General features: G+C 42.6%; 4 protein-coding genes and 1 non-coding gene across 9 annotated transcripts; 2 read left to right on the top strand and 3 right to left on the bottom strand.

The window, feature by feature from the left end:
* Positions 1 to 4,997: 4,997 nt before the first annotated feature.
* FFAR4 (free fatty acid receptor 4) lies at positions 4,998 to 22,859 on the top strand. Its single transcript, XM_008156897.3, has 3 exons — positions 4,998 to 5,564; positions 12,838 to 12,966; positions 21,923 to 22,859. Exons 1-3 carry the CDS (start codon positions 4,998 to 5,000, stop codon positions 22,310 to 22,312), a joined length of 1,086 nt encoding a protein of 361 aa, XP_008155119.1. The 3' UTR covers positions 22,313 to 22,859.
* A 1,867-nt stretch (positions 22,860 to 24,726) lies between these two features.
* RBP4 (retinol binding protein 4) lies at positions 24,727 to 32,553 on the bottom strand. The gene is made up of 6 exons (XM_054729024.1): positions 32,486 to 32,553; positions 32,253 to 32,380; positions 32,025 to 32,161; positions 31,753 to 31,859; positions 26,987 to 27,199; positions 24,727 to 24,946 (listed from the first exon to the last, which is right to left on the bottom strand). Exons 2-6 carry the CDS (start codon positions 32,361 to 32,363, stop codon positions 24,909 to 24,911), a joined length of 606 nt encoding a protein of 201 aa, XP_054584999.1. The 5' UTR covers positions 32,364 to 32,380; positions 32,486 to 32,553; the 3' UTR covers positions 24,727 to 24,908.
* A 4,895-nt stretch (positions 32,554 to 37,448) lies between these two features.
* LOC114228173 (small nucleolar RNA SNORA26) lies at positions 37,449 to 37,569 on the bottom strand. The gene has a single exon (XR_003614286.2). It is a non-coding gene; the product is annotated as a small nucleolar RNA SNORA26 (small nucleolar RNA).
* A 1,435-nt stretch (positions 37,570 to 39,004) lies between these two features.
* Positions 39,005 to 77,259, top strand: PDE6C (phosphodiesterase 6C). Its single transcript, XM_054728977.1, has 22 exons — positions 39,005 to 39,484; positions 45,752 to 45,904; positions 46,004 to 46,093; positions 46,689 to 46,829; positions 48,130 to 48,204; positions 49,195 to 49,259; positions 49,363 to 49,429; positions 51,224 to 51,271; positions 52,593 to 52,742; positions 53,295 to 53,438; positions 54,726 to 54,794; positions 59,299 to 59,445; positions 59,675 to 59,782; positions 60,623 to 60,732; positions 63,582 to 63,669; positions 71,474 to 71,574; positions 72,998 to 73,105; positions 73,195 to 73,258; positions 74,495 to 74,569; positions 74,686 to 74,769; positions 75,116 to 75,272; positions 77,198 to 77,259. The coding sequence occupies exons 1-22, from the start codon at positions 39,005 to 39,007 to the stop codon at positions 77,257 to 77,259; spliced, it is 2,586 nt and encodes an 861-aa protein (XP_054584952.1).
* Positions 77,260 to 80,855: 3,596 nt separating this feature from the next.
* On the bottom strand, positions 80,856 to 114,783 carry LOC103300037 (protein FRA10AC1). Of its 5 annotated transcripts, none has more exons than XM_054728813.1 (15): positions 114,766 to 114,783; positions 113,678 to 113,747; positions 111,300 to 111,376; positions 109,901 to 109,996; positions 109,723 to 109,768; positions 105,632 to 105,708; positions 104,478 to 104,561; positions 103,862 to 103,946; positions 100,166 to 100,211; positions 96,289 to 96,402; positions 95,159 to 95,201; positions 92,896 to 93,014; positions 88,801 to 88,839; positions 83,373 to 83,451; positions 80,856 to 80,958 (listed from the first exon to the last, which is right to left on the bottom strand). In XM_054728813.1, the coding sequence occupies exons 3-15, from the start codon at positions 111,374 to 111,376 to the stop codon at positions 80,916 to 80,918; spliced, it is 948 nt and encodes a 315-aa protein (XP_054584788.1). In that variant the 5' UTR covers positions 113,678 to 113,747; positions 114,766 to 114,783; the 3' UTR covers positions 80,856 to 80,915. The 5 variants fall into 5 exon arrangements, with proteins under 5 accessions (XP_054584788.1, XP_027988978.2, XP_027988979.2 ...); XM_028133177.2 differs by lacking the exon at positions 114,766 to 114,783 and adding an exon at positions 113,849 to 114,022; XM_028133178.2 differs by lacking the exon at positions 114,766 to 114,783 and adding an exon at positions 113,837 to 114,022.
* Positions 114,784 to 131,556: the final 16,773 nt, after the last annotated feature.

The following is a 131,556-nucleotide window of genomic DNA, read 5'->3' on the forward strand; positions in this document are numbered from 1 at the left end:
TACCTCAGAGGTGGGGGTTGATTAAATTATTGTTTTTCTCCATCTTGTCTTAAATTACTGGTTCCTTAAACCCCCTCAGGGAAGCAGGGGCTTTTGTTGTTGTTGTTAATCCTCACCTGAGAGTATTTTTCCTTTGATTTTTGGAGAGAGTGGAAGGGAGGGGAAGAGACAGAGAGAAACATTGATGTGAGAGAGATACATCAATTGATTGCCTCCCTCACGTGTCCCAATCAGGGTGGGGGATTGAGTCTGCAACTGGGGTATGTGCCCTTGATCAGAATCAAACTCAGGACCCTTCAATCTGCAGGCCGACGCTCTATCCACTGAGGCAAACCGGCTAGGGTGAAGCAGGGGCTTTTTTAGGACCGGCCCCACCCCATTTACCTGCCTCAGGAAACAGAGTGAAGTCACACTGGGACTCCAACCGAGGCGGACAGGCCTAGGTCAGCCCCTCTTTGCACATCGTAGTCCTCACAGTTGCTACAAGGCTGACCCTTGCTCTCCTCTCTTCATCTCAGACAACATACCCGCCACAGTGAGCTGAGGAAATTCCCCAGGCAAGTGATTGGCTTGGGGACACACTCTTGCCCAGTCGGCGCCCCGATGTGATGGGGCATGGGGTTGGGCTTTGAGGTCAGAAACCACCAGCAAGTGAGCACAAGAGCCAGTGAGATGGGCCCTGGCTGCCACAAGCCCACAACCCACGAGGCAGAGCCACAGCGAATCAACGTGCAGGTAGCTCCCTGCAAAGGACGCCCACCTGCAGGGTCACATGGCGCTGAAACCCAGCCAAACCCCTGCTGCCAAGCCCGGAGACTAGGCTGCATCCACCCCGAGAAAGGACTGCCCTTTCCTAACTGTCTGCTCAGGGTGGCGCTTTTCCTAATGTATATAAAGCACTGCACATGCCAGCTGGGGCTCGGCTGCCCCATCTCATTTTCAGATCCCTGCCCTGGGCCCCTCCTAGGTGAATCCTTCACAACCAGGTGGCTGATCACTCGTTCCACTCGGGTTTAGCTTTTTCATTGCCCAGCTTCGACTTGGATTTTTCCTTTTGGCTGATAGACCTGCTGTGGACAGTCCTGAGGCACGTGGAAGCGCTTGTCCTTCCCCACTGTTGCAAGTGCTGGAACTCCGCCCAGTGCCTTGTGTGCCTGGGAACTCTGGCCCTCCCTGAAGAAGGAGCACAGCGAGCTTCTCCGAGCACAAGTTGGCCCTCCTTTACCCCACTGGCCTGGTGGAGGGGGTTACTTGGCTGTGAATGCTCAGGGCAACTTGGGGGGGGACGTGTAGTGGGGACCGTCCTTGACAAGATGGAGCAGAGGTGCAAGGAGATATTCTGATCTCTGCAAGGACTAGATAGATAGATAGATAGATAGATGATAGAGAATAGATAGATATATAGATTAGATGATAGGTAGGTAGGTAGGTAGATAGATAGATAGATAGATAGATAGATAGATAGATGATAGATGGTAGAGGATAGATAGATGGATGATAGAAGATAGATTACTCACAGAGAGGTTTGAAGAGCAGCAATGGGCCAGTAAGCATTTGCATACAAACTTTATAAACATTTTCCAGAGGAAAAGTAAAACAAAAACAATAAAAACTAGACACAGAAAAGTCCCCACCTCCTGCTTGGTTAAAAATATAAAGTAAACAGGCACAGGAGTCATCCCTCCATGGGGCCTTCCCTTTAGCTCACAACTACACTGTCTGTATTTACACTTGGTGGGTCCTTGTTTCCATTCCTACCATTTAATCTAAGAGTGGAGAGGCAAAGGGGCACGACAATCATAGAAATTAATGACCATGAGCAATAAATACAACACTCACCAGGGCTCTGCCTGTGGTTTCCTGCCGTCTTGTCTCCAAAGAACACGTGAGGTCGGTCCACCCTGATGACTCCAGGCCCAGCCCCATGGACCAAGGGGATTTGACAATTGTGCACACCTGGGGCCATAGATCGCTCTGAGCTCACTGTGGGTTGGTTAAAGGGGTTAGAGAGTTTTCAGTGTAACCTCTACGAGGAAAATGATAACATTTTCTGGCTTTTTGCCACTTGGTAGGACTTCACAGCAGAGAATGACAATAAGAAATAAAGTTTGGTGAGGTCCCAAGAGGCCATAGCCTATAGTACAAGATTTCTCACCCTCAGCCCTATCAGCATTTTGGGCTGGGCAACTCTTTACTGGGGGGCTGTCCTGTGCATGTAGGAGGTTCAGCGGCAACCCTGGCCTCTCCCCTACCCACTGGATGCCAGTAGCAACTCCCCAGGTGTGACAATCAAAAATATGTCCAAATATTACCAAATATCTCTGCAGTGTGTGAGTGTGTGTGTGTGTGTGTGTGTGTGTGTGCACGCACGCAAAATCTCCCCAAGAAGTACTGCTCTGGTGGTTAAGAGCAGGGTCACTGGGGTGTGACTGCCTAGAGATGAATCCCAGTGAGTGCAACTTGCAGGGGCACTGAATGAGTTAATAAACAGATAGTCTGAGCATATAATTTATCCTCCAAACCAGGGCAATTTGAGAGTGAAAGGGAGTTCTAACAATAATTTCATAACCTGAGACTGTCTTTGCAAATGGGTATGTGTGGCTGGTCCATAAGACTATATAGTGTTGAGCATCGAGCCTGACCTGGTGTCTGTTTGATGACCATTGTGCCATGTGCTCTACATGCAGGAACCTCATTAGACCTTATGAGGTTGGTATTATTATTATATCCTTTCTATATATGGAAAGTCTGAAGAACTAGAAGCTAAAGTTCAAGGTCACATGGTGAATTGTGCAGCCAGGCATTCGTATCCTGACAGGCGAGTTTCCAAACCGTGTTCTTAACCACTGTGCCCACATGTGCTCGGTGCCCAGGGAAGCAGCACTACCCGGCATCCCTGGGACTCCACATGAAGTACTGGCTCTAGGTCACTCACAGTTTCCACATTAAATCCACGTACAAAGCTGGGTGCTCAGGGTTTATTGTGATTAAAAGCAGACACATGAAAATCACTGTGGAGCAGAAAATGTGGGTGGCAGTGCCCCATCTCATTCCCAGTTTTGTGGAGCTCAACAGGTGCACCACCCCATTAGGAAGTCACTGTGATTATTTAAGAATGAAACAAAAATTTTATTTTTCAACTCCTATTTATTGTTTACCCTGATGCCTACTAAGTTGTTAGGACATAAAAGTCTTATTAAGTCATTTGGACCCAGCTGCCTAACAAATGGAGCTGTCGGTTATTTTTTTGGCCTAGGGGAGCCATGAAGGTGATGGAAAGGAGAAAGCTTGGGAACCTCTGCACTCACCCTTTTACCATTGGGAGAACCCTGGAGGGTAGTGATGGAGAAGTCCTCCTAGCCCAGAGACCTCACCCTGGTTATCCACTCTGGGGAAACCTTTCTGTCCCCATGTCACTTCAGCCTGGGATAATGGAATTGCCTCTCTCTCTCTCTCTCAATCTCTCTCTCTCTCTCACACACACACACAGCTTTCCTTTCCCTCACACAAAACTATTGTCCTCTGACCCCAGTCAGACAACACCCCTTTCCATCTGAGTTCCCTTCATTTCAATCTCTTGCCCCTTTTCAACTGTGTCAGGAAGCAAACTGGTTATTTTACAACTTGAACTTAGTCAAGATTCAAGTGGAACATCTCCCATTGACATGCAAACTGCCCCTCGGGTCAGAGGTCACATTGTCAACTCAGACCCATATGACACAGTAATAAGCAGACCCCCAAACGCACCCCTCCCCTCAGAAAGCACTGGGACTGCTACACTGGACCCTGCATAAATACACAGAGACACTCACAAGACAGAAGGGACACGTGGGAGAGGCCTGGCGGTGTGGCCAAGGGGAGAGGGGGTGATGGCCTGGGTGGTGAGGAAGCTGGCACTGTTAGGGCCACAAGCACACTTGACACTCTCCAACTGCCTAGCTTCCTATCACAGAAAACGAGACGGCATGGGCGTGGTGGGGAAGTGTGGGGCAGAGGCAGGGACATGGCTGCATTACTAACCAGGGGCCTCCTTGGACAAGTCACTTCTTTCTGTGCCATAGTTTCCTCACCTCTAAGGGGGTTTGATTTCTCATGGCTTGTCCAACTGGGGTGCCCGAGGCACAATCACAGCCCGTGTGTGCACCCGAAAGCACTGGGATGTCCTTCTGGGGTGTCAAGTTTATACAAGATCACTCTTTTTACTTGAAGGCATTTTATATCATTGCTCAGAATGCAAAATGTACGTGCATTTTCATTTCCGTAACGGATCATTGATGACCCTTCCCAGGCAATTACTGTGTGGTAAGTGTTGTGTTAATCTCTTTACATGATCCTCATCATTACCCAGTCAGATGTCTTATTATTCCCATTTTGTGGGTTAAAAAACTGGGGCACAGAGAGATGAAACACCCCCCTAAGTCACGTTACTAAGCAATGATAAAACAAAAAATTCTCCCCCTATCACCTCCCCCAAAATCTGGATCCATTGCAAGGTGCTTTGGAATTCACCCCTCAAACCCTGGGGCTTCTTTGGTGAAGCCTGGACAGCGCAGGCCAAAATGATTTCCAAAATCCTGCTCTGACACTCCTGAATCAATCTGAGCTACATGGGTGGATTAAAGGCCTCAGCACACCGGGTGCCATCGGAGTGTGGGAGAGGCTGGAGAGGCCCTCGGGGGTTCCCAGGGTTCACTGGGTAGGGTTTCTCAGCTCTTGGGGCGCTCCCAAACCTGCCGGCGGACGTGGAATCTCTTTCTAGACGACCACCTTCCGGCCCAGCCGGGACGTTTCCAGCCGCGGTGTGTTCGCAGCCTGGCACTTCCTCGTTCCCGCGCGCCCCGGCTCAGCTGGCACGCCCAGCGCCAGCGCTCCTCGGTCGGGAGGGGGTCAGAGGGGAGGTGTCGCAACCGCCTCCCTCCCTCTCTCCGGGCCTCGGCGCGCAGTCGCCTCCCAGATGAGCGCGCTCGCAGACAGCTGCGGGCCGCCGGCCGCCGGGCATGTCCCTTGATTGCGCGCTGGCGGCGGGCACCGGGCCCCCGCGCATCCTGGAGCCGGACAACCGAACACGCTTCTCCTTCTTCTCCGAAGTCAAGGGCGACCACCGGCTGGTGCTGAGCGCAGTGGAGACCGTCGTGCTGGCGCTCATCTTCGCGGTGTCGCTGCTGGGCAACGTGGGCGCCTTGGTGCTGGTGGCGCGCCGACGGCGCCGCGGCACCACCGCCTGCCTGGTGCTCAACCTCTTCTGCGCCGACCTTCTCTTCACCAGCGCCATCCCGCTCGTGCTGGCCGTCCGCTGGACCGAGGCCTGGACGCTGGGCCCGGTCGCCTGCCACCTGCTCCTCTACGTGATGAGCCTGAGCGGCAGCGTCACCATCCTCACGCTGGCGGCCGTCAGCCTGGAGCGCGTGGTGTGCATCGTGCGCCTGCAGCGCGGGGTGCGCGGCCCCGGCCCGAGGGCTCGGGCGGCGCTGCTCGCGCTCATCTGGGGCTACTCGGCGCTCGCCGCGCTGCCGCTCTGCGTCTTCTTCCACGTCCTCCCCCAGCGGCTTCCGGGCGCCGAGCAGGTGAGCCGGGCAGCTGTCGGGGCGGGCAGGCGGGCGGGGATCCGACGGAAACGGTCGCCTGGGATGAAGCTTCACAGGCCGTTTGCTGCACTTAACCACCGTGTCAGTCACCGTGCCCGGCGCTGTGGGGTTTATCTCTTAAATGTCACTGCCACCGTGCGATGTGGGTCCCGTAAACGCCCCCCCCCCAATGCTGTAAGTGGGGTCCCCAAAATGCGGGTGAAATGCACCCACTCTTCATGGCAAAAGTAATGAAATAACGGGGGCTTAACAGCCAGCCAGGCGGAACTGAGGGGGCTCGGGGTGGTTAATCACATCCTGGGAAATTCTGCTCTCTCGCCGGGGGCGACAGCCCTCCTCACACCCGCTCTGCAGACGAGGAAGCGGAGCCGAGGAGTAGCTGCCCGGGGCATCTCGCCCTCAGCGCGAGGAGGAGCTGGGGGTCGCGCTCAGCAGGTTCCGTGCGAGCCGGGCGCGCGCCCTGCTTGGAGGGGGCAGGTGCGTGTGGATGGGCCGGGGAGAAAGGGAATTAGAGACCTAGAGACCCCAGGACCAGTACTGCCTCTGGGGGGAAGAAGGGGTTGTGGTTTCTCCTCCTGGAGCCTCGGTTTTTCCAACTGCGAGATGGAAGGATGAGACCAGCCCGCGGGAGCTTACCCTGGGAACCCGGGTGATGGGTGGTTTCAGAAGATCTTGGGCACCCGAAAAGCCCCCCAGGTCCCAGAGGCTGGGCCCATGAGCTTTATTCGGGGCACCACGGCCCCCCAGTTGTCATTGGGATCGTGGGGGTGGGTGGGTCCACCGTCTAAAATCAGTTCCGCGGACCGCTCATGACATTGGCTCTGGTCCGCTCCGTCCGCGCTCCAGAATCGCGGGCGCGGGTGTGTTGGCGTTGCTAGCCTGCTGGGCCCGGCAGGGTTTGCGAGCCGCGATTCACGCCAGGACGCTGGAGATTCACTCTGGGACGCTGGACTTGAGCGCGGGCTGGGGAGGACAGTGGCCGGCGGTTCTGGCTGTCAGCCCCTGTGTGTCCGTCTTCCTGCGCCTTGCGAGGAGGGGCAGGGGAAGGACTCAGGTCTGTGCACCTTCCCAAAAGGCGGCTCAGCCTCCCCAGACTGGCTTCGTCCCCCTCCTTCTTCCTCCAGAGGTCGCTCCCCACGAAAGCTCAGCCCTGGCCCTAGGAGGGAGGGTGGGCACCCGGAGCCAGCCTGACACAAACCACAGCCCCACAGAGAGGCGCGCAGTGGCCAGAGGGGTGGGAAGGGGAGGGGAGGGAGGTGAGGAGAAGGCTGTGAGCTCTGGACCGATGCCTCCCTGGGTGTCTCTTCCAGAGCCTGGACACAGAGGGGGGCTTCTCTGGGCGTCTCCCCTGACCTGTCTGTCACCCAGGCCTTTCACTGGGGGTGGGGGAGAAGTCTGCATCCTGTGTAAGCAGTATCTTTTCAACGCAACTCAATCCTAAAAAGTCTCTTTCTTCATAGTTGATGCCTTGCGTGGAATACATTGTGGGGTTTTGCTTGTTTGGTTTGTTTGGTGACCAACAGGCAGGAACTGCCTCAGACCCGTGGCACTTGATCAAAGAATATGTGAGCCTGTGGCATGTCCCTTTAAGTGGGGCCAGAAAAGCTGGGACTAGTTGAGCTGGTGGGTGCCATTGGCATGGGGAGACCAAGGGCCCTAGCTTCATGGGCAGCTGGTCCTCCTCTGCCCAGATACACCTAAGGATCCAGGTGGCCACTCAGATGGTCTCAAATAAGGGGAAGACCAGGCCTCACCCCAGACCAACTGGATCCGCTTGGAGCTGGGGTTCCACCATCAGTCTTTTGATTTTTAAAAGTAATTCCCTCACTGAGTTAGTGCTTCTGTATTTTTAACAGAACTTGAGGGATTTCTCCCTATTGTTTTTTTATAGAAACAAATGGCAAATCAGGGAATTAAGGATAGAGCTTAAGGGTATCTGATGTTTCTAGATGTGTATCTTGTGCCGCTCTCTTTTACGATGGTTTTAGGTACACGCCTACTTCACTGTCAAATAACACTTAAAAAAATGAGGCTCTTGTCGCCTCTAGGCCAAAAGCCCAGACTACAACTGCTTGCTGACGTGGGCACTGCAGTTGTCTTCCACGTCTTTCCACTCTGCGTTTTACCCCTAGAGGTGGGGGAGGAGGGGCATGTAGATACGGTCAAAGCCCTCTGCATTCCGCTTCCAGAAGGACTAGGGTTCCATGCAAGGCGCTCCCACGGAGGTCTGTGTGAGGTGGCCTTCCCTCCGTTCCCCTTGGGCGGGGCACCCAGACTCCTCTGATTTTAATCCGGAAACACCTCCTTGGTCTTCAGAGCCTTAGGAAAGGGGTTTGGGCAAAGCCACAGGGAGAGAATGGCTTCTCACAGCACCGCAGGAGATTGGGGGACAGGTGAGTTGGTTACAGGAGCCCTGTTCCCGGAAATTAGTGGAGGTGGGGAGAGGGAGCATGTAATGAGAATTGCACAGTCCTTTCCAGCTCTCCATCCTCTTTGTCTTTTCCCCTTTGTGTTATGCCTCCCTTCCCCCTCCCCCCGCCCATCCCCACCCATGCACCTGCCAGTAAGCCAACAAACAGAAAAAAAACCTCGTTCCTCAAAGGCTGTGACCTGAACATGCAGGAAACATCTCATTTTATAGGTGAGCAAATAAGCCCAGTGGTTTAAGAAATAAGTTAAAGAGTGAGAAATGGAGGGACAAAAGGAGTGTGGCCATTAAAAGGAAGGATCTGGTCTAGACTGAACTAAGTCTCATATTAAAATCAGCAAAGACTTGTTTTCTCAGTCCCCTACTGCCCGCCTCCTGGCTGCAGGTTTGGCCTGCCACCTCCCACTTGGACATGAAATATGGAGGTTGTGGATGGGGGACACTTTCCTACCCAAACCACAGGCGCAGAGAATGAACTAACTAACCCCGAGCACAAGCTGGCGCTCTGCCCTCAAAGAGCACTGGCCAGGGGGCTTTCTGCTTACCTGGACCCCCCACGCCCCACCCCCACCAAATCAGAAACATGATTCCCTTTGTGCATCTGGGCAGTGGGTGCTCAGCGGTCCAGGGTAACCCAGCAGTTCAGGGTGACTTCCCTGAAGGGAGGATGAAATAATGGACATTTCAGAAAATGCTGCAGAATTTGGTATGACGACTGTGGGCTTTGGAGTCAAATGCTGCGAATTTGAATCCTCTCTCTGCCGTTTAGGAGCTGTGTGACAGGGGCAAGTGAGTGGTCCTGCTCTCTATACCTCATCCTCCTCGTTTGCAAAACGGGCCTGATATCAGGTTTTCACTTTCTAGGATTGTCATGGGGACCGATGTTCAGTAAATGGGCCAACATCTGGCACAGACACGGTTAAGCGCTCAGAAATTACCAGCTATTATTAGTTTCCTTATCTGTGGTTAGAAATATTTTAAACATTCTTTAAACAGTGCAATTCTTCTGATTGCTGTAAAATAATAGACTGCCATTTTAAGAGGGGGGGACACATCCTAGTAACTCAGACATTTCAGCCAGGTCAGCCCAGCCTGTGCCAACGGCATTCCTGCCTGTGTGTGCCGTGGCCCCGGTGGGGCGGTGACCCTCGCTGGCAGCTGGGGAGGACTGTCCACCCTGGCCAGAATGTGCGGCCCATTTATTCTACAAACATTTGCTGAGCACCCGCCCCCCTGCCCTCACCATGGGTTACATGCCCAAGACACTCTCATCCTCTTCGAGAAAGTGCATTTTTTGAGCATGCAGATGGTCCCAGGCCCTGGCAGAATTCAGTCCCATGAGTAGGTGTTCTTGTGTTTATTTCCTGGAGGAAGAAATGCCTAAAGTCATAAAGCAGGTAAGAGATGGAGCTGGAATTAGCCGGCGTCAGTCTGTTCCTTCTGGTGTCATTTTCATGAGTTGATACTCTCTTAGGAGCCTTGGTCCCACTGCCCGCCCCCCGCCCCCCGCCCGGGTTTAATATGAGGCCGATAATGCCATCGCGTCTCTATTGAGTGTGGGTTGGCTCAGGAAACAAACAGTTTGCTTGCCCTTGTTAACGTTAGAGGACGCTTTTAAGATAAAAGACAGTAAGTCCATCGCTTGCATTGATATTTTCTTTCTTTTCTGTTGGGAAGCTGATAGGAGAGGAGATGTGCAAGTAGGATTCGAAGTTCCTTAAAATGACCTTGAAGTCTTACAGTTTTTGTTTGAAGAGGTGGGACGGGAAGGATGATTTATGAAGTGATCCCCAGGATGTTCCAGAAGAATCTTTAGAGCCCTAGCCAAGTAGCTTAGTTGGTTGGAGCATAGTCCTATATGCCAAGGTTGCAGGTTCAATCTCCAGTCAGGGCACATACAAAAATCAACCAACGAATGCATAGATAAGTGGAACAACAAATTGATGTCTCTCTCTCTCCTCCCTCTCTCTCTCTCTCTCTCTCTCTCTCTCTCAAAATCAATCTTAAAATACTTTAAAAAAAAACTATCAGAAGAATCATTAGAGAAGCTGACAGGAGACAGCTGGAATCAGGTGGCATTTGCCTGTAAGTCAACCAGTGTGGGGAGAAGGCAGCGTTTGAGCAGCGCCTGTGGAAAGATGACCCTAGCCACAGGGGAGTCTTCTTAGACAAGAGGTATATCTAGCAGAGTGTGAAGAGGAGAGGCAGGTAGCCAGACAGGGATGTGGGGACTGAAGGAACATTGCAGGCGCAGGAAATAGCCCATAGTCAGCCAGGAGGGTTGGCAGGGGCCAGCTGGAGAAGGGCCAGGTACACCCCTTCAGGGAGAGATGGCCTGGTCTGGGAGGGGGTGACCAGTTACAATGAGATCTGTGGGTGGATCGGATAGCTACGAGGTGGAACTCCGAGGTTCCCTTGAGTGAGGAGGCAGAAGGCAGAAGGCAGAAGGCTAGTGCTCAGGTTCCTGGCAGCTTGGGGAATGGCAGCTCCATGCGGAGTCAGTGACTGCAGGAGGTGGAAGCTTTTGGGAGTGGGATGTGGGAGGCTTGACTCCGACATCCTACTCCATGAGGCATCCTGCAGAGATGTCCTCAGGGTAGTGGGGTGAGTCTGGGCTTCAGAAGAAGACTGGCTGAAAAGACTAGATTTCAGCATCACCTGCAAAATGAAGCCATGGAAATGAGTGTGTTAGGGAGGGGTGGGGGTTGGGCCGGGGAGGATGGAAGTCACATTTAACCACATGATGTGCCTGGCCTCCTGCCTTCATCCCTTCTGGTCCTGACGCTGAGCTCCAGCTTCTCCCTTCTCCGGAAACCCCATCCTTTCAGACACAGCCGACACACACCCTCCAGGATGCAGCTCTGCCAGGTGGCTCCACGCTCCGGTCACCTGTCGATTGCTGGGCGCTTCCAGCCCAATGCCCTGCATTGAAGTTTCCCGGGGCCTCTCCCTCCCTGGCTGCAGAGACCAAGCCCACGCTCACTGTGGCCTCGCCGTGGCTCAGCCACCACGGCTTGGGTCAATAAGTGGTTGAACAAACGAATTAAAGGACACTTGTTGGCTCAGCCAGCTTTACTTCTGTAGCTCAGTGACAAAGCAGGTCTAGCACTTTGGGTTTTCAAATTTCCTTTTTAAAATCAGGAAACATTTCAAACATGCCGAGAATATTATAGCACTCCTGCCCCCACCTTCCAGATCTGATTCGCTGCCAAACTCCTGTGAGTCACAACCTAGAATCAAAACGACTTACGTCAAATAGACTTTCCCACAGAAACAAAATTATAACATCCAGTTAGAGCTGTGACTGTGGGCCTGGTGTTTGTTGATTTTTTTTTTTTAATTTTTAAAATGAAATTAAACACTGCATTTAACCAAGGATGCCCCGGGGTGAGGTTCTTGTTTCCCCAGTTTTGCTAGTTGTTAGGCCCTCGGCGCTTTCTGTCCTGGTGACTTTCTGTACCTGGCCCATCGTCCTTGTTTTGCTCATGTCTGACTGTCTGCCACAGTTGGTCTTAGCTCTTTAGGGGAAATATATGATTCACAAGGACTACATCATTAGTGTTATATTATTTGAGGAGGATGTTTCTAAGCCTTAGTTTCCTCCTCTGTGTAATGCGAAAAATAGTAATAATACATCTCCATAAGGTTGTTGTGAACATAATACATCTGCGAAAAATAGTAATAATACATCTCCATAAGGTGGTTGTGAACATCCAATGAGATAATGTATGTAAAGTGTTACCTGGTGTGGACTAAGTGCTTTGTTGATACTGAATAGGAGAAGGAGGGACTACTTGACTGTATTTTGAGTTTGACCACCTAATTATGATACATATTGAGAAATGATAAAAACTCTTTGCCTAGTATAGCATTTAGTAAATATTGAATGAATGAATGAATGAATGAATGAATGGTGCTATGGATGATAATATTTCTTCTAGACATTGGTTAAGATGCCTTGTTCACCAGAAATCAATAATACGGTCTTTTTACACAAAAATACTCTTCAAAACCTATGTCACGTGTTTGGAAGAGCAACTTGTTTCCTGAACAGTTTTGTTCCCATCGTGAAGCGGGCACAGGATATTGGGGTTTGGGAGGAGGGATGGGTAGATGATAGATAGATAGATAGATAGATAGATAGATAGACAGACAGACAGATAGGGCTCTTCATTGGCCTACTTCTTCATCAGAGGACATTGTTGCAGCATCTCTTAACTATTCAGTAATGTCCCCGCTGTTTTGGGGTCTGTATTAGCGCCCAATATTTGAATTCAACACAACACAGTGGCAGCAGCAAGGTCACACCTGCAGGTTCTTTGGCCACATTCCAGTGGTTTCACCACTTGAACTGATGGAGACTTGTGCTTGCGTCTTGGTCTGGGGCTGCCGTGTGCTCCTCTGGGGAGAGGCCCCCAGGGACAGAACTCCCGAGTCTGGGCACCAGCATTGCCTTGGCGTCAGCCATGCCCTTCTCTGATGCAGCATGACACTTGTAGACGTTTGAACAGCCTCCAAATGACCACTGTGCCTTAATGTGGACCCTGTTGCCTTGAGCCCTGGGCTTGGAGTCATGCCTGGGAACTAACTCTGGCTCTTACCACCCTGTGACCCTGAGTTATTGTGAGGTCAGAGGCAAATGATTTGTAAGTGGGGTTGTGTGGGCCGTGGAAGGGATTCTGGGATTTCTCGTCAATTGTGTGGTAGTGTACCAGTAAGTAACACATCAGTGTTAGAGTGCCCGGTAAACCCCCAGCTGGAATGAGCTTAAGGCCAAATAAGAAGCCAGCCTTTAAGTGACCTTCTCTTCCTTTTTATGACTAGGAAATTCTGATTTGCACACTGGTTTGGCCCAGCATTGCCGGGGAAATCTCCTGGGATGTGTCCTTTGTCACTCTGAACTTCTTGGTGCCGGGACTGCTCATTGTGATCAGCTACTCCAAAATTTTACAGGTACGTGTGCTTCCGGACCGCAGCTGACCTTCACTCAGCTGGAGTCTTAGCATTTCTGGGTTAGAAGTTACCTTAGGGCTCACGCCAGCCCAATTCTGGCTCACTGCCGAGATCGACCCCTCCTGCAAAAAGAAAAGTTACACCTTTATGATTGTTATTTGTCACTAATCACTAAATACTAGTTTATTACAAAAAATTAAATATGGAGTCCTGGCCGGTTTGGCTCAGTGGATAAAGCGTCAACCTGCGGACTCAAGGGTCCCAGGTTCGATTCTGGTCGGGGGCATGTACCTTGGTTGCGGGCACATCCCCATTAGGGGGTGTGCAAGAGGCAGCTGATTGATGTTTCTCTCTTGTTGATGTTTCTGACTCTCTCTCCCTCTCCCTTCCTCTCTGTAAAGGGTTGGTGAAATACATTTTTTAAAAAAAAGAAATATGGAGATGTGTAACATACAAACTAAAAACCTATGCTACCCCCATTGTTAATTCATTGTATATTTTCCAAGTTATTTACATATATACATAGTTTTATTCTATGTGTATGATAAACCATATAAAGTGATCAAATATCAACTATTTTTCAGATTTGAGATACTACTATCTGTTTCTTAACTTTCTTTTTTCGCTTAACACTCTATCATAACATCTTCCCATATCAGATCCTTTATCTCTGCCTCATTATTTTTAACGGCTTGATGATCTTCTGTCATACAGCTGTGACATAATTTATTTTATGGGCTTTAGGATTGCGTCCTTGTTTCCCTACCACACACAGCAGTGTAGTGACAGAATATACACTCTTAAAATGTTTTATTGACGCAAAACCTACAGACAGAAAAGCACACCCAGCACACACACCCAGCTCGCAAACTGACCCCACTCCCGGAGCAGCTTCCAGAAACAGCTCGACAGACAGCACCTTACCCAGCTCCCACCACGCACCTTCCACCCGCTGCCCCCAGCCCCGGAAATGTGCCTTTCCAAAGCGGCTGACACAGGCCATGGCCTCTGTCTTCGGAGCAAGCATGTAGGGATGTAAAAAGCCCTGCCAGCCTGATTCCTACCTCTGGAGGCAGCCTGTTTACATGTATGTGCTGGCCCAGGCAAATCGTGTATGTGTGTGTGTTCGTGCTTGTTTGAGAAGGTTTAATGCAAAGCCTTTGAGTCCTCTCAGAGGTTTACAGTTGTCAAATCTTGGTTTTATAGCATATTATGGGTCATCTGGCAAACAGGGATATTAAAGTGGGGCCCTGTAGGTCCTGCTTGCTGTCTGGCCACTTTTATGGCTCTTCCTTTGTAGCTGAGATCTGTCACCGTTTTAGATGCTCAAAACCCAAAGCCAGCCCCACCTCCATTCAAGTCTGCTAACCCTGGGTCCCGTGGTATTCCCTAGACTCTCCCCCACCAGTGGACTTCTGACCCTCCTTCAAGTGACCCCCTTCTGGGGCTTTTCAAGGGTATGAGGACAGTTCAGGCCTAGAGTTAAGGTCTGTAAGGTGCCTGCAAAACCACCTAGCATATGTAAGTGCTGTGTGGTAAGTGTTAGCTGTTATTATGTTAAAAGAAGTGAGGGGATAAGTAAGAGAAATGTAAAATGTATAGAGATATAGAAATAATTTAAAATTATTTTTTAAAATTATTTAACAAATATTTATGTAGTGTTTATAGTGTGTTAGGAACTCATTTAATACTGCTAAGAATGACAGATGAGGAAACCAAGGTACAGAGAGGTTAAGTAACTTGTCCAAGGTCACACAGCTCATAAGCAGCAGTATCAAAATGGAAGGTAGTCTGGCTCCAGAGTTCCTTAGAAGCCAAGAGGGTCTGGTCTTCTCCTTTCACTCATGTCTCATACTTCTCAGCTGCCTGAGAGGGAGGACTGACTTATTCTAAGGAAAGGTTTCCTCCTCACCCCTTCATCCCTTCATTGTTTTCTCAGGCCAGGGCCCGCCTGGAACATTCTAGGAGACCCTAAGAGCCCTGATGAGTTGGGGATCTGTAAAGAAAATGAGGGGATCTAATTGTATCTTTGCCCCATCCCTCAGGGCACCGTTTCACAACTGTGAGTTGTGATAGATATTCTGTCTCATCCAGGAGCTGTGCTGGGGTCTGTGATAGGAAGAACTGAAGGCTGGCCTTGGGTTATATGCAGAGTCTCTGAAAACTGATGAATTGGATAAGAGACACCTCCTTAAGGTTCTATGTGATCTGGCCCCTGCCTGCCCCTCTCACCTCATCTTCTCCCCTCTCTTGTGTCCATGTTGGCTTTGGGGCTATTCTTCACATACGCCAACACATTGCTGCCTCAGAGCCTTTGCATCTGCCACCTTCGCTCCTAGATCCCTCATCCCCAAATTCCTGCATGGGCCATTCCTCCCCTTCATTTAGGTCTCCAGTCAAAAGGCTGCTCCCCAGAGAGACTCCCCATCATTCTCCAGTTCTCTTTATTTACTTCTTTTCAAAGCACTTACAACCCCTGTCATATTCCATTTATATGTATCCATTTGTATGTCATCTGTCTTTCCCATTGGAATGCAAGCTCCATGAGGACAGACTTTGTTTACTGTTCTAGCCCCAAGCTTAGAACAGGGGCCTGGCTCATCCGTTGTTAGTGCTCGATGAACACTCATTGAATGAGTAAGGCGCTGACAGGGCCGACAGGAGTGGGAAGATCACTGCTTGAAGAGTCTTAAGACCCGGGTTCTAGTCCGAGCTTTATTTCTGTGTGACCTTAGGCAAGTCACTCAGTTTTCTCTGGAGCTAAATGGGCCTCTGTGGATTGTTTAACACAACAAAATGAGAGCAGATATGATAATGTTTTGAAAATCATAATGTTAATGCAAATATAAGACATTTTAAAAATTACTTCTCGCTTACTAGCAAACCTGTTGCCCATTTCCTGGGAGGACCATGTGTCCTCACTTGGCACCTGTGGGTTTGCCAGGCTGGTAACTTGGAAGCAGGTGAGTTGCCGCCAGGTGGATGGAGGGTCTGGGCAGGATACCTCCGAAGATATCCATACTCAGAGACACTGAATCAGCTTTTCTGCCGAGTTTTTCTGTCAAGATTATAACTCTGTAAAATCATTGAATGTCAGTGTTAATTAGCCATATTTACAGAGACACAATTAGCAAATCATGTGGAGCCGTGGGACACAAAGCTACACCACGTACCCCTTTCTCACCAGCCCTACCTTTCACCTGTCACTACTGACTTTAGCTCAGGTTCCATCTCTAGGCCTGAGAAGTGCCCCTTACAGGTCACCCTGATCTCATTCCTCTAAAGCAGAGTTCCCCCTAATGCACTCTCTAGAACTCCATGGGATGTTAGACATTAGGAAGGGTTCCGTGATCAAATGAGTTTGGGAAATGCTAGGCTAGTCCAAGTTACATGGATTTCTTTGCTGCAGGACTTCTCAGAGTCTTTACTATGGGAATGTACTCTGGGAATCTCCAGCACAGGATAAGAGTAGGCAGCATGGCTAAATCTGACAGCAGGACTCTACTCCCCACAGAGCATCTCTCTGGACTGGTGCTCCATGCGTCTCCTTCGGGAAACTGCTCTAAAGTCCCCACCCTAGTTGCTGGTTCTGCCCTGGTCAGGATTGAGAGCAGACGTCACCTGGGCTCTTCCCATCTTATCTGCCCTTCTGCCTGCCCTGCTTCCTTTTTACTCATGACTCAGCCAGGCTATACATCTTCAGTGGCTTTTTCCAATCAACAGTTTCCCAGGGAAATAGTCTCCCAGCCACTCCCAAGCACCTTCGATCGGGCTGTCAATGTTAGCTGTTGGGGCTTGGTTTATATTGTCACCCAGCAACCACTGCCATGGCAAGGTGAGATGCTTCTGCCCTTTGTTTGTATGTTTCTTGTTCCTCCTCCCCATTCCCTACTACACACTAACGTGGAAGCGCAGGGTAGGCAGGGTGCCCTTGCTTTTTGCTGTATATCCAGCTATAGATCCAGCACCTAGCGGCACATAGAAAGGGCTCAATGAATGTTTATTGCATGGGAGTGAGTCTGTGGCTTAAAGCTGGAAAAGGCTTTTCTATCTCGGAGCTTACCTGAGAAGCAAAATGTTTCAGCTGAACGTGAAGGTGCAGGGAAGTGAACACGCAGGCCTTTCCCCACGCCTGACCCTCATTCCCCAGCTCTGAGGCCTGTTTGCGGATGGAAAGGGAGGTGGGCCCTCTGGAAGGACGGAGGCCATTGTCTGATGATTCTAATTAGGAAGTTGCTGATTGACCAAGCAGCCCCCAAAGAGACCCAGCGCTCAGGGACCTGAGCCGTGTCCGTGGGGAGCAACCGCTCCCTGCACCCACCTGTCAACAACCATGGTCTGGTGGCATGGAGTGGCTAAGGGTCTGAGGTGGAGAGAAGGTTCCCTCAAGGCCTTCAGATGAAGGTGGCGAGTCTCAAACCATTTAATAAGTGACTCCTCAAGCCCTGCCGATGTGGCTCGGTGGTTGAGTGTTGACTTATGAACCGGAGGTCATGGTTTGATTTCTGGTCAGGGCACATGCCCAGGTTTCTGGGCTTGATCCCCAGTGGGGCCCGTGCAGGAGGCAGCCAATCAATGATTCTCTCTCAGCATTGATATTTTTCTCTCTCTCCCTCTCCCTTCCTCTCTGAAATATATTTTATATATATATATATATATATATATATATATATATATATATATATATATATATATATAAATTTTTTTTAAAGTGACTCCTCAAAGGTCTGGGAGAAAGTTCAAGTCTGTTGTCCCAGATCAATAGTTCTCCTGCTTTAGTGGGCGAGACTCATCTGGGGCGTTTATGAAAGTGTGGATTTCTAGGCTTTCCTCAGACCCACAGAAGCAGAGTGTCTGAAAGTGGGCCCAAGCAGGTGCGTTCTATCGAGTGCCAGGTGACTGGTGCAGGTGGCCTGGACCACATTCCCGGAGCGCTGTCCTCTCTCCCTGCAGCAGTGCCCAGTGAAGAACTCAGGTGTTCCCCCCCCCCGCCTGCCCCCAGCCCCAGGTACACGCCCCCACTTGATCTCCAGGCTTTGTGCAAGTCACTTCGCCGCTCAGAGCCTCGTCTCTTGTTCCTAAACGGGTAATGACAGAACGTACCCCACTGGCTTGTTTTAAGGATTAAAGTTAATCCTCGGAAGTTAACTGAGCATTTCGTTTAAAAGCACATCAAACATTCTGCCCACTGCCAGGGCCATGGAAAGCCCTGGATAGCAGTTGACTAGCCTTGTCATCTAATGTGGGGAAGAGAGAAGAGGGGGAGCCACATCTCATTACAATGGGCCCATTTTCCTTCTCACTCCCCAGAAGCTGCAGAAACTGCGCACAGAAGGAAATAGTAGCAGCAGCCAGGGCTAAAAAAAGACGCAACCACGTAGCTGCTTGGCTCATGAGTCAGTCCAATTTGTCTGTCTGTTTGCTCACAGTCATTGTCACGCACAGAAGCCACAGGGCAGCCCAGCACCCAGGGTGCGGGGTTCAGAGGCAAGAATGACGTCTCTCACACAGTGTGTGTGGCAGGTGCCCTGTGACTACCTGAAACAAAGCACTGCTGGTGCCACGCAGGAGATGTACCAGGAAGCCGGTTCATCTTCTCAGAGCTCCTGGCATGAGAGCTCGGAGTTACAGGCTGGGCAGAGGCTTTCCACTGACAGAGACAGTAGAGAGCTGGAAGGAACCAGTTTAAGATTAAGAGCATGGGCTGGAGTCAGACTGCCAAGGTTTGAAGCCCGGCTCTGCAAGTGCTGGGTGCTGTTGGGCAAGTTGTGTCACCTCTTTTAGCCTTAGTGTCCTCACCTGTAAAACGGGGATCCTCAAAGTACATATGTCACAGAACTGTTGGGAGAATTCAAAGAGATAAACCAAGTGATATGTACATGGCCTGGCACATAAGTGCTCAATAAATATGAACATGCATCACCACCATTCATTCAAAAAAAAATGTATAAGACACAGTACCAGGGACTTCATCCTTCTTGGCAGGCAATGTGGGCAGCACGAGCGATGAGGCTGCTTTCGAATCATTCCTTATGTGTCCACCAGGCTGCACTTAGGACTAGAGTGACACCCCTACGCAGAGGTGGTGGCATTTCCCCTGCGGCCCTCCCACCTACCAACCTGCCCAGCGGTTACTCTCCTAGGTCTGTTGGCCACGGTAGTCTCAGCTGAAGCAGCTTTCACCTGAACACACATTCCCACTTGATTCTACACAGCAGCTTCCAGACCTGGGTGTGCCCATGTGACCTCTGGCATGCGAGCCTGAGATGGTGGGTTATGTCTCCTGAGCAGCCCCACCCCGCAGAACAGGGCTGAAGAGGATGGCAGCCCCTTTGGAGCCTTTTATGATGTGGCTCATCTTTATCTCAGCTGAACTGGGTTTGCACAGATGGGGGCTTTGACCATGTGTCACCAGTGGAGTAGCCCTCAACAGTTACTCCAATTGCCTGAGACTCATTATCCTCATCTCTGAAGCTGAAACAATGATAGTACCAATCTAAAGAGTAGCTGTAAAGATGAAATGTGACAATTTATAAATATAAATGCACCGTACAGGGCCTGGCACACAGGGAGCCCTCCCCGAAGCCCAGCGAGCCTGATTCCCACTGTTCTTGTGGTTGGGATGTGGGTGGGGAAGAAAGGGCTCTGTTCACTCAGCATCTGCTGCCCTGGTCTCCATCACCAAGAGGTGGACCTCAGCTACTGCACAGAAGCCACAAGCAATTGCGGCTTATGATTATTTAAATTAATCATAAAACCAACAGCTACTCTTTAATTGGCTGGTGACAAGTATTCTAAGGAGACTATTTTAAGCCATTGTGATCTTTTAGTTAAACTTGCCCAAACTGTGAATTTCGCTAATTGCTTTCAAATTGCTTCCTCTCTTGAGATTCCAGAATCTCAGGGGAATGGGCCTGGGAAGGCCTGCTAATGAGATTTGTGGCCATTAAAGTCTCCAGTCCTGTAAGCACCCACTGTGTGGCTACAGCAGGACACGGGGCCAGACTAAGCAAATGGGAGTTAGCAAGGACCATGAATGTGACCAACACATTCTAAATTTGATCTCTTCCTTGGGGACAGAGGTCACAGGTGGAACAAAGCATGTCAGGCTAACATGTACAGTGCCCCATCGCATCCTGTGCTAGCTATGCACCGGTTTGTCCCCTGTTCACCACCACAAACCCTTGTCCCTCTCACCCCCAAAACCCTGGGTACCATTAAAACTGAGCAAGTGATAGGGGACAGCGGACCTTCTGCCCTCTGGCTGTGCCTAAAGGACAATTGGAATTAGGCATCAAGGCAGGATGCTGTATGTACCTCCAGGGCGGCCTGCACCTGAGCACTGGACTCTTCCCAGCCACCAGGGAGGCCAGACCCCCCAGCCCACCCACCACCCTGGGCCTGGGAGACACACTTAAATGGCAGCCCCCACCTCCTCTCTCACAGACTCAGCTTCTGTGGGGCTCTTGCTCTCCGAAGTGAACACTTCCAAGGCTAAACCCTCCCTCAGGGCCCTGGTTCCTCACCTGTACAAAGAAGGGGTGCATAGGCCTCGCTACCTAAAGTGTGGCCCTCGGACCATCACCGGCAGCAGCAGCGGCGGCAGCACAGGAGCTCGTGAGAAACGCCGAGGCTCAGCCCCACCCCAGACTCCTTCGGCATCGTCCTGTTTAAGTTTGTATCTTCAGCACATTTTGCTTTTGCGCAATCAATACTTAGCTTTTTCGAAAAAAGAGACAATAGGGAAGTTGTGTGTCACAGTGTCTCTTTGGACTGTCATCACAAAATACTGCTGACCACGTGGCTTATAAACAATAGAAACTGATTTCTCACCGCTCCGGAGGCTGGAAGTGGGAAATCAGGGCGCCAGCATGGGGGTGCTGGTGAGAGCCTCCCCCAGGCTGCAGCCTGCCGACCTCACACTGTGTCTTCCCACGGCAGCAGTGTCCAGGGAGCGCGCTCGGGCGTCTTTTCTAATTGTTTTAATTCAAAATACGTTAAACTACAGTTGATATTGAATATTAATTAGTTTTTCAGGTGTGCAGCGTAGTGGTTAGATATTTATATGACTTACCTAATGATCCCCCCCACCTGGCACCTCCATGGTTATTACACTATCACTGTATTGACTACATCCCCGTGACTATTCTGTAACTGCAGATGAATGAAGATTAAGCTCTTCATCTTTTTTTTTTTTTTACTAGAATATTTCTAATGTGTGCTCTCAGTTTATCAGGAAGAGGAGAATCGCTTCTTTATTTTTTATTGACCTCAGAGAGAAAGGGAGAGAGAGGGAGAGAGAGAGAGAGAGAGAGAGAGAGAGAGAGAGAGAAACATCAATGATGAGAAAATCATTGATCAGCTGCCTCCTGCACGCCCCCTACTGGGCATCGAGCCCACAACCTGGGCATATGCCCTTGACCAGAATCACTCCACAGGCCAGAGCTCTATCCACTGAGCCAAACCGGCTAGGGCCCTTCATCTGTTTCTTAAGGGCACTAATCCCACTCAGCAGGGCTTCCTCCCTATAACCTAATCACCTCGCCAAGGCCCCACCTCCTAATAGCATCACCTGGGAGGTTAGGTTTTCACAAATAAATCTGGGGGGAGGACACATTCCGCCCAAAGCAGTGTGCTTCTGTCCTCACATCCCTCTTCTGCACCACCCAGTCCAGGCCTTTCACTTCCCCTCGGCCACTCTACCTGCGAGTGGATGATTTCCTGCCTTATTTCTCAGGGGGCCACCCAGGCGCCCCGTTTCTTCAGCGCACCTAAGGGTGGACAAACCCCTCCTAAGGGTGGACAAACCCCTCCTAAGGGCGCGCTCTCCGCACAAAAGAGTCCCCGTGCAGCGGGGGCAGCGGATTCCAACCCTGGACCCCTGTGCTCCTCGTGAATCAGACCTCCCCGCTGTCGCCCTGCGGTGACTGTGGCTCCGCCGCTTGTGTCCCCGCAGATCACCAAGGCGTCGCGCCAGAGGCTGACGGTGAGCCTGGCGTACTCGGAGAGCCACCAGATCCGCGTGTCGCAGCAGGACTTCCGGCTCTTCCGCACCCTCTTCCTGCTCATGATCTCCTTCTTCATCATGTGGAGCCCCATCATCATCACCATCCTGCTCATCCTGGTCCAGAACTTCAAGCAGGACCTGGTCATCTGGCCGTCCCTCTTCTTCTGGGTGGTGGCCTTCACGTTCGCCAACGCGGCCCTGAACCCCATCCTCTACAACATGTCCCTGTTCAGGAACGAATGGAGGAAAATCTTCCGGGGCATCTTCTTCCCAGACAAGGGAGCCATGTTTACAGACACGTCTCTCCGGAGAAATGACCTGTCTATTATCTCCACATAAGTAATCTCTCTCCAGAGGCAGAGCGGGTCACTCTGGTGAGCCACTGGTGTGTCTTCAAAGGGACGGAGTCTCCAGGACCCTCACACCAGGGTGCCCTGCTTTAGGAACATGGGACCTACGCAAATACCATTCACGGCACCGGTAAATTAAGGGATGATCCTTCGGCGAAAGAATTGTGTCCTGTATAAAAGGATTTGTTATGGGTTTCTTGAAATATGAACTTTTTCAGTGTGTTTGTCCTACGATTGAATGTAATAAATTTTTATTTATTCCTGTTCAACAATCACATCTCCTACACGTAAAGCCACACCTTGCTGGTTTCTGAAGTGAATCTTGCAACTGGCCCAGGACTCAGATTTCTCTGAAGGGCCACAGCCACTCTAGGTCCCTCCCCTGGACTCGAAAGGCCTTGGGATTGTTCATTAATGTCGATAATGCTTGAGGAATTTCCCAGGAACAACCAAAGGTGACTTTTTTTATTTGTTTATAAGAAATGCCATGGACCCCTTTAGGAGATTCAGTGTCATGAAGTCAGAAGATATTGGAGAACTCCAATATTTGGGGGCCGGGGAGTCGGTGGGGTGGGGGTGGGGGTGAGAAATGATCGTAGGACATATTTTGGGAAGGTGGAGCAAGCACGACTTATTGATGGACGGGATGCACAATGTGAGGGAAAGAGAGGATGCAAGGGTGACTTCTAGATTTGTAGCCTGACACTGGTTGGATGGTGGGCCAACCAACAACCATGGGGGGAAACTTGGGGTGGGAGAGCCCAGAATTTTATCTATGGCTTGTGTAAGTTTGAAATCCAGTGAGATCCAAATGGAGAGGAGGTACAGTAGTCGGATGCAAGGTTGTGGAGTGTGGGCCTGAAGATGCAATGTGGCGAGTCATCAGATAGTGTTTACAGGCCCAAGGTTTTAGGAATTATCCCTGGGAGAGAAGAGAGAAGAAACCAGAGCCAAACAGAACCGTGGGACATGCCATCACATGGAAGTTGGGCCCATGCCTGGAATGCGCAGTAGCTCGGGGCCTGGTACACGGTAGGTGCTCAACATGGCTTAGTTGTCATCAGCAGCAGTAGTTCCATTGCTTGTGGAGTTTCTTGAATAGCTTCTTCTGAAGTAAGACTCATGGTGCTCGAGGACAAGAGGACTGGGATTTTCTGTTCATCTTATCTAATAGACTTGATGAATTAAAACTATTTTGAAGTGATGTGTGGCTATCTTATGGGTCCCTGGGTTGTCAAACTGAGGCTGGAGGGCCTGGCTCGGACAATCTGCTGCTGTGTGTGAGGATAGGTAGGGCTCTCCCATACATGGTCACCTGTTTCCTCCTTCCTTGGTGGGAGGACAAGCACACTGGGGTGCCCCCAGGAGCCTCCCATGGGCCCTTGATATGCCAGCACCCAGGCAGAGGTCTCTGCACACAGGGGAAAGAGGTGTCCTTCCCCACCTGACACATTTCATAGCTGTCAGGTGGGCATGGCCAGTGTTTGCACAGCTCCCACGTGCTCTGATTGAATCCTCACTGCATCCCATCAGGCAGACACTGTTTCCCCATATTTCACAAGAGAAAAGTGAGGCTCAGAAAAGCCATGTAACCAGCTCAAATCACACAGCTACTTTATGTCAGAACTGGATTTTGACTTGGAGACTCGGGTACCAAAGCCTCCTGGGAAACTGCGGCAAATGGCTTTGCAGCAATTGTACAGTGATGTTCACAAGTACCGCTGATGGTGTGGGGTCCTGGTGTTCACCGCCACCCACCATGCCTTTCCTGCTGCTCCAAGTCCAGGTAGGGAGCACTGGGAGCTTCCCCCAGACCTGGCTTCCGAGGGCCCCACGTTCCAATTCCCTCAGGGAAGCCCAAGGCCTCCTCTCCTCAGCATTTTGGCCACATCTGAAATAAGGAGTGAATTAAGTGCTAGAAACAGTGGAGGGCTGGGGATGCTTACCAGAGCTGACCCAAACCCATGCCTCTCAAACACACCCAGGGGAGCCGGCCATGCCACCCCTTCCCTGGCCCTGGGCTGCCCGGGGCTTTGGGCTCACTGGCCTGGCCTGGCCCACACTCACTCACCTGCTGATTTAGCCTCGGTGCCTTGGCCAGGCTGGCAGCGAGGGCCTTCCTGGGTTAATGGAGAACACCCTTTGCAGGAAGTTGGGAGAAGCCACTGTCACTAATGGAGATTAGGCACCAGAATAGGCCAAGATCATAAAGAACCAGGGAGGCAAGAATACCTCCAGGGGTATAGAAGCGCATCCTATCCAACCATCTGCAGGACTTCTCACTTCGACAACACGTGGACACAAATGAACACCCACATCATAGGAAACAGGAGACTTATGTTTTAATAATTCAAAGTCTGGAATCCTAAGCCTCAAATGATTCCTTAGAAAACCCCCCCAAAAAAACATACACCTGACTGCCAATGGATTCACTTATTCCCACATGTATTTTCATGTGTCCTGAAGGTTTCATGTTTCCTGAGGGAGGGGGGAGGAGAGAGGGCCAGACTAAACTACGATAAATAGAGTTGAAGGCTGAGTGAAAGTGGGAAGTTTTCAAACGAAACTTGGCATCCTTGATGTTGCTACAAAAGGTTTCTTTCTGATTTGCCATCACAGTAACCTGAAACATAGAAAACAAAGTCATCAGTGACAGAAAGATGGACCCAGTGTGTAAGGTAGATTATGAATTATGGACCCATCTTGTAAGGTTACAGCAGGATGGGACTGTAATTCATAATCATCTTCAAGGCTTTTTTCTGCAACCCTTTGAATTTCTCTGGGGGCAATGGGATCTGCTGTATGAAATACTGTTCTTTTTAAAAATATATTTTTATTGATTTCAGAGAGGAAGAGAGAGGGAGAGAGAGAGATAGAAACATCAATGATGAGAGAGAATCATTGATCGGCTGCCTCCTGCACACCCCCTATTGGGGATCAAGCCCACAACCCAGGCATGTGCCCTTGACCGGAATCGAACCTGGGTCCCTTCAGTTCGCAGGCTGATGCTCTACCTATTGAGCCAAACCGACTAGGGCTAAAATACTGTTCTTTTTATTTGTCTTAAATTTGCCTCACTGCATTTCAAAGGGCTGGGGGGTGCATCCTCCTTTTCAGAAAGTGTGCCTGGTCGCAGCCACCCCACTAGTAACTTCATAGAAAGTTCCCCATGTCCTGTGCCATGTGTCACCAGGTGGTGCCCCAAGGGGCTTCAGTGCCAAAACAAAACAAAAACATTTGGTTTGCATCCAACCCAGCTACTTACTATACAGATCTTGGGCAACTTTTGTAATCTTTCTTAGCCTCTAATTTTCTCATCGGCTAGATGAGATGTAGAGAAAGGGTTTGGCCTGGAGTCTGTCCATGGTGAAATCCTTGCCTAGACCACCCCAGGGTGAAACATCAAAATCTTACTGATTTATGTGTTTGGTCTGGGTTCATATTGTTTTGGTGTCGTTTTGCTCAGCGAGTTAGAAGACTGACCGAAAAGTTTTGTTCTGTTTCCTACATTTTAACATTGCCGTAGTTGGATTTGGAAACCCAGTTTCCCGTGGGAGTGAGTGTCAATTCAAGTAGACAGCCCTCTTTCCTCTAGAACCGTGGTCGGCAAACTGTGGCTCGAGAGCCACATGCAGCTCTTTGGCCCCTTGAGTGCGGCTCTTCCACAAAATACCACGGCCTGGGCGAGTCTATTTTGAAGAAGTGGCATTAGAAGAAGCTTAAGTTTAAAAAATTTGGCTCTCAAAAGAAATTTCAATCGTTGTACTGTTGATATTTGGCTCTGTTGACTAATGAGTTTGCCGACCACTGCTCTAGCATGTTCCTGGTTTTCAGATCAATATCAGATGAGGATAGAGTCTATATAAAGACCCAATTGTCATTCCAGGAAACATCCGAAAATACAAGTGAGGAAGATCAGTTAGTCAGTTTGGTTTCATGTTAGAGAAAGAGCATTTGTTGAAATCACTTTGAACTTTCTGTGGTGATGTCTCTAAGTTTTTACACCGATGGCCACATTGCAGCCCAATTCTTCACTGGGGCCACTGAATCCCCAAATAATACTAATTCAGTCAAAATGGGTTTGGGGGCAGAGTATCCAGGGGCAAAATCATGTGACTACCGACTGGGCTAAATTGGCAGAAAAAAAGGAAGAGTCCCCTGCAGTTTTACTTAAGTGAAAGTGCCAGGTTTTTGAAAAAAGGCGTTTGTCCGCTCCTTCCGCATCAGCCCCATGATGAGGCCACGGAAACATCTGATCAAGAAGAACCAAGACTGCCCTGGTCGGTTTGGCTCAGTGGATAGAGCATCAGCCTGCGGACTGAAGGGTCCTGGGTTCAATTCTGGACAAGGGCATATGCCCAGGTTGCGGGCTCGATCCCCAGTAGGGGGCGTGCAGGAGGCAGCCAATCAGTGATCCTCTCTCATCATTGATGTTTCTGTCTCTCTCTCCCTCTCCCTTCCTCTCTGAAAGCAATAAAAATATTTAAAAAAAGAAGAAGAAGAACCAAGACTTGGGCTCCCAGGGGCTCCTAAGGCTCCCTGTTTTCTTGTGGAGCCTTAGGATGAAACACATCTCACTGGCAGGTGGGCACAAACTCCCTGCCCACCAACACCTCAGGGAGAGCTGGCTGCTGCCCCGGCTCCTGCCCACCAGCCCACTCACCATTGTGCATAATCAGCCTATACTGCCTGCCCAGGCACAGCTCCTCCTGCCTCCGCCTCACGATCTTCTGCACTTCCGGAGGCAGGCCGTAGGGGTTGCGGGCAAACACGAAGGAGTAGCTGTCAGCACAGGTGCCATCGAAGTTCAGGAGGCGGCAGGAGTACTGCACGGCATAGGTGTCGTAGTCCGTGTCGATGATCCAGTGGTCATCGTCTGCAAGCCAGAAACCAGAGCCAATGCCTCGCCCTCAGCCGGCTCAGCCCGCAAGGAAACTAACCCAAACTGAGAAGCCAGCGATTTCCTGAAACTGGTTTCATTTTGTTAGGAGCCGGAGACCCCAGGGAATTCCGACAGCTTTTACAAACCTGGGGAAGGGAGAAGGGTGTTGTTCTCTTTTACAGATAAAGAGTTTGAGTTGGGGGAACCTCATTCACTTCAACGATTATCCCTCACCCTGATGATAAATGTGACGGCATCTCTTTAAAGAACAACTGAGAACGTGGGCCTATCAAAACCAAGGAATAGATCTCCCTACTGTGTCTCCTCCATCAATCCCCCAACAACAGCTACGCCTTAGGGCTGATGTCTGATGGCCACCAACTTATGTTATCTCAACATCAGGCTATATCTCTTGAGATGGTCTCCATCAGCTAGCTCCCAGTCAATTCAGTAACCACGCTGCCCTCCTGCCTCTCGATCACTGGAGGAGGCCACGCTGACGGCTTTTCTGGCTCCCTCCCAATTCCTGTCTAGTGACCCTGCCCACTTTTCCTAGCAGGCAAAAGAGTAGTCTTCGCTTTGGGGGATGGAGGGGCACATGATGCCTACCATCTATTATCAGGTATTCTTTTCAGAGCTTGTACTTGTCAGAACTCCTCTGACAGAGGGAGAGTTAAGTCAATGAAAAATTTACTTATTCCTAAGACTGGGATGTAAGCCACGAATAGGTGTAAATGAAGGTGGGGGAAATGCCAATGCCAACAAAGGCAGGATGGGAAATAAGAATGTATGTGAAGGATCTGCCACGGGGAAACAATACTCAGGCTTATCCAAATACCTTATATATGGTAAAAAAAAAAAAAAGTGCCATGTCTCTACTTAATTTAACATTCTCATTGACATATAACCATGAATAGGGCTTTCTGGGCACTCAATCATGTCAGTCATTGTGTAGACACTTTCCCTTTTCCCCCCAGTTACTTTTTACATGAACCGAAAAGTGCACACTATCACCCCCATTCTGTAGATGAGGAAAGTGAGGCACAGAGAAACTAAATAATTCACCCGGGATCCCAAAGAGCAGGGCAGCACTGGGTTTCGATCGGACTCTGGGGCCCACTTGGGTACACTCTACACCATGTTGTCTCCAGGCAACAAGCAAACTGGGGGCAGAGGAAACAAGAAACATAAAGGCTCTGCATCTCCACCTCATGTCGGGGTCATGAAGCAAGTGATCGTCTCTGCCCCGTGTCATGCTCCACTCCGGAGGCTGCCACGGGGCTGGATCCCCCAGCACTGGAGGGTGTGAGGGAGATTGCTAACACTGCCCTACGTCACCTCCCGCTGTGCCTCTTGGCTCTGAGAATGCCAGCCAGGAGTTCAGCCCCAACCCAGGCCCTGCAGGAGGGCTGCACAGCAGGGGGTGGAGGAGGCCCCTCTTCAGCTCACTCCAGGTCCCCCAGGAAGAAAGAGCCACCCCCACACCTCCCAGGCTTAACCACAGAGAGAGTGCCAGGGGCCAGGTGGGGGTGCGCAGACACATGATTCAGCAGGTGGGCCAGGAACAGAAGCCAAGGGGCCGCCTGCCGGGCCCCACCCTAACCACCAGCTCCCCTCACAAGCTCTGGGCAGAGTCCGCCTTCTCTCCGAATGAAATCATTTCTTCCCTCGTTATGGGCCTCTCAGTCACAGGCACCCCAGCAGCCCACCCCTCAGACACAAAAGTACTGTGCTTTGAAATATGACCCGGATTCATGATCCAGGCAGCTATTAGCTCAGCAAATCTGCAGCCTAATTTTTCCCCAGAGTTGCTGCCAGAATGTGAATTCTAACAGGAACTAAGTAACTTTCAAAGCTCAGCTTTAGGAAAACGAACTACCTTCTTGACTTTTATAAAAGGCCTAACCTGGCTAGGTGTTACGTCCAGGCTCTTTTTTGGCTAAATCGTGCAGAGATGAAGAATGTAAACTCTAACAATCCTTCCTCGACTCTTCCTCCTAAAACAAGAGATGAGCTGTCTGAGCCCTGCTAGAAAGAGTGAGCTCAGGCCTCCCACCTCCTCACTGCCAGCTGCTCGGGTGGGTCCCTCTGAAGCGCCAGACCCCCAAACATTTCTGGATGGCAGCTATCCGCACACAGCAGAGCCAGGGAGAGTAGAGACAGCAGCCATATGGCTGCTACCATCCCAGGGAGTGGGGCTACACGGCCTCTGTGTCTACACAGACTAGTTCGGAGGTTTTGATTACCAGTCCAAAACCCAAAACAAAACCCCCACTCCGTTAGAGGGAGCCAACTCTGGCTAATGTGGTGGGCCTGGACTGTGTCCCTCCAGCTCCCTACACCTGTGTCCTGCAATCTCCGAAAGTGACGAGAAGCTCCCTGCAGTTCTCAGGTCGAACCTTCCAGGTGAGCCAGCGGACAGCGGTGTGAAGCTAGTCCTGACTAATCACCTGAAACACCCAGCAGGCCTTGTCAAAGAGGCGTCTGAGGCCTGGGGACCCGGGGGATTAGCTGTGTGCCCCTAGGCCAGTCACCTCTCTAACGTGGGCTTTCTCTAATGTGTTCGTTGGAAAATGAGAGTCGTGAACCTGATGCTCTTTGTGGATCCTATCATCCCCGACCCAGACTATCAAGCTATTCTTTCATGACTGGGGAGAGAGCTAAGCAGTAATAACAACGTACACGGAGAGAGAACCCATGTCGCAGGCACTGTTCTAAGTGCTTTCTGCACAGGTAACTCATGGCCTCCCCATAAGGCAACTCCATGAGGCAGGTGCTCCTTGTACAGGTGAGGAAACTGAGGCACAGAGAAGATCAGGAACATATCCAAGGTCCCACAAGGTAGGATTTGAGCTCAGGCAATCTAACGTTAACTGCGTGCTTAGCCACTACACTGCACAGCTTCTTTTCTCAAACATCCCTAAGAAGGAATTCATCCTTACACCTTCCATAGTTACCTCGGTAGCATAGCAATCACTTTCAAGATTTCAATACTTTTTCTCTAAATGAAATCATAGATAGAACCTCAATCTACAAGCGGTAAAGGCAGAACTAACCTGGTTAGTTCTCAAGGGGGAGGAGGAGGAGGCAAGAGGCAAAACCCTACCTGCTCATGGGGTCTTCTCTACCCTGCCCAAATGCAGTACCAACAGGACCCTAGTCCTTCAAAGAGCGCATCTCCAAATGCCACGGAGAATTATGTGTTCATGCTTTTTAGAAAGTCATCTTGTACCCCAGTATTGACTAACTGTCTTCACAGGTAACTCACCACTTTGTAACGCATTATCAGAAAAGTATATATTTCATGCTATGTGATTCACTTTGGAAAGTTTTGCTTCATTGTTTGTAATAATTATGATTACGTCTAAGGATCAGAGCTTTTTACCCCTTGTACAATAACAACGCCATCTGTACAGTGTCAATCAGTGCTGACGCTGCAATTAGATAAAACATGCGATTTCATCTAATATACAACTTTAGAGGAAGTCAAGGTGTATGTGCCGTGTGCAGAGTGATGGGCCACGTAAAGAATGCATCTGCCCTGGACCACCAGCTAAGAGAGTCCCCTGAACAGCCCCCTGTGGCCTCTCCCACAGGAGAGACCCATACTTTGTAAAAACTGGTCTGTAAATTAGGAGTCCCTGCTGTTCAGGGCCACCTAATCCTGGCCCAGGCGTTGGAGCCCCGGTTCTGACACTGACTCTCACAAACTTGTATGACCGTGAGCAAAACACTACATTCTCTTGGCCTCAGTTTATTCATCTGTTTATTGAAACCTTTGTAGGTTACCTATCTCTAAGATCCCATGAGCCCCCCTGGCTTGCACAATTTCCTAAGTACCAAGTAGACTCCAGATTTGAAATTTAGGAGAAATGGGGGAGGTGGAGGAGGTGGAGGGGGTAGAAAGAGCCTACAGCTGTTGTGTTCTCATGATTGGGCCAAGTTTTAGGATGCTCTTCTGAGCGTCCTCAATGCTCTCCCTCTCCCCATCTGAGTTTTGGTGCTTGGGAGAAAGGAAAGAGGGCACTGCCACCAAGAGTGCTGTGCCTGGCTCAGAATCTCTGCATCATCAGACAGGGCACCGGGCGGGCAGTGGGCCAACCCTATGCACCATGCTCCCTGCATCCTTGGATGGGGGTCTCCCAGCCTCTGCTGGGGCCCCAAGTAGTCAAGCTGCCCCAGGGATTCAGCCCAAAGAGATAGAGGAAATGCAAAGCCAGGTTGAGTGGTGATGTGGGCTGGGTCTTGGGTGGGGGGAGGGGTAAGCTTGGAGGAGGCTACACACCCTGGAATAGTGGCTGGACAGGAAAGTGGCAGGAGGAGGCCTCACAAGCCCAAAGGTCCTTTGAACTTGCGCCAGGTTTTATGAGCTGCGGGCATGGGGGAGGTGGGCCAATCTCATGCCCCTAACCTCGTGCAATGCCGAGGGTTCCTGCCACTTAGAGGCCACGTTTACCCAAGGGCGCCACTGGAGAAGAAGCCCAGGGATTTGGCCTGGTAGCGGCCCTCCTACCCCCCAAGACAGTCCCACGGAGCTGATTACTCACTTCCTCTCTGGAGAAAGGACGCTACACCCCAGTACTTCATCTTGAACTTGGCAGGGTCCTCAGTGTCTGTGAAGGTGCCCACCATGTCTGCGCACACGTCCCAGTTACTGCAAAGGCCCAGGGGATCCTGAGCCAGGCCGGGCAAAAGGCTTCCTCCCTCCATCCCTCCATCCCACCACCCCGGGCGCTCCCTTCCCTCCCCTCAGGGTTTGGCGCCCAGCCCGGGGGACCCTGGGGCGCACAGAGAGCTTGGCCGCCCAGAGCCCACTGACTTCAACAGACGGACTCGGCCCTTGGCTGTGGCGCTCATCTGGCCGCTCTCGTCCACGGAGAACTCGGCGATGATGTTGTCCTGCAGAAAGAGGCCTTCGGGGTCCTTCTTGGCCATGGCATACCAGGTCCCCGCGAACTGCGAAGGAGATGAGCGCGGGTTTGGTGACGAGAGCACGGTGAGGCTGGCCGCGGGGCTGGGGGGCCGGGGCCACGGGGCCGGTACCTACCCGAGCCTTGTCGAAGTTCTCCTTGACTCGGAAGCTGCTCACCCGGCAGTCGCGCTCCGCCCGGGCGCTGCCCAGCGCAGCCAGCAGCACGAGTGCCCACACCCACTCCATCTCGCCCAGGAATCGCCCTGCGGGAAACGCGCGCCGTGAGCGCTGGACCGCGGAGCCACCCGGCCCGCCCGCGCCGCCCCCACCGTGCCGTCCCCGCCGGCCCCCGCCCGGGCGCCGCTCACCTCCGGGAGACGCGCGCAGACCTGACCCGGGAGTCCGGGCGCGCAGGGAGCCAGGGAAGCGAGCGCGCCGCGGGGGCCACCCGGCCGCTTTATAGCGCCGGGGGGAGGGGGTCGCGCTGTCGCAACCGCGCCGAGTGGAAGGGGGCGGCGCGGGGCCGGCGGGCCAGCGCTTGCACAACGCGCCCTGACTCACCGGCGCCCGCACGCCGGGAGGGTCCCTTTGGCCCGAGCCTCCCCTCCGGCGCGGCCCGGGTTTGGTGGAGCCGCCGCGCAGGGTGGCCTCGACGCAGCCCAGACTCTCCGCGGGAACCAGCCCTGGCCTACTCGCCGCGCGCTCGTGCCAGCGGCCTCCGGCGGCGGCCTGGGGTGGCCTCGCGGCCCAGGGGCGCTGGCTGGGGCCCAGGTCGGCCTGGCGGGAAAACCGTGGCCTCCCAGCGCGAGAGGACCTGCGATGATGCTGCCTGGTGCGTCAGGGCCCGGGCCTGGCTATGCCAACTGGGCCCCTGCGCCCTCTGAGGGCCCATTGTGAAGGGCTTGGGCAGTATTTCAGCCAAGTCGTTTTTCATTTTACAAAGGATGTATTTTACTCCCTTTCAGGAGAGTTGTGGTGCCCTGTGGGTCAATATTTGTTCTTTAGTTTCAACATCTTTAGAAGCATTAAAACCCTCCCTGTTAAATATTCTCCAGAAACGCAACCCTGGTCAGGACAGGAAATATTTTAGCAACCTCGGTGGTCGCCTACTTTGTGGCGCTTTGCTCAAACCACTTTGAAACACACCTACCGATTGTTTATGATACAATTTTATTTCAAAGCCATAGTAGGACTTTATTTTGTTTCCAAAACAGCTAAAGCAGTTGTCTGAGTGGTGGACAAGAGGGGGGCGGTAAGCTCCATGACAAACCTCTAATGGTCAATTAAGTCACAACGGTGTGACACGTTACGCTATTTTTGTCTGCGTGATGGCACAATTTACCCACCTTATTTTTCTCTTTCCATTCAGACTTAACAAGTTCCTCTAATCTGATCAGGTGTAGCCCAAAGATTCGGCTTTTGGCTGAATGAGAATTCGTGATCTGACTTAAGAAATACCCTTTTGTAACATTCCCTCCATACAATGCCAGTTGTGTCTCCATGACCCAAATTGGAAAGAACTGAGATGAATGGGTACCCTTTTGCTGACACAAACTAAGAGAGGGTTGGGGAAGAGAAGGTTGGCTGCCAAACAGAGAAATAAGGAGTTGATGGTTCCGCAGGGGAAAGCATTGGGGTTACTGTCGAGACCCCTGAAAAGGCACCTGAGTTCTTCATCACCTTCCTGGTAAGGGGACTGAAGTTTTGCCACCCGGAAGCTGCCTTTTGGGATACTGGCCTTTAACTGGTTATTAAGAGACAAAGACTCAGGAAAGAACCTTTGACTCTCCTCCTTTCATGCCCGAGAGACTGAGAGAGAAACACCTGCTTCAGGAAGGGAACCTCAGGACCTCGGATGTCTGTCGCCTTAGCCTAATGTGAATTAAGCGTCCTAAGTAGAAGTGCTTCTGCTAGCCAGACACTCTCTGTGTCCCAGTGTTTCTGAGTTGCTTCGGGGGACTTGCATACCACCTGTGTTCCCTCTTCTTTAACTCCCTATAAATCGCCATTCTCACTTTTGAAATCTTGGACCCTTATCCTCCCCCTAACCCCCACTCAACCCCCCAACCTTTTTCCTTTTCCAAAATGTCATATATACCCAATGTTCCCTCACTGCCTTTGGAATTTTCATGCTTATTTGAATTCCTTGCATGTATTAACATTTTTATTTTCTCTTGTTAATCTGTCTCCGCTAATGTGATTATTAGCTCAACTAGAAGAACTTAAAGGTGGGAGGGAAGCTTTGTGGGGTTTTTAGCCCCCACGTTGTAACTCTTCGGAGATCTACCTGCCTGTTCTGCTCCCACTTTGCACCTTCCCCTCCGCTCCTGCTCCCATTTGAGTGGTGCCTCTGGAGAGCCAATGACGATGCTTTTACTCCTTACTGCCCCAGAGCTAGGAAAGCCCCGTTTCTGGCCTACTGGCTAACTAGAAGATCTCCCGATTAGGCCAGTTTTATCGCAGGATGTATAATCCCAGCCAGCTCAGATAACGTCTGCTCCAGAGCCACTCCTGCTGGGATCATGAGTGTGGCCACATAGGGGGCAGTATCTATGCACTGAGGGTGGGAAAGGACTTGGGGCATCTCTCAATGCTTGGATCCCCTCTGCCCTTCCAGAATAGAGACCTTCCAGGTTCTCCCCCAACACTTCCAGTGATGGAGAGCTCCCCGCTGTGGGCAGCTATTATGCTAGAAAAGTTCACCTAACACCTCAGCCCCTTCAATCATTCCTCCCAGATCCTATTCTGGTGGTCCTCACATGCACCGCATACTGAATAAATGTAGGGGATTTCAATGCATTTTCATAGTGGTTGCTTTCATAGCAACACATTTTCATTTATTTGTTAGATGCTTAAAGGTCAGTGTGTGTAAATGTTCCTCCTCCTACTCAAGCTCTCTCTTAATGCTAAATCAATGAATCTGTTGTCCCAGACACCAGCAAAGAAAACAGTTTATTTTGGCATCCTCTCTTGAATTTCTTCATGATCACAGTACGTGAATACAGGTCAACAGGTCAACTGATGTTTTTAACTTTAGTGCTTTGAAATTCATCTATGTAAAATACAATTTCAAATATGCATATATAGATAAAATATCAATAGGAAACATGTTCACAGCAATTACTTCTGTGTGATAGGATTGGGGCATGTTAAGGTGGTTTGTTGGTGTTTTTTTTTTTGTTTGTTTTTTTATTTGGCTCTTTTTGTAGTTTCCAAATTTTCCTACAGTGAGAATGTTTAATGAGAATATAAAACAGATATTCTCTTTGCAAACAGTTTTTTTTCTAGGTGAAAAATTACGTTGCATATAATATACACAAAAGTTCATTTTCTTTCCTGTCCTGGAGTGACAGACCATGTTTCATTCACCTTGGTATCCCCACCAGCTTTGCCATGGGATTCATCAAAAGACTTGCACATAGTAGGTGTTCAATCAATAGATATTGATTTTATTTGTTGTATTGAAATTAATCACATTAGGTAAGCTTCATAAAACATTTATTTAAAAAACCTGGTCAGCGGTCATTCTTTCTAAAATATAATTTCTCAGGATTTAGCCCTTGTAGCAGAGGTGGCTAACCATCCTTCTATCAAAAAAAGTTTGTACTCTCCTTCCATGATGTACAGTTTTGGGGAAGAGGCTGATTGGACAAGGGCACCTTCCCACTTGCTGCATCTCTATAAGGCCATAGGCCTAAGTTTTGGTCAGTAGAAGGTAGACTAAAGTACTGCGTGCACCCGCAGACAGGGCTCATGAAAGCTGCCCATCCGATTTTCCTGGCTCTCTCTCCTTCCTCACCTGGCCACTGGTGGAGCCTCCATCAGCCTGGGACCCCCAGCAATGATTAACTTTATGTGAATGAAAAATAAACTCTCATTGGACTAAGCTGCTGAACTTTGGGGGTTACCTGTAGTAACAGATTTAGTGTTACCTTAACTAATCATCAGCAAACAAACCACTAACTCCTAGGAAATACTGAAAAATGTTTTACCATAATTGAAAGAAGATCTGATGCAAGAAAAGTATGCCCTTACCATTATAAAAATTAAGCATTTCCAACCAGCTCCCTTTTGTACAAACTGACATTTACATCCATATCCTGACAGAGAGATAAGGAAAAATAGAAACAGAAAAAATGGGTAGCATTTATCTTCTGACTGCATTCAAAAGATGAAAAAATAATTGATGAGAAAATGAAGATTATTCAACCAACATGTTCAGGCACAAAAAGTCAAACTAATTTTTTCAGTAAGGTTTTTTCAGTGGTGACAAAGCTGTCATGAAGTTTAATCAATTTAGTTAATCGATTAATAATCTCTGAGATGCCTGGTCATATCCGTCAATTAGGTGCAGGCAGAGACTCTCTCAAGAGCAAAAGGGCAAGGTGAAAGGTCCCTTTGCAGTTAGCTGCCAGATGTGCCTGACATGCCTGCTGATATCAGAGGATAAAGAGCATGTGGATGGTCTTTCTCATTGCTAGTGGGAGTTGAAGTATTTACAATATCTTGAGAGAAAGACTTTTCTGAAACTCTCATGGGAGGATGAGTGATTTTTATCTGCATGGAATTACATCCTTGGGTTTCCAAAGTCCGATTTCCTTTCATCCAGTCCTGGAAAACGTGTAGCTGGGGATTCAGCAGAGCTGAAAGCAAAGCCAGCATCCAAAGTTTCCTTTCTATGATGGAGCTGGGTCCAGCATAGCATCAGGCTAGTTGCAGTCCATCAGTCCATTGTGTGGGGTCCACATGGCTCACAGCAAACACAGGGGAGCCAGGAGAGCACACCCCTTGCAACAAGAACACAGGTGAGCAAGAGAGTGGCCTTCTTTGTTTAGGAGATTAAATATCTTAAATTTTCCTGCGTTGGCAGTGGCCACACCTGCTGGGGCCAATGACCTGTTCTCAGGTGTGACTGAGAGGCAAATATATTCCCTATTTCACCCAAACTTTACTGTAGCTTCCTGGCCAAGATGCACATATGGCATGCCCATAATATTTGGCTTTCCCATTGCTTCTTTCCAGTTATTAAAATAACTCGGTTTATTACAATTTTGGCTATTCTATAAGCATTATTTCCTATAGAAATAGTTAACCACAGTGGAAAATTTTAGCAATTTAAATATTATGTGTGTTTATTAATATAGTATACTACTGAAAAGTGTAAACTTGTTAAGCAGAAAGTTTAAGGACGTTAAACCATTCTTTGGTATATCTGTAGGCTTTTAAAAAGAGTTCCTGAGATTTTTATTTAACTCTTGTGTTGGTGTTTGGCATTTTATGATCTCTGTCTAGATTTTATTTTTTTATTTTTATTATTATTATTTTTTTTTCAGCTGACTCCAGACAGGATCCAAAGAGGAGTTTTGCCATCTCTTCTCTGGGTTTTATGGAGACTTGCTTTATTTACCCTTCTGTGTTAGCCTCTTAAGGCATCTGTCTAGATTTTAAATTCCTTAGAGGAAAGGTCTTTGTATATTCCCCTGTAAGCAGTTAGTATGATGTGCTGTACAGCTCATGGGTGCACTCTTTAATTTAATCCTATTTAAACTGGTAGTTTGGGGGCAGGTCACGATCACTTACTAGCTGTGAGACCTTGAGCAAGTTAATTTCTCTGTGCTTTGATTTCTCACAAGTAACAGGTGTATTTCTGTTCAAGAGAGTATGTAATACAAAGTTTGTAGCTTTATTGAAATACTTAAGAGATCTCGAGTAAAGTTGAAATCAGCATTTAAATATTTAAGGAAAATTGGTCCATGAAACGGGTAGTTTGACTTATGAGTTGCATAATAGTGTTTAAATATTTGGGAAAATGTGCTTAATCAATGTAAAAGCTTAATAAATTGAACATTAAACAAAACTAAGTAGTGGTAAGTGTACTTTCCAGGCCAGAAGTCCCTGAGACATTAAAGATCCTAGCAACAGACAAGACAGATTTTATCCAGTACATTTAACAGGTTGTACCTTAGAGCAAAAATGTATGAGGTCTGGCTATTACTATTGAAAACAAAATCCAGCTAATATGCTTAGCAGGAAAACCCAGTTAGCAGCTGCATGGGTTGCTTTTTGTGATTATGTCTCTTGATAAGGATTATTATTTACGTTGTGGCCTGATGAGGCTTGGATCACAGACTAATGTTTTGCCACATTCACCTCTCTAGTAATAAGCCCAAGATTAGTTCCTTTAAAATGCTTCCTAGATCCAGCTTTCTCAAGTGAGGGCAATGAGAGGTGAGGGTTTTAGAGAAAAAACTAGGCCATGCAGCCTGGATAATCAAAGCATTTTTAAGAAGAGGGAAAATTAATATTCCATTTTATCTTGGGTTGATGTTAAACCCTTCCATCTCCCCCAGTGTTCATTGAAGTTGCTATATAAACAGACACACCCAAGGTTGTTTTCACTTCATATCACTATCTTGAAAGAATGATTCAAGTTGTCAATTTATGCTAATGGATATGTTCATGGATATGTTGATGTTGCTTCCTAGCTGCATGATGTTTCCACTAAATGCAGAATCAGCATGTGCAGCTGTATTTCTGAAATGGTTACTTCAACGTGCCGCTTGCCTGGCTGATCGAAGATGCTCTGAGGATTCTCCGAGGACTTACACACTAATGATGCTTAGGGATTTGTGTCCTGAAGAACTCTGTAATCCTGTGCTTCCTGAATCCCAGTCTAAGCCAGGACCTTCTGTCACATCCCAAGAGTTACAGGCAGTTGGAAAGCTCTGCTAAGCAACCATTCTGCTTGACCTTCGGGGTTCAGTGAGGTGCCACTTAGGATCGACGCAGGAACCTTGATCAGGATGTAGTTCCTTCTCCGCCCTCGGCCCCAGGTGGTGCTCTGAGGGTCTTCCTTCCTGAACAGCAGCAGGAAGGCCAGCCTCGCCATGGGGGAGGTCAGCCAAGAGGCCGTGGAGAGCTACCTGGAGGACCACCCTGCGTTTGCCGAGGAGTACTTCCACAGGAAGCTGCGGGCAGGGGCGCTGGGAGAAGCCTCGGAGCACAGCGAGGTGCAGGGCCGGGCCAGCGGGTCCTCCCCGGGGCTGTCCACAGAGGAGGAGGCGGCCCTGGGCCTGGAGCTGCTCCAGGCCATGCGGGAGGAAGCGGGCAGTGCTGAACCCGCGGCGCACTTGGCCCTGCAGAGGCTGGCGCGGCTGCTGCGGGCGGACCGCTGCAGCCTGTTCCTGTGCCGGGCCCGCAACGGCTCCCCCGAGGTGGCCTCCAGGCTGCTGGACGTCACCCCGACATCCAAGTTTGAGGACAACCTGGTGGCCCCTGACAGAGAAGTGGTGTTCCCATTGGACATCGGGATAGTGGGTTGGGTTGCTCACTCGAAGAAAGCGGTTAATGTCCCAGATGTAACAAAGGTAGGTGGCCTTGGGGCGGTGGGGCGGGGATGAGGACGTGGCGGGGTCCTGGAGGGACAGTGGGAAAGAGAGCTGAGGTTCGGGGGGCCATCCTGGTGCCATGGGTTTGGCTCTAACCTGGGGAGTGGGGGCAGCAGAGAAGAGGAGTACCCAAGTCCAGGGCTGCCAGATTTAGCAAATAAAAAATACCAGAGGCCTAGTTCAATCTGAATTTCAGATAAAGAATAAATAAGTTCTTAGTGTAAATTTGGCATTTTGTCAGGCAACTTACCTGGGCCCGGTACAGTTCACACCTTCGCTTACACCTCCATGCTCTGGGCACGTCCTTCTGACAACACCACACAGCAGGCTGCCCCTGGGGAGCTCAGCCAACAGCCAGATGCCAAGGCTCCTGGACCGCTCCCCATGCCTCTCACCCACAAACACACACGTCTCTGGGATGGATTGGCTCCTAAATGGATTCTTTCACCTATAGACCAAATGTGCAGAAAGAACAATAATACCATCGGAAAGTTCAGGTTTAGATCATTAAAAATGTGAATGTTGGTGATGGTTAAGAGCCATTGGCCATCCCAACCCCCCCCCCCCACCTCCCCCATAACGCAGATCTATATCAAGAATGAATTCCAATCTGGTAAATGGGACCTTTGGACCCTCCTGAGACCCATATTGCACAAATGGTTATCTCCTTTTAAAAACATAACATTTAACTACTTCTTACCATTGCAATGCTGGTTTCTTTTAGGAAAATACAAATAAAAAGGAGGAAATGCAAATCACCCATAATCCCTCCACTCTGCAAGAGCCATAGGCAACGGCCTGGAGTGGAGAAACTTTTTCTACACTCGTCCCATTATTTTGATTTGCAGTTAATGAAAGGGGAGAGGAGGATTACGCTGTCAGGGAGTCCACCGGGAGCCGCCCCCCACAGGCTTTCCGAGTGGAGGCCTGTGAAGGGGGCAGTGGAGGCGAGAGGATAATCTCCCTCCTGCCTCCCAAAGCTGATTACGGGGAGGAGGGGTGCGCCGACCCAGAAGTCGTGAGTGGTCAAATATTAGCAACACTCAACAAACAACCACAGGACAGCTCTCAGGTGCAAGGGTTGCCGCTGGACACATCAGTCCTCAGTCCTTCCCCATCCCTCCCTCCAGGGAACTGAGGCTGCTTCGAGCAGGTGAGAGGCCCACTGCGGCTGCTCTGAGTGACTAAAGCGAGCTGTGCCCTCGGGCACAGTGCCCGGGACACCAGGAAGGCTGTCCCCACACCCCTGAGTTTTTCTCATGGAAATGTGCTTTTGGCCAGTCTCCAGCTGAGCCCATCTCCTAAATTACGAGGACATCAAACTTAAGAAAGTGACAAGCAAGATTTGTTTTTCTTTCTAAGGAGAGATGGATAAAATGACTTCTGCTGCAATATTTTACTAATGGGCCCAGTTCTCCTTGTTGAGGGGAAAATGGTAGAATGGAGCTGCTGTCAGTTGGCCTTGGTCTGTTGCTGTCCATGGTGAGCGCCCTGCGTGGACAGGGCAGTTCATGTGGGGTGGGCGTGCCATGTCCCTCTGTCCTCCCTTTTCCCGAGGACCTCTGGCTGTCACGGGTGGGACAGAGGTGTATGTGTTGAAGACAGACACCCTCCTGAGCTCAGAAGAGAGACAAAGGCCTCATTTAGTCTCCATTTTTATTTATTTTTCCAAGAGTGGTGCTTTTCAGCTTTAGATGCACATTAAATCAAATTGGGAGTTTAAAAATACTGATGTCTGAGACTCTCAGTCGATCAATTACATAGACTCTGAGGGGTTGGCATACAGGCAGTAGTATTTTTAAAAAGCTCCTCAGATGATTCCACTATACAGTCAATGTTGAAAACCACTCCTCTCTGGGTGAGCACATGTGAGAGGAGGAAGTGAATTTCAAGTCAACTGTGGAATTCTAGACGGAAAGGGCTCCTGGAGTCCTTAGTCCAACTCTTTCCTGGGGCAGATGGGAAGTTAGGGTCACGGGAGCTGTATCTCTCCCAGAGCTCATGGTCTGGTCAGTGAATGAAAAGGGCTGGAAGAGAATTGAGGCCTCACCTTCACCAAACCCCATGTCTTTGCCGTTTCTTTTTAATGTGTTCTTTAATTCTTTTTTTAAATTTTTTAATTACAGTTGACATTCAATATTATTTTATATTAATTTCAGGTGTACAGCAGAGTTGTTAGACAATTACATTACAAAGTGATCCCCCCAATATTTCCAGCACCCACCTGGCACCCATGACTGATTTGTAATTATCAATCTGTACTTGTAATCCCTTTATTTTTTTCACCCAGTCCCCCGCCCCTGGCAGCCAGCAGTCCGTGCTCTGCAGGTTCACCACATTTCCGTCGCTGTGGCAAAACCTGAAAGAGAAAGGTGACAGAAACTGATGCTTTAAATTAAATTTCTATTAATTCCTTACCTTTTCCTTGCACTTGGCAAGTTATAAAGATTTTCTCATTCTCGATCTCACTTGGTTCTGGCAAAGACCCTGTGGGGAAGGCGTATCTATTTTTCCATCTTGTCTATGTAAGACTCTTCTCAAGGTCAATGAGGCAGGATGTGGTGGACCTGGGACCAGAACCCAGGCCTTCGGAGGCCTCCATCTTTTACTGCACCGCTGACCACACACAACTCTTTGGGCTAGCAGTGTGGGCACAGGTGAGGGAAGGTCTTCTCACACCCAGACAAAGGCAGAACTGGATGCTCTCAAACCTGGGGGTCCACAAAGGTTGCAACAGGGAAGCCACATGGTGTAGGGTGACAGCTTTGATATCAGACAGATCTGGGTGCACATCCAGGTCTGAGATGAGGAATGGTGTGATGGATTGTTTCTGCACCTGAGCAATGGAGGTAACCAAATACACAGATTAAATGGACATGAGGTGCCTGATCCTTTTTTTGTCTTTATTGTTGAGAGTATTACAGATGTTCCCCATTTCCCCTCAATGCCCCCACCCACCTGGTTCCTGCTCCACCCCAGGCCTTCACCATACTATTGTCTGTGTCCGTGGGCTCTGCATATAAGTGCCTGGTTGTTGGTAGGTGCTCAATAAATGATCGTTTTGACAGTATTATATTTATGCCAAAGGGGTTTGGGGGCTGGGTGTGGGTAGACAAAACTGGGTCAATGGTTATTGCCTGTTTTTAAAATAGGTTAAAGGCAGGAAAACTTTGAATAACAGGAAACTGAGGGATATTCTTTTCCAGTTAATAATTTATTTTTCTTTTGGGAAAGCTGTTGATTAATTCAATAGATAGGTGCTTCTCATTCTGACTGTGGTTAAAAGAAAGCCATGGAGAAGCCCTAAGTTTTCAATGATTAACACGGTGCTTATAGCCTCCTTTCCTCCCACTCTCTCTTCCTTCTCTTTTCTCTTTCTGACTCCTAATCTCCAGGGATAATGGTATTTAATCAGAATTTAATAATGCCATGATCCAGGTGGGCTGCTGTTCTAAACCATGTTCTCTCCAATGCTTTTAGTGGCTGCTTTGAAGAAGGACCATCAAGGGGAGTTTGTGACTTTGAGAAATACAGAAATGACCCAAACAAACTTCAGTAAGGATTGTTTGAGCTGGTGAAAATAAGAAAGTAGAAAGCCTCATTTCTCCTACCCTGAACTTGGATGGGTGATTTCATCCAGGACTTTCAGATACAATAATAAGCAAGCATTCTATTTTTAAACGTATAAGCCATTTTCTCAAAACAGCCGATTGAACTTGAGAGCATTTCCTTGTGTGTAGAACCTAGAGCGAACTAGCATCAAGCATTGAAGTTGCAGAGTGGAGTGTCCACCAGGAGATGCTGACTGGACTCCATTGTGCATGTTTCTGGCATTTTGATTATCCCTCTAGTGCCCAGGATTGCTGTGTAAGTGAAGGTGACCATGCTCTGTAATGGGTAACAGGAGGAAATTGGAATATAAGCTGGCCTGGGCAAGCAGCGCAGTAAGAGAAGGAGCCTGGGAGTGAAGATGCTACCAGAGCAGAGAGAAGGACCAGATGAAGTAGTTAGGAAAGAAGTGGCTCTTGCTGGCATGGGGCAGTGCTGGCCCTCAGAAGGAGGCGTGGTCTTCCATCAGTGAAGAACATTTAATTTCTTTACTGATTAGAACTGGTTAGAAAAACTAGAACTAAAAGCAAAATATTAATTGTAAAAGATAGCTATTTTTCATCGAGGGAGACCCAAAAAGTTTCAGGTTTCTCTTTCTGGTATATTTTGAATACCCACTATGTGTCAGACACCTCACATTTTCTTTGTGAAGGGTCGCATGTCTAGGGATGCTCCACAGGAGTGATTCACCCACTAAAAGTGCAGGTTCCTGGGGAAGACAGACCCCACGTTAGGAGATCAGGGTTGAAGGGTCTGCTGTGAGGTCTGCAAATCTGCGTTTATCTGCAGGTGATTCTGAGGCACAGGCAGGGACTCCTGCTCTGACCTGAGCCGTGAGCTCTGTTGACCAAGCAGCCCATGTTCCCTGGTGGAAATTCCAGTCCAGAAGTTACACACCAGTGGACTCTCACCTTTCTACTTTGGGAAACTGATCAGAGTCCAGCCTCCAAGGTTTGTGCTGCTCTTAGAAGCACCACCAACATTAGGAAATGAAAACAATACAACTTGTGAGAGCAACACCACGTTAATTTTGGCCAAGGATTCTCAGAGTTAGGCTGTAAGTTCAGTTCTAATCGAAGAAGCCTCAGGTTCAAAGAGAAGCTAGTCAGGACCAGGGAAGGCTGAGTCTATTCCCATGCATAGCTGTATTCCTCTGACTTACGGCCAATAAGACAACCACCATCTTTGACCTTCTTCTCAAGCCCTTTCGTTTGCGCACCTCTCCGAACTCACCTCTCTGCTCTTTCCTTGGTGAGTGTATTAGAATCATCTCTTGCATCTATCACATGTGACTTGTATCTGGGAAGATCTACTTCCTTTATGCTAAAGAGAGAAAAAAAAAAGTATATGAATGAAAGACATTAGCCTGGTAGAACAATAGCAACTGATAAGGATCTGGTGCTGACAAGAGGGTGGTCCTCTCACGCAGGACCAGCAGTGGAAGTAAGAATTCCAACCTTTTGTAAAAGTGATCTGTGTAAATAAAAACTGCATACACCTGGTGACCCAAAAGGGATTTCCACTTTGGGAAACACATCACATAAACATAAAAGCAAGAATGCTCGGTGCAGCATTGTTTGCAGTGGAGAAAACTACAAACAGAATGAATCAGTAGAGGCTGGTTGAGTGGATCATGGAGCTTCCACACTGTCGAGTAATGTGCAAGAATTTAGGAGGTAAATTTGCATCCATATGCACTGGTCTGGAGGGATGTCCATAACATATTGTTATATGATGAAAGTATTGTATGAAATGAGAAATTTTTTATTTAAATACACACACACACACACACACACACACACACACACACACACACACAGAAAAGAGCCCTGGCCGGCCTAGCTCCATGGTTAGAGTGTTGGCCTGCACACTAGAGGGTCACGGGTTCAATTCAAGGACAAGGGCACGTTCCTGGGTTGCAGATTCGATCCCTGCCCCCAATAGGGGTGTGTGGGGGAGGCAACCAATCATGTGTCTCTCTCACGTCCATGTTTCTCTCTCTCTCTCCTCTCTCTCTCTCCCCATTCCACTCTCACTAAAAATCAATGGGGAAAATATCCTCACTCCTTGGGTGAGGATTAAAATAACACAAAAAACAGAAAAGTCTTTGTCAAAGCGTAGAGCAAGGCATAGAAGGAGACGTACCAAGCAGTTAACACTGATTTCCTGGTAGGCAAGATTAGAAGTTTGGGGGAATACTAAGTTTTTCTTTAGGTTATGATCTACTCGTTCTCTGGTTTCAACTGCACATTTTACTTTTGTGAGCTCTGTGAAACGCACCTGTAACCCCAGCTGTGCTCTCCTTCCCGCCACACTTTCTGTTCACTGTAACCCTCAGTCTTTCCCTCCCTTCCTCTTAGCATCTTCTTTCCACTTGGCCGTGACATCACCTCTTTTCTCCTGGACCAACCTCAGCCTAACCTGGATAGGCTACAGCTCAGCTGGAAAACGCTCCCTCTGAAATGGGCAATTTCGTTCTATGCAATCACAGGATGGGGGGTGTTTGCTCAGGACCACTGCGCTGGGGCCCCGGATATCTGTTGATAGAATTTGGACTAGAGGGAAGGACCTGCTGCTATTTCTAGACCCACACTCCATGGTTCTGTGCTGCTTGGCAAACGTGTGTGTGTTTTTCAGAATAGCCATTTTTCTGACTTCATGGACAAACAAACCGGGTATGTCACTAGGAACCTGCTGGCAACCCCGATCGTGATGGGCAAGGAGGTTCTGGCTGTGGTTATGGCAGTTAACAAAGTAAATGCATCTGAATTCTCCAAGCAGGATGAAGAGGTAATGCTAACCCTGAGTCAGAGGCTCAGGAAATGTATTTGTTATAGATCTGAGAGGAAGATGTCACATCTAATTGGCTTTTTTCTCTGCTGTCTGTAGGTCTTTTCCAAATACCTCACCTTTGTTTCCATCATCCTAAAGCTTCATCATACCCACTACTTGTACAGTGTTGAATCCCGAAGAAGCCAGGTAAAGGGAAGGTGACTAATCACTCATGCTGACTTGTTCTGACCTGGAGGCAACAAGCCCAAACCCCTCCTTTCTCCTGTGGGGTTTAGCCCACCTGGAGCAGACCCCCAAACTTCAGTCCCAGGTGTCTTCTCAAGGTCTGCCCTGGCTTTCCATTCCCACCTGCCTGCCCTTCCATCTGTATGTGCACTGGCTTCCTTTCTTCAGACTTCATCCAAGGTAGCCCTGATTTCTTCATCTATGAGACGGCCATGATAATTAGAGTACACAGGAGCCAGTGGGCCACCAACACTGCACTCTGCCTAGGGGCTGTCTCTGCATCCAACTTTAGATGACCTCCCCTGCGAAGCCAAAACACTTGGACATAGGGACCAGTCATAGCTTTTCCTCTTTCATAGGCCAACAGCCTTGCAAAGGGCTACTCATTATCCCACACATAGAATCAGTATTTTGTCGGACGTGGACATGTTCAAAAATGGAATTGCATTGTCTAGTGATATGGGTTCATTTTATTTGATGCAGCTCATGGCTAACGCTCTATATTTTCATGGTGTATTTTTTTCCTAACTGTTTTCTTTTTAATATCTACTTTCAGATCCTTATGTGGTCAGCCAATAAAGTTTTTGAAGAGCTCACAGATGTTGAGCGACAGTTTCACAAAGTGCTCTACACAGTTCGGACATATCTGCACTGTGAGCGGTACTCCATTGGACTGCTGGACATGACCAAGGAGAAGGTCCTCACTGTGCCACACATTTTGCCTTGCTTAAAATCACCCGTAAAACATGTGTCACACGAAATGTGGTTCATTTAGGAATGGATAGCTATGTGAATAATCAGTCATGATAGTTCACAAGAACCAGTGCCAAGAAAGTAAGGTACAGAGGTAAAAAGTGAGCATTTTGGAGCAAAAACGATTTGGGCTTGAATCTTGGCCTTTCTGTTTTCTAGTTGTCTGTGTCGTCAATGAGTCTTTTATAAAAAATAAATATTAATTAAAAGACTTTCTTTTTTAAGAATTTTAGGTTTATAGAAAAAATGAGCAGACAGTTCAGCTAGTTCCCATATTATCTGTCTCTCCTATTATAACATCTTGCATTCATGTGGTGCATTTGTTATAGTTGATGAATCAATTTTGATGTTATTATTAACTAAAGTCCACAGTTTTCATTCAGGTTTACTCTTTGTGTTGTACAGTTTATGGGTTTGGACAAATGCATAATAAATTCATATATATCTGCCATTACAGTATCATACAGAATAGTTTACCTAAAAATCCTGTGCTCCTCCTATTTATCTCTCCCTCTCCCTACCCCAAATCTCTGGCAACCTCTGATTTTTTTTTTTTTACTGCCTCTATAGTTTTGCCTTTTCCATAATGCCATATAGTTAGAATTATACAGTATGTAGCTTTTTCAGATTGGGTTATTTTCCTTAGTAATAAACATAAGCTTCCTCTGTGTCTTTTCAGGGCTCGATAGCTCATTTTTTTAATGCTGAATAATATTCCATTGTCTGGATGCATCACAGTTTATTCATTCACCTACTAAAGGACATCTTGGTTGCTTCCAAATGTTGGCTATTATAAATAAAATACAGATCTTTTTGTAGACATATATTTTCCATTCCTTTGGGTAAATATCAAGGAGGGTTATTGCTGGATCACATGGTAAGACTATACTTAGCTTTGTGAGAAACTGCTAGATTTAATATTCTATATAAGAGTTGCTCTTTAAGAGTTACTTTTAACTAGGTATCAGAGTAGATGCTTTGTATGTATTACTCACTTAACCCTCATAATGACTCTGTAATATGAATTCTATTATTGTCCCCATTTACTGATGAAAAAGGTTAAAAGACTTGTTCACAATCACACGTTCCTATAAGCAGTATTGCTGGGAATTACAGACGTTTTTCAGCGCTAAAATTCCAGAATTATAAATTAACAGAAAATATGCAAACACATGAAATTCATATAAGATATGGTAGGTCATGGAACAGTTTGTATAATAATGTTTAAATATAACTGTCTCCAGGAATTCTACGATGAATGGCCAGTCAAGCTTGGAGAAGTCGAGCCTTATAAAGGTCCAAAGACACCAGATGGCAGAGTAAGTGCCAACTTCCTTGGTGATATCCATACATGGTGAAAGGTGCTAAAACCAGAGGCAGCCACGCATAGAGGAAGGAGCATGAGCCCCAGAAGGCCTGGGTTCTAATCCTGTAACTTTCTGCGGGACCTTGGAGTAGTAGAAAGAGTACTACACAAGGAGTTTGAGGTTCCAGCCCCAGCTCTGCCCTGAGCCAGCTGGGTGGCCCAGGCCTTAACTCATTGTTTAACTTCTCAGTTTCCTTTTCCATAAAGCCAAGGCTTGGGACCACTGGTTCTCCACAGGGAGGGACACATCAGAGCTACTTGCACAGCTTTTGAAACGCACTGTTCCCAGGTCCTTCTTCTGACATTGAATCTCTAGGGAAGGGTTGGGTTAGATTTATTCCCCACCCTCGACTGAAAGCTTCAAAGGGCAGGAACTGTGGTTTGCCACTGTATCCCCAGCACACAGGAAAGGCAAGGTGATGGGACACAACGTGTCCAGGCCTCAGGTTCTTCTCTGTCCAAAGAACTAGTGAGCTAGTTCTCAACATAGCCTCCGAATCCTGTTTCCAAGGCAGTTGTCCAGATGAGCCAGTGCCGGAGGGGGTGAGTGCTCACCGCCCAGCTGGGAAGGGGAAACATTGACTGAGGTTGAGAAATGACAGGATTTGTTCCAATGAAGTTATCAGTCAGGTAACTGGTTATCAGTCATCTATTTCTGGACAATAGAAAGGGATTAGTTAAAGGAAAAACAAGTTTCCCCTAAAAACTGTTCGGGTGAATTCAACTTTGTAAATTTCATTAAACAGGATTGCTCATGTAGATAAATGGCCAATGATGTTTCTAGTTTTATCACAAGCTTGTCATTAGGACACCAGCCGTTTGTGATTTTATTTCATGCCAAGAAACGTGGTTGGGAAATAAGGTACTATTCATATAAGTTCATCAATGAAAAGCGCTTATTGGGAAATAAGATTTTCCTCATAATCTCTCTCTCTCCTCTTAGGAAATCATCTTTTATAAAATCATTGACTACATTTTGCATGGGAAGGAAGAGATCAAAGTGATCCCGTGAGTATTATCATAAAGCAGCTGTAGGAGTTGCCATTTTATTTTTGTACACAGTGCACTTCTCAGTGTAACAGTGATTTTCTTTCTTCCGATCTTCCTCAAGGACACCTCCTGCAGACCACTGGACTCTCGTTAGTGGATTACCAACATATGTCGCTGAAAATGGATTTGTAAGTTATTGAACAAAATTAAATAATATTGGATGGAACTCTTATTAGCTAAGAGCTGCAAACAAATGTGAAAGCCAGAATATATCAGGGAAAGGTGAGGTGGCCACTTCCTTTGGCACAGGACATCGGTGAGAGCAACCTTGGCAGTTGAATTAGGTTAACTAGAGACTCCCAAACTCTACGAGAAAATATTTTGTCAGCAGGAGAAAAACTGATCCATTCCCCAGCCTTTATTTTTTCATTTCCATATATGTTTATTCATATTTACCTTGTCACAAAAAGGATTTAAGTTTCAACAACCAAGTAAAGCAATATAACACAAAATAGAAATAGGTGAAAAAGAAAAAGAAAAAAAAATCAAGGGCAGGATGTAAATTAGAGCCAGAACTAAAGATAACAATGATTTGCTGCACAATGTCCTCCACATTAATAAGATTAGGCTGCACATTTGCTCTTAGCTTTCCAGTTAAATAGGAAAACTGATCAGGTACAGAATTTAGTGTTCCTATGATAGAATCAGGTTGTTTAGAATAAAACACATTATATTCTGATACAAAGACTAGAAAAACATGTTTTCCTTGCTGTCTCCATGAATCCATGAATACCATGTAATACAGTAAATAACAGCATCACCTATATAATACACGTAGTGGACCCCAGCTTTTAAAACTGTAGCCACACAAATTTCAGAGTCCTTTGGAAGTCCATGACCATGATTCCTGCTGGGTTTAATTTTATCTCAAGTACAGTTCCCTTGGTCAAGACTTTAGGAGCATGGAAGATTACTGACAAAAGAGAAAAATACATGAAGAGAGAATTTTGCCACTGATTGCAATGCAAGATGTAGTGAGTTGATAAAGGAAGTGAAGATTGTTGCCCTGGTCTGTTGGGTGGGCCCAGTGGACAGTAGACTACTTCTGGCTGTGAGAGGTCAGGTGCAGGAAGACAACAAGCAAAGGATCTCTGGTAGGTCCCATAGGTCTCAAGGCCAGAGGATGGGGCCACCATAGCTTTCCCACTTGGCCTCAACAACACTTTCCCTCCTTCTCACAGCTGACTTTTTTCTCCCGAGTTGGGCTTCTCCACCATCTGTGTCTTTTTTTTAAAATATATTTTATTGATTTTTTACAGAGAGGAAGGGAGAGGGATAGAGAGCTAGAAACATCGATGAGAGAGAAACATCGACCAGCTGCCTCCTGTACACCCCCTACCAGGGATGTGCCCGCAGCCAATGTACATGCCCTTGACCGGAATCGAACCTGGGACCTTTCAGTCCACAGACCGACGCTCTATCCACTGAGCCAAACCGGTTTCGGCATGTGTCTTTTCTTTTTTTTTTACATCAAAATTCCTCCCTGCAAGAATGTTCGATGCTTTCAACATTTCTTTATGTTTGCATTTTTCTTTCTTCCCCCTTCAGATCCAAGTTCCTGAAATATATGTGCAGCATTTATTTGCATATTTGTTTTTTCTTTAGTGTTGTCCTTGTACTTTTTGCAGTGTTCATTCATCTAGTTGCTTTGAATTTGGAAGAAGACTCCTTAGAGGCTGGGAGAGTAGGAAGGTGCAGAGAGGGTGCTAAATGTCATCCAGTGACTTAATAAGCAGAAGAGAAGCTAACATCAATGTGTTGTTAGCAAATCTGGCCTAGCCAAGGTCCAGTGCCAATAATTTGCTTGTGAGCTATCAAGACCTATGGAAGAAGTACTCACACCTGGTGTGTTCTTTCTTGTTCTGGGTTTAATGGCTTCACCACATGATGTTTCAGGACTTCCATCTCCTCTTGCTTTACAGATATGTAATATGCTGAATGCCCCCGCAGATGAATACTTCACATTTCAGGTAACCTTGCCCTCTTCCAGGCCACACCTCTCAGTGCTGAGGAGGAGGGGAGCAGCACTGCCCCTCGCCCCCGCCCATTTCTCTCCTCTTCAGAGTCAGCTCTAGACTCAGAGAAACAAAACAAAACACCAACAATTCTGAAGCATTTGGAAAATACCTTTAATTACTAAATTATATGGTCCAGGCTATAAGTGCTTTTGCAATTCTGAAAAAGAAAAAAAAGTTAGAGAAGGCTTCATGCGAGAGGTGAGGCTTACCTGGGGCCTCAAAGGATGACCAGCTAAGCTAACAGGAAGCTGAAGAACGAATAACGTGATGTTGAGTGCTTGACTACCTTTGCTTTGCTGCATACTGTGTAGGTGCCACATCACGGTTCCATGATTCTCAGACTTCAGAGGGCATCAGAAGTACCCAATAATTTACTCAAGATGCATACCCAAAGATTATGAAACAAGCTAAAAAAATGTGCATATGGCCCTGGGGCCACCCTTTGAAAAACACTCCTAAATGTCTGTGTCTGCATCCCCCACTAGGTTGTGGTCATCTTGAGGTGAGGGCCTGTGAGGTATTCATTTTTGTATCCAGCAACTAGGTCCTGATACATCATAGGGGCTTGACAGATGTTTACCAGACAGAACTAGATCACAGTACAAAAGATTAGCTTGATAGATCAGTCTGGAAAACAGAAACCACACTAAGTATTTCAACAGAAATAATTTAATATAAAGAATTAACTAAACAGGTGTTGGAGGACAGAAAACGTGAAACAGGGAACACAGAGATAAGTGCTTCTCATCCCTAGGGCTGGGGAGACAAAGACAGGAGGATAGACACTTGGTTCTAGTACACTTAACTGAGTGTACCAGAATACTCTTATGGCCATATAATCCTAGACATGTTCTGACACAACACAGGAATTGTGCATCTAACACCCAAAGATTATTTTTTCTTTAAATTAAAAATAACCTCAGTGGGGAGTGATGGGGTGGTAGCTATTGTGGTGCTGGGTTAGTTCTGTATCTCTATTCTAGTGGAGGTTGCAACATCTACTCATGTGATGAATTTGCATAAAGCCATACACACATGCACACACACAAATAAATACATATAAATCTGGTGAAATTTGAATAAGCTTCACAGATTGTGCCCAGGTCTATTTCCTGGTTTTGATACTGTACTATAAGTGACACAAGATGGTCCATCGAGAAAACTGGGTCAATGGTTCCTGGGACCTCTCTGTACATTTTGCAACATCCTGTAATCTATAATTATTTCAAAATTAAAAATTAAAAAATAATCTGAGTGCTTTTATTGTTTTTAGAAAGGACCCGTAGATGACACTGGCTGGGTCATTAAAAACGTCTTGTCCCTGCCTATTGTCAACAAGAAAGAAGACATTGTGGGAGTAGCTACATTTTACAACCGGAAGGATGGAAAACCTTTTGATGAATATGATGAACACATTACTGAGGTAAGTGCAATTATAAAATAATGGAGGTAAATGAAATTCATGAAATAACAGAGGATGCATAATTATTTGTTATTCTGGAATGCTTTTTTTTGAAGGACAATTAAACATGACTCACACAGGGTTGCAGCCAATATGTCATTGTGTCATTTCTCTTTCCTGACTTCTGTAAACTGCAACATCTTTTCACTAAAGTATGAACTTTTGGCTTAATCAAAATTCTTTACAATACTAGGAAACTGGGAATGAAGGTTTCTGTCTTTCTCCCCAACCCTTCTATTACTCTTATTCTTGCTCTCACCCCCAGCTCTCTCTCTGATTTTCAGGTCATGCTTATTCTACTGGATTTTTGTGATTTCTCTCCTCTAATAAAGTATTCAGGGTGCACAGTGCACTTTGGAAATCAGGGCTTCGTCAACTTTATTGTGTGGGGCATTGTTAATATGTTTTGTTCTTAGATTAAAAGAGAGATTGATAGGGAAGCATGTGGTTTGCTGCCTTCAAATCAATTTTCCTTTCATTTTAGAGAATTGAATCATATTTTATATATTTCAGACTCTCACACAATTTCTTGGATGGTCTCTTTTAAATACTGATACCTATGAGAAAATGAATAAGCTAGAAAACAGAAAGGAGATAGCTCAGGAAATGCTCATGAACCAGACCAAAGCCACTCCTGATGAAATCGAGTCTATTTTGGTAAGTGGAGAATTCGGTCCTGTGGACATTAGGTGGTACCTAACCAGGGCTTCTGGAATTCACCTAATTACCCAGAGGTCTGACTAATGAGAATAGGTTTAGTCCTGAACTAAGGAGGGAAGGTAAAGAAGGAGGGACTAAGGGGAGACGTGGTGGCCCAGTGTACGTAGCCTCTGACTGGACTTTCAGGCTGCTTGGTTGGAATAGCACTTTGTTAAAAATAGTGTCTGGGCCTGTAGGAGCTCCAGTAGTGATACCTGGGTTCAAGTGTGTTAGCAGGAAAAAAAAAATATTTCCAGGAAGAGAAATATACCAGTCAGCTATTGCCATGTAATGCAGCATAACAACCATAACATCTCAGTGGTATCCAACAATAAACATCTAATTCTCACTCATGCATTTGTGGGTTGACCAGGCTTCAATTGATCTTAGTTGGGCTTGGCTCCCAGCTGTGCATTTGGTTTGTTCTATGTGTTTCTCTCATGTTTCTTGATCAGGTGCTCCATAATAGGTGTTCTTCTCATGAACATGACAGAGCAACAGAGCAAGCCCACTGTGCAAGCACATTTCAAGTCTTTACTCACATCACATTCACTTAAATTCTCATTGGCCAAACATGACCACGACCAATATCATGGATAGTGGGAGAGAAAGTAGATATTTGCTAAGAGTGTTCTAATTACCACCAAATGAAGGGGTATATCACACTATTTCTATTCCTCTGTTCCTTTTATTTACCCAGCCTTTAGAGTGTGTGTATAGGTATAGTTTTGCTGGGTGGTTTTTAGTTGTGTGTTTTTTGTTGTTGTTTGATTGGTTAGTTTTGCTGGGTGATTTGAGAGTTCAGAGAATTTGACTTGAGAATTTGAGATGTTGAAGATGAGAAGGTCTGGGAAGAAAAAAGGGAAATTGCTATAAACTAAAAAACAAACAAACAAAAAAGTAAGCCACTTATTTTTCTTTCTTACCTACATACCAAAAAAAAAAAAAAAAAAAAAGACCTTCTCTCTCTCTCTCTCTCTCTCTCTCTCCTTCTCCCTCTCTCCTCACTCAGGCAGTTTATGTTACCTTTGGGGGGAATAGAGAAATAAATTAGATTATTTCATGGAGAAAACTCTTCATAATCAGATGCATTAGATTTTATTTTTTTTGTATCCAGAATGTATCTTTGTCATGAAACTCATTACAGCATATTTAAAGTATATTTTAACTGATTTTGAGAGCAGAGGAATCAGATAGAAATCTCCTTTATAGGAATTTCACATCTCAATTGCTTTTACATTTTAGAAATTTAAAGAGAAGTTAAGTATAGATGTAATTGGAGACTGTGAAGAAAAACAACTTGTCACGATTTTGGTAAGTGTTTTATTTCTAACCTTAATGCCTTTTAAATAAAATATATTAGGACATGCTTCCTCATTTTTCAAATAAATGTTGAGTATTTTCTTCCCTGACAACTTTTAAAGCTAAAAAGAAATAATATTTCTTCTAAAGAGTCATCTTCTAGCTTCCTGATTTCCTTTCCTTTGTCCCCTAGAGTCCGATCCACACAGATAATTTAGAATCACAGCTAAATGACACTATGGCATAAGGAACTTGAGGCACAGATTCTAGAGATGTCCTGGTCTGATTTAATAGCTTTGGATCTCACCATGGCCACCCTAGAAGACATGATGGGATCACAGGACATATGAACCTTCTAGGAACAGTATATCGGGCACAATGATCATGACCATCGCTAGCTTCTCTTTGGGAGCCTGGGGGAACTCAGTTCTTTTTTTCATTGTCATTAGGCCATCTCTATTATTTCTGGTTGAAATTAATTCCTTTTCCAGTTAATTCATCCTGTATTTTGTTGCATCCTATTAAATACACCCAAACTCATTTTCCACAATTTACAGTTAGATTCATCCAATAATATTTTAATTCCAGAGTTAATCTTTTTTAGTTCTAGAATGTACATTTAATTTTTTTAAAGATTCCAACTCTTTGTTAAATTTTTTCATCATTTTATCTACTTTGTGTATCTTTCCCTCTATTTTCTTGAATTTATTGACCATATTTATTTTTAAATTTCCATCTCAATACCTGAATCACCTATAGGTCTGATTCTACTGTCGAGTTTTGCTCTTAGGTTTTAGTCATTTGATTACTTTAAAATATGCTTCATAGTTCTTTTTCATTGAAAACTGGACATTGTGGATGAAAACTTGTAGGGCCTCTGGGTGGCATTATCTTTCTGCAGGACTAGATTTTCTTCTGACAGGTAAATAAAGTTGATTTTAGATTTTGTTATGGATGATTTATTTCAGTTTTGCCCTTACTATGGGGGTAGAGACCTTATTTCTCGAGTGTGGCCCTTCTGGGATCCCAACTGAAAGCCGAGCCCCTAGGCCTGGAACTTGAAAAAATCTATACTAATAAAAGGGTAATATGCTAATTAGACTGGGAGACCTTCCAGGAGACCTTCTGGACATCCTTCCGGACAAAGCCTGCTAACACACTTGAATCCAGGTATCACTACTTGAGCTCCTACAGGCCAAGACACTATTTTTAACAAAGTGCTATTCCAATGCGAGGCAGAAGGGGTTAGGGGTGATCAGGCTGGCAGGGGAGGGCAGTTGGGGGCAAGCAGGTGGCAGGAAGGGGTAGTTGGGGGTGAGCAGGCCGGCAGGGGGGAGCAGGTGGGGGCAAGCAGGCCGGCAGGGGGGGGCATTTGGGGTTGATCAGGCCGGCAGGCAGGGTGGTTAGGGGCAATCAGGCAGACAGGCAGGTGAGCAGTTAGGAGCCATCGGTCCCGGATTGTGAGAGGGATGTCCGATTGCCCACAGGGATGGGGCCTAAACTGGCAGTTGGACATCCCCCAAGGGGTCCTAGATTGGAGAGGGTGCAGGCCAGGCTGAGGGACACCCTCCCCCCCACCCATGCAAAATGTGCACCGGGCCACTAGTTTGAATATAATTTGATTGAAATTGAAATAGTATCATATCTATTTCCTAACTACCTACCTCATCCTGTTTTCCTCTGTCCTTCTGCAATCCGTGATATAAGTGTTCTGCTTTCTAAACTGAGACATACTGACTACCTCACCTTTCCCCTTGCCATCTTTTATAAGGTGTTTCTTCCTGTCCTCTGCCAGCACAGAGCCAGTGGCCTTTGATCCCTGTTTGAGGGCTCCATTCCCACCCTGCATAATTTTGTGTCACCTGAGGATCCCACTCTTCTTGGTTTGACTTCTAAACACTTTCTTCTCACACTTGTCCCAGAAGATAACCCTTCCTTCTCCTTGCCTGCCCTCAACAACATGCATCTTCTTGTAAAACAAAATTCTGATTGACATCATGACACTTTAGAAATTCTCTAGTTGTCTATTTAGAGGAGGGAGGACCTTATATTGGAGAAGCAATAAAATAGATAAAGAACCAGTAGCTTTACCAAAACACACCCTATTTTAATGGAAATCTGCTCTAAGTTTGGCCCAAATCTTTGCTGCGTAAAACTTAGGAACTCAAGAAACAAACAAGTATTTCAGAGGAATTCTTCAAAATTATCTTGGCATAATTTCTTGGTTACATAATTATTCATGTATCTGTCCTCACTACGATTCTTTCTCCAGGTGTGCATTTTAATTCTAGGTTCAGGGAAGGCCAGGTCTATTTTGTAGGTGTAGCAGCAGGTGCATGTCACTGTGCTGGGAAGGACTGAGGCAGCTGTGCACTGACTCAGACAAAGGACGTGAGGGAAGTCCTCCTCCCACCTTTGTCTTGCTTCCATAACATTTCAGATCACCCAGAGAAGGCCCCAGAGAAGTACCTCACCCACTCATCCTTTATTCAAAATTTTTCCCATTCATTCAGTAATCACTGAGATGCACTATAGTACAAAGAACTCTTAAGGTCCTGAGAGCAAAAGATAGTATGGCCTGGTTCTTATCTGGTTCAAGAAGCCCCCTCTTTAATAGGGAGACCAAAATATAAGCAATGACACTGACCCTGCCCTGTGTGGACAAGTTCACAGAGTGGAAGCCCCAAGGGCCCTCAGAAGCCAAGGGCTTGATTCTACTCACAGAAGGTGGTAGAATAGGAGATGACAGCCATGGCCCTGAGGTGTGAAGGGAAAGCAGTTGTGGGCTGGACAGCGATTGATGATGGGGGCTTGGAGATGGCTGGGGATGAGAAGGGGAAGCAGGGCATACAGACCAGGGCCTGGAGACACAGGATAGCTTTTTATAAGCTGTGCTACTGGTCTGCTCATGAGAACATGTTTCAGGGGCAATGGCAACATTTTTATTCATTCCTTTTTCCATAATGCTTAGAACACAGAAACCAACAAATGTTTGTTGAGTGAATAATAGATGAATAAATGAAAAAGAAAAGCCTCTTTGGGCAAGGAATCTGGGAGGGTTTGGAGAGAGAAAGAAAGTGATGAGAATGAGTAACAAAGGGTATCAGAGGGTCCTATGAGAAATGGAGAAAGGAGTTTTGTGAAGTGTTACTATGAGATGTGAATTGAATCCCCTCAAATTTTCTTTGACTCATGCAAATAGAATTGCTTTTTAATCAAAATTACTTTTTAATTAAAACAACAAAGACAAAAAGATATTAGTATCCTTCCCATTTTACAGATGAGAACATTGAGGCTTGTTCCATGTGGGAGACATGCTAATCCAAATCCAGAACTGAACATTAGTCTCCTGGCCCAAGCCATTGCTTCGCAGGAAAAAGTCTCTGCCTAAAGTGATGGTCTGAGAGTGGCATTGGTGAGGAGGAAGCCCCAGGGAGAGGAGAGAGGGGCAAGGGTGTGAGGGATGAGCCCAGATCAGGGGCTAGAGGACCAGAAACCGTAATTTTACCTAAAATATCTGTGTACCATTATCGAGAGAATGGACCTCAACACAGTAGTAAACTCAGTGGACCCAGTAGATGCCCACTGAACTGAATTGCTCCTCTGCATCTATCTGGTAGACCCTAATAGCCTTTTCTAACTCCTGCCTCCTGGCGCTTTCTCTCCTACCAAATCAGCTGAATACCACTCCAGAATGTCTCCTCCTTCAATTCCCCCCTCCTGCCCTCAGGCATTCAATTTCTCCCACAGTCCCAGGCACTTGAAGCTATGCGCTGAGCGTTTTCTAAGCTTTCACCTTTCCCTGGTCTGCATTCTATAACCATGTCAATAAGTTAAGTTCTTTAAGGGTAAGATCCTTTTTTAAATTTCCCAAGCCATGTCAATACTCTTGTGCCTCGTTCATAATCCTATGAATAAGATATCTGCAAGTGTACCAATATACTACAGGGCCCTCATTCATTCATTCATTCATTCATTCATGCATTCACTCAATAAACATTTACCAAACCCCTTCACGGGACAGGCACTGCAGGTCTGGGACACCACACAGACAGGAGACACAATCTCACCCTGGTGCAGCTCAGTCTCATGGGAAAGCGTCACTGAACATGTCAAGAAAATATGAAAGAATTGAATTAAACAATCATTTACTGTTTCCTGAATATTTCTTGAAAAGGAAAAAAAAGAAGCTGAGTATCAAAGATGGGTGAAGCTGCTGCAACCCAGCATTTCATTTTGTATCATAGAAAGAAAATAGCCACTGGAATATGATTGGAATTGAATCCCACCACTTAGAAAGTTTCTTGATATAGCTGAGTCTCAGTTTCACCATCTGTAAACTGGGTGAAATTGTGTAGGTTTGTTGTGAGGATAACACATGCAAATTGCATCAATCCAGCGCCAGGCACGTAAAGGCTCAGCAAATTGCACATGGTGTCTTTTCACTGTAATTTGTTTCACACCCAATGTTGGATGTGTGAATGTAATCTGACACAGTTTGTCCTTATTTCAACAGAAAGAGGACTTGCCAGACCCGAAGGCAGTAGACCTGTGTGAATTCCACTTCAGTGACTTCCCCATTACAGAGCACGGGCTGATTAAGTGTGGACTACGACTATTTTTTGAAATAAATGTGGTGGAGAAATTCAAAGTACCCGTAGAGGTAGATGGTCTTTAATGTAAGATACTGGGCGATTCTGGTGCTCTACTTCACTAATGTTTCCTGTGGTTTAAAAGATTAACTTCAGTTTGAATTTTAAATTATTATTAACTTTGTAAATATATCAGCTTAACCTCTGTAAACAAGACCAATCGATAAGATTGTCACAGACCTTCCAACCTTTAGCATTCTGTTCCAAAGTCTGAATGGTGTTATCTTCTGTGGGTGACAGGTTCTTACCAGATGGATGTACACCGTGAGAAAAGGGTACCGTTCTGTCACTTACCACAACTGGCGGCACGGATTCAATGTGGGGCAGACCATGTTCACTTTGCTGATGGTAGGTCCAGAGCGCTGTCAATCATCGTAAACCTGCACATTTCCCTGTTGAGCATGGCGAGTGAGAACCGGAGACAGTCCATCAGTCTGTATCAGTAATTCTGGAATTCATGGGCACAATCCCATAAGCCCCAAACTCCCCTGTAGATGATGCCAGACAATAGGGGGATGCCTGGGCACTTGGCTGGATTGTCACTCTTAAGAGAAACCTTAAACTTATTGAGGACAATCACTTACCTCCTCAAAGGAAATTTCAGTTACCTGGTGGCTAGTTGTTTTGTTTGTTTGTTTATTGTCTAAAGTTTTACATATGTCTCCTTTTTCCCCACTTGACCCTGCCCCCCCGCCAGCCATTCCCACCCCAGGTAAGCCCCCACCCCCTCAGTGTCTGTGTCCATTGGTTATGCCAATATGCATTCATACAAGTCCTTTGGTTGTTGTTGTTTTTAAAATTTTGTTTCAATTACAGTTAACATACAGTATCATATCAGTTTTAGGTGCACACATTACACCTGAAACTAATATAGACATGTATATACCTCACAAAGTGATTACAATATTGACTATATTCCCTATGCTGTAATTTACATCCCCATGACTGTTTTTATATCTGGCAATTTGTATGTTTTAATACCTTTATTATTATTTTTTTTCACCCATCCGTCCAACCCCTTCCCACCCTGCTGGGTTTTGTAATTGCCCAGAATTAGCTACAATACCCAACAAGAAATAAAAACAACTTGTTCTAAAAATACAGAACTCTTCCTTCATTGCAGGCAGGCCTCACAGCTCATGCTATAGAGGTGTATTAATCCAAGTAAATATAAATATATTTTTTTAGACAGGAAGGCTAAAGAAATACTATACAGACCTCGAAGCTTTTGCCATGCTCGCTGCTGCTTTCTGCCATGACATTGACCACAGAGGCACCAATAATCTCTATCAGATGAAGTAAGTGAACACATGTGCAGTGTCGACAGGTGCTTGTGACGTTTGAGGTTGTCTAAGGGGAGAAGAAATGAAAATCACCTCATACCAGGTTTAGTTGTCATATCTTTAATCTCCTTTAATCTGGAATCATTCCTCAACCTTGTGTGTCTTTCAGGATGTTGATGTTTTTGAAGAGTCTAGGCCAGTTGTTTTGCAGAATATGCCTCTATTTGGCTTTGTCTGATTGTTTCCAGGTTACTAGATTCAGGGGAAACGTTTTGGGTAGGAATTCTACATAGACATTGTGTACTTCTCAGTGCCTTGCACCAAGAGACCTATGATATTAATTTGTCCCATTATCTCTTTATGAATAATGTCCAGCTGATCTCTTTATGCAAAGGTACATTTTCTCCTTTGTATTAATAAATAAGCTGTGAGGTGTTACTTTGAGACTGGGTGAATATTTAGTTCCTCTGTAACCTTTTTTGACTGATGTTTTTAAACCCAAAGGAATTAAAGATAATCACTCTTTTCCACTGGAATTGAGCTTTGTGCATCTTTGTAAAATCTCCAGTGCTGACACAGAGTAGGCATTTGAATGTGAGTTAAAATTCTGATCCCTGCCCAGCCAGTGTGGCTCAGTGTTTGAGCATCAACCCATGAATCAAGAGGTCACCGGTTCAATTCCCAGTCAGGTTGCATGCCCAGGTTGTGGGCTCGATCCTCAGTGGGGGTCATGCAGGAGACAGCTGGTCAATGTTTCTCTCTCATTGATGTTTCCATCTATCTATTCCTCTCCCTTCCTCTCTAAAAATTCAATAAAAACATTTTAAAAAATTCTGACCCCTAACTAGTATATTTGGTTTACCAAACCTGTTCATGACCCCTCTCCTCCCTAAAGTTCTATTCTTTCTGAAACAAAATGAAATTCTCTACAAAGGCTGACACCCATATTACTGATGTCTTCCTTTCTTAAAATTATTTATTCCATATTTCCATCACAACATTTCCACATTATCAAAGTACACCTGTGACTTCAGCCTCTCTCCATCTTTTCTTTTTTCATCTTTTTATTTTTGATGTCACTTTCCCTTCCTCCAACAGGAAGAACTGAAGAAAGATAGGGTACCGAAGACTGAGGTCCCCACTTACATAAAGCATGATCCAAATATTAGCAAATGGAAAATTTAAGTTTATCTCACTGTCTTGGAGGAGGAAAGAAGTGTTACTTGATAGTGATTTTCATTTTAGTTCCTATACATTCTTTTTCTTCCTCTTTCTTAAAAAATGCTTAAATTTTTTTTATTTCCAGTTGATATACAATATTATAATAGTTTCAGGTGTACAACAAAGTGATTAAACACTTATATTACTTAGGAAGTGATCACCCTGGTAAGTCTAGTACCTATCTGACACTATACATAGTTATTACAACACTAGTGGCCTGGTGCATGGACTCATGCACATTGAAAGGAAATTAATTAGAAGACATATTTTAATATCGCTATTTGCCCTTTCTCTATAATAGAGGTGTCAACCAAATTCATGATTGACAATGACAGATCAAAACACACGTGTGTGATTGGCGCCAGCGAGAGCTTTATATGTATCACGCATGCGCAAGTCAACTTAGCCTTTTATATATATAGACTAGGGCCCAGTGCACGAATTTGTGCACCTTGAAAGGAACTGTAGGCCACAAGGCTGTGGTGGGCACAGGGGCGGGTCTTGGCCCATCCTCCGTGCCCCTGCCCAGCCCCTCCTGCTGCGGCCTTTGGTCCCCAGTCTGCCGGCAGCTCCGCTCCCGCCGCTGCCGCTCCCACACGCTGATGGCACTGGCCCTGCTCGCACCCGCTGCCGGTGCAGAGCGATTGGGGCCAGCGCCAGCAGTGGGTGCAAGTGGTGGCTGTTGCCCCAGTCGCCCCTCAGGAGCAGGGGGAGGTGGAGAAGCCCTCAGGGGCAATCGGGACCAGCACTGGGCGCCAGCTGCGGGTGTGAGTGGGGCCGGTGCCGGCAGTTGGTGCAAGAGGTGGCTGCTGGCCCCAATCACCCCTTGGTGCAAGAGGTGGCTGCTGGCCCCAATCACCCCTCAGGAGGGAGGTGGAGAAGCCCTGAGGGGCAATAGGGGCCAGCGCCGGGTGCCAGCAGCGGGTGCAAGTGGTGGCTCCGGCACTGACAGCGGGTATGAGCGCCCAGCGGGACCACGGCATGCGGGAACAAAGAATTTTCAGTAACCACCAGACGCTCACCCTGATGACAGCTACTGGCGCCCTGCCTTGGTCTGGTGCCTCCACTCACCTGCTTCACCATCCCACTGCAGCCGATGCCCGCCTTGTTCCGTGCACGCCCCCTGGTGGTCAGCGCACGCCAGTGACCAGTTGTTCAGTTGTTTGTTTGTTCCACTGTTCAGTCTATTTGCATATTAAGGTTTTACGTATATAGATTATTGACCATATTCTCTATGCTGTATTTATAAGAATACTCAATTCCTAATGAACACTTTCTCTATCAATGAGCTACAGGCTTTATCAGGTTTGCTACATGCTCTGTAAGTCATTTTTGACCACCATAAACTCCTGGGACAAAGATTTTAGATGAGGAGGAAGGACTAGACTTCTGAGTTTAAACAATTCAATCATTTTATGCATTCAATAAATTAGGGTATTTTTTAAAAAATTATTTTAAAGAGCATATTCTTATCTTCTACATCTAAAACATCTTTTTCAATATGTAACTTTTGACCATGTCACAGGCAGTAGGGGAGAGAGAGGAAATGAAAAAAAATCCTCAGATAGTAAAGATTCTATAGTGTATGGACATATGCATAATCTTTAAACAGCTAAAATCATGGCATATCCTTCTCCTTCTAGATCCACGTCTCCATTGGCAAAGCTTCACGGATCTTCTATTTTGGAGAGGCACCATCTGGAGTACAGTAAGACTCTCCTCCAGGATGAGGTACCTGAGCCTCTCTCCAGGGCAGCTCACAAGCTCTGGGTCAAAACACTAACCCACAGTAAATGCTTGGAAAGAGATGGCCTTGAGGGGTGGAGGCTGACAGTGTTTACCTCATAAAAGTCAATGACAGAAATTGCTATATTGCAACAGTTTTTGAACAACCAAGTTGGAAGTAGCTGGGATAGAGGACAAAAGAGCCATGGAACCTCACAGAATCTCTGTGGGTCTGTTGAAAAAGAAGGAAAGGCTTATAGGGGATGTGTAAATCAGTCACTGGTTTTCTTTTTCATTCCTGGGCACTCCCTGTAGGGTACGGTCTGTACTTTCAGAAAGTCAAGCTTTCGTAGTGGAAAGAGGCATGAAACTGGGATATACAACAGAATTGGGCAACTGCCATCATCCAGAGGGAGACATCACATTCAGGAGTGGGCAGGGCACAGGGAAGAACAGAGATTGCATCAGGGACAGCTTTATGCAGAAAGTGCCTTTGAACTTGGTCTTGAATTCACTTTGATTTGAAGTATCAGTACTACTAGCATTCTATGGGAGGTAGTCAATCTTCTCTTTATCAATTTTATTTAAGGGTACATAGGCTTGTGGAAAAGGTGTGGATATAGTCTACTTATACTTTCTTTTTTAAAAATCAGTTGAGAAAGTTCCAAACCAAACAATTAAAAGGAGCCATTGATTAGACGGAGGGGAACACTTTTGTCACGGCAGAGATCGTGTTTAGAACTGCAGATGCTCATTAGGATGCACAAGCCCTCTCCAGGATGGAGCTTTTCTCAGTTTCCATAACAATCATTATAAAGGCTCAGGGGAAGGAATACAAGTTTCGAGATAGCACTATAGTCTTTTAGGTAATGAAAAGCCACGTGGAAAAACTTATAAGGCAGAGTGACCAGGAAGAAAAGTGTTGTGTAGTGAAGTGCCTTGAGTGTTTTTAAGGCTGATACAGCGCCCAGACATGGGGACCCAGAGCAGCTGTGTCAGAATCATTGATTTCACAGGGCGGGGTGGGTGGGCAGGTTGTTAAAAACAGATCCTGGCCCTAGAAACTACAGCCAAATATCTAAATGCTTACCATGGTTTGGCTCAGTGGATAGAGCGTCAGCCTGCGGACCAAAGGGTCCTGGGTTTGACTCCGGACAAGGGCATGTACCTTGGTTGCAAGCTCCTCCCTGGTCAGGGCCCTGGTCAGGGCACATGAGGAAAAAACCAACTGATGTGTTTCTCTCACATGGATGTTTCCCTCCTCTCTCTCCCACTATCCCTAAAAAAAAAAAAAAAAAAAAAAAAATCAATGGAAAAATATCCTCAGGCAAGGATTAACAAAACAAAACACACACAAAAAAAACAGATCATGGGCTGCTTTTCATACTTTCTGACTGGGCTCTCTGGGTTGGGGGCCCAGAAACCTGCATTTTCACCAAGAACTTTAATAGTTCTGATGTATAGCCAGAACCTCTCCCTGCAGTAGCATTTATGCCATAAAAATGATAATATCTGTTCTAGGAGAATTCAAAGGAGAATTGAAAGTAATTCAGAGGGATAAAAGTAAATTGTTAATTATCCAATTTATTATGAGTCTTTGTTTTACTGATTGAGACTATCTTATATTTTTGAGTAAGAATTTTCTAATTCCTAATGATTATGTGATACCAAAGGCAGATCGTGTCAAATATATTTTTAATTTTATTTAATTTCATTTACTAAAGGAAAATATGTTTAAAAACTACAGCCAAATATCTAAATGCTTACCATGGAAGGCTCCTCCTATCTCATAAGTTTTTTCTTTCTGCGACTGGAGAGTTTATAATAGAGTTGTGGTTTTCCATCTTAAATTTTTTAATGTTATTTACTCTGCAGCCTGAACTGGTTTTGATGGCTATATAAAGGTTTATTATTCATTCTAAAAAGGAATATTGCATCTCAGTAATCTTTACCACCTTGGCGAGGACCTGCCTACAATGCTATTCAATCTGCTAATTGCAGACTTTTAAGGCCTGTAAATAGAGTCGCTAGGCAATGCAATCACAGAGCTTTTTATAAGCAGGCAAATTAAATGCTGGGGGGGAAAAAGAAATTTTTAGCCATCCTATGTAGACAATGCAACTCTTTTATTAATTATTTCTGTATAAAAATGTTTACATTTAAAATCTTTAATTTTTTTAAATAAGGAAGATCCTTAGGATTTATCTAGCAACTTTAGCATTTCAGGGGCATGACTCAGACATTTTGTTTGCATATTATAAGGCTTTGACCTAAAATGGCCTTATATCCCAGTGGAGTGGGGTTCACTGCTTTGAGAATTAGAACCACTTATATTCTAACCAGACAGAAACCTACCCTTTAACTTGAGTGAATGGCTGGAAAAACCTTGTTAGTCAGATTTGTGAGAGTATACATTGTAATATTATAATGTACTGTAAAAATGACAAAATAAATTGCTCAGCATAAATAACAGAACCCTTTTTGTTACTCAAAAACACTTCTTAACAAAGTGCATAATAATTCTATTCATACCAACCCCATCTTATACAAAGAAGGCATGAAGAAACTAAATATCTTGTGTAGGTCACCTGTGAGCCCTGAACAGGTTGGCACTCTCCTCCAACGTGAAGACTGAAACTGCCTGTACTTTCTGTGGCTTCTCCTCACCTGGGAGCCCTAATCAGAATGAATTAGAGCCACTTCTACCTATCTTGATGTGCTATGCAGAATTTATATTTTTATTGCCATTTTAATAGTAGAGAGAGAATAAAAATATACTTTTTCTTTGAGTAAGCGGGCCCTTGCTCCAATGAAAGAATCTTTGCTTACTTAAAAAAATTTGCAAGCATGAATATGTGTTTAATCCTTAATTTTTGTCCAAAATGATTTGGTGGAGCTTCCAAAAAATACATATAACATTAGAGAGGGCTAATGGAAAAATAAGAAAACTAAGACAAAGTATGGTAAAGGCTCAAAATGTTCCCAAAATGTGTACAGTGAGGTATAAACATTTATTAGACATGGGCCACAAATTTGATCAAGAGCTTTCCAGCAACTAATACAAAACAGAAGCAGGATACTTTGTATGAATCTATGTCCACAGCTTAAAAAGAAACCATTTAGAAGCTTTTCTTACAAGGGCCTTAGCTGTGAAAGAATAAAAGAGAAAATATGAAAGAATATAGAATTAAGAAATGGTTTTTCAATTAGTAGACTTGTACAGTTTTTTTAGATAAAAGTGAAAATGAAGGAGGAAAAAAATGATGAGTGAAATTTAGGTATATTGTGCTATCTATTAAAAAGGCGGTACTGAAAAGTTGAATGTACACTCTTTTTCCTTAATCATGCCAATTTTAAAAGCATGCCATGTTCATCTTTTTAAAAAATCCAATATTGATTTACTTTGTAACGAAAAGACCTTTTGAAATTTATCAGCTTTAATACAGCTGTTTTATTATTTTGGATTGGAACAAAGGTATGACTTAAATGGGGTACAATAGGATTAGTCATATTTTTATATTTCTCTTTATATGTAGCTTTTCCTCTTATACAGATATACTTAGCAAATAGTAACAGGTATCCAGGTTTACAAATATAAACAATATACATTAAAATAATTGGTGCATAAAAATATTGATTTATTTGGTCGATGGTTATAGATTATGCGCCCTGTACAATCTGACACTTGGTAGAGACAGGAAATTATAACCTAAGGGATTATTTATTTAAATTCACCAGCCTATTTTGCTTCCCTTCCCCCTGCCCCCCTGCAATTTTGTTTTAATTTGGCTCTTCATACTTTCTTTCTTGTAATTTTTTAAAATTACATATGTTTAAGATGTACAACATGTTTCAATATACATATACATAGTGACATGATTACTACAACCAGCTAATTAACATATCCATCTCACATATTTACCTTTTTGTACATGTGTGGTGAGAACTCCTGAGACCTATTCTCTTAGCAAATTTTCAGCATACAGTAAAATTAAAATGTCTTCATGTGCTTTTAATATTAATTTGTCTGAAAGTTTAAGGCATTTCTACACATGCCCTCACTTTCCCCCTTCCCCCCCCCCCCCCCCCCCCAGTACAGCAATCAAGGATGAATTTAAGTGTCACTGGAACTACAAAGTATATGTCACATTACATTTGGAACATAAAAATGTGTTTCAATGAACAAATAAAGACAGTAAGTGAGTCACTGACATAAACATGCCATTGGGTCACCACCAGTCCAAAGGCCACCCTGGTGCCAACATCAGGGGCAGGAAGTGAGATTAAAATTGCAAATGCCCCCTTTGCTCTTCCTTCTTCCTGGCCAACCCAGGCCGGGCTGAAAATGCCCTGTATCCAGATTTGGTTCGGAGTATGGACTGGGATGCCCCAGGGGCTGCTGTGAACTGTGTCAGGAAAGGAACTGATTTTGATCTAGACAGGTTTTCTTTTGTCTATTGTACTTTGTAGAGTGTTCAACAGCCATTTTTTCAGTCTATCAATTCAGAAAGACTATAGTTGCCATTATGAACTCATTATTTTAACAAAAAATATCACAGCTTTCCTTTCTACTACTTATAACTGCTTGTAAAATACTATTCTTGGTCCTAGAATTGGTTTTATAAAAAGATGATTTAAGCGAAGGTTTATATAACATATAATATAAAAAACTTGAGTTCTTGTTCATTTCTTGCTTTCCAGTATTTCAATCTCCTGGAATGACAGAGAGCCATAGTTGGTCTTGGGTTTACAAGTCTATTTTAACCTGAAGCTAGCCTCAAAACTTTATATAACAAGAATAATGATACGGCCTTTGTAGCAATTTATGGTTTTAAAATGCATTCTCAGTTATCTCATTTGAGTTAACATTCCACAAATATTGATTGAGCGTAGACTACTAGTAAGTGCTAGGCAGTTAGGCAGGGCAGCTGTTAATATCCCCATTTGAGAAAGCAAATACAGATGTTAAATGACGTGTCTGAGATTATACAACTACCAAGTGGTGAATATGGGAACCAAACCTGGGCTCCTTGTTGAGAGGCAGTGAAATGCCATGCTGCACTGGTTTAGATCCCAGCTCTGCTGTGTACTCACTGTTTAACCGTGAGCAAGTTACTTAATCTCTCTGTGCTGTGGTTTGTTGTAAGATTAAGAGTATTCATAAAGCATTTAGAACAGTGCCTGGTAAGTAGTATTATGTGAGTTGCTGCTATCATTATTTGGTGTTTAGCCCAGTAAACTTGTTATAAAAAATGACTTAAGTGAAGGTTTATATAACATACTAGAGGCCTGGTGCACGAAATTCGTGCACGGGTAGGGTCCCTAGGCCTGGCCAGTGATCAGGGCTGATCTGTGGGGCTATCGCAGGGCGATTGGGGCCCCCGCTTCCACCCACTTTGGCCTGGCTCCACCTGCTCACCTGCTCCACCATCCCACCATGGTCCCACTCTTGTCAGGGCTCATCGGGGCTGGCAGCACCTCCACTGCCACCTGCTGCCAGTGCCGCATCATTGCCAACACCTGCCATGTTTCGCACTGCCCCCTGGTGGCCAGTGCACATCTAACTCCCGGTCGGTCAAACTCCCGCCTGTGGGGACAACTTGCATATTAGCCTTTTATTATATAGGACTAGAGGCCCGGTGCACGAAATTCATGCATGGGGGGGGGGTGTCCCTCAGCCCAGCCTGCACCCTCTCCAATCTGGGACCCCTCTCACAATCCAGGACTGCTGGCTTCCAACTGCTCGCCTGCCTGCCTTCCTGATTGCCCCTAACCGCTTCTGCCTGGCAGCCTGATCACCCCTAACTGCTCCTCTGCCAGCCTGATTGATGCCTAACTGCTCCCCTGCCAGCCTGTTTGCCCCTAACTGCCCTCCCCTACAGGCCTGGTCATCCCTAACTGCCCTCTCCTGCAGGCCTGGTCACCCTTAACTGCCCTCCCCTGCAGGCCTGATCCCCCCCAAATGCTCTCCCCTGCAGGCCTGGGTCCCCCCCAAATGCCCTTCCCTGCAGGCCCAGTCACCCCCAACTTCCTTCCTCTGCTGGCCTGGTCACCCCTAACTGCCCTCCCCTGCAGGTTTGATCGCCCCCAACTGCCCTCCCATGCAGGCCTGGTCCCTCCCAGCTGCCCTCCCCTGCTGGCCATCTTGTGGTGGCCATCTTGTGTCCACATGGGGGCAGGATCTTTGACCACATGGGGGCAGCCATCTTGTGTGTTGGAGTGATGGTCAAGCTGCATATTACTCTTTTATTGGATAGGATAGAGGCCTGGTGCATGAGTGGGGGCCAGCTGGTTTGCCCTGAAGGGTGTCCCGGATCAGGGTAGGGGTTCCCTTGGGGTGGGGGCGGCCTGGGCGAGGGGCCTGTGGTGGTTTGCAGGCTGGCCACACCCCCCGGCAACCCAAGCAGAGGCCCTGGTATCTGGGATTTATTTATCTTCTACAATTGAAACTTTGTAGCCTGGAGCGGAGCCAAGCCTTCTGCTCACTCCGTGGTGGCAGCCATTTCTGTTGGGATTTAATTATCTTCTATAATTGAAACTTTAGAGCCCAGAGTGGAGGCCTAGGCCGGCCAGGCCTGCAGAAGCTTGGCTTCCTCCATCAGCGGGGGCAACTCTAGCCTCCTACTCTCTCCAACTCCATGGCTGCCGCCATTTTTGTTGAGATTTATTTATCTTCTATCATTGAAACTTTGTAGCATTGAGTGGAGGCCTAGGCTGGCAAGGGCTGGCGGAAAGCTTGGCTTCCTCCATTGCCAGGGAAACCCAAGCCTCCCTCCTGCTCTCTGTGGCTGCAGCCATCTTGGTTGGGTTTATTTGCATATTCGCTCCTGATTGGCTGGTGGGAGTGGCTTGTGGGTGTAGCGGAGGCACGGTCAATTTGCATAATACTCTTTTATTAGATAGGATAATATAGAAAACTTGAGTTCTTTGTTCATTTCTTGCTTTCTAGTTTTTCAGTCTCGTGGAATAACAGAGAGCTATAGTTGGTCTTGAGCTTGCAAGTCTGTTTTATGCTGCCTCTATCTCTACATAAGTTAATATACTATTTCCTCTTTTCTTTCCAATGGAACTTTTCCTGTATTTCATGTCAGTCAATTTCATTTGGAAAAACATTATACATCTGTCCTTTAGCCTGTATGCCTCTAAAGGTCTATTTGGAATATCAGATCTTTTAAAAACCACTCCCAACTTTATACTCTAGTTTTCTAGAACACTAAGAAAGGAAGCCGATCCCATATGTGAAGAGATCACTAGTGGGAAACTCTTTGAAGAAAGGTCTAGTTAAGTCTTTGTAAAATATTATTGCAAGGATACATTTTGAGAACAGCTTGGGAGGATTTCATTATTTTTTGTACACACACGAGTACTAGTGTAATTCACAGTTTCTGAAAGTTTTCCAACAGTTTCTGTAATCATTCTGAAATTACATGGTAGGTAATTCAACATGGATATCTAATAGTTGGACATCTACCAGATATTCTTTATGAAAGCTCTTTGATTACTACAAGCACATATTTAAATCTATTAGTATTGTTTAAATGGTCCTGGAAGAAAACACTTTTACTTACTCCAAAACCTCATATACTGATTACATGAACATTTGCTAATATATATTTTTATAGGTAAATTACTTACTCAAAGTAGAGAGGCTTCCTTAATCCAAGATACAAAAATTGAAATCAAAACAGTGGAAGACCTAGTTTTCTTCTCTCTGTAATAGAATAATCTTTATTTTAGGCATAGTTTGGTTTGTTTGTTGAATCAAAGGCAAATTAATGATTGCACTTAATTGTGAATGTTCATCTTACAGAGTTTAAACATCTTCCAGAACCTAAATAAACGTCAGTTTGAAACAGTTATTCATTTGTTTGAAGTTGCAATAATAGCAACTGACCTGGCTTTATACTTCAAGTAAGTACAGAATTTCCTTATACCGGTGTGGTTCTGCCTTCCATAAATGGTCCATGACATTTATTCATACATACATTTCTTATTCTCCTTTTGGGTTATTAATAGAACACCTTAAGGATGCATGACAGTGAATTTCTAGATAGCTGGAAACTTTTAAAAGCTAAGCCCCTCATATTAAATAGTTTATCTGAAGAAGGTTCGGTTGAGGAATACTCAGCAAGATTGGCACATTTCCAGAAGGGTGATCCCACACAACCTCATAAGGTGGCTTTTATCCTGAATTCACCATGGTCCGGAGTCTGGGAGATGAACAATCTTGGTGATACTGATGCAAACTAACCAAACTCCAGAATTCTGAGTTATATACAGCAGAGTGCTAGCTTATTTATTATAATAATAGTTACCAAGGACCTGATACTTCAAGCTTCTGCACATTTTCTTGTCAGTGAACCATAAAGTTGCTTGGTGAAAATGGATTAGAACAAAGTAAATAAGTTATAGGATCCAAATATTTAATGACTTTGATGGGAAGTATCAAATTGTGCCTCTCTGATCCTTCTTAATTAAAAATTTAATTATTAGATAGTTCAAACATGAAGACAGATAGTTAGAATAATATAATTCAGATTCAACAAATGCTAAGATTTTGCCACACCTGTCTTAGATCTTTTTTTTTAAGAAGAAAAAAGTGATAGAAATGAGGTATTTCCCCCCCACACACACACACACTCCACCATGAAGACTCCTCCCTTCTCCCTCAAAGATATGACCATTCAGAGGCTGATGTGTATTTGTCCTTTCCATCCATGTTTTTATATGATATTGTGAAGTAGATTTAAAAATTTCCCATAAGTGGTATCATACTGTATATACCTCTCTGCAACTTGCTTTTTACATGCAATGTTTTCTTTTAAAGATTTGCCTTGGTGGTAAATAGAGATCCAGTTAATTTGTTTTAACTGTATATTCAACTGTATGCTTATACCATAATTAATTTAGCCATCCTTCTATTCATGGACATTTAGGTTATTTCAAATTTTTCATAATTGCCCACAATACTACATTGTATGCCTATATATATATATATTTCCTAAAAACTCTCCCTAGAAATGAAATTGCTGTAGGGTTTGCATATCTTCAATTTTACACCTCACTGTGTTCAAGAAAGTTGACCCAACAGAGCTTACACAGTAAGACAATTTAACTGAATAATACAGTGTGCGTAGAGCTTGTCTCAGATATAGTAGTGCAAATATGGCTATACTTTATGCACATATATGTTATAAAATGTAATTTCTTACCTTGGGGTCCACACCCACAAGAGTCATTGGATGTGCTTCAGGAGATCTGAAAAAGCTCATGTTGAAGATACCTTTTTAATCTCTGGTCTTATATGCTATTGCACAGCTGTATCTTTTTTTAGGAAGAGAACGATGTTTCAAAAAATTGTTGATGCCTGTGAAAAAATGGAAAGTGAAGAAGAGGCCATCAAATACATAACCATTGATCCAACCAAAAAAGAGATCATCATGTGAGTAGTCAGAATTTTATTCCTCTTTTGGCAAAAAATCACTTATTTTGTATTTCTTTCTGTATTAACAATTTTTATTTCTTCCAAAGGGCAATGATGATGACTGCATGTGATTTGTCAGCTATAACCAAGCCCTGGGAGGTTCAAAGTCAGGTGAATAAAATTATGTTTCCTTTTCTGTCACACTCTTAGGTCCCACGTAAAAGTGAACATGAGTATAGCAGGTAATCTCAGACATTTATTCACACACACATTTATTATTTTCCTTTTGGGTTATCAATAGAGTTATCAAGTCATATTATAGCTATCACTTATATGACCATATATTTTATAAGCCATTATCTTCCATTACCCTGGACTTGTCCTCTCAAACAATCAGCTTATAATTTAAAAAGATGGAAAGAGGAACTTGAGAAGTTAAGACAAAGATAAAATGTTCCCTGTTGGTAAGAAAAAAGGCAAATTGCTTTCACAAGCTCACAAATGTAAGACAATAGGTCTTTCTGATCAGGTCCCAGAACAAGACAAGTAGAGGGAATATTGGAAAGAAAATGCTTTCCTGAAAGTATCCCTTATCACTGAACAGGCAATAAAAAGTTTATGTACAGTTATTCAAGTTTTGTGTGATAAATCAGCACGAGGATGAATCATTAGTGACTTTCTCTTTCCTACAATCTCTTCTTCAGTGCACAACCTCCTCCCTTTATAAAACTTATCTTTACTCCATTCTCCTTGTTCCATTAACACTCATACTATTACTGTTATAGCACTTACCACACTGTTTACATGACTGCCTTCACTAGACTGTGAGCATCTTAAAGAAAAATGTAACATCTCATTCCTCTTGGCAAGCCTGGCTCATGCCAATGTAAGGCAGCTAGTAGGTGTTCAATAAATTTGATATTGGGTTTTTAAAAAGGATATAAATAAACCCTTAAATATCTGCACGCTGTAATCAAGTAAAGCTGTGTTCTAGCCTTTGTGTGCATATGTGAGAATGCGGTGTGCATCACATATGCAGATAGATGCTAACAGAAGCAGGACAGAAGGCCTTGGGAGGTTCCAGAGCTTGAAGCATAATATAATGGAATTAAATATCTTCCCCATCTCCCTTTTTTATTGTTGAGAGACGGTGGCAATAGCAAATAGGAGGTAGGCAGTCCCAGAATAAGTCTGGAACACTGGTAAGAAGAGAAATTCTCCTTTCCCATTTCCATACCATCTGTAAATGACACCTTTTTAAAACCAAAGAGCATACGGTACGACAGTATGCTCATAGGTACCTCAAACAGTAACTATAAACCCTGTCTTAAATGTCATTCATACTAATACAATGCAGATTCTCTATTAATAAGTTGCTTTCATGAACCAAGTCTTTCTCATTTGCAGGTAGCACTTCTAGTTGCAAGTGAATTTTGGGAACAAGGAGATCTGGAGAGAATGGTGCTGCAGCAACAACCTATTGTAAAGACCTTGACATAAAAGACACACTACTTATTAAAAATTATCGATACAAATCAGTCTATTTTGTTTGCTGAACCTTAGAAAACTATCTTTAAAGGGTTTATTTTTCTTTCTAGCCTATGATGGACAGAAACAAAAAAGATGAACTGCCTAAACTTCAAGTTGGATTTATTGATTTTGTTTGCACTTTTGTATATAAGGTAAGTAAACAAATTATTTGGGTGAGAATTTTGCTTTCAAACTGTTAGCCAAATTCACAAAGACCCCACATGAAAAGCCATTAGTGGTGTCCTTCTTTCTCCAAAGTAGTTTGCGGTATTATCCTAATCTCTCATTCAGGAGTGGAAGGAGAAAGAACTCGGATGAGAGCAAATTGATTTAGGCAGGCAGGAAACGCAGCCCCTGCCTCTGTTCCCAAGGCACTGAGTTAAATTCGACCTAGCAGCTCTGAACACCGGAACATTTTCTTACAGCTCTTCTGCATATGGAAAGTACTGAATATTAACCATATAATTTAAGTAGTTTTTGACCCGAAATTCTCTGTAGGAGTTCTCCCGGTTTCACCAAGAAGTCACCCCCATGCTGAATGGCCTTCAGAATAACAGAATGGAGTGGAAATCCCTGGCTGATGAATATGATGCAAAGGTGAAGATAATGGAAGAGGAGGTGAAAAAGCAGGAAGAAGGAAACATGATTGAAAAAGGTTAGATGGAATTTGATTTTCCTTCTTGCAAGTAGCCAGAAGTCACATGACGAAAGCATAAAAAGTAAACACAAATATTAAACTTGCTTTATTGTATGGTCTGATAATTTTAAGACGTTAGTGGTTGTCAGGTTACACCCCCCCCCTGCCCCCGCCCCCGACACACAAACAGACCTTACTTAGAATTCCAGATGGAATTGGCTGGTCCAGTTGAGCTAGGGGTGGGACTAGGCTTCCTCATCCACTCTAGAAGTTGGCTCCTGAGGCACCTCCGCAGATACTGAGTTTTTAGAAATAACATGAAAACCATAAAATCAAAGGGATCAACAATTTTAGTCCCAACATTATGCATTCGCTGAAACTTTGAACAACTTGCTGAACCTCTCTAAGCTTAATATTCTTCTTTATATAATGAGAAGGTTTTACATATCTCCAGGTAGCCCTACATGTAAAGCAAAGCTGGCCAGCTGAATGAGGTGTCAACCAGTACTCCAAGACTTTGCCTGCCTGCGCCTCAAATGTCTCCACACACTGCTATTTTTCCTAATGAAATCTCTCCTCCTAAAATCACTTTGTTCGACTTTCTTCAGAAAACCTCTGTAAGACACTCAGGATCAGCTATTAGTTCATCAGATGTCTCAAAATGTCATCTTTAAAGTGGAATGTGAATATGATGACATTTTTTTCTTGAGAGTTCAGCACTCAAAAGTTTTGTAAGAAATTCTTATTGTTTAACAAAGAAATCATCTTTATCTGGAAAGGCCTTGCAAAACAGAAGATACAACAGTCCTTTTAGAGCGTTCTATTGTGTTTAGCAGTATTTTAAAGACTTCACAGAGGGAGAAAGTCTTTTGCTGAAGAGGTTAAGGATATCCTTCAACAGAATAAAAATAGGAGTTTTTGACTCCTTGATATCCATTCACTTCTGTACTTATTCGGTACAAGGCCCTGTGTTAGGAGGCCCTGGGGAGAGACTGGGCCCTTATCTCACAGATGGGGGAGCTAGATGTTAAAATAAATGAGTGCTTGGTTATCTAACTATCAAAAAAGCATGAGGTGTGTACCCGAGGAAGGATGCCTATGCTAAACTCTGAACTCCGGCTAAGCAAAGAGAGGTGGGGTTCAGAAGGGAGAGAAAGAAGAGCATATGTACAAAGGCTCTGAAGTGGTAATAAGCTTGGTGCAACTGGAGAACTTAAGGATACTAGACAGTAACCAGGGCAAAATATCAGATGAAGCTGGTCATACAGGCAGCCCTGTGTTGCCTTGAAGGCCTTACTAAGGATGCGTCCTCCAGAAAAGCTAGGGGAAGTCATTAAAGGGATTTAAACAGGAAAGCCATAATAACTAATTTGCACTTCAAAAAGATATAACAAAAGTGGTAATTTTACTGAGCAAGTGATATTTCTTAGTACAATTAAATTTAATCTTTCTCTCAATTTTATGATAAACAGGGTAATAGGGTATCAGGTCCTTTAAGTGGCTCCTGGCATTTAAAAAAATTTTTTTTAGTATTCAATATATTGAATGTGGATCTTCTCTACTTTATGTGCATAAAAATCACTGCTGAACTTTTATCCTATTACAGTGACAAGTTTCTGTGAACTAGGAACATCATTTTGTATTTCCAGGCAACAAGCTTTGTGCCTAGCCCAAAGCAACAACTCAGATTCCCAGATTGTGTACTTCAGTGGTTCTCTTGAGAAACAGATGTTATAATTGGCTAATTCTTTATTAGATTCTATTTTTTAAGTGGACTAATTCTGAATATGTATTTAAGTTTTTAAATAGTCAAGCCTTTAGTATTTGCTATAAGCTAAAACTAATTAAGCCATAAAGTTAATACTAATATCATTAGAGTTTTAGGATAAAAACACAATGTAGCCACAGACTCCCAATAATCGTGCTTTTCTCCTTTTTACTAGCTACAGAAGATTCAGGAGGTGGTGTTGATGACAAAAAGTCCAAAACATGCCTAATGCTGTAATATGTTCCCTTTGGTCTACATTTCAAATATTGTTTCTCCTTTTGAAGAAAAAGAGAAAACATTCAAAAGAACTTCAGCAAATTTCATTCAGCAAACCATCAAGTAACACAGTAAGAGGGGCTTCAGAAAAGCTCTTCTTGTGACTATCAGGGGAAAATACACTGCTAGCCAGAATACCTGAGGATAAAATAAAGTTCCACAAAAGTGCAAAATAAGATGAGAATGAGTGCATTTTTTGGTGCTAATCTGTTTTAAATTAAAAGATATAATTCCTTTTTAAAAGTGCTTATTAATTGTACTCATCTGCTAGGGCTTCCATAACAAAATACCACAGACTGGATGACTTAAACAACAGAAATTTATTTTCTCACCGTTCTGGAGGCTAGAGGTCCAAGTTCAAGATGTTGGCAGGGTTGGTTTCTCCTAGGTTTGCAGATGGCCAGCCTCTCCCTGTGTCTTTACATGGTCTTCCTCCTGTGTATTTGTGTCCTAATCTCTCATAAACACACAGTTGCATTGGATTAAGGCTCACTTATATGACCTCACATTACGTTAATTACCTCTTTACACACCCTATCTCCAAATATAGTCACAATGAGGTACTGGGCATTTCTATTTCAACATGCCTTTGTGGGGGGACACAATTCAGCCCATAACATTAATAATCATGATTTATACTCGAATCCCTTCCTGAACTAAAAATACCTCATCAACATGTCTTATTGTACGAGTATATATGGTATAAAATGTATAATGTATATAAATACTATATAGAAAACAAAATGAGTGGAGGGTTATTTAATCTGAACTGCTTATCATCTCTCTCCTCTACATTTTACCCTTGTTAATGGAATGACAAAGACTCCACTTTTGGCAGCTTATTAACTATGTCTTATCCTAAGAATTATCAATTTATAAGACATTACCTGGATAATCCTAATGCAAGTTAAACCAGCTAATAAATATTATGCATTATTCAGAAGAATATAATTTGATTATGTGACAATTTTATTATCAAAAGCCATTGGGAAGGACGTCGAGAGAGGTTACTTTTTAAAATGATTATTAGAACTATATATTGATTCTATGTATTTGTCCAGAGATGCTAAGGACAATCCACTACTTCTACTACATGGTGCATGTCAGGACATTAGAAAAACTTAACATTTCTTTACTTATCTATAACCACAGACTGAATTAGAAAACAGACCAAATAATAATTACATCATAGATTTTTTTATCAAAAGATATCTAAATTATAATGAAACAAATTGATGATCGAGCCTCTAATGTTTTGTTAAACAGGAGATATTAATTTTAAGCAGCCAAGAAATAACTTACCATTTGTTAGATTTTTGTAAGTTAGGTACTTAGAATCCTGACTGCTACTCTCACATAAGAATGTAAGGTCCATGAGATGAAAGTTTTTGTCCATTTTAGGATGTTTTATTCATAATGCCACCCGGGCACCTAGAGAAGTGCCTGGTGTTTAGGTGTTCAATAAATATTAATATTTTTAATAAATCTCATCACTCAGGTTTATAAATGAGGAGTGCCTGTAAGTTAATATTTTGAGGAAGAAAAAAAACTCAATATCTACAACCAAATAAGTGTTTTCTATTTAAGTGGATAAGTGGTACTATACATCTTATTTCTATTGCTTAAAATAATTTTGAAATTCCACTTCTAGGATTATCTTAGAGGCTGCATTAAAAAAATTTATTCTTTAGCTTTATGTAATTTTGGATCCAAAAATATCAGTCAGCTCAAACAACTTTCCTTCCTCATTCACTAAAAAGTGAATTGTGGGGAAGAAATGTGCCACCTCTTAAGGTCTGCAAAACTAGAAACTTCACTTACGAGTAAGTACATTTCATATTCCAAACCAATGGCTCACTGAACACCACTGACTGCACTATAGTCAAATTTGAAATAGGTCTGTGGGAGAATCAATCTTTAAACTTACCATCTTGAGGCCTTTCCAAAGACTCCTTAAAAATACGACTCCTATGATTTTCCATCCTGTATAATAAAAGCCTAATATGTTAAGTGTCCGATCTTCCAGTGACATGGCAACTGTTCAACAAATCAAAGCATAATATGCTAATGATATGGTAAGGCTGTTCAACCACTTGCTATGACGAGCACTGACCACCAGGGGGTAGACGCTCCAACTGGTAGGTTAGCTTGCTGCTGGGGTCTGGCCGATGGGGGCTGAGCGAGACGGGCTGGACACGCCCTCCAGTGGTCCCTCCCCGGCCCCGACTGTGCACTGGTGGTGTCCTCAGCCTGGCCTGCACCATCTCACAATCCAGGACCCCTCGGGGGATGTTGGAGAGCTGGTTTCGGCCCTATCCAGCAGGCCACTCCCCTTGGGAGGACACCAGACACAGGGCTCACGGCTGGCGAGTGCTGCTGCAGTGGTGCGAGCTTCTCCAATCAGGACTGATTGGGCAGGAGCTCATGGCAGGCACAGTGGGGCTGGCATGAGCGGGAGCATCAGGTAGGAGCTGTGGGCGGCGTTGGACTGCGGATTTTGGCCCAATCCCCTCAGGCCACCCAGAGGGACCCCACCCATGCATGAATTCATGCACTGGGCCTCTAGTTATGTATAAATGGATTAGATGTTGTGATTATATATAATGATGTACATTTACAAATAAAGTTGTTGTCCATTAACCATTCTTGCAATACCAAATGTCCTTATTAATCAAATCATGCATCTTTTCCTCTCTATCCACCTCTTTGCTCTTTATAAAAGTGGGACTTTATTTTTTTAATCAATAAATACTTTTGAAAATTTGATGAAAACTATAGAGCCTTCCCTCCAAAAAAACACTGAAGTTTTACACAGCTTCTAGGAGTGCTTAGCTCTCCTAAAACACACCCAATTACTCTTGGGGGTGTGGACCCCAAGTTAAGAAGTTACATTTTAGAATATATCTGTGCATTAAGTATATCCATACTTGCATGACTATCTGAGACAAGCTTTATTTTATGCACACTGTATTATTTAAATTATTGTGTAAACTCTGTTGGAGTCAACTTTTGTGAACACATCCTCTGTTTCAGACTACTGGGACCTCATTTGGTTCTCTATGGTATTTGCTTTGTAATCAATTACACACACTGACAAATCAAATTTGATTATAACTAACTCCCTTCAGTGGTAGAGGTGAGAAGGAAGCAACAGAAAGGTAAAGGGAAAAAAAGAGGCAGCTAGAAATAGGCAGTAATGTGAAACAGGTGCTCAAGAGAGGGATGCCAGTGTATCAAATGAAAGTAAAGAAGTTGAAGATATACTTAATCTACTTAATGATTTTTGTGAGATTCTAATAATGAGGCAAGGAAAGATAAACATGAATAAGTAAGAAGAAAACCCCCCAAAACCAAGAAATTGTACAATGTACTAGCTCCAACCTCTAGGAGCTACAGATGAAACAGAGTTGTAGATAAGCAACTCAAGAGATATTCAAAGTGTGGGGAAAGTGTCTCCACTAGCACTAACGAACTTCCAAAGCATCTGACGTCTTGAGAGAGGATGAATTTTTATTTCCAAAGACAAATCACTCAAACTGCAACTTGTAGATAAAACATTTCAGAAAAGTCCCGAAGTATATTTTTACATTAAGGAATATAGGCTTCTTTCTTCCATCTCACAGAAATAAATCTTGAAAATACTCATCAAATTCTTCTTCCCTATTTTAAAAAAAGGATACAAATTGATTAAAATAAACAGAAAAAAATGTTACTAGGTGACACAGATTAATAACAATATTTTAATTCAACATACTTGCTGATTTTTCTACATGTCAATATATTTCATGATTCATCCATTAAATAATTCTTAGCTTCTAGAACCAAAACTATACCCAGATTGACTGAAATTAAAATGTTTTATATGTTAGCACCTCTCCTTAAATGTATTTATTGCCTAAGATTTTACTTTGAAATACTTTATAAAATGTCATTTCTTTATTTACCTTTTTGGTTCACTTTATAACTTCTCTGTTCATTCTCATATTAACTTATAGTGTGAAATGAATGATATATAGAAATGAATGATATATATATAGAAATGAATGATATATAGAAATGAATGATATATATATAACCCATGGACACAGACAATAGTGCAGTGAAGACCTGGGGAAGGAGTGGGAGCAGGGAGGAGGGAGTCAATAGGGGGGGAAGGGTAATATCTATAATACTTTCAACAATAAAGGTATTTTTTTAAAAAAGAAATGAATGAAAAATAAACTATTTTAAAGAAATAGTCAAGTCTTACTCCTAGCATTAGGGAAAATATATTTAAACTTCAATTTTTTCTTACTAAAAGAAGAGTAAAATAGTAAATCTACCAGTAGATTATGTCTAAAACAAAGAATAGAACTCTGAAAGAGATATTAATTATATTTTAATGTGTTTAAATACTATAAAAATTATAAAGTACTAAATAAATATTAATGCTAGGAGCCAGAGTGGTACTGTGGAAATGGTACAGGTTTCCAAGTCAGACAGTGTTTAAGCCATAGCTTTGTCACTTATTAGCTGCGGGTGCAAGTTACTTAACTTCTCTGGGCTCAGTTTACTTTTCTGTAAGATAGAGAACATTACATTTCCTCATAGAGTTGCTGTAAGGATTAAATGTATACAAAGTTGCTTTTCTTCCTTCTGGGAATGGGGTATCAAGCTGAATAGTCAAATTCGGTGTACCAGTCTCTTTAGAAAATGTTCTTTTTAGATCAGAGATTCACAATGGGACTCTATCATTTGGTTTTAAATAACTGTGACTGCATAAAGCCCTCACAACCATGTCAAAATTGAAAAAAAATTTACAGAATCAGATAAAGTTGATTTAAGAATTATCTCTAACTTGGTATTCCCCATGCTACTGTTCCTTTCCCCTAGCATGGCAGAAGAAAGCAGTAGAATTTTCAAAATTATAGCAAGAACTTAAATAAGTAAAATTAGCTGAATCTCTGTGTGTACTCAGATGTTCAGTACTTGATCAATGTCAAGTTTTTATAAAGTCACAAAGAGTTCTGGATTTAAAAGCCTTCTTAGGATTTAATCAAGTGTCTTTATTGTCTAAAAAGGTGAGTTAACTCTAAAACCTATTCTGGTATTTTCAGCTGTAAAGCTATTCAAGGGGAAGTTATACAGTTGAAAGTTTAGCCAATAATTTAACATAACAATATTTTACTTATAGCAGTAACTTTTTATTAATGTGATGTATAATGACCACACGTGAGAATTCTTTGGCTAAAAAATAAATAAATAAAAAGAACAAAGGACACAGAAAAAAGTAATCTTTTTAAAACAAAACACTTCTTTCAAACACACCTGAATTCTATTAGTTTGAGAACATATAATTAACAAGATATTTTGTAATCAGCTTAAATTATTAAATTATGACTGATTCAACAGGTCTCTTTCTATTATGAACCAAACATGCGTAGGAACTAACAAAATGAGACTAAAATTTATTGAGCAATTACTGTATTTGTGGGTATTGTACCAGCTTTACATTCTTTGTTTCATCAAACTTTAATAATAAACTCTATGCAATAGATATCATTTTATCCTCTTTAAACAGATAAAGTTCAAGTGGTGAACATCCCAGTAGATGAAAAGAGTAGATACCATTCTATCCCATATATGGACAGCTCTTACAACCCATAGCAGAAAAAAATGCATGCAATGAGTTACCTGTCTTTGGGGCAAAGGGTGTTGGCAAGTAAATGTTACACCTGTATATATCTTCAAATAGCGTTAAGTTCAAGTTTATGATAATCAAAATATCATTGGCTGACTGCTCTAGAAGCTAGTAAACAACCCTTCTCTGAAGGAATCTAAACAGAAACCAGAAGGTCATCATCTATTAGGCTGAGGAAAGACTTACTCACCAAGAGGAAGCTGAACAAGTTGGTTCTTCATGGCTACAAACAATGGCTGGGTATAAACTGATCTTACCAGGCTAAGTGGCCCTTGGCATTAAACAGACATTCATGATGCTAAGTTTTTTCATTAACTGTTATCAAGAATGGCTGTGGTCAGAGCTTCCTAAACTGATGGAAAGGTGTGCATTATCTATTAATATTAGAACTTACTGTGATTTTTCATCCGTCTCTGGTAGTGGGCCCTTCCAAAGTTCAGATTCTGAGGTACTTTCTTCCTCATCAGAGCTTCCTGTTAATTTAAAAGAGATTTTTTTAAAAACATAAGTATTATATTTAAAACACATTTTGAAATACCCACCAATGCAATTAAATTAACTTCAGATTTAACTGCAGTTTAGCTTCAATTTTTATGGATCTCTGGAAATTTATTTCACTCTTCCAGACCAATAAATTCTTTCTAAAAATAAATAAATAATCTAAGATATACCAAAGAGTCTTGGCAAAAAGACCAAGGATTTAAAGTCTCATGGAAAACTTTTCTAAGTTACACTGAGTTAAAGTAGTAATTACAATATTAATTCTTATAAGGGAACTATCTCTTGCACTATACGTGGTTGTCCTTGATTAGTTTCTTAGTTTATTTTTTTTTGGTCATACATAAGACATGTAAATTAAGGGATTTTTGTAGAAAGTACATTAATGAGAAGAGGCCTATTTCAGTGAAGAAACAGGAATTCTCATGTTATTTATTAAGAGTAAAAATTCTGTAAACTTTCTCTTAAGGAAAATCTGGTAATACAGATTAGTTTAGGACATACATAACCTTTTGACCAGCAATGATGCTTTTAGGAATTTAATTATTTACTTAAAATAAGCACCTTAACTATATGTACAAAGATATTCATTGAATTATGATAACAACAAAAGTGAACAACCTAAATCCCCACCAATTAGGGGTTAAAGATTGGTTTAATAAATACTATACATATACCATATCTATATGTATTACCATGGAAAAATATCTGTTATATCAAATTTTTAAATATATTTTTATTGATTCTTTTTCTTTTTTTTCTTAGAGAGAGAGAAAGGGAAAGGGATAAAGAGATAGAAACATCAATGAGAGAGGAACATCATCAATCGTCTGCCTCCTGCACATCCCCTATTAGGGATCAAGCCTGATTCCACTGGGAATCGAACCAGTCCTCTTGTCTGGTATCAGAAAACTAGTGTAGGAAATCTGGAATCTGAAAAGTACTCTTGAGAAGGAATATGAGAGCAAGTGGTTGTAAGGCCTTTTAAATTAGCTGTCCACTTTCAAAGGCATTGTAGAATTTGTTCTCTTACATCATTAACAGGGTTACATCATAGTAATAACTTGATTTAGCCTAATTTCTGTGTGTGTGTGTTTTGTGTGTGTGTGTGGGGGGGGGGGGTTGTTTGTTTTTTCATAAAAATAAGAGAAGATTTGATTCTTCTCGCATATTCAGTTTGGGACACTGGTTGTTACTGAGTGGCAATATTGTTCCAGAGGCTTTGTAATGTAGACCTTTAGAAATGTACCCCCTCTTTTTGATCCATTTTTTGTTAGAATGTGTGCCAGAACAGATTCAGTTAGGATCAAAGTTCAGATACACATGTTGATTCAAGAATCAAAGTTCAACAGGTAAAAGGCTAGAACCACCATGGCAAATTAGTACTGTTTTATTTTTGTGGTGTTTAACTAAAGGACATTCTGTATTTACATTCTGTACTGACAGGCCAAATTTGTGTCAATTTTTTTTTAGACTAATGGTCATTTTTGGAGAAGAATTAATTATTAATGTAGTTACTTTGTGGCATATAATTTTATTGCCTTATAATACATATTTTAATATTTGATCATTTTTAGTTGACTAGTATAGGGTGATTGATTTGAAAAATGTCTATTTTGTCATAATTTAAAAATAGAAGTATCTTTATTATTTTTAATTAAACTGATTCCTATGATAACTGCTATAACCTACCAGAGATGGGAAGTGTGTGCTAAAGAAATAACAATTAGTACAATGGGCAATACAAAATGAAACTCTTGCATCAGTGTCAAATCTATGCAAACCTATTGGCAAGTGGAGATCAGAATTTAAGTCACTGACTCTGTGTTGGAAGTGGATCATGGAAGTCTTTAATGCAACCCTTAACCATGGAATGAATCTCTTACTGCGACACCTCCAATAACAGTGGCTGTCCAATTTATACTTGAACACCTCACTACTTCCTGAAGCAGTACAATCCTCCATTCTTGTCTTCAGATAGTTCTAACTGAAAATTTCTTCCTTAAATTAAGGCAAAACTCTGTCGTAGAGCAATTTTTATCCATGGGCTCTAGTTCTGCCAACCAGTCATCTGTCAGGATCCAAGGCAGGCGCCCCAGGTTATCTTATAAGGCCATATTGATAACTTTAAGTTAAAGTTACTTAGGAAACTGCAGTGAAAGAACACTGAGTCGTCTGTTCCTAAAAGCAGGAGATAAATCTCACATGTGAATTCCCTTATTAGAAATAAAGAACCCAGAGCCAAAGAATTTGTGTAAACAAACCTTGTCCCCTCTTTTCTAATTTACATCCAATCCCAAATTTTGTTTAAATTCCTCATTAATGACTACCCAAACCTTCTAATGAGTACTTTTTTTTCCCTTTTGTCCTATCAATTTCTTTACAAATTTATTGTTTCTTTGTCTAAAACTCATAAAAGGTACCTGGTTTGATCATTTCTTTGAGCTTCATTTTATAATCTGAACATCATATTATGACCTCCTATGTGCATATATTCTAATCTTATGTCAATTTTACTGTTACTCCAGCCATTAAGAACTTAGGAAGGATATGGGGATGTGGGGGGGAGGGGGAGGTAATTCTCCCCTTTCCCCAACACATCAAAAATAAGTCTCCCACATAGTAGTGGTCTTGCAAACATCTAGTTTCCATATCTACCTCCTTACCCCTTCCCTCCAATGTCTTCATATTTCTTCAAGCTAAACATCCACAGTTCCTTCAACCTTCCAAAGACACAATTTCAATTTGTGTCAATACTGTTGACAAGTTTTAAGTTTTCAATGTTCCCTTTAAATGTGATGCAAACTGCATACAATTTTCCCTGTATGCTTTGAATAATAAAAGCAGGTCTATCATCTTGATTTTTCTGGATAGTATATGATACCTAAGTATCTTGGCCTACAGCAGAAGTGGCAAGCCTCCAATTATGACAACAAATCAGTAGATCAGACTTTACAGACTTCCTTTTGATCTGACCAATTTTAGAGACTACAGAATCTGTTTAATGTGCAGTTTTTTTTCTCTTGTTATAACAACAATTATAGCTACAGGTTATCAAGGACTTAATTTGTATCAGACACATGATTTACCCATATTTTATCTCATTAAACTGATAATAATCCAACAAAGTCTCTTTATACATATTTGTACAGATAAAGAGTAAATGAAAGAATGAAAATAAGTCAAGACCTTTTAATAATGAAAAATTGGGATTGGAAAAGAACAATGTTTTTTCTTTATTAAATAGGCCTTCTCACTTTTCACTGCAATGCACTTTTGGAGATGGATAAAAATCAAAATAAAAATTTCCATTTTAATCTGTGTGTTTTTAAAAAACATACATATTTTCTACATCATCCCAGATAGCATGTCTGAGTCTCATGCCTGACTATGTTCTAGAAACTGTCACTATACTTTACCCAATTTAGAAGGAACTGTTGATAAATTTGTATTCACATGGGGAGGAAGAAAATGTTAGTTATTTAAACACTTCCAATATACTGAAAACAAAATTGGTGTAATTTAGGAATGCCTCCACTGATAATCCCCTTTTCATTAAATTTTTAACACTCAATATCCTAAACTAAATTCCTATTTTGCTATTTTTCTCAGTGCAAAATTTGAATATTAAACACTTACTAGTAAAAATTCTCCTTAAGAATTATACTATCCCTAGATGGTGTGGCTCAGTTGGTTGGAGCGTTGTCCCATACACCAGGAGGTGGCAGGTTTTATTCCTGGTCAGGGCATATACCCAAGTTTCAAGAGGTGGCTGATGGATATTTCTCTCTCACATGGCTGTTTCTCTCTCTCCTTCCTTCCCTCCCCACTTCCTCTTTCTAAAATAATCCATGGGGGGAAAAAAGCATCAGAGCCCAGCAGTTTAAAAACATAACTACCCAAGAATTACATACTTAACAAAAAGAATTATACTAAAATGCTAATAATGTTTACATTTGAATGGTGGGATTTGGAGTAATTACTAAAATTTTTCCTGCGTTTGCCACAGTAAACACATATTACTTTAAAATCAGGAAAAAAATTAAAATTTAAGTTTATACATTTCCAAATGAGCCTAGAAATTTTAAATTTCTGAACTTTTATAAAATAAGTCCAGATATTAAAAAATTGATTAGACATGCTATTGATTTACACTATATTGTTAGGCCCTAAGCCTACTGCAAAGTCTTTAAGAAATTCAACACTGTATTAGTTGAGATACAAGGATACTGTCTTTATATCACAAATGGATGTCCCCTTTTATGAACTCACAGGAGATTCTTTAACTTTAGCTTTATTTTGCTATTCTATCTTATTTTTCCATTTTTCTGATGTCACCGTTAAAAAAGCTGTGGAAAGTTGTGGCACATATACACAATGGAATATTATGCAGCTATAAAAAATAAGGACCTTCTACCCTTTGAAACAATATGGATGGACCTGGAGAGTATTATGCTAAGCAAAATAAGCCAGTCAAAGACAAATATCACATGATCTCACTTAAATGTGGAATCTAATGAACAAAATAAACTGACAAACAAAACAGACCCAGAGACATGGAAGCAAGCAACAGAGTGAACTTTCTCAAGAGAGAAGAGAAGCAGGGGGTGAGAAGAGATCAACTTATATACATATATGCATTACCCATGGACACAGACAACAGTGTGGTGAAGGCCTGGGGAGGGGGTGAAAGTTGGGGGGAGAGGGTCAATGGGGGGAAAAAATGGGAACATCTAACACTTTCAACAATAAAGATAAATTTTAAAAAATCTTATTGTATATATTTTTGTAAGTCATTGTGAATACTTTTTGGAATGTTGCAGGGAAAAAAGAATAAAATTTGTAGCAAATATTCCATAAATTTGGTTTGATCCAATCTTGTGAAAACCATAGGACTTACTAAAAAACTAACAACCATTTGTTTTCCATGCACAAATCACAAACTTCATTTGATCAATCAAAATTACCAAATGACAGAGATAACTCAGTCCTGTGCAACATAAGCAACATTTCTTAAATCTTAATCCACCTCCAACCCCATCCCTCCGTTTCTCTTCCTTCATAATCCATAATGTAAAATTTAAATGTATATCTATTGTATCCACAGAAAAAAAATTAATGCTCTCCTAATACTTGAGAAACTTTTAAGTGTTCTTAATTGAGGAAGAAATCATACATATCGGGTCTTTTTCTATGATTTTCTCACATAGTACAAAAACAAAAAATAATTTACATTAGAGCAAGTCATAATTCATGGGAAACCCAAATTGCAAATAACTTGAATTTACATATTTTTATTAAATAAACAGATACTTAATACTTACGGTTTACAGAATCTTGTGATTTCTTTGAGGATGGATGCCCTGAAAAGGAAACAGCATCATTTTGATAAGAATCCTCTTGCAGCAGTGCAACAGTCAGAGCTGTAACCAGAATTCTTCCCAACAGTCTTTTCATTATAGTCTTACAGAAAAGCGGTTCACTGTCTTCCAATCTTTGATGTTCCTTAGACTTATCTCCCTAATTAAAATGTTAGGTTCTTTGCAGGGACCGTTTATGCCTTCATATGGACTGGAATACCTAGCACAAAGCTTAAAAAATAATGAATACCTGTAAAAAAATCTCATGTTACTAAAAAAAAAACAAAAAAAAAAACCCAAACCCAACCCCATAGAGTCACTACAATAGAACCACTACTTTATACAGATGTTGAACATCTGAAATCTGTACAAATAAATACTTATTTTTCAAAATACTTTTCCAAAGATCCTATACAGGTGAGAATTCTCAGTAATTGAAAAATCACATGTACAATTATGTCATAAAACTAAAATATTCAGTTCTACAATGGTTATCCAGAGAATTCTTCCAAAAGAGTGCTACTGAAATGTGTAACAGGGACTTAACCTTACCTGAAGAGTGGGGTGAAGGGTGTCAGAAAAGGCCTTTCCAAGGAACTGAGCTTGGGAAAGGGGTGGTGGTGGGAGGGGAAGATCCTGAAGTTTCTGTCAAGTCAGTCTACCTAAGTTCTGCTCATACCTGCCAAAGCAGACTGGTCCTCAAAGTCAAGCTATTGATCTGTCTTTCTTACACATCCTCTCCATTCACCCAGCCACCTAGCCATCCAATTATCCATCTATCCATTCATCCAAACATCCACTTATGTAACATTTTATGTAACAGTAACCCGAGCTATGGGAATAGATGGGATCGTACAAGAAGATCAGAGAGAGAGAAGGAAGTTCAATAACAGCCTGAGCAACTCCAATATCTAAGGGTAAGACCAAGGAGGAACGGTAGTAAAAAAAGATGAGGAGAGGCCAGGAAGACAGGAAGGAAATCAAAAAGTAGATTGTTTTGAGAAGGAGTGTCAACAGTCTAAATGCAGCTGTGATATTAAGCATTTATTAATTGCTATTTAAGTTTGGGCCAAATTAAGGTGGTCTAACAAGAGAGTATCACATCAAGATCAATCTAGTTCCAGAGCGTTCCAATAAGAAGATATTAAAGAGTTCTACATGGTTTTCCTATTAAGTTTGCTAAAAAGTCATTTTCTACTTTATATCACCTAAGCTGAAAAAAAAAAAAAAAGAACTATCTCTTGTACTCTCTGCTATCAAAGATACTCTAAAAAAATAAGAAAAGATAATTCAGTTCCACTCTGTTTGGTTTTCTTTCCCTGAACTTGCCTGAAACAATGTTCAAAATCTTTCATTTTCCCATTCTTTATGCCTAGCATGTGCTAATGGGTGCTGGGGATATAGCAATGAACATAGCAGACAGAATTCCTGCTCTCTTTGGGCTTTTATGCAATTGTCATATGTGTAATGAAGAAAAAGTTCTGGGGCTGTGATATCATTATAAATGGGAGTTCTAATTCAGGTCCATGATTAGGGATGGAGTCAGGAAATGATCCCTGAGGAAGTGACATTTAAGCTTAGACCTGAAGGATGAGTTAGGATGGGACTGGGAGTTTTAGGAAGAGAGGAAATAGTGTTTATGTAGTCCCTAAATTTAAAAAAGTTTGGAATTTCCAGAAACGAAAAGGCTCTATGAGTAAAGTATGAAAGTGAGGTAGAGAGTGGTGAGAAACAAGCCTTGTACACAAGACTAGAGGCCTGGTGCACGAATTCGTACATCAGTGGGGTCCCTCGGCCTGGCCTGTGGGATCGGGCCGAAACTGGCTCTCCGACATCCCCCAAGGGGTCCTGGATTGTGAGAGGGCACAGGCCAGGCCGAGGGACCCCACTGGTGCATGATTGGGGCCGGGGAGGGACTGTGGGAGGGCTCCAGGGCGTGTCCGGCCCTTTTTGCTCAGTCCCGATCAGCCAGACCCCAGCAGCAAGCTAACCTATAGGTCAGAGCATCTGCCCCCTGGTGGTCAGTGCACATCATAGCGACTGGTTGACTGGTCAACTGTCTGCCCCCTGGTGGTCAGTGCATGTCATAGCGACTGGTCAACCAATTGACTGTCTGCCCCCTGGTGGTGAGTGCACATCATAGCGAGGGGTTGAGCGGCCTTAGCATAGCATTAGCATATTACGCTTTGATTGGTTGAACGGACGACTGGACGACCGGACACTTAGCATACTAGGCTTTCATTATATAGGATTACTTAGAGCCTTTGGGCTTTGTCCAGGATTTTGGTTGTTATCCAAGAACAAGAGGATATCACTGCATTATGGCAAACAGATTAAGAGGAGAGAAGGTGGGAAGTCAAGACAGTAAAGAAACCAGTAAGCCTAGATGAGAAAACATGGTAGTTTGAACTAGGGTAGAGAGAATTTGAGAAATATATACCCTGGGGGTAAAGCTGATAGAATTTGGTGACAAGTTAAACATAAATAATGAAAAGAAAAAAAAAAAGTTAGCATCAAGGATAATGCCTAGGTTTCTGATATTATTTGGGTTAACAGAGATGTCTACCATCTACTGAAATATGGAACACTGAAGAAAAAATATTTATAAGGAAGATCACATGCATGGTGCAACCCATCCCCGATCCAAATATCCAGTTACCTAATTATCTGTTTTGAAGGTAATGAATAAATTTTTACAAAGGGTTAGTTCTTCTTTAATTTGGAATATGCAGTGATTAACATGGTATCATACTATGATATGAATGCAACAATATTATATAATACAATAACGAATGCAACAAAATTTTCAAATATTTTACTAGAACATAAGAGTATATAAATTTTTTTAAAAGCTCAAATGATATTTTCACATTTATTAATTAAAATTTATTTTAGAGTTAATGATTAAGATAGAGACAAAAAGGCATTCTGGTTTGAATACCATTTCTCAACAAACAATAGAATAATAGTATTTTCCTTTCAGTCTATCAATTTTATCAAGCCTAAACTGGGTAATACTATATGCTTAAATATAGCATAATATGCAAGCAGAAGGGGAAAAAAATGCATGTAAGAATGTAACCTAGCTAAAGATCTTCACAGCTGAAGCAAGGGAGCCCTCTCCTGTTCAAGTATTTATTAACATTGGACTGAATCTAATTCAATCTACCATTATCTACCTAATTTAAGTCTGAATCACTATAAGTTATAGTCAATCTGATTCTATTAGGGACTGAAAAAGCAATTAGCAGTAACCTTCATAATAGCTAATTATGTGGCAAGTACCAAGCAAACTGCTTACATGTATTATCTCATTTCAACTTCTGAACAATTCTCTGAGCTAGGTACTATTATCATGACCATTTTACACATGAAGAAATGAAGGCTTAGAAAGCCTAAGAATTGCAGAGGAAGAATCGATGAATTTGAATTTAATAATTATTTACTCAGTGTATGTGCACAGCACCATGCTAGATTCTGATGACACATTATATCAATCTCTATCATTTCAAGAAGGTCATAAGCTAGTGAGAAAATCAGACCATAATTGAAATCAGTGTTATAATTTTATACTGACTTATAGATTATGTATTATCTTAAAGCAGCGGTTGCCAACCAGTGGTCCGCGGACCCAAAAGGTTGGCGACTGCTGTTTTAAAGTGTTAAAAGTGCCTTTCAGATTACTTGATTCTCCACAATAAGCTCAAGCTGTACAGAGGCTAGATAGTAACAACACCCCTACTTACATAAGGAAAGTAAAACTCAAGAAGTTCAGTAACTTGCTCAAGGTAACAAGACTTTAAATGACAAATCCAGAAATTAGAAGGCTTTTTGCAAAATATTATACCATCTGCCAAAAAATGAATCAAAACCAATCTTGTTCTTGAAACTCCTATTACTATAAATTCATATCTAAATTCTCCAATCAGATTCCTTTCAACAACTATAAAAGAGAATTCTAAACGTATTCACCAATTACAGGCTACATTTGAAACATATGGAAGATCACACTTCATTTTCAGAAGTGTGAGTAGATATAGAATCCTAATTCCCCTTTACCTTTGTCCTTTTTCTTAGAGGTCCCTTCTTCAGGAGATAATCTGGATTTTTTATGTGGTGACTCTTCACAATCTTTTTTGATTCTGTCCTTCCTTTTTTTGGACTTAACTTCTTTTCTCCTTTATGTTGAACAATATAAAATTAAAGTTAACTTTTTTCAATTGACCTTTACAAAAATTAAAACCAATGAGAAAAAAAAAATCAGTAAAGTACTTCCTTAAATGAGACTGTAAATATTTTAGGTTAGTATATTATTTAGGACAATTCTGTAAGATAATAATGCCTGAAAATTCTGAGACAAAAATTATTGTTTTTAAGTTCTATATACAAATCTAGTAAATATAAATCATACTTTCACTGATTTCCTTCTTTTTATATTCTATTTAGCTATTTAAAAGAAAATTACAAAACAAATCTCATTTCCCTTCAAATAATTCATTATCTACCTACACTTTGAAAAACAAATACAACAAAAAGAATCCACTGGTGATAGTTCTACACGACCAATAAACAGAAAATTCTCTTGAGAATTAAAGAATATACAGAGTTGGGCAAAAGTAGCTTTACAGTTGTTCATATGGAAAACAATGCAACAATAAATATATAAGAATAAACTCTGTTTCACGTACTCACAACTGTAAACCTACTTTTGCCACACCCTTTAGTAAAACTATTATAGAATGAGGGTGAAAGGACGTATTGTTAACTCATATGTCTACTTTAGACCATATATCCTTTTACTACTGTTGCTTTATTTCTTCTGGGTCAGGTATACAAGGTTATAGGTACCATGGTTGTCAAGCAATTGATTTTAATTGGTGAAGAAAGAAATATTTAATAGGAAAAGGTGAGAATGCTGAAACTCAGACAGAGAAAGGAAGATGAAGAGACAACAGAGAGCATTACTTTTAAGAAACTTATTAGACTTTGCAAAAATTAAGGTTCGTATGTCAAATGTTGTATAATACTATTTAAGACAATAATCATTTTTTACTTCTCATAAGAATCATTGCAAGTTTGAAACAAAGCTTGAAAGTTAAGGTCAAATAAAAGTCTTTGATATTGTTCAGTATCATTGATACAGAGGGAAAATAATGGTTTAGGCCCGTGGTCGGCAAACTGTGGCTCGCAAGCCACATGCGGCTCTTTGGCCTCTTGAGGGTGGCTCTTCCACAAAACACCACGGCCTGGGTGAGTCTATTTTGAAGAAGTGGTGTTAGAAGAAGTTTAAGTTTAAAAATTTTGGCTCTCAAAAGAAATTTCAATCATTGTACTGTTGATATTTGGCTCTGTTGACTAATGAGTTTGCCAACCACTGGTTTAGGCTAGTCAAGTAAACGAAAAATTCTGCTAATTTTAAGAATAAAAAAATATATATTATGTAATATTTATTTTTAATATTTAATCGCTAAAATACTAGATAGGGCACATTTATAATATAGCTGATTTTAAAATTAATATACTAACTTTGCTATTTTATAAAGTTGTAGAATCTTACTCTTAGACTTTCAATTGTTATTCAGAACATGAAACCTGACCACCACAACCCTGAGAGGTCACATCGATTTTGTCTGAACATCTTCAATGCTAGGGACTCCACTATGTTTAACTTACCATATACCAGGCACTTTCATGTAATCCCCATAATAACCTTAGTACCCTAATTTTTAGAGATGATAAAATTTAGTCTCACAGAGGTTAAGTGCTCGTGAAGATGACTAATAAGTGGAGTAGCTGAGAGGAATACACAGGGGTCTGATTTCAAAGTCCATAATCTTATATCTATTGCACTTGGCAGAATACTGATAACCCTCACCTACTCAATATGCAGACACATTCTAGTTCATTCGGTAGAAACCTCATTTTAACATTGAAGTTTATAATCCTTTGCTATGAATGACAAACTCCAATTAAAACACTGTTTAAATGAGACATAAAGAATCACATTATGAAGATCTGCTTTATAATACAGTTTCTAAGAATATCATGGTATCTGAACATTGACTCCAAACTAAAAATTCTAGGATCTATCTACCATCCTACACAAGCCTTCACATTTAAAACTGGTTGGCTAGATTAAGGCACCATGAATTTCCATTCCAGTTCTCTCGTGTATGTGGCCATAAAGTGATGCCGATAATCTATATAATCAACTAATTAAACCATCAGCCCTTCAAATCTACATTTAAACATTCAGTGCAGATAAGTGACTATGTCCAAAAACTACTAACCCTTAAAAATAGCATTTTAAAAGATAAATTACCTGTGATGAAAATTTAATTTAAAGGAACATTCTTGGCATAATCCTAAAAAAAAGGAAAAAAGTCACACTGCTGAATGTGAATAACTGCACTGCTCCTCTACCTTTAGTATTATAATTCTCATTTTCCCTTATATTCTTTTACGATGAGAGGAAACAAAGCTGAAAAAGCAATACAATTCTTTCCATATTATATATATATATATAATAAGAATAATATTAGAATGCTTGAGGAATTGAAATTCTAACATTACTTTAGAAAAATGTGCCCTCAATTTATTCTAAAAGCAATAGGCAGCATTAATGTGTATCTCACATCAAAGATACCTGATAATAACAGTGAAGCACTCTAGGAGTTTTCAAATGGAAGAGGGCTGTTCAAAAAGTTCTACAACTGTGGCCTCTTGTTTTGTCTTAATCTCAGTTCACACTAGTTGACTTTTCCTCATGAGCAAGCACTTCAAGGAGGAACTCAGAAACCAGTCTGTACTGGTGTGTCTTAAGTAGCATACGGGGAAATTTATGACTTCTTTCTGGAATAGGCAGAACACTCTGAGGGTACATTTATTTAGGTCCTAGAGAAAGCTGTGAATATGGTGAAGAGAAGCTGACATAATACTAGCTTAGGGGTAAAAAAAAGAATAACAGATTCTAAAACATGCATATTAAGAGAAACTACTATATTCTGGGATGTAACCCTAAGCTTTTAAGACTGATATCAAGAACAATTATGCCTTCCTAAAACTTTTTCTTTATTGACACAAAGAGTGTATTTATTATTATCCACACCACAACAATAGCTATCAGCTAATGTGAGATTGTACAGTGCCTTTCCTGATACTATGCATTTCACTCTGCATTGGTGATGTTCTCAAGTTAATGAGAAGAGGTCTTCACTTTACCAATGGCATTACATTTAACATTAGAACTGTTTCACCTAAATGTCACCAGATTGCTGAGAATACTAAAATGTTTGGCTCAAACACTGTTTGTGACTTTGGGAAGCTCTGAGAAAAAGGGCACTTACAGGAAGAAACATTAAAATTTTGAATTGAGTCTTAAATTAGTCCATACATTTTAAAATCTAAATTATTAGATAAACTTTGAAGAAATGAATCATCTAGTCAACTTACTTAATTTAACAAGTGCATTTCTCTTTTCACCATGCTCAATATAACCAAAATTAACTTCCCAACTCTTTAAGTTGTCTTTTTTATCACAGTATTTATTTCCACAGAAAAACTGGCCTGCAAAAAAAGGAAGGAATTATTAGTTATGATAGGTGTGACGATATTCTATCTAATCTGGTATTACTGCTGAAATTTACTCTTAACATACATAAATTCTTAGTTCTACAAAGCAGCATTAATAAACTGACCACAATAATTATAATACGTTCAACAAATGTGTATACATGTATCAATTTAAAAAGATGAAAGAACTGTTTAAAAAAAAAAAATCAGTCCTAGCTGGTTTGACTCTTTGGACAGAGCATTGGCCTCGGGAGTGAAGGGTCCCGGGTTCAATTCCAGTCAAGGGCACATGCTTGGGTTGTGGGCTCGATCCCCAGTAGGGGGAGTGCAGGAGGTAGCTGATCAATGATTCTCTCTTATAATTGACTAGAGGCCCGGTGCACGAAATTTCGTGCACGGGGGGGGGGGGGGAGTGTATCCCTCAGCCCAACCTGCACCCTCTCCAATCTGGGATCCCTCTCACAATCAGGACTGCTGACTCCCAATTGTTTGCCTGCCTGCCTGCCTGCCTGCCTGATCGCCCCTAACAGCTTCTGCCTGCCAGCCTGATCACCCCCTAACCACTCCCATGCCAGCCTGATCGACACCTAACTGCTCCCCTGCCAGCCCGATTGCCCCTAACTGCCCTCCCCTGATGGCCTGGTCACGTTAACTGCCCTCCCTTGCCAGCCTGGTTGCCCCTAACTGCCCTCCCTGCAGGCCTGGTCACCCCCAACTGCCCTTCCCTGCTGGCCTGGTCACCCCTAACTCCCCTCCCTTGCCAGCCTGGTAGCCCCTAACTGCCCTCCCCTGCTGGCCTGGTCACCCCTAATTGCCCTCCCCTGCAGGCCTGGTCGCCCCCAACTGCCCTCCCCTGCCAGCCTGGTCGCCTCTAACTGCCCTCACCTGCAGGCCTGGGTTCCTCCCAACTGTCCTCCCTTGCAGGCCTGATTGCCCCCAACTGCCCTCCCTTGCAGGCCTGGTCCCCCTGCAACTGCTGTACTCTGTTGGCCTGATCGCCCACAACTTCCCTCCCCTGCCGGCCATCTTGTGTCCACATGGGGGCAGCCATCTTGTGTGTTGGAGTGATGGTCAATTTGCATATTACCTCTTTATTATATAGGATGTTTCTAACTCTCTCTCCCTCTCCCTTCCTCTCTGAAATAAATAAAATATATATATTTTTTAAAAATCAGTCACAGCCATGGTCAGTGTGACTCAGTTGGTTGGAGTGTCTTCCCATGCACCAAAAGGTTGAGGGTTCGATTCCCAGTCAGGGCACATACTGAGGTCGTGGGTTCAATCACCAGTTGGGGCGCATGCAGCAGGCAACAGATCAATACTTCTTTCTCCAAAATCAATTTTTAAAAATTGATTAAAAAAATAAGTCACAGAATTTTTGCTCAATAGATAGACTGTTTATATTTACAGACAGAGTTTTAGTGTCCCTGTTAGGGAATCATATACTTTGGAAAATGGTAATACTGAAAGAGTATATATACTCACTAATACCCTAAAAGAATAAATATATTTTCCAAAATACACATACATCTTGGGTGAATCCTTTTCAATATTTAATAATATTATTACAATTGATATTTTTAAGTATTAACATAATGACATTTATTTTAGATATCAGCATAAAATGGCATTAAAAGCACATTTAAAAATGCTAGCACTTTGAGATAAAGTAGATAGAATAAGTAACCAAATCCAATGCTCTAAATTTTAGAATCACTTGACACTAAAATCAATACCACATTATCATATCCATTAAGGCACCATGAATTAGTCCTTCTGCAAAAAAGGACTAATACTGATGACCCAAGGGGGGGGAGGGGAAATAAACTCAAAGATTATTAACTTTGACAGAAAATAAAACAAGATCAAACTTTTATTTGTACAAACAAATAAAATTTGTATCTTAATAATTTGCACCAGCAGGAGCCTGAACTTTTCATAAAAATTAAATTATCAAAATGAATTTTAAAAATTATCAGTCCTAAAAGGCTGATAACTTTTCTAAATTGGCATTTTTTACTTATTTCAAAAGAATATTAAGTCTGTACATGTTCAGTAATAGTTCTACTGTTAAAACAGCAACAAAAATTGTATCTTTATAAATCACTAGAGGCCTGGGCACAAAATTTGTGCACGAGGGGGGGGGGGGGGTCCTCCTCAGCCCAGCCAGCACCCTCTCAAATCTGGAACCCCTCGGGGGATGTCTGACTGCCGGTTTAGGCCCGATCCCTGGGATCGGGTCTAAACCGGCAGTCGGACATCCCTCTCACAATCCTGAACTGCTGACTCCTAATCGCTCACCTGCCTGCCTGCCTGGTCCCCCCTAACTGCCCCCCCCCCCCCCGCCACTGGTCTGATCACCACTCACTGCCTCTGCATGCCGGCCTGATTGCTCCCAATTGCCCCCCCTGCTGCCGACCTGGTCACCCCTTACTGCCCCCCCTGCCAGCCTGGTCACCCCTAACTGCCCCCCCTGTTGGCCTGATCGCCCCCAACTGCCCCCTCTGCCAGCCTGGTTGCCCACGCAGCCTGCTTGATCAGTCATTTGGTTGTCCCTCACTAACCCCCCTGCCGGCCTGGTCATAGGCAGCCATCTTGTGAGGATGTGACAGTCAATTTGCATATTACCTCTTTATTATATAGGATAGCAAAAGTGTTCTCTCCCCTTCCCAACTAATCTTTTCTTCAGTTAATTTAATTTCGAGAATGTCCATCAGGTTTTAAAAAGCAGCATTATTTACCATCATCTGAAAATTCCATTCAATGAAAGTACAAAAATTTTAAGTTGTGATAGACGTTTCAATATATCTCATTGTTTTAGGTAAAAACAAACTAAAGTGTGATATCAAGAAAAGCTTAAAAAGTTTTAAACTTATTATTTTTCCTTGTCCTCTAAAGTAGCTTTAGAGCTAATATTTATTAATCTAAAGAAAAAAAATTCCTACTGCTTAATTGCATGTCCAATTTTACACCTGTCATAGACATTCAAATTTATAGAAGATGTACATAAACCACTTTGATGGCATAAAAGTTTACTCATTTAAAATGTAAACTTTATGTTCAGTTAGAAATTTAAGTTATTAATTTAAAATTATTTCCTAAATACTCCTCTGTAGTTTTCAGAGCATTAACATTAATTTTTATTGGAATTAAAAATGCAATTATCGATAAAGAGAGAATTTTATAACATGACAGTGTAGAGATATTAAGTGTTCAGAAAAATTTTGTGAATAGATTACAATAATACATAGAAAAGGCATTACTGATTTCCTACCAAATGTCTGTTATTTTGTTGTAAGAGTAAATATTTGGGCTCAATTTCAGTGACTCCCCAAAAGAAGAACTAGCTTGTCCAAAAATTTTATTAGGTTCAAAGTGATATTTAATTTCTACTTTCAAAATGTTGATTTGATTGTAATACAGTAATACCAAATCATTATTCCAAAAATTAATAAAGAGAAAAAGTCAAGTATTCACCAGTTGATACTTAACTTTAGAGTTAAATTTTTAATTCTAAACATTTTCTACTTATCCTCAATTGAATATTCTAAAGGCAAAAATTCTAAAGGTAAAAATCTAAAGCATTAATTATTTTGACCTCTGCTAGATTATACATCATGAGTATACCTTCTTTAATTTTACTTTTGTGGGTAATTATTCACTGTATACATTAGGAATAATCTTACCCAATGACTTAAATTCAATAATATAACAAAATAACCTTATCCTATTAAAATATAAAATTTTAAAGAATTACCTTTTCCTGAAATTACTTCTTTTTCTACTCTCCACCTAAATCCAAACTGACAAGAAAAAACATTACATTTATGCCAGAGTAAATTTAAACATTATTTAAATTGTATATAAATCTAAACCTGGAGACAACAATTGACATAATGACATTTATTAACCTAAAAATAAAACTAATTCCCATTATCATAGCTTTTTCTCTCCTTATAGGATTCCAGGTAATTAAAAATACATTTGAACAATTACCAATTTATCTGTTAAGGAACAATCTTCTTTACTTTTAAAAGTTATAGATGCCAGGCCAAAAGATATCTAAATTAATTATATGTGTGTGTGTATAGATAGATCGGTATCTCCTATGACTGACAGGAAACAGAAAACGAGGTTATGGTACAGGAAAGAAGCGCAAAAGTGTGCAGCCTTTGGAGTCACACTGTTTAGATTTACTTCTTAGCTCTACCACTTAACAGCTATTTAATATACTTGTTCCTGTTTCCTCATTTGTAAAGTAGAAGTAATACAAGCATCTACCTCTTTGGGTTAAGAGGTTTAAATAATACATATAAAGTATTTAGAATTGTACCTGGTATATATTATACCACCAGTTAGCACACTATGGCCCATAGGCCTGCTGCCTATTTTTATAAAGTTTTACTGAAACACAACCACACGATTCACTCATGTGGCTCTTTTCCCACTACAACAGTGTAGTCATAAACAGGAAAGAGTAATGGTACCAGTTTGGAATCCTAAAGCAGAAATCCTAAACACGACTTTGTTTTTTGACTAAAAATGATTTTTCTCCACTGCTTTTTAATATCTTTCATATTCATAAGCTAATTTACCATAATTCTAGTAATGGTGTAGTTTTCTACTCAGTTTACTTTTATAATAGTTAAAGTTCAGTTCCAGAATATGCAGACCCAAAGCAAGCTCTACCATTTGTTAAACAGTTCTGTGACCTTGGGAAAGTAACTTAACTTCTCAATCTAGTCTTATTTCCTTGTTATAAAAATCCTAATCTCATAGGTTGTTGTATTATTTTGTTAAATAAACTATTATTTGAATTAGGCAATTTTGTTGTTGTTGTTTGTTAATCCTCACCTGAGGGTATTTTCTCCATTGATTTTCAGAGTGAGTGGAAGGAAGGGGGAGAGATAGAGAGAGAAACATCGATGTGAGAGAGACACATCAATTGGTTGCCTGCCCTGACCTGAGGATGGAGCCTGCAACCCAGGTACATGCCCTTGACCAGAACTGAATCCGAGACCATTCAGTCAGTTGGCCAATGCTCCAACCACTGAACCAACCCGGCTAAGGCAGGCAATTCTGTATTTCAAGTAAAAATAAGGGCACAAAATATTTCAAAATATTCTCATTAAAACCCAAAGGAAATAATATCTTCCCAGTCCAAGAAAAGAGAAATAAAAAATTCAAAATAACTTTAATTTTAAACCCATACATGTACCAGTATGTGAAGATTGCTTTCCATCCAACATATATTGGGATGTCTACTGAAGCACAGTCAAATGTGTAATGTAATAGTTTACAAACTTTATCTTTCATTCATTAATCTATTCAACAAAAAAATTATTAAGCAACTACTTATTGGGCTTAGCACTCTGAGGATAAAAAGTGGTTATTAAAAGCGACAACTGCAAATTTCCTCATATGAATGATTTAGAGGTTTTGTCTCAATGTTTTTACATTCTTTCCTGAAGATATAAATTTTCCTGCTGATACATTGGATTAAACACTGGAGTTACTCAGGGCTTGGTGCTGAGCCTCTTCTTCTCACTCTACCTTATAGCACAAAGAGCTCACACATGCAAGCAATAAGAGAAAAGGACCTTAACTTCCTGACAACACAAGGTTCGATGCCATCTACTTGGACTGAACTTCTAGTTCATTTATGCCAATGTTCTTTGGGAGTGCTTGCTGTTCTCCTCAGCTGAATCTAATCCTAACTGATGCAATGCTCTAACCAAATTCTCAATGATGAAAGGAAAAAAACAACAAAGAAGGAAATGGAGGTGTGGGACAAAGGTTGGAATTCACTAAAAATACCCTAACTAACTATTATATATGGTAGGCACTGAGCTAGGAGCTGGTTAATTAAAAAACGAATAAAACACTGTCTTTGGATAAATAAAATATGAGAAAATGCATTCTACCAAGGAAATCAAAAGTACTACTCTGTCTCCAATACCTCAAACATGGTATGCCAAAACACAGTCATTATCTTCCCCCCCAAAAAAGATACCCTCCTGTGTGGGGCAAAGGGTAGATGGGAAATCTCTGTATCTTCCCCTCAATTTGGCTAACTTAAAACTGCTATAAAAAAGAATAAACTTTTTTTTTTTTAAAAGATCACTCTCCCTCCATATTTCCTATTTCTCTAGTATTCACACTCAAAACATGCAAGTCGTATCTGATTTCTTTTTGCACTAACCCTTGTTCTTACTATTCATCATGTTCTAATAGGAAAATATAATTTGTTTTAAGATTATCCTCTCTAAAGTATGATTTCCAGTAATATACTGTGGAGAATACAAATATTTAATTATTCACTAAGTACACATTCTTCCCTTAACTGGACTATAGATTTGGTGTGTTGTTGTTTTTTTGAAGGGCAGACACCATGTGTTAATCCACAATACCTAGCCTAGTCCTCAATAAATACTGAAAAACAATCAACAAATTAGTCACAGTCAAAAAAGCTGCTTCATTATGTGCTGTTAGAAAGACCTGTTTCACATTCAACTTGAAGTGTAGAGACTTTCAAGTAACTCCAACTGCTGTGGTACTTTTTGAATTCGATGTGGCAATAACTAGTACAGAGATGAGAGCTAATTCACATGAAACTGAGGAAGTCTTTGGGATACAACAAGTGCATAGGTTATAAAAATGGACACTACTATCATATATAAGAATATTGTGAAGCAACCCACATATTAAAGGCACTACTGAAAAATTAAACCAACCACGGTTATGAGTTTTAACTATTTAAATGAAAACAAACTCCTTATAATAAATTTAAGACGGCTTTTTTAAACAGGTTGTCTTTCTTAATATAAATGTACATAATCCAAACATATAGATTATGCAACATTACCTCCCCTGCCACTTCAAACTGAGATCATATGTTCTTGGGTCACCTTCTCTAGCTACAAATGTGAAATATGCGATAGGAATAATAATCCCTTTAATATTAACTAAAATAAGATGTAAAGTGGGAATGAAAATCTGCCATTACTAATTAGCGGATAAGTTAATTTTACTGGAATAGACATTTCTGTAATAAAAGATGTGCATCTGCCTCTTTACAAATGATAATCAATTTGGAAAAAATAGTCACAATCAATTTCATCTGTGAAACAAGACATCATTCTGCAGTGTCAAATCATTCATTATAATCATGAGAGGCTCTAGACTAGAGTCAAGATGAAAACAGGATCCAGTAGCCACTTGTGTTTAATTTTAGACTTGTTTGCCTCAGCTCACAAAGAAGCACCCTTGACTAAGGAGCCCTTTGTAAGTTCCACAGCTGCAGAGTTAAATGGTCCAAATGATACTTTATAGATACAGGGCACTTTAGACTAGAATCTCATCTTTAAAAGAATAATGAGGGGTAATACAGTGTAATAAAAGTAACACTTTACTTTTATAAGAACCTTCTTATAGAAATATTTGGAAGGCATACCTTATTTTCTTTGTATCTACTGAGATCTGCTATGCAGTATTCCTTGAATAATTTATCATAGTATTTCTTTGCAAGTCTTTTCTCCCTAGATTCATAAAAAAATATAAATCTTCCTTTAGAAATTTAACCATAGTTTGCTACTTGGAAGCAATGTCAAATAAATAATGCATATGATGTAAATGTTTTAAAAGATGTCTATTACTTATACATGCATAGAATTCTGAATATGAACTATTATAGTTGCTCTCTCAGGGAGGGAATCTAGAAGACTGACAGTCAGACATGAGAAAGAGCCTTACTCTTCACTTTTTAGCCTTTGTAATGTTTGGATTTTTAGGACCATTTTAAGGTATTACTTTTTTTCCAAAATATTTTAAAAATTGAAAAGAAGCATTTTACAGGGCAACAAAATCATTTTTTAAATGTTTTTCTTTTTTTAAGACAAACTCAAGCAATGAGAAGTCAGTTAAAACTGCTAAAAGTTACCAAAAGAACCAAACTAGATTCAGTAATCTGAAGCATGGTTTTATGTCCTCAATTCAGATTTGTTCTATGCAGGGTAAGAGAGATAGAACAAAAGCATTTGGTGCATTAAGTGTCAGATGACTAAAATTACCAATTCATGTCCACTTCATCCTCCTCATTCCATAGGAATCTATGATTTTCTCGTATAACATCCATGTCTGTCTTGTCATTTTCCCTGGAAAATAAAACTATTTCAATCTAATATAAACACTGAATTAGTCAAATTTAGAAAGTTAAACAGTTTGTGAGGCTTTTGAAGACCTAAGTAAAAATAAAATACACAAAGATAAAGACAGTTTTATGTGTATGCATATATGTACATATATTTGTAAAAATTACTTCAGTACTTTTCAAAGGCACTATAAAGAGTGCTACGACAGAAGCAATTTAAATGGATAAGAAACCCAACCATCTCTGGCACTGATTTCAATTGTACACATGGTGCTAAATAACCAAAGCTAGAATGAGAAATCTGAGTAAACATTAAATGGACAAGGGAAAATGTATGAAAATAACTTCCAGAAAATACAAGAATGCCAATAACACTACCCTATTGAGATCTAGTTTTAAAATTATATGAAGAGTTTTCCATTCCTCATTTTACTATAGCTTCCTAGGAGACAGTAAGGAAGAGAGTTGAAGGGTATAATTTTTTCGGATTCTAACAGTTTAGGGGTAAAACAAGGGATTGTAGGGGAGTACAGGCCCAATTGAGAGGGAGGTAAGTTTGGGATAGATGATATGGTATGAAGAGTTTTAGGGGTCTCCCAATTCAGAAAATTGTTAAGTCAGAGGGAAAAACCCACACAAAACTAAGAGGCTCTCAAGAGAAGAGCCCAAAATATAGGAAGCAATTTCACGTGTGGGAAATATTAGAGGTTTCTTGTTTTCCCCACCTTAAAAAAAGCAATCCCAAACACTGAGGTTTAAAAGTTCAAAGAGCCTCAAAAACAACAACAACAACAACACACTCTGCATAATCAGGAACATGTGTATTCCTCACAATCTGTTATTGCCAGGGGCAGCCGTAGCTCTGCAGGCTACCTGTTGCCAGAGAAATGGGGTTCTTGAGAAGCTACTTAGCTAGAAGCTATGGATGGTCTCTCCATTTTATGATACAACAGAGGAAAGCAGAGGAAAATTACAGAATGGGAACAGAGGAAAACTACAGAACCTAAAGACATAGTAGCTATGGGTCTTTAAAGATCTCCACTCTCCCCTCCAATTAAACTTCATGACACTTACCCCAATCGCCTGAAATCTTCTTTTTTGCCACCATAATATAAAATATAGTCATTTACAAACTTTGCATGCCTTTGATACTGAAATGCAAAAAATTAAGGATTTTAAAGAGTTGTTCTATGTCCATGACATATTAGTGAGTAGAAATAAAAAGCATAGTATGCTTTTTTAATATGTAAATATATACTATACAATGCTTATAAATTCAGAGATAGAAAAAGGTAAATATTAGACTATTACATATGAACATTATAGAGAACAGGGACTTTCACTTTCTACTGAATACTGCTTATATTGTTTTAAACTTTTTTCAAACAGATACTACTCATGATAAAACATTTCTCTACCAGCGAGAAAGTAAGTTTCCTATTCTATTGCTAAAATACATGTAGCCTCACACCACCACTCATTTTACTCATTACAATATGAAAAATTGTAGTTAAGGAGTACAAAAATTAATGGTAAAGAGTAGAATTTATCTTTCACTATTATAAAATATAATTTAGCTATTCTAGTAATAAATAAAACTTCTAAAAATAGAAGATGCAACTTCTATATTAGACTCTAACATTAGGCTTTCAAAAAAGTTAATATAATGTTATTTTTATACCTTCTTTTAATATTCAAAGAATCCAGTCATGTTTATTTTTAGTGCAGTATAACAAGATATATGAGGTTAAAGCTTAATGGTACTCTCTAGAAGTGAACATACACATACTAGATCTTACCGCATCTATAATGCCGTCTGTGACTACATCCTATTATATTAAAGACCAGAGGCCTGGTGCACAAATATCGTGCGCTCAGCGGGGAGGGAGTGAGGGGGGTCCCCTCAGTCCAGCCTACACCCTCTCGCAGTCCAGGAGCCCTCACAGTCTGGATGGCCTAAACCACCGTCAGTAGGAAATCCTTAGCATTGCTGCAGAGGTGGGAGAGGCTCCCACCACTGCCTCTGTGTCGTGAGCCTGGCTTCTGGCGGAGCAGTGCTCCCTTGTGGGAGCACACTGACCATCAGGGGGCAGCTCCTGCCTTGAGCATCTGCCTCCTGTGGTCAGTGCACGTCATAGCAACTGGTCATTTCGTTGTTTGGTTGATTTGCATATTAGCCTTTTATTATATAGGACAGTGACTTAATTGATCACAATGTGTTCTAATAGAGTATCAAATCAGAATATACTTCCAAAAGTGGAAACAAAACAGTTCACATGTCAGAAAAGAAAAAAGAGAACAGCCAAATATCTGGAAATATGGGTTCTAGCTCTTGGTCTATCTCTCATGAATCATGTGACCTTAGCAAGTCACTTAAATCTTTTAGACCTAGGATCAGCAAACATTTTTTGTAAATATGTGGGCCATATGGTCTCTGTTGCAACTGCACAGTTCTGCCATTTTAGTATGAAAGCAGGTACAGATAACATCTAAATGAATGAGCATAGCTGTGGTTCTAAAAATCTATTTCCAAAACAGGTGGTAGGTGGGGCTTTTCTTCCAGAAAGATGGAGTATACAAAGATATACTTCTCCCTATTCCTTCCACCAACAGCTAAATCCCTTGGAAATTATATACTTAAAAGACACACATACACACACAAAGCCCTGGCCAGTGTGGCTCAGTTGGTTGGGTATCATTCCATGCACTGAAAGGTTGCTAGTTCAATTCCTGGTTAGCCACATGCCTGGGTTGTGGGCTCAATCCCCCATAAATGGGTATGCAGGAGGCAGCCAATCGATGTTTCGCTCTCTTGCAGATGTTTTTTTCTCTCCCCTCTTCTCTCTCTAAAAATCAGTAAAAATTTCTTTAAAAACAAAACAGGAAGGCTCTGAAAGATGGAGAGAAGCTAGAGATCTCAGGACCCATGGTATAACATGGTAATGAATTAACTTTTTTGCATTTTAAATCCTAGATTTGGAAGTGAAGAAAGATGGAAATACCAACTAGCACAGATTTTTTAAAAAGGCCCTAAAACCTTCTCTAATTGAATAACCAAAAGAGTGGCAGTCTAACAAACTAGATAACTTTTAGACAATAACTACTCTAATCCAGCCAAAGACTCCAGAAAAAAAACTATGTTCCACCTCTACCCATGCCAGAAAAGGGGACCTTTCACCCTCACCAGGCTTTACATAGATGCCCAACACCCCTAAATGAATAGTGCCAAAGAAGGCAAAGTAGACGTTGAAATGCAGATATAAGCAATTGGCAATTGTGTTAGGAGATAAGAGGAATAAATTGTTGAAAAGAAAACTTCTATGACTTAAAGTATCAGAAATGACAACAAAGTGAAACAGATTGCTACAGATGGGAGGGAATGTATCTACCGTATTTTCTGGCGTATAAGACGACTGGGTGTATAAGATGACCCACAACTTTTCCAGTTAAAATACAGAGTTTGGGATATACTCGCCGTATAAGACTACCCCTCTTCCAACGCACACCAAATAAGAATTAAAAAAACATCAGATTTGATTTCAATATGGTCATTTTAATTCAAATGCTTATGACATGCAGGTACTTAGCAGGAAAACTGTCACTTATAAACATAAGGCTGTTTGTCATCAAACATGTAAACATAAAACAGTGCAAGTGGATTAAACTTTTCCTAATTCACTCTAAAGCTGAAAGGAAGGATAAGACAATAAAACCATGGGAGCTGCCATGCTGTTTGTTTTCTAAGCTGTCAACCAAACTGGAACTGATGATGATAGAAGGAAGATCACAAACAATAGAGAGAGAGCAAGTGCCAGGCAAGTCCCTGGCGAGTTAGCAATGCCGCTTCACTGCAGTCCTCAGGAGCGAGATCTGAGAGGCAGAGAAGGAGGTACGGTAATAGGATACAAGGGCGGGCCAGACGGGTGAAAGAGGCGTGTTTTTCTGGGCACAGCTCTACCTCTTTTTTCCATACCCCGAGCGTCCAGAGCCTGCAGCTTGCTCCGCCCTTCACTTACACCTTCTTGGTGAGGCGCCCCCTCACCTTGTCATCAGGACCATGTTAAGTCACTTCTTTCCACGAATCCTGGTGAGTGGATTTTCTTCTACCGTACTTGTACAGCGCCGCCCTTGCTGCTTTCATAGTCACCGCATAGGGTGGGAGGGAGCTCAAAAACGGCCATGGTCGCATCCCCGCCATATGCGTCAAGCACCCGGCCGCACTCCATTCATTTCAATGGAGCCAGTCGGAGACCTTATGCGGCACAAAAAGGAGCTGACAGGAGACACTTGCGGTCTCCGTCCGGCTCCACTGAAATGAATGGAGTGCTGCCGTTTTTTGAGCTCCCCGTTCTGTATGCGGCGACCGTAGATTCTCCAGTCCGGCTCGGAAGTTTCAGCACCCGCCCTATAAGACGACACCCGGCATATAAGAGGACCCCCCCTACTTTTGAGAAGATTTTCCTGGGTTAAAAAGTCGTCTTATACGCCGGAAAATACGGTAATTGACATCGTCTCCTTCTCCCAATTCTGACCATAGTAACACACCTAGAAATACTTCAGATCTTGCTTAGCCTCTCTTTCACTTTCCAATATTTGGTAATATGGAAGTCCAGTGGCAGTAGTTACTGTAATTAGCCACAGTCTTACCAAAAAGTTGAGCTGAGACGTGGCATAACAGGGAAGCAAGGTATAGCTTAAAGAGAGGCCCAACTCATGCCTGAGAGTTGAAGCCACAGCAGACCTGAGAACAGTCTACAGACAAGATCTACGTTTCAATACTATTTTAAGAAGACCTTAACTACCCAAGAAGCGGGTAGGAAGAGAATGAGTTAAAATGAGACAGAAGGCAAGCATAGTATTAAAATGAGAAATGTTGAGAGCATGGCAAAACAGGTTAGAAAAAATATTTGCAAGTTCATTAACTTTGTAAGCCTGTTTTTGGAACATTGGGAATATGTTTTATTATTTTTGTCCCTCAATCTTTTTTATATACAGTATTATTAAAAAAAAAAGAAAAAAGAACTGTACTCAAAAGTAGAGATGCCAAAATTCAATAAACACTTTAAGAGTAAAGTATTAATTTGGCTTTATAAGATTTTTACAAAATAAAAAACATTTTAAAATATTCTATTTGTTCTAAAAACCTAAAAATATAAAAAGGATACAGCATCCATAGCTATGAGATGAAACCTTCTATTTCTTGCTTCTTCCCTGTTAAGACAAATTTTATTTTAAGCAAATTCCAATGTCTATATTCTAATTAATATTTTCAAATCTTCAAGACCTTAAGCTTACAAAAACATCTTAAATAAAAAAAAAGTGATTTATGTTGAAATACTATACCTATCCAGCAATTCTTCTGCAACCTGTTTATGTACCACCTTTCCATGTTTTTCTTTCTGAAATGGCTTTTGGAGCAGTAAATCATCTTCAGTGGTCCTGGTTTATTGAGAAGAAAAATTATTAAGAGTTAGTTTTTCTCAAAGGGTTTCTTATTTCTTTATATTTCCACAATTGGAACATGTTTTAAAGAATTTAAGTCTTAACTTAAAAAAGATTTAAAGACTGATCTTTAATGATACATTTTACGTTTCCTTACATGTCTTAATTAATATCTTAACTTTCTTTTATACCTATAAAATGGAGATAAAACTAACAAGTGTATGAGTCCCGGTGTCTGACCCCCAAGGTTCCTGGGTTCAAATTCTGGCTCTGTCATTCACTATCTTAACCTTAAATAAAATTAAGTTATTTAAGTTTTTTGTGCCGCAATTTCCCGGTTTGTGAAGTAGAGATATCGAAGTTTTTGGGAACAGGTTATATGAAAAGAAGGACTGGTTATAGGTAATATAGACTATAATGGTTAGCCCTAGTTAGACAGAAATATGTAACCCTAGAGCAGAGGAGACTAACTAGATTTGCTCAAATTCTATTCTTACAAAGTAATATTTTTGAATGAAATGGAAAGCACCATAAAATGTAATCCTATCTAATAAAAGAGTAATATGCAAATTGACCATCACTCCAACACACTAGATGGCTGCCCCATGTGGTCAAAGATGGCTGCCCCCATATGGACACAAGATGGCCACCACAAGATGGCCAGCAGGGGAGGACAGTTGGGAGGGACCAGGCCTGCAAGGGAGGGCAGTTGTGGGCGATCAGGCCAGCAGGGGAGGGCAGCTGGGAGGGACCAGGCCTGCAAGGGAGGACAGTTGTGGGCGATCAGGCGAGCAGGGGAGGGTAGTTGGGAGGGACCAGGCCTGCAAGGGAGGGCAGTTGGGGGCGATCAAGCCTGCAGGGGAGGGCAGTTAGGGGTGACCAGGCTGGCAGGGGTGCAGTTAGGCATCAATCAGGCTGGCAGGGGAGTGGTTAGGGGATGATCAGGTTGGCAGGCAGAAGCAGTTAGGGGCAATCAGGAAGGCAGGCAGGCGAGCAGTTGGGAGCCAGCAGTTATTCTGAAGTAAAGCACTAGCAAAGGGACCACCAACCACGCCCCTTCTTAGCTATGACATCTGCAAATAAAAAGTCCTTCTTCCCCTTGCACTTCCATAAATCCCTTCACGGCATAAACATTTTCTTATTTTTCACATAACTGTTCTCAAATCTTTAAATAAAAATTAATTCAGTAGAACATCATTGTCTTCGCATACACACACAATCCAAAAACTTTCAATATTATTTCTTTACGTTTCATCTCAGTCTAGAAAGGATCCAAAGCACAGCTCAATAAAAAAATTACCTTTTTTTCCTTTTGCTAGATTCTCCACAGTGTTCATCATCACTAAAATCAGAGTCATAGCCTCCATGACCATGCATCTGTAAAGTATAAAGTCAGTTACTTAGAACTTAAGTTGCTCACTATTCACGAAACAGAATAGTTCAAAAATAAACTATCTTTAAAAAAAACATGTTGTCTTTAAAAGCCAATACAGTTTAAAGGATTGTGGTGGATATATCAATGTCCCTGGGCTATCCGCACATCTAAAACTTTCATTCACTTTGAAATAACAGACTTACCCTTCAGAAAATGAATAAACATTTTTTACCATTAGGCCAATGAGAGGCTAGTCCTTGACCCTTTCAGTGAATATCAGGTCTAGAAGCTGCCATGTGATTGCATATAAGATTCAGCAATGCTTCACTTTCATTTAACTTGGAGTAATAACAGTTGCTGTGTATTTATCATCAACTTTGTTCCAAACATTATGCTAGGTACTTACAAACACTGCTTCTAATTGCAAGTGAGGAACTAATATCTCCATTTTAGAGATAAAAAAATCAAGGACAAGTGACGTAAAGTGTATCAATTATACAGAGCAAATAGGTGGCTAAGCTGACCTACTAGACCAGGCGTCCTCAAACTACGGCCCGCGGGCCACATGTGGGTGTTTTTGCCGTTTTGTTTTTTACTTCAAAATAAGATATGTGCAGTGTGCATAGGAATTTGTTCATAGTTTTTTTTTAAACTATAGTCCGGCCCTCCAACGGTCTGAGGGACAGTGAACTGGCCCCCTGTTTAAAAAGTTTTGAGGACCCCTGTCTAGACTCTTAAGCCCATGATTTACTACTCCAAATTACATCTCTGGAATATGCTAATGTTTTATTATATTCCATTAGACTTACTGCATTTGTGAACAGTACATTATTTTTTTCCTTCCTTTCCTTAATCCTCACTTGAGGACATGTTTATTAATTTGAGATAAATGTTATGTGAGAGAGAAACATCAACCAGTTTGCCTTATGTATGGCTCAGTTGGTTGGGGAATCATCCTGTGCACTGAAGGGTTGCAGGTTCGATTCCTGCAGGCACATACCCAGGTTGGGGATTCAATCCCCAGTCAGTGTGCATACGGGAGGCAACCGATCAATGTTTCTCTCTTTCTCCCTTCCTTTCTCTCTAAAAAGAACAACAAAAACACATATCCTCAGGTGATGATTTAAGAAAAAAAAAAAAAAAGAGGAAAGAACTCTAAATTTCATTGCACTGGACCTAAGACAAAATATGTTTCTAATCCTGGGTACCTTGAATAGATTACTTCATCTCTTTGGGCTTCATCTGCTAAATAAGGTGGCTGTATCACATAATCCTGAAATCCTATTATCTATTACAGTAGAGCCTGGTTCTGGAGCGTACTTCGTTCTGGAAGGCTGTTCGAAACCCGAATCATTTTTTCCCATTAGAAATAATGTAAATTGAATTAATCCATTCCAGACTCCCAAAAGCCCCCCTTCCCCCCCCAAAAAAAAATACACGAAAATATTCACAGCACAATTTCCTGAGATGTTAACATGAGGTCTGGCAGTAAACTGACTCACATTGGCACATTCTCTCCTTTGCTGCCTGAGACAGTGACTGATCATACAGGTATTAGCATGATTGAGAACCAACGTTTTGTTCGACAACAGAGAATTCTGCATGAACAACCTGGTTGAGAACCTAACTGTTCGAGACGGAAGACGTTTCAGAACCGAGGTTTGACTCTCTTCTATATTTCCACTTTCCGGTGGAGGTGTGTGGCTGAATACCTCTCTTCCGACCCACACAATCCTAGGGAGGAAGGCCCGAGCCAGGACTGGAGAAGGTTATAAGGCACCAGTTCCAGCTCTACCCTCACATCTGTCTTCTCCTGGATGACACTCTCTCTAGGTCAGTTCCTTGCTCCACCTGTCACATCTGTTCAAGCCATACCAGCTCCTCACTCCTTAAGTCCTCACTTTCTTCACATCTTTATAGGGAACAACCACTGGGTGCTGCTTAGAGGTATGTTCTGGGATCAGCATTCAAATCCTGGCTCTGCACGTCTCATTTGTCTTCCTTTGAGCAGGTTCTACACCCTGTGGGCCTCAGGGTCCCCATCTCTCAGTGAGGTTAGTGAAGAGGACCGGCTTCACGGGACTGGAGATTGAATGACCACATTCAAAGGGTTCTAGAACAGTGTCTGGTACAGTAAAACCCGGTACATGCTAACTACTGGTACCATCATCATCTAGTTCCCACATCCCAGGACACCACCTCCTACCCGGTCCCCTCTCCCATTTCTTTTTTTCTCTGGCCGCTTTATTCATCCCATGCCCATCTCAACTCAGCGGTTGCACTAAAATGCTCTCCTCACTCACTTCAGGCAACGAATAAACTGACAAGGGCCGAGAGAAATTCGAGAAAGGTGACGACGGGTATCTCCAGAATCTATCAAAAGAAAAGAAAAAAAAGATCATCAACTTTTGCATGGCAGGTGCAAGTTCGAGGTCCTTTTTCCCAACGCCCAATGCACTCACGGCCCTTCTCACACAATCCTTCCCCGCCTCCCAGCTCTGCCGAGTTCGCCCGCAGAGTCGTCGTTTTCTGCTTTCTAGGCGGCTGCAGCGACGACCCACGGCCTGAAAGAGCTGCTGCAGGGCTACCCTCGTCCGGCTCGGCCGCGCAGCTCCGCCACCGCCGCCGCCGCCGCCGCCACCCGCTCCCCGCCTCTCCCTACGGGTCCCGACTGGGCGGTGCTTCCGGCCCGGCTTGGACGCGTGTCACACCTAAATGTCACCGTCCCCGGGAGTTAGCCGAACTTGTGCTACAGCCAGAAGATTCCCGGGAAACAAAGGCGGCGGGAGAACAGGGCCGGAAGGGGAGGCAGAGGCTCCCTGCGGTCTCGAAGTCGCAGCCCTCAGGGCTGTGTTTTGTTTTTGTTTTTTTTTTTTTTGTGCCTCTTTCCCTTCCCCTCTTGAGAATACTGTGTGGCACTGCTCTCACTAGGGCCAAATCTAATACTGTGTGGCACCGCTCTAAATCCACACGCCTCATTTGAAAATGTGTTTTGTTTTAGAAAAAATCCTGCCTAAATATCACCTGCTGTCCGCTTTCTAGTAACCTTAGTAACGCCTCCTCGGAGCATCCTTGCTGAGCTGCTCAGTCTCAGATCTGCTTCCTTCCTTCTCCCCTACCCGCCCCCTCCAACCCGCGCCCAATAAAACCCGTTCTCATAATTAGAACAAAAATAGCTGTCCATCGTTTTACCACCCACACAATAGATACCATTCCAAATGCAGTGTTGGTGGCAGGGGAGCTCATAAAAATGTGAGGAAAGGATGAACAGGGGAGATTTTACAGGATTGCAGATTCTCTGTCAGATAAGCGACCTGGCACATGTGAAAGGAGGGAGGGAGGAAGGAAAAGTAATTATTTTAGGCTCCACCAGGTCCTCACTGTGTTTTACCTTTTCTACTTTATGATTCTTCGTTCTGCTTTGTAGCCTAGTCACTGGATTAATGTCTTGTCTCCCTCTGGCTGGTGCTATTCATCTTTGCTTCCTCCTCAGTACCCAACACCGGTCCTTGGAAAACACAAGCAATAATTAAATATTTGTTGAATTGAACTGGAACACCACTGAGTGTAGAGAAAATCTTGGCACTTAATACACACTCATTATTTTATATCTTTTACACTACACAATAGATAACAATATGCTTATTGGTTCAAGGCCCCCTTTTATCAGTAAATTAAGAAATATCCTGCCTTGCCGACGCATTGACTATGATCTTAAAAATCTGTAAGTTAAATTACTGTAAATTCAGTTACTTCAAAATGTAATCTGATTATACATCAATTAAAATGTTTATTCAAAAACTTTAAAGCAATAAAAAGCTTCACAATTTACCATTATACTATATGAATTATTTTGTCAAGCAGTTCCACTTTTAGTAAATAGCTAAAATATATATATTTTGTTATTTTACTTATTATCAATAAAATCAAACATATATGTACCTTGTATTCAATTTACTTTCTACCAATATTTGACATTAAATAGCATTTTCCTCCAATTTTTAGAATATTTTTGTCTGTTGCTTTCTTTTATCTTACAACAAGCCTGTGCTGTTGTGTTATTTGTCCTGTTTTGCATATGAGAAATAGAAGCACAAAACTTAAAGCCACAGACCAGGAGAGGGTCTAGAACAAGACCCAGTTTGCTCTCTGTCTCTGTGTTAATTTCAGGCTCTCTTTCTCTCTTTATTTTTAACTCCTCAATTGTGTGGGAAGCAGCTCCTGATTATACATTTTAAAATTTTCAGAGTTGTGGCTACCAGACCATTGAGTCACAGGTCTGCATTTTCCCCTTTGAGGCAGCAGTTATTGAAAGAGGAAAAAATAGAAAATATATGTTAGGAATTGATCACATGATCTAAACTAAAAACAATTAATACAGGATAGAAAACCTACTTGATCAGGAAATCTCAAGTTAGCAATTATAGCTCAACAACTATTAAAAAAAACACAAATATTTATTTAGTGCCTGCTCTGGGCACAGCAGTGTCCTTAGTAATCAGAGTTACAAATATGTAAGAGCCACTCCTTACTCTTGAAAGTTGGCTAGTAAGAAAGAAAGACTATATAGAATAATAACAACAATATATTCTATCACATGCCAAGTGCTTAGTAAATGGCATGAACCTATAGTTCCCAACCTTTAAAATGCATTATTTCAATTAATGTGAAATTTAAATGTGTACCAAGGCTGTGTAACTCGAATAAAATAACAAAATATTCTGACAGATATATAATGGAGGTGAGGGAAGTTGGTCCCCACACTCCATCACCCTCCCTTTCACACATCTTTATTGTTCCCCCCCCCCTCAAAATAAAGCTGCTCTAAACAGTATAATAAAGAGACACACTTCAAAGTCAGCCAGACCTACATTCAAATCAGGTTTCTGATACTTACTAGCTAGGAAATCTTGAGCAAGTTATTTTATTCGCTGAGTCTTAATTTCCTTATCTATAAAATGGAGATAATGGTAATAGTAGTGCCTATCTACCTGGGAGGTTGATAAGGTTTAACATGAAATGATGCAGCTAGTTAACATGATGCCTAGTTCATAATAAACATATAATAAATGCTACTTGAAGAAAGAATCAGATTATAGGCATTCTTTCTTGAGAATATGTTTAACAATTAACTGTTCCTTGGAAATGGTCCAAAAATGGATCCATACGTATATAATCCCATGATTAATGGTATAGGTTTAAGTATGAATTTTTCAATAAATAGTTCTAGGTCAACAGAATAATATGGTAAAAAATAATCTTGATTCTTACCTCACACTATACACAAAAGTTAATTTCAAAGAAAACATCTTCATGATATTTCATGATAGCTTCTTTATAGTGGGAAAACTTTTCTTCGATACGAAACACAAACAGCTAGCACAAAGGACTCATTTAAAAGACTATTAAGAGCCCAGCTGGTTTGGCTCGGTGGATAGAGCGTCGGCCTGTGGACTGAAGGATCCTGGGTTCGATTCCGGTCAAGGGCACATGCCTGGGTTGCGGGCTTGATCCCCAGTGGTGGGCATGCAGGAGGCAGCTGACCAATGATTATTTCTCATCATTGATGTTTCTATCTTCCTCTCCCTCTCCCTTCCTCTCTGAAACCAATAAAAATATATTTAAAAAAAAAAAAGACTATTAAGAAAAAGAAGCCCTAACCGGTTTGGCTCAGTGGATAGAGCGTTGGCCTACAGACTGAAGGGTCCCAGGTTCGATTCCGGTCAAGGGCATGTACCTTGGTTGCGGGCACATCCCCAGTAGGGGGTGTGCAGGAGGCAGCTGATCGATGTTTCTCTCTCATTGATGTTTCTAACTCTCTATCCCTCTCACCTTCCTCTCTGTAAAAAATCAATAAAATATATTAAAAAAGAAAAAGAAGCATTAAGTTCACAAGATGGGAGAAAATATTGCAATATGCATATTCAACACTTTATCTACCTAATAAAAGAGTAACATGCTAATTGACCATACCTTCGCGATGCCCACCAGCCAATCAGGAGTGAGTATGCAAATTAACCCAACAAATATGGTGGGTTAATTTGCATACACAGGCGCCAAGTGGCGGGGGTGTTTCGCACCACCCCAGCCACTCCAGGCCTCTGGGCAGCATGGGACTGTGGAAAGGCGGCTCTGGCCAGAGCGAAGGCTGTGCTGGCAGCCAGGGGAAGGAAGGCCCATTTTTGCATGAATCTTCGTGCATCAGGCGTCTAGTCAGAATATAAAAAGAACTTTAAAAATTATTGCCCAGCCAGTGTGGTTGAGGATCAACCTATGAACCAGGAGGTCACCGTTAGATTCTGGTCAGGGCACATGTCCAGGTTGTGGGCTCCATCCCTGGTGAGGGGAGAGGGGTGCGGAAGGTAGCCTATCAATCATTGATGTTTCTGTCTCTCTCTCCTTCTCCCTTACTCTATGAAATCAATAAAATTATTTTAAAAATTATTAAGTAAATGGTATAACCCCCACCCCCTTAAAATTAGCAAAAGACAAAAAAGATATTCAGCCCTAGCCAGTCTGGCTCAGTGGATAGAGCATTGGCCTGCAGACTGAAGGGTCCCAGTTTCGATTCTGGTCAAGAGGCACCTGATGGGGTTGCAGGTTCCATCCCAGTAGGGGTCATGCAAGAGGCAGCCAATCAATGATTCTCTCTCATCATTGATGTTTCTCTCTCTCTCTCTCTCTCTCTCTCTCTCTCTCTCTCTCTGCCTTCCTCTCTGAAATCAATAAAGAAATATATTTTTTAAAAAAGATATTCAAGTGGCCAATGCACATGAAGTAAAGTGCTCATCATTACTAGTTATCAGAGAAATTAAAATTAAGAACACAATGCACATTATTACACACCCACCAGAATACCTAAATGGACAAGACAGATCTAGTGCTGATGAAGATGTGTCATGACTATAACTCTTATATGCTGCTGGTGGGAATGTAAATGGGTAGCCACCTCAGAAAAGGTGTTTGATAGTACCTACTAATGCCGAATGTATATATCCTATATCTTATATATTCCATTCCCCAGTGTATTTTCAACAGAAAAGTGTACCTATGTTCATCAAAAGACCTATATTAGAAAGCACTAGTAATAATGACAGCAATGTTTATAACTCAGATCTGGAAACAATCCAAATGTCCATCAGCATTAGAAGCGTTAAACAAATAGCAGTTTATTCACACAGTGAAATGCTATACAGCAATAAAAATGAACAAAGTACAACTATATACGGAAGAGCATGGATAAATCTCATCAATATAATGCTGAGCCAAAGAAGCACTTGGATATGCAAAATAACACATATAACATGACCCCATTTATATAAAGGACAAAAGCAGAAGTTATCTGTTACCAGCCAGCATAGTCGTTTTCCTGGTGTGTGTAAGGGAGGAGACTAGAAGTAGGCACAAGGCAGTGGTGGCAGTGGCGGGGGGAGGGTGCTAGGGTGCTTCTAGCGACCTGGTTCTATTCATTACATGAGTGGTCCATTTGCACCTATGATTTGTGCGTTGTTATATATGTATGTAACATTTCAACAAAAAGTGTACATTTTAAAATGTAACTGTTCCTTTCGGTTTTTTAAACTTTGACTCCAATTGGCAAATGGAAGTGACAGAATAGATTGGAGAGTGCATAGGTGGGATTTCCTGAGGCTTCAGAAATGATGCTATTTAAATGCTTGCAGTCAAAGACAAATTTCCTGTAGGCACTGAGATGGAAGCAGACAGGGGGCTCTATAAGTGTTTAAAAAGATGCTAGTCAGCACCCAAAGGACTGCAAGCGCCCAGGCCTTGAACACTTGGCAAGGTCAGCCTGCACTTCCTGTACATTTATAAGCCAGAATCTGGCAGAAGGCAGCTCCACGGCCTCTGTAGTAAAGCTCAGTCCATGAATAGAGACGAGGTCTAATAGCTACCTTTTGCAAGCTGATCAAAGGTCAGACCCTTGCTTGTATAAGTGCCAGGAGGAGGCTGCCGGAGCGTGAATGAACACTGTGAAGCAAAGTGGAAAGACAGCAATATACCAATTAGCCAAATGAATTAATTGTCATTATTAGGCTTGTTCCCAGGAAGCAAAAGCAGAGACAGGATGTCTATAGAACCCCTCTCTGAGGCCGTCATGGATAAAGAGCCTTGTGATTAAGAGATAGGGAGATACTTAGCAGGTCAGATGAGATGAGAAACAGAGACTGAGAACACTAAACGTCATTGGAAAACAGATGCACTATTTTTTGTCATATAATATCCTTGGGTATAAATGTGCAAGTGGAGAGACTCACTATATTAATGAAGGTTATAGGTATTGTACCTCTGGACCCTTCCTCAAGGGTTGGCTAGACCTGAGCCTGTAATCATGGAAAAGATATAATTCCCCTCATCAAGTTCAAATTCTAGGTGGGACACAGGCACAGAAATAGGTCCTTATAGTTCAGTGCTATGGGCAATTGGAATAGTCCCAGAAGCCTATGGCAACACCAGGGTGGGGCCCTGGCCATGAGAGAAGGAAGACAGGAAATGCTTCAGAGACAGAGGACTTCATGTTCATGTTCAAAATGCTTCAACCACAGGTTTAATTCTGTGCCACAAACTGCACTGACTTGGTATCCAAAGGAAAGGTAGTTATATCCTCCCAGGCCCAGACCTGCCATATTCACCAATGGCACCAAGAGCTTCTCTTATAAGATGTAAGCAAGCACCAAGTAAGAGTTGACCGTATCACATGATTTTAAAATTTATGAGCACAGGTTGACCATGTAGACAGTGTGCTGGTATAATGAAGTGAAATGTCCCGTGCAGTGAGTCTGCCACATGTCTAAGGATGCATGTCATCATTATTATGTGGTCAGGCAGTTAGGTGTAAATAGTAAGCAATTACGTGTGCCTAAATGATGCCTTAGTTAACATATTCTCTGAAAGTAAAACCTCTTTGATTAGATGTCCTGGTAACTGAAGGTGATAATTGTTGGTAGGAAATGGACATACATAAACACACACAGGTAACATAAATGACAGGATAGGTTTAAAGGAACAGTGGTAACAGGAGTTGGAGAGTTCATGCCTTTCCTTACTTTGGCTATGTAAAAGCAACAGCACCCAACGTAATACTTGGATTCATAAGCAGAACTTTTTCAGTGACACACTTTATTGCTACACCCTGCCCCCCATTTTTGTATTCTGGAAAACAGCTTACTGCAAACCACCACTCTTTTCCACATGACTTAGATAAGACTATTTAACCTGGGAGAAAGCTAGACTCGGACCCTCTAAATTCTCATTCTTTGCCTCATAAATGATGAACTGCACCACTCATCCCCACTGATCAATTGGAACAAGATGTTTGTTAACCAAACTTTGGCTAAGCTTCTTTCCTTCCTCCAAGCCCCAGAACTTTGGCCTACCCTCAGCCTGAGCCAGCATACAGCCCCTCCTGTGAACAGACTGGCCTCAGCATAAACTATTCTCTGACCTACCATCTGATCACACCACCCTTTCATCCCATTTCCCCACATTCGGTTCTTTCGAGCCTTGTTCACACCCCTCTATAAAAGAAGACCTTTATTTGCCTGACGTTTGAGATACTTGCAGGTTCTCCCTGTTGCAATAGGGCTCTTCCCCTATTGCAATAGTTCCTTTCCCCCTTTGCAATAACCTTTTTGAATAAAAGTTGCTCCTAACTAAATCCGGATTTGTTTTTTTTTACATTGTCCTTCTGTATACTATACTATTTAGCACAATTTCTGACAATAATATGTTCTGTTTATGACGTATTACTCTATTGGACAGTGCCATCTCCCAGGGCAAGCTGCAGCTGAAGTGACCCCAAGTCACTGGACAATGAGTTGCCAGACATCGGGAATAAGGTCTGTCTTGGCTTCTACGAACCACACTCAGTTTTCTCTCTTCCAACAAGTCTTTGCCGTCTCAGGCTCCTGGTGTTCAGCAAGGCTGGGGCTGAGTGTTCTCTACCTACGCTCCCAGTCATCCCCAGGGCTCAGAGGACCATCTACATGCTGATGTGTCCCTGCTTATACCCTTTTAATGGCTGAATACTATTCACTGCATATAAGACCACATTTTGTTTATCCTTTCATATGTGGATAGACACTTGGGTTGTTTTTACCTTTTGGCTATTGTGAATAATGCTATGAACACTGGTGTACAAATATCTGTTGGCATCCCTGCTTTCAATTCTTTTGATGCATGTATAAGAGTAAAATTGCTGGGTCATATGAGAGTGTTATGTTTAATCTTTTGACAAACTACCAAATTGTTTTCCACAATAGCTACCATTTTACATTCCTACCTTCTCCACCTTCTCATCAATACTTGTTATTTTCTGTTCTTTGTTGTTTTTTTTAAATATATTTTTATTGAATTTCAGAGAGGAAGGGGGAGGGAGAGAGAGATAGGAACATCAATGATGAGAGAGAATCATTGATCAGCTGTCTCCTGCACTCCCCCTACTGACGATGAAGCCTGCAACCAGGGCATGTGCCCTTGACAGGAATCAAACCTGGGACCCTTCAGTCCACAGGTCAACGCTCTATCCACTGAGCCAAAACAGGGCTCAATGTAGTTTCGATTGGATTTCCCTAATGACTAATGTACTGAGCGTCTTGTCATGTGCTTATTGACCATTTTTATATCTTCTTTGGAGAATTGTTTACTCAAGTCCTTTGCCTATTTTTGAATTGGGTTCTTTATTTTTTGTTGTTGAAATTTCATTCTTTATAAACTCTAGATATATGATTTGCAAATATTTTCTCCCATTCCATAGGCTGTCTTCTCACTTTCTTGATTGTATCCTTTAATGCACGAAAGTTCTGATTTGATTAAAAGTCCAATTGAAATAGATAAATTTTAAAGGCTAAAATTGTGACTCTTGTACAAATATAAAATTAACATACATATGAGATTTTATTTAACTAATTCATAAGGGAACCAGCAAGATGTTACCACCGTTCAAAGGAGAACTCAAAGAATACACCTATATAGGCAATCAGGAACGCTAAAATGAATGTACAAATAGATTCAAAATTGGTCAATAGCCTCAGGACAATAATCAATTGCTCCTCCACCAGACAACGTTTGTTTTCATCTCCATTGACAAGAACCATTTGTATTTTTCTCAGTTTTATATAACTTAAAAAGTTGAAAAATAGCTCAAAGACAATGAAATTTTGATTACTCAACAGGGTGCTAAAAAGGACTCCTAGTGATTTTTGCCTATTTCAGTCATCATTTTTTTCTGATTCCCTACCCCACCCCTACCGCAGCAGTGAGGTGAACCAGCTGCTCTCAAGTCTTTCAGCACTGGGATAGCTACTGGGGACAGTTAGTGCAGCTCAAGGACTATTCATTAAGTGCCCGGTGGTGAAAGGACAGCTATTTAGTTATTCCTGCTACAAATACTTAATATCTAGTAGGTGCAGACATTATGCTATGAGCACAGTGGGGATTAATGCAGACTGGTTTCTGTTCTCTTAAACCTTATTGGTCCAAATGGGGACAAGAAGGATAAGTAAATAAACAAATAAAATAATCACAAACTTTGAAAAACGCAATGAAGGAAAACAGCTGCCAACACAGAGAATCGCCATGAGGAACCTCTCTAAGTAGGGCTGTCAGGATGGTCTGCTCCAAGAGAACATTTAAGTTGAGACTTGAAAGATGAAGAGGAGCCAGCCATTCTGAGTGTGGGGGGTGGCAGGAAGCCAGCAAGCAGCCAACTCCACAGTCTGTCCTCACCCTCTAGCTTCTGGGGACAGGTCTGCAGCAGCTGCAGTTATTGCTTACCCAGCCCAGGGTGTGCAGGAGGCAAGTTCAGCCAAGTCCTGCCCTCCCATTGGTGTTGCGGCTGCTTTTGAGTCTACACTTCAAAAAATTTTCAGGGGAAGACAAGGGCCTCCCAAACCAACTCACCCTCCTACCTTCCTCTTTGGTCCCAGTGTCCCTCTAAATTCCCCAATCTGTTAAGTGAAGCCTGAAATGTCTTCAACACATGAGCATCAGTTGAACCTACAAAAAGAGATAAAAGGCTTTAAAATGCAAATGAGTGGGAGAATTAACATATTAGTGTGACTGTGTAAAATGACCAGCTCTTTTCCTGAACTGGTTTGATTAGAAAGCTGCAAAGCACAGCGATCTGATGGGCTAGACCAGTGGTCAGCAAACTGCGGCTCTGTTGACTAATTAGTTTGCCAACCACTGACCTAGACTCTCGATTCCAATAATTACAGGCTGTTGTTGTTCCTTGTGATTAAGCCCCTATCCCAATCGTTGGCAAACTCATTAGTCAAAGAGCCGCAGTTTGCCGACCACTGGGCTAGGCGGTGGTGTGGGGCGATGGAACTCCAGGATCAATGTCACCTGCCTCAGGGCTTTGTCCAAGGCCTGGGCTGTAGCTCATCACTGTTCCAAAATCATTTCATGCTGCTCTGTGACTCTCCCCAGGAAGCTGGCACCAGAAGGGCAAGGTTGAGAACCATCTGCCCGAATTGGAGTGCTGGAAGTGGATGGGCTCATGGGGACAGGCAGCAGCAGGAGAAGGTGAAGGGCAGAGTCTGGGGGCCATTGATATGGGCAGGAGAGGAAGAAGGAGAGGGAGAGCAACAGACTCAGAGAGCCCACCGAACCAGAAAACAAAAATGTTGTATCATAGCAACCAAGGGAAGTGTTTAAAGAAAGGAAGTAGCCAATTACATCAATACAGAGGGACAGTTTCTCAAAATGTGTGTGGCTGCTGGAGCAACCACATCAGAATCACTCAGGGGGATAAGAATTCAGATTTCTAGGCCTTAGCCACACGTGATTTGTAATGTCTGGCACTTGAACCAGGAGTTGGTATTGTAATAGGTGCCCAGGGATTTTGACGTGTGTTCTGGAATTGTGTTTAAACATGTGAGATGTGGAATCTGAGCCAGGTTCAATGTTGGTCCCTTCATTTGAGCTGTTGGGCAAATTATTTAACTTCTCTGAGCCTAGTTTTTTAAATCTGTAAAATAATGCCCACTATATACAGTTGATATTAATGTGGTAGGCAGTTAGACAGACATGAGCAGAGCAAGGATGATGGGGCCAGTTATAGAAGGTCGCCAGGGTGGAAAGCCTCAAGTGCCTAGCAATAGGCAAAACGGGAAAAACAAAGACCTCGCCCCCAGGGTAACCTTTCCTTCCCTAGCACATCACTGATCATGCAGTTTGAATCCTCTCCTGACCTTTCCTCCCCTGGCATATTGCCATACTGCTGGTCTTGTGGGTCAGACCCCTTTAGAGGGGGGACGAACAAGGGGTCAGGAGCATGGCCCTTAAGCATTAAGTCCTCGGGACAAGGAGGTTCTCACCCACATCAACTATATCTAGGCCTCAGTTGTGTTTCAGCTCCAGGCCTGGAAAAGCAGCAAAACCATACAAGCACCAGCTACGTTGACTAATGACCCCTGCCCTGACGCTGACCAATCAGTGGAGACCATGACCCTGAACGGACACACCTGGGAAGCTGATGAATATTCTATTAATCCTTCCCTGGGACCTCCCTTAAAATTCCCTGCCCTTAAAAGCCCTTAGGACGGTGGACCCTGAGCTCTCTTCCTCACCCTCCTCTTCTCCTCAGGTGCATTACTTTTACCCTTCTCTCTCCTAAGTTCCAAGGGCCCCTTCTTTTGCCTCTGTAGCTTGTTTTCTGAGCCCATTTCCTCTACCGCTCACTTCTTCTACTCTATGACTTTCTAAATGAACTTTCTCTTACAGTTTTGAGTCTTGACTCTGAATTCTTTCCTAGCCAGAATTCAAGTACCAAGGTTGCTGAACCAAGGTCCGATCTGACTCCACTGGACTGACACCGAGTGCTGTTGTTGCTGCCACAAACATAAGAATAATCTTCACATGACATATATACCATGCTTAGCACAATACTTGGAACACAGTTAAAAGTCAATGACTATTGACTGTTATTATTACATAATAAAAAAGGGCAAGGTTGAGAACCATGGAATTTGGGAAGAAAGGGGTAATTTTAAACTTTCCAGATAGTTTCAGTAGAGCAGCTTTGGAAGTTTCTGGGAATTAAAAAGGAAATACATGGATAGGAAGTAGAAGCAGCAAGTAAAAATCACAAGTTCAAGTTCAGGAAAGATTGCAGCAGGAGGAAAGACATTGATAATATTGGTAAGGAAAAAGTTATTATTAATTTAGCAGTGGTGGGAGGATGCCTGAAGGACAGAGGAAGGAGTTTCCGTGGTGCAGATAATTGAAGCACTAGAGGAAAACAGGCAGGAATAGGAGTTTGGTCCCAGAGCAGATGGGAAAGAGGTTCAGAGGATAGGTATTGGGGAGGGTATGAGTCAGAGAGGCTAAATTGTTTCCTCTGAGATCAGAGGGAAGAATGAGTGCAGGAGTTCACCAAGTGTGAACCCTGGTCCAGCAGCATCAGTACCACCAGGAACTTGTTAGAAATGCAAATTTCCAACACCAGGATGGTGAGGGCATGAGTGGGGGGGATGGTGAGCAGGGAGGGGAGGGGGGGAGGGGGAATAAGGACACATATGTCATACCTTAATCAATAAAGAAAAATGCAAATTTCCCAGCTCCAACCCAGACCTACTGCATCAGAAACTCTGGGAATGAGCCCCAAAGTATGTGTTTTAACAAGCCCTCCAGGGGATTCCAATGCACCTGCAGACTGAAAACCACTGAATTAGGGAAGAGTTGAAGAAGCAAGGATCTTTGAGACAAAGCTATGTAGTATGCTGAGGAAGGCTATCTCCCAGAAGACAGAGAAAGTTACGTGGAGGCCAAAGCAGCAGAGGAGGTCTGGGACAACAGTGGTAGGGGTGTGCCAGAAAGTTAGCTCGAGATAGGTACATGCAAGGCTTGCCAACCCACAAGATGCTGTAAGAAAGTTTGTCTTACAATAACAACACATCTGAGTCAACTAGGGAAATGATGCAAAATATTCCAAAAGCTACATGTACTGAGATTTATAATATTGAAAGACTAAACACTTAAATTGTCCAACATTAGGGGAAGGGTCACCACTTAAAGGAGAAAAGTCCCAAGGCATCCAGTATAGCTTGTGAAGACTATGAGACAATGAAAGAAAATATCTGTTATACAATGCTGAATGGGGGAGTAGGGGAGTGCCTAGGTAGTGTACGTATGTAAATTGTGTTTACCCAAAAAACTTCTCTTGGAGGAATGATTGGAATTTCTCAATAGATTGTCAAAGGCCACTGGGGCCAAGGACATGGCTATGGAGCTTGTCACCATGGAAGGAAAGCCTGTTGTTAGGTATAGTTAGTCAGTGAGGACTTCTGGATAAAAAGGGCTTTAATCGGGGCGTTGACAGCCGTGGGGTGGTATAGGGGACCGGGAGCTGCTTTCCATCAGGGGCACTGGCTCAGAGCCAGAGCAGATAAGATGGAAGCAGTTAGGTTTGTTCAGAGCCCGAGGCCACTGATTTGTCCATAGCAAAGGAATGCTATAGAGAATAACAAGAGATGGCCTTGGGAAGCTAGGGGATGACATTTAAAAACTAAAACTTGGGACTCAAGGTCTGCCAAGTTTCTAGATGCTATTGAAAGTGTGGGCCAGCAAATTTAAATCTGGGCACTCCCGAGAAATGTGAGACCAGGGCGGTCACATTGGATCAGCAGTTCTAGGAGATCATTTACAGTTGAGCCCTCAGCCCCCAGTCATTTAGACAAGGAATATGAAGGCAAGGGAAGTTTAACAGCTGGCCCAAAGCCACACAGCTGCAAAGATCAAGGTTAAAGCTAGATCTCCTGGTCTGTTTTGTGTGGGTTTTTAAAAATTATGTGTTATTTTTATTTATTGTAAACTTGATAATATTTGCATTCAATCTGTGAATTTTCAGTACACTGTCTAGTCCTCTGTACATAATGATAGTTTCCATATTTAAAAATTAAATTGAAATACATTTATTTGTTGTTCCACTTATTTATGAATTCATTGGTTGCTTCTTGTATATGCTTTGACTGGAGATCGAACCCGCAACCTTGGTGTATAGGGACAACACTCTAACCATCTGAGCTACTTGGCCAGGGCTAGATCTCTTGTTTTTAATACCATTCTTTCTGGATAAAAGACCCCAAGCCCTGGACTAAAGAGTTCAGATGAGATGTGACAGGTAATAGGAACTTAGGATAAGTCACTGCCTAGGGGAGCAGTATGGTGAGTGGAGTGTTTGTGGAAGGACAATGATGTGTGAACCGGAAAGGCAGAGTCTGAAGGGAGGGGACCTTTGGGGACCAGCAGCAACCAATGGCCATGTGGTTAATTAGGACCTGGACCAGATTGCTGGCTGTGAAATTAGACAGGAAAGAACCATGGAGAGACATGGCATTCCTCATTCTCACTCCACACTTTCTCCAATTTCCTTCAGTCTGTTCCTTAGAATTCATTTCATTTACCTTCAGGCTTATTTGTGGATGCAACCCAGCTCAAAATATAGCCAGCCTGCAGTTCTTTTAGATATTTTCTTTGCTAGGCCATGCCATGGTTTATATTTTTCAGAGCCGGTGCTATACCCACTGGGAGATAAAAGAAATCAGACCCACTTTAAACTGGAGTGGCTCTGAACTTAATGCTTTTCCTACAGATGAGGTGGTCTTTAACTAGGAAGCTGGAGAAATAGAGGAGCCCAAGAGTATGTCACCCCAATGCCACTCTTTCTTTCCCGTTTCTGGCACCTCTGACACTCCCTCAAGTTTCCTGTTCCCTTTGCTCCTAGGGGACAGCCCCTGGATTCGTTCAGCACAAGATGGGAGACATTCCATTCAGACCATTAGCACTGAAAGAAGTCTTGGGAGTCACCCAAGCTAAGCCCTCTGGGACCCGGGACCCATGAAGGTGAAAACAAGATCAGAACCCAGGTGTCCTCATGCCCTCTCTGAACTACAACCTTTCTCTCCTTCCCCCTTCCTTAAATGCAGCCTGAAATAAAGTTCTGAATTTTTTTAAAAATTCAGTTTAAAACGGTACTAGATACACACAGAGAGAGATTAGAGTCAAAAGAAGGGAATACAGTATGGTAAATGCATAGAAATTTAAATTTCACCTTAAATCCAGTAATTGAATAGCATCCCCTAAGTCGCATTACTTTAAGAAGGGGGGAAGTGAGGCACTTTTTCCTTTACGTTAGACCTGCCGTCAGAAGGGATTGGTCCACACATGCGTTTCTTCGGTGTATTACTGTTCCTTCTCTCAAAACTGTTTATGTTATTCCTTGCACTTCCCTTTCAAGACCCAACCAGCTGTAAGCAAAGGGCCTTATCTTACTTATCTTTGCACGCCTCCTGGCTCTTTGTGTTGTTCTTGGCACATTGTTTTGTTCTTCATAAGGTTTTGGCACGGTGTGTGCTCTTCATAAACATTTTTGGAATGACAGTGCATAAAATAAATTGCATCCTACATTTTCTCAACTTTTCCCTTCGCCACTTAAAGGAGAAAAGTCAAATAGCAAAATGAGTGTGCCGCAGCAACCAGAGACGGTAACAACCTGCATTTTAAAGGGAGACGCCTTGGGAAGTGGTGGGCTCAGACATCCAACTGAAATCCAAGTCACTCAGAGGAGTCTGAACAGTTGAATCCAGTCTTTTGAAAGAAGTTAAAAATTCAACCCACGGCAATTTTGGCAGAATCAAACAAAAGATCAAATTTCATGTAAGCCAATTTCCCTTTCTATAATCAATGAGTTGTGCACACACACACACACACACTCCCCCTCAGAATGGGATTTACTGACAATATTTGTAAGAATCTGCCGACATGCTTTTCTGGAAAAGTGAGAGGGACAGAGCAGCTTCCTGGACTTTCCTCAGAGGCTTCAACTAAAGAGTGAAATAAGCACCGGTGCCAATAATTAAAAGTGAGGAGAAAAATTATGCCAAATCCTTAGCACCAGCTGCAGCAATTAAATAAGCACCTGCTTTATGCTTCATCTGCCATCACCCACCCCCACCCTGCTTCATTCATGCTGGTTTCAGTGGAGGGTTTTTTGTTTTGTTTTGTTTTGTTTTTTAGGATAAATGCATCTAATTGCACAAACATGCAAACCTGCTCTTTTCTTCCTTTTTTCTTTGGCTATCCTTAACTGGGGCAAACTGAGTGGTGTGAAGATCCTGGCAAGGACAGGGTAGTAAAGGCATGTCTAGAATTTAGAGTTTCAGAGAATGTTGGGGGCAAATGCAGTCATAGCAATCAGCTCTGATATGAGAGTACTGATATATGTGCTGCTTGTACTAAGCAACAGATTATATCACCCCAAGAAGACCCTGCAGGTGAAGAGGTGGATTAGATTTTCTGGAGGCAAGATTTCTGTTGGCTTCATCCTGGATCTTAGCTAAGTAATAAAAGCAAGTTTCTCTGAAGAGTTTAGGATTGAAAAAAGACGTCATCAGATAGTTCTAGACTGTTATCAGCATAGGACTAGCCTGAGCATCGATGAGATATGAAAGAGCTGACAGTTGAGAAGTTGGAAGGGTTATGCAAATGTGAAGCAGGTATGAATGTTAAAACTGTTCATCCAAATCCACCCACTAGAAACCAGAGAGTAAGCATATTTGTCCCTCGGAAGTGAATTAGCATTTTTCTGCGCCCTGAGCTATCATTTCCTCTTTCCCCTTTTGTCTTATCTGCAAAAGCTGGCTAATGGTGCCTCTTACATTAGAGGCAACTGGGTGGCTTAAATGAGACTAAATGAGATAATGTATGTGAAGCACCTTGCTCCATGCCTTGTACATAAAAGACACTTAATAAATGTGAATTTATTTCAAGGGGAAAATCACACACATTATCCTGAGAATTCTTCCTGCTTGCAGCCCATCAATAGATGCTTCACATTAAATTACACATTTCCAAGAGAGAAAAACGGAAAGGTCACGCTCAATAGGACATAATCAGTGAAGCCAACTGCTTCTCATGGGGAGAAAACAGATGTGAAACGAAGACGTCCATCCTTCAATCTGCTGATGTCAGAGAAGCAATTGCTCTCTTCCCATACTGATGACTACCACTCTGTTCTCCTGGGGCAACGTTAAAGCTGCTTTTGAATTCCCTCTAACATAGGCAGATGACACCAGCAAAAGAGGGATCATGGAGCAAGAACATTCGGGTACAGACAAGAAGTTCTTGAGGGCAGTGACCCCTCTGCCTTGTTCCCGAAAATATACCCCAGTTCTACCACTTACTTGCTATGTGCTACTTGGCAAGTTACTTCCCCTGTCCAAAACTCTGTTTCCTCTGTAAAATAAAGATGATGATGAGCTGTTATGGCAGAAACAATGTGTTCACTAAACTCTGTTTTCTTTTCCACTTGGTCATATATCTCCTGGACATTTCCCAGACTCCCTTGCAGTTAGGTAGGGCCATGTGACTGAGTTCTGGCCAGTGGAATATTGGCAGAAGTGGTGCATTCCACATCCTGGCTTAGACCTTAAGAAACCTCCCATGGGATCCTACCTAAGTGCTCTCTCACTCTCCCCTCATCCATTGGCAGGATGCAGAGTCAATGGAGGACTCCAAGGTCCTGGGAAGGGTGAGGCACAAGCAAGCAATCAGCCTTTCCCATATCAAGTCACTGATATTTGGGGATTGTTTGTTATGGCAGTTAGCCTACCCTGACTAATACAGCAATGGTGAGGATCAAACAAGATAATTGATTTATAAGCACAGTGTCGGGAACCTAGTAAATGTTTAGTAAGTAATAGCTATTTATTATCATGTGATATCTGCCCTGCTTTAGGTATGTAGACTTTTCCCTTCCCATTTTCCCAATGCTATTTCTTCCCCTTTTTCCAGTGACCGTGGCATCTCTGGGTGTCTAACCCTGCTTTGTCTTTAAACCTGGTCACAGTTTAATGTGATGTTCCTCTGGACCTTGCTTTCCTAATAGCATTTCCTTACAAAAAATATGGGGACAAGGGAGATGCTTCTATTGACATGATAATGGTTCTGAAATGAGTCACAAGCATGAGGCAGTCCAGTTGGCACTGCTTGTCACAGCTCCATTTCTGCTTTCCCCTACGAAGGCTATAGGGCTGAGAGTTAAATTAGTTTGAGAACTGACTTGGATGAGCAGCACAATCTGCTCCACTGGAGACATTTTCGTAAAAACTGTTTCTGCAGAATTTTCATGAAACTTCCAAATTTTAATTAGAAGCAGATG

The sequence above is a fragment of the Eptesicus fuscus genome, chromosome 17 (assembly GCF_027574615.1).
Source record: "Eptesicus fuscus isolate TK198812 chromosome 17, DD_ASM_mEF_20220401, whole genome shotgun sequence".
Lineage (NCBI taxonomy): Eukaryota > Metazoa > Chordata > Mammalia > Chiroptera > Vespertilionidae > Eptesicus > Eptesicus fuscus.

Coding starts and splice junctions, on each gene's coding strand:
- FFAR4 (XM_008156897.3), top strand. CDS start 4,998: ATGTCCCTTGATTGCGCGCTGGCGGCGGGCACCGGGCCCCCGCGCATC. Junction 5,565..12,837: donor GGCTTCCGGGCGCCGAGCAG/GTGAGCCGGGCA, acceptor TTTTATGACTAG/GAAATTCTGATTTGCACACT. Junction 12,967..21,922: donor GCTACTCCAAAATTTTACAG/GTACGTGTGCTT, acceptor GTGTCCCCGCAG/ATCACCAAGGCGTCGCGCCA.
- LOC103300037 (XM_054728813.1), bottom strand. CDS start 111,376: ATGCATGGTCATGGAGGCTATGACTCTGATTTTAGTGATGATGAACAC. Junction 109,769..109,900: donor GCAGAAGAATTGCTGGATAG/GTATAGTATTTC, acceptor TTGTCTTAACAG/GGAAGAAGCAAGAAATAGAA. Junction 83,452..88,800: donor ATCACAAGATTCTGTAAACC/GTAAGTATTAAG, acceptor TTAAATTAACAG/GAAGCTCTGATGAGGAAGAA.
- PDE6C (XM_054728977.1), top strand. CDS start 39,005: ATGGGGGAGGTCAGCCAAGAGGCCGTGGAGAGCTACCTGGAGGACCAC. Junction 52,743..53,294: donor ATGATGAACACATTACTGAG/GTAAGTGCAATT, acceptor TATATATTTCAG/ACTCTCACACAATTTCTTGG. Junction 71,575..72,997: donor GACCTGGCTTTATACTTCAA/GTAAGTACAGAA, acceptor ATCTTTTTTTAG/GAAGAGAACGATGTTTCAAA.
- RBP4 (XM_054729024.1), bottom strand. CDS start 32,363: ATGGAGTGGGTGTGGGCACTCGTGCTGCTGGCTGCGCTGGGCAGCGCC. Junction 32,162..32,252: donor AGAACTTCGACAAGGCTCGG/GTAGGTACCGGC, acceptor TCTCCTTCGCAG/TTCGCGGGGACCTGGTATGC. Junction 24,947..26,986: donor TAGGCTGATTATGCACAATG/GTGAGTGGGCTG, acceptor TCTATGTTTCAG/GTTACTGTGATGGCAAATCA.